The sequence below is a fragment of the Megascapheus bottae genome, chromosome 11 (genome assembly GCF_031878675.1).
Source record: "Megascapheus bottae isolate mThoBot1 chromosome 11, mThoBot2.hap1, whole genome shotgun sequence".
Classification (NCBI taxonomy): Eukaryota; Metazoa; Chordata; class Mammalia; order Rodentia; family Geomyidae; genus Megascapheus; species Megascapheus bottae.
The window spans coordinates 21,304,302-21,432,168 of NC_143519.1; the positions used below are offsets into that span (position 1 = coordinate 21,304,302).

Genomic DNA, 127,867 nt, shown 5'->3' on the forward strand with positions numbered 1-127,867 from the left:
CACCTATAAATACCATGGCGATTGGTTATTTCTTGCCATAAGATTTCTCCCAACACCCCTCTCAATCTTTGGTACATATAAGATTTCCTTTTCCTTTTCTTTTCTTTTTAACAACTGTATTGATGATAACTGCCCTACCTTCAGGTTTCCATATTGGTACTATATGCCTAGAGAGGTTCATTAATCAACATTGGTAAAATTGATGAGTATATGAATAAATAATAATTAATGATCAATTTGGCCTGCCCAAGTGTTTATCTGTTTAGCTGCATTATCGAGATGACATGGGTACTTTCATTGTACTAATATTTGCTGACATATGTGAATCAAGTGGTCACTTCATTTTCATTGTCCTCTTAAGGGTCAGTAGAGCTCACAGGTTTTGTGGGTTTCTCCTGCAAATAATTACAGAGGTGGCATTTGAAGAGTAGACTGAGAGGCAAAATATATGCAGGAAAAGTGGAAATCACCAAGGAAAACGACTGAAAGGGAAATCGATAAGAGGTGAAAGGTCAACAAGCCTCCTGCTGTTAGTCTGTCAAAATGTATTTAATGGGTTCTTTGGATAGTTTTCACATTTAAGAAATTGACATGAGACAGGGTTAGTCTGCAATAACTTTTATCTCTCCCTTACAAAATAGCTTTATTTTTCTTTTCTTTGGAGAATTTCATCTCTGATCTCAGTATTGCATACATAGCCAGGAATTTAAGGTGTCAGCAGAATTGTAATGACAAGCTTTCAAATCAAATTAAGTGAGTTAATTACTAAGTAGTTAATTCCATAATCAAAGCCACATTAATTTTTTCAAGTATAATTCAAAATATTTGTGTTCAAATTAAGCATGGCTCTGTTACAGGAATAGTTATGCATAAAGGACTAGTTCCTGGACCCAAACTTATCCAATTTATGGAAAGGATGTTTTATTTAATACCTTTTTTTTTTACCATCTTCACAACCAGATTGATCTTCAGTTATCTCTACTCCAAGCAAGTATATGTCTGAGCAAAAGAGTAACATCTCAAACCTCCAATTAATTTCCAACAATAGATTTTCCCAAAGACTTACTTTAAAAATGGAAAGTTTTTCACCTAAACTCTTTTGTACTATCATTTTAAAATTTCCACATTCTCTTTTGATGAATATTCTTACTTATTTAATGCTTCTCGTTTTTTAGATACTTCTGAGATCATCTCATTACAGGCTCTGATTTTGTATTGTTCGAACATCTTTAATCTAAGTAACTTGAGGTACATTAGAAACATTAATTCACTCAATGGTTCCTGAGCTATACAGAGAAATTAAACATTAAACTTTAATATCTGGAAAATCCAGTATAGCAGACTTATATATGATAGCCATTATCTTCCTTTATAAAAAGAGACCAAGGAATTCATGTTCAAGATCTAAATTTCCTTTAGTTTTCCATCCTGAGGGCCTGACACCTACTTGGCCAGTTCCCACCAGAATCTTGGATGTCAGTGGAGACATGTCTCATTAATTTTTCCAAGCAATACTTACAGGGAAAGTATGGCTAGGGATGTTTGTTGAAGTGCTCAAATCCAGCACCTTTGTTTGCTGTGTTATAGTAGCAGAGCTCAAGAAAGGTTATATACATGAAGAAAAAAAATCAACAACTAAATGTGTTTTTATAAAATTTTCTAAGACAAGCCATTAGCGCTGTCGGTCAGGCCATCCCAGTGCTTGAGCACAGGAACCCATGGTGAATGTGTTAACTGTGAAAGAAAAGCCTTGAAAATGATACTATTATATAGGAAAATCAATTCTCCCAAGGCAAAATGTATTCTCTCTAGAAACTGGGATTGTTCTTTTTAATTCAGAAGCATCATTTCACTTTTTGAATTAGAATATATTCATAATGTGATTTTATACATGTATACAGGGTAATTTAAACAAGTTCTCCATTCTTCCCTTACTTTTTAACTCCTTCTTTGAATCCGTTTTCTTTTTTAGGAACTAATTATTAATTCTGTGTCTTTCTTTAATATCTGAGAATCTCTCCTTTCACTGCAAGTGTGGGTGTGTTCCGAGTTCGTATAAAGTCATAAGTTGTAATGTGGCTAGAAAGAAGTAAGAGTGGGAAAAAGCAATATTCTACCAACTTTAAATAAAGTTTAATGAACTAAGTAGCCACTAGAAATTCACAAATGAGCAGATTAACTCGACAAACTAATCTTCAGAAAACAATAAGCAAAAATACATTGTCAAAAACTAAAGAAGGGTAAGAGGGAAGGCTAAAGAATGGTGAAAGAACAAAGCCTAAGTTTGGGGACACAATAGTTGAGAATTGTGACTCATAGAAGCATTCTGTAATATAAGTCATTGTATGGACATCAGTAAGAGGAAGGTTAGGTGTTTACTCATCACATGCCAATTTTGCTCTAGGTAGATTCTCAACTCTGAGGCCAGTAAACAATTCTACCCATGCTGCAGAACAAAGACCATGTATATGAATTGGTGCAATCAAAGACACTAAAATCGTCTTCCTTATTTGGAAATGAACATAAAGAAGTACACGTTCGCTCATAGGTAGGTTTGTATGAATCAAACAAATCATTTTATAACTACACTATGGTTTAGAGAACTCATGAGTTGTGTATGAAGGAAGAATGAGTGTGATTTTTGGTGATTTAGTGGTCAATAAATATAAATGTACAGGTATACAGAAACAAAGAAAATTGTAAAGAAATGATAGATTTCTTTTCAAGACTCATTGGATATCCAATTAAATACAGTAAAAGAAAAAAACACTCTGATGTCAAATATAGATTAGAGTGTAGATTTAGATTTGATGTGGTTATTTGCCTTTCTCATAGTTGGTGATAGCTAGAAATGTCAAAGAACTAAAGACACAGAAGTAGTTTATTTTAGATTCAACCAGAAAGAAGTGTGGGTTCATTTCTAGATGAATGTTGGGAATGTCAAATTTTGTAGCATTAATGATATGTAAGTCTCTTTGCAATCTCACTTACCATTCATTGACTTGGTAATTGCTTCTTTAAAGTCAGATATCTCAGTGGCCCATTAAGTAACTCAGTTTACATCTTATTTTTTTTTTTTGCCAGTCCTGGCTTGAGCTCAGGGCCTGAGCACTGTCCTTGGACTTTCTCAAGGCTAGAGCTCTACCACTTGAGCCTCAGCACCACTTCTGGCTTTTTTCTAGGTATGTGGTACCGAGGAATCGAACCCGGGTCTTCATGCATGCTAGGCAAGCACTTTAACCACTAGGCCAAACTCCCGGCAGTTTACATCTTATTAATTCCTGGAAGTATTCAGAGTTTGGCAAAGTAGCACCTGATTAGGTTTTCCCTCATCCTATTTCTTTGGAGAGAGAGGATAGGTTTATTTATGATGAAGGGTTAAACATCATCATACTGTTATAACTCTTTCATAGCAAAATATTAACTAAAATTCTTGCTCATTCATTCATAAAATGGGTTGCTTTGATCTTATTACAGTGTCACTGTATTTTAAATGCTCTTTAGAAGCAAAATAGAATTTTTTGTTACCATATATACCCCCCAAAATCTGAAAGAAATGATGTTTATGGCACAATGGCTTTAACTGTTAAATATTTGTCCTGTGATTAACCAAATATGGATGAATATTCTTTAACCTCTGAAAAATTTGGATATACTAATTGCATGTGTTCTAGTTTGAAAAATACAGTAAAGAATCTAATAATACAGCTCAGCCTTCTGCTAGTTAATTGGTGATAGAGTCTCCAGAACTTTTCTGTCATGCATGACCTTGGACCTTTATCCCTCATATTTCAGTCTCTTGAATAGCTAGGTAGGAATACAGGCATGAAATAATGCTGCCTGGTACTATTAGCTTTAGTTTGCCCAGAGCAAAAAGACCAAGAAGGCAGAGCCCCCTTCAAGGGCAGACTCTGAGCACCAATCCCATTCCTGTTGAATGTATAGCTGTACAATCATGTTTCATTTATGGATTTGCATTCTGTTTTGAGCTATAGTCTTTCTGGATTATCATATGACATTTATATAAACAAACTTCCCTAAACTATTAGATCAATATAGGTAGACGTCTCCTTGCTTTCTTGGCCAAGAATGGATAATCAATATGTCAGACCATATTTATCTTAAGTGAAGAAAATCAGAGAGACATGAAAGAAATGAAGTATTAGGGTTTGTATGCCTCAGGTTATTCAGATGATGCTTCAAATATTTATGGAAACAGGGAATCTTTTATTTTGAAGTAGCTCAGCTTTAGCTGGATGTTTCTGGTTATATCATGAGAAAGACCATCAGGAACCACTTGATTCTTGGCAAAGTCTACAAGGTTTATAAAAAGGTCCAAAGAAACACAGGTGAGGAATATATTGTTAGTAAAAGAAAATCGATAAGTTCATAAGATACATGAAACACCCTACTTATGACTAACAACTCTTGTCATCCTCTATATCCAAATCATTCTCTTCCTTACAGACACTCAGAAGTAAATGATTATTGCTAATATAAAAAGCGCCCCAAGTTAAAATACTGTACTCTGTTTCTCAAAGGTCTGTCTGCCATAAAGAACTAGCATGTGAGTTCTAGGCAAAGAAAGTGGGACACATTCCTCTTTCTATCTTTAGCATCTGGCTAAAGATTTAGACAGAATAAAATGGGCAATATATTTGATAAGCAACAACGAGAATAAGAGTTACAATTACTGAACACTTTAATTTCATCAATTGATCAATTAGTTAACAGCATTCATTTCTTTTTTTTTTGTGCCAGTCATGGGGCTTGAACTCAGGGACTGAGCACTGTACTTGGGCTTTCTCAAGGCTAGTGCTCTACCACTGGAGCCACGGCACCACTTCTGGCCTTTCTATGCATGCACGTGATACCGAGGAATCAAACCCAGGTCTTTGTGTATGCTAGGCATGCACTCTACCACTAGGCTAAGCTCCCAGCCCAATTTCTCTATTCAGTATTTAACCAAAATTTACCAGGTACTTCCTACATAGTAAACATAGTTTTAGGGGTTGAAGTACGGTAGCATAAAAGACAGCCCTAGAGGGCATAGGTAAATAAGCAAAGAAATAAATTACTCTGTGATAAGGGAGGATCAGCTCCTAACCCAATTTAAGAAGCTCCAGTTAGACAAATAAAGGAGCCAGGAGGAACGGAGAACACCTAAGGTCACACTGCAAGGTGATGTGGAGGCTGGGAAAGATTGCAGGCTTTAGAGAATGATAGGCCTTTGCTGACAGCCATCCTAGCTACTTATTCCCACTGTGACCTGTCAAGTGTTTTAATTCTGTTTGGCATTCTGGTTGTGAATGTTACCTATCTTCCTATGTTGTTGGCAAGATGAGGACTAATGTGGGTGGCATAAACCTTGAACATATTTAATTTTCAAAAATGGTGGCTTCTGTTCATTTTGTCTGAAAGTATATACTGTACATACTGATGGGATGTTTTTAAAATGTCATCTTAACATGGTTTTGCTAAATTTTGTATGAGCACATACTAGTTGTGTATATCAGGGTCCACTGTGACGTATTTCCACATAGGAGTACACTGCATTCTTTTCTTCATTCTCCCTCCCTCCTCTAAAATAATTTCTGCAAGCTTCACAGCTCTAGTGTCATATACGCATAGAGAATATTTTAAGTTTTTCAGCCTCTTTTACCCACTGTATTGAGCCTTCCGAATGTAATAGAAGAGGTCATTCAGATTAAATTATAATAATATATGTACATGTGAAATACCAGGGTGAATCCCTTTGTACCACTCATTAACTTAAAACTGAGAGGAAAATAGTTTTAAAGTTTTAATTTGAATAATTCTTTTAATTTTATTTTATCCTATTTTATTAGCATCAATTAGTTGTGCAAGCAGGTTCCTTTTTGACATGTCTACATTTATACATAAGATATTTTGACCAGGTTCACTTCCTCTGTCATTCTCTCTCATTCCCCCACTGCACTTCCAAATCACTCTCAAGCTTTATTGTAGTATTTTAACCATATCCACCCTCCTCTCTTTTCTATCTTAACCCAGACAGGACAGGACTGTTTTATATTCCTGTCGTTCATTTTTGTGAATGTATAATAAGTGTCCACAGGAATTTCATCATGGTATTTGACACATGCATATTTTAATTAGATTGATCCCACCGACACTAGAAAATTATCAACAACTTTCTCACTTTTATATCTGAGGAATTTCTGTTATTTCCAATGTTTGAGCATTTTTCCTAATATTTCCCTAATATTTCTAGCTCTCTACTTCTAAAAATATCACCCCCCCAAACACCACACCACATACACACACACACGCACACACACACACACACACACACCCCTCTACTGGTTTGTAAAATGCTTGTGTTACTAACTTAATTATCTTTGAACAAACATGAGCTATATTTAATCTACCTTTACTTTTATTGATCTTCGTAGCTGCTTAGCACAATGCTTAAACTGAATTGATAAGCTTGAAATAATGTTTTTATTTTGTATTTCTGCTCCTTGTTCTATCATGCAGTTTTCTGAGCACTGTTCTAATTCATTTAAAAAATTAGAAATCAGGGCCGGGAGTTTGGCCTAGTGGTAGAGTGCTTGCCTAGCCTGCATGAAGACCTGGGTTCGATCCCCTGGTGCCACATACATAGAAAAAAGCCAGAAGTGGTGTTGAGGCTCAAGTGGTAGAGCTCTAGCCTTGAGAAAGTCCAAGGACAGTGCTCAGGCCCTGAGCCCAAGCCCAGGACTGGCAATAAATAAATAAATAAAATAAAAATCTTATTTTATTGTAAAGGTGATGCACAGAGGGATTACATTTACATTAGTAGGGTAATGAGTATATTTCTTTTCATTTCATTTCCTTTGTTTTCTCCCACTTTCTCTCCTTCTCCCACTCCTCTCATCCCCAAGTTGTAAATTGTTGATCAAGGATTCCATAGAGGAAACTGACTCTACAATAGCAAAATCAAAAAGAAGTTCATACTTCATCAGTCTGGTCATGACTGCCAGGTTGTGTGGCCCAGACGACATTGACAATATCTCCAGATTCACTTTCTGAAATCATATCTACTTTTTTGGGTGGTTTAATCACAGTAATATTTAAATCTCTTTAAGTACTGCTTTCATCCAAATGCTTCTACCCAGCTGTGCTGCATTATTAATGGAATGGAATTAAATATAAGGGGTTTAAAATGAACTTGCTTTCAAATATATTAGACTTCATCTTCCCATTTTGACATTCTTTATTTCTTGATACTACTATTTTTCACAAGCCCATTTGCTCCATTTCTTTATCTTCATTGCAATCTTAGTATCTTTTAAAATCTCACTGCTGCTCTGCTTATGGCACTTCTCATCTCTATAGTGTAGTCAGTGTCTTAAGTCCATTCAAAATGCTATAAGAGAATAGCAAAGGCCACAGCTTATAAACAACAGAAATTCATTTCTCAGGGGAAGTCACAGTCAAGCTCACAGCAGATTCTGCTATCGGGAAGACCCTGTATCCCAGTTAGGCATCGTTTTACTGTAGCCTCATACAATAAAATGGATAAGGAGTTGTCTGGAGCATCTTTTTTTCTTTTTTTAAAATTTGTCCGTCATGGGGCTTGAACTCAGGGCTTCAGCACTATCTCTGACTGCTCTTGCTCTAAGCGCTACAACTTTGAGCTACAGTGCCACTTCCAGTTTGTTTGTCTTTGAGTGGTTAATTGAGGATAAGAGTCTCACGGGGACTTTTGTGCCCAGGCTGGCTTTGAACTGTAATCCTCAGATCTCAACCTCCGGAGTAGCTAGTATTGCAGGCGTGAGCCACCAGTGACTGGTTTACCTTCTCTCCCTGGGGCTCCATGCTAATGACAGTACCTTGAGGATAGTTAGGATTTTGACATACAAACTGACACAAACATCCAGACCACAGAAAACTCTCACATGTGACTCACGACTGATGGTCCAGGCTTGTTTCTAGATCCGTTTTTCTAAAGGGGTAAGCTGCTATTTGTCGTGACCACAAATTCTCCCCTGTAGTTCTCCTCACTGAACAGGGCTCCAGTTATATCACCAGCCACTGTCATCATTCACTTTTATCTACTATACATTAATTTCCACTCCAACACAATCCAGCAAATTATTTACAGGAATTAGGCATTTCCTTTTCTTCTGTTTATAAGCTTGAAGAGACATGGAACAGCTTTGGAGACTCCTGCTGTTTGTGTGAGGAAATAGGCCGGTGGATGGAGTGGAAGAAGACATATCTCATGGTATCAAAAGAACAAGGCCTCCAGGGCTCACTCTTACTGAAATAACTTATCCTAGGAATAAACTTAATGAGATTAGTCCAACGAAAGTTTCCGGAATAATTTTTGAAGTAAGTGAAATTTTAGAGTGTATTGTTCAATCACAGTGTTGGAATATTCTTCATCATCTCATGCAAAGGAAATATACAATCCCTACAAGCCCTTTGTTTTATCATCAGGATTTATACTCTAGCATAGATACTCAATAAAAACCCATTTTAGTATGAAAGGACCTCCAGAATATAGAAACAAAAGCCATATAATGAGTTATTGTTGTCCTTACTGTACTATGTTATCTCTCATCTCTTTTGCTGTCCCTTGGTTATCTCATATGGTTACAGTATTTTACCTTGTTATCTGATATTTTATATATATGTTTATTTGGTTAGTTGAAATAGGATAGGGAAGGGGGAAAAAAGATGAGAGGCAGAGGTGGGGGAAGGGAAATGGGGACCAAGACATGAGAAAGGGTATCAATGTTTGTGAAGTAATGCACCTTCTATCTGGTGAATATAATGTAACCCTTCTATTAATTACAAAAAATATATGAAAAAACCCATTTTAGAGAGGGGACAAGAAAGAGCAATAGAGGAGATGAATTTGATCAGAGTACATTATGTGTGTATATGGAAATAACAAAGAGAAACCCAATAAATCTCTGAAAAAATTTTTGAAAGAATGAATTTTGATTAATCATCATACCTCTTCTTTCTGCAATCAGACTCTGTTCCTTCTTTCCCTTTCATTCTTGCAGTGGAATAAACTTTATTATCACATCAACCTGCCTTACCTATGCTATCTGTCCTAAATTGTTTCCTTTCCAGAAAAATAAAACGTATCAAGTGGAAAAGCCATATAATGGCAGAAGAATCACACTTCAGTTTTACAACATCTCAAAGGGAGTCAGATTTGGGAAGATGGTGGGAATTTCTGAACTCATTTTCTGTAATGTAATTTATACAGATGAGCTCAGGGTCTGAGCACTGTCCTTGAACTTTCTCAAGGCTACAGCCCTACCACTTGAGCCTCAGCACCACTTCTGGCTTTTATTCTATGTAGTGGTACTAAGGAATCGAACCTGGGTCTTTGTGCAGGCTAGGCAAGCACTCTACCTCTAGGCCAAACTACTGGCTCTCATGTAGAATCTTTAAGCCTCGTCACCATTCTGAGGTAAAAGCTACTATTCTCCCATTTGAAGGAGGAAAAAAACTGAAGATTGAAGGTAACTTCACCCAGTTTGTCAGCAGTAAGTAGTACTACAATAAAGACTTAGTCTCAACTGTCAACGGCTTGGGCTTGAAAGACCCTGAGTTAGCATCTAAATTTAGTGCCCTAGGAAGCATAGAGAATTGTGGTAACAGCAGTTTCACTGAGGAAGTTTCAGTCAGTGAACCAAAAGGGAGAATAAGTATTCAATAATTCAGTAAATATTACCTGTTTTGTTAGGGCACCTCCAGTCGAGTGCTGTATAATCAGATTGTTTTTGTTGCATCTCAATCTGTGTCACCACTTCAAAATATTCACTGTCCTTCAATCTAACCCTTCCCTTATATTTCTCAATATATATGTGGTATAAACAATGCACTATTGCCTGCATTCTCCCCTCTCCCCTCTTGATTCTCTTACTCTTGCTCCTTGGCCCAACCCTACCATCTTGCAAGAACCCATTACCTGATACTTATTTTGTGGGGCTTTTACTTAGGCTTTTTGTTTGTTTGTGTTTTTAAAGAATTATACCATTTGTGCTCTCCACAGAGTGTATTCTACTTTGGTCAATTCATTTGTAACCCCTTTCTTACCACCCAGTGTGAGATTTATAGGCACATTCTAGCTACTGCAAATGAAGGAAACCATGCAACTTGTACTTCTCTTGGTCTGACTTACTTCCTTTAATACGGTTTTTTTCCCCAAGTTTTTCCATTTCCTTAAGAATGGTACAGCATCATTCATTCTGATGGGTCAGCTTCTCATGTCTGTGGGTACCTCACTGATTCTTGACTTCTGCCAAGCAGTTGCTTGCAAACTGCTTGCAAACTAATGCATTTTTTTTCACTAAGTCCTCTGACAGGCTTGGTTGTTTTCTGGTGTACTTAGTTGAATGTATGATTAGCTGGTAGTTTGTGTCTTCCTACATAATGTGTGCCATTTGTTAGTATGACAGGGTAGTCAGTAACTGCAATGTTCCTTGAAGGCATATAATATCTTTCCCAACGTAATGTCTAGACTTAAAACCCCACTCACATCTGGTCAGTGCCATCCTGCTTGATAATAAAATCACCAAAAACCCTCTATAAAACAAAGAACACTGGGAAATATTTCTGTGCCAAGTTAAGTGAGTCAGTCACGGGCAGGATGACTAATCTTCAGTCTTTCCTATTGTGCTACACCCAACAGAACTCAAACATACACCACCACAATTGCTCATTTGAAAAAGTAAATTCTTTCCGAATGGTTTTGCAAAGGTGATGGAGATGATGAACTTCAGCTAAGACGGGCATGGCCTGCTCAGCCTCCTGGAATGGAAACTGCCTGAGAGTAAGAATTGAAGTTTGTGAAGGTCACGAGCGGTGAACTATGAGGAAGCAGAGGGATTGTTTAATATTAACAGTGTCTCCATCAAAAAATGATTGGATTATTTTTATAACAGTTTGGGGCATTTAGATGAAAGAAATACATTGACAACTTGGAGGTAGTTCAGCGTCCAACAGTAAAAATGAGTGAGTGGTTAGAGGAAAGAGGGAATCGGGTATGTGCTGGCTAAACAAGAACAAAAGAAGGAATGACCTATGATAAATGGAAGGTGTGTATATCAAACAATAAATTGCTTAGAGCTTGATAGGCTGTCAGACAGGCACTACCATTGGAGCCACATATTTTGAAACTGGGATTTTTTTTTGCTATCTCTTCAACTGAATTCCCCTGCCCCGATGCTAATTTAATTATTCTTCAAGGAGTTGTTTATCACAGTTGTTAGGAGTGAAAGCATTACCTAAGGTTTTTGTGAGAATGTTTCATTTCTATTCTTTGAAGACTTAGGAATATCTTAGAGCTCATGAAAACACTTTGCAATGTGAAGTTCTATTGTTGCTAATAATAATTGTATAAAATATTGAAGTAGAATCCTGTGGGACTGAAGTAGAAATTCTGTGATAGAAATATGGAGAAAGTAGTTTTTAAAAAGTTAAACTTATGGAGGAAAAATAGGTCAGGCTTTGATATAGATTTTTAATGGCCAGATTTATATTGGGGTGGCTGATCTGACCACATCTAAAAGAGAAATGACATCATAAAAGATCATGTAAATTAAAAGTTTGAAAATTGAAGTGAAAAGAATTGATTGGTCAAAGATTGTAATGTTTTTAAAAGTACTGGAGCTTGAATTTAGGGCTTTGTGCTTTTAGATGGGTGCTCTACCACTAAAGCCATATTTATAGCCTCTTCTTTTGCTGTTGTTTTGGATTTGGGGTCTAGTGAACTTTTTTACCCAGTTTGGCCTTGAACTATGACCCTCCAGATTTCAGCCTCCTGAATAGATATGATTACAGGAGTAAGCCACTTATACCTATCTGCCAAAGAAAATTTAATAGGGAAATTATAACCATCTTGAAGCATCTAAAATACAGCCAGGTAAAGTTTGTTTTGGGTGTGACAGAGTAAAAACAACCACTGATGGGTATAAAACAAAGTTTCAGTAAGCACATTTCTCTTTAACATAAAAGAGAAATTAACTTGGTCTGTACAGTAATAGATGAATAAATAAAGTGATAACTTGAGCTGTGGATGAAGTGAGTTGATAGTCATTTGAAGGATAAAACAGACCTGAATGATTCACAGGTAAGATTCCTTCATAAGACAAAGAGTTGAGGCTGAGATACTGATGATGTATTAGCCAATAATAAGTTCCTTTGTCTTGTTTTTTTTTTTTTGTGAGTCGTGGGACTTGAACTCTGTGCCTGGGCATTGTCCCTAAGCTCTCCAGCTCAAAGCTACTGCCCTAGCCCTTGGGCCACAGCACCACTTCCAGTTTTCTGGTGATTAATTGGAAGTAATAGTCCCACAGACTTTAGTGCCTGGGCTGGCTTTGAACCACCATCCTTAGATCTCAGCCTCCTGAGAAGCTAGGATTACAGCTTGAGCCACCACTGCTGGCATTTGTTTTCTTTTGAAGCCAGATTACACACACTGAACTGATTCCCTTTTACTGATATACATTAAAATACCTTGTATATGATTATTAAAAGGAACATAAATAATCTGTGTGTGTGTGTGTGTGTGTGTGTGTGTGTGTGTGTGTGTGTGTGTGTGTGTGTGTGTGTGTTGATCCTGGAGCTTGAACTCAGGGTTGGTCACTGTTTTAGCTTTTATCTCAAGGTAAGTGCTCTACCACTTGAGCCACATATCCACTTCCAGCTTTTTGTTGGTTAATTGAAAATAATAGTCTCAGAGTTTTCTGCCTAGTTTGGGTTCAAAACTACAATCCTCAGATCTCTGCTTCCTGAGTAGCTAGGATTACAGGCATGAGCTACCTACCAGTGCCCAGCTCTTTCTTAAATGTGTGTTAAATCTTTCTCCCCACATCATATTCTCTGTGTATCTCCACTGTCTTTCTTAATTCATCATCTGGATTTCTAAAATATGATCTATGTTCATGTTCTCTTATCCACATCCAATTTCAACCCAGCTTCCAGAGTAATAGTGCAAAAAAGTTGCCTGCTGAATCCTCTGCAGTTATACCATGCTGATAGCAGCTGTCTGCCTATGTCAACTGTCTATATTCAGCACCAGAAGTCCTTAGCCTGTGGGTTCTGCCTCTTGCACCTACCTTATCCCCTGAAAAATCTCTCCTCTACAAACAATGGATCTATTACAGTTTTTTAAGATTTTTGGAAATAAGGTTTCAACTGATTTTGACTGTCAGCCTTACTTTGTCCAACTTTATTTTTTTTAATTTAATTTTATTTTTTTGCTAGTCCTGGGCTTGAGCTCAGGGCCTGCGCACTGTCCTTGGACTTTCTCAAGGCTAGAGCTCTACCACTTGAGCCTCAGCATCACTTCTGGCTATTTTCTATGTATGTGGTACCAAGGAATTGAACCTGGGTCTTCGTGCATGCCAGGCACTCTACCACTAGGCCAAACTCCTGGCCCCCAACTTTATATTTTTTAAAAATCCAATTCAAGTCTTTATTAAGAAGTCCATTAAGTAATCAATCTATTTTACGTCTTCCACACTTTGCTCTCTGACCTAGCTGGAAATAAAATGGAAAGAGAAAAGAAATAACAATTATTAATTTAAGGTTATTTCCCACACAACCTATTATTCAATGTGTTCCTTTTGAATTTCTTCATCTGTTGATATTGTCCAGTGCTTATTTTTATTACTGTGGTGTAAGCGTTTTGTTAAAGTCTTAGGATTTTTTCAACTTTAAGAAGTGTGGTAATTGAGGGAAGAGAGTTTGGCCTAGTGGTAGAGTGCTTAGCATCCATGAAAGACCCGGGTTGGATTCCTTGGTACCATATACATAATAAAGCCAGAAGTGATACTGTGACTCAAGTGGTAGAGCACTGGCCTTTAGGAAAGCCCAAGGGCAGTGCTCAATCCCTGAGTTCAGTCCCCAGGACTGACAAAAAAAGAAAGGCGGTAATATATTACTCTTTATGACAATGATTACCAGCTCATAAATATTAATCTTACTTTCCTTTAGCCATGTGCTGAACTTCATCCAGGATCCCTGATCAAGTACAGAGTATGCTGCCTTGTTTCAGACTAGAGAAATGCTCTGTTTCAAAAGTTCTAAAAGCAAAGAATTTCACATGTAAAATAGTCACCACCTGATTCTATTTACAATGTGTTCATTATATAACATCCATCATTCTCAATATACAATATACACAGTTTAAGTATACTTAAATGTAAATCTTGGCATACACATACATTTTACAGAATAATTTTGTTGTCTTTTATATCAAACTAGATAAAAGTGTATTGCCTTTGATGAAGTGCAATAAAAGAAATTCCATAAAGATGAATTTAGTTTGATAACTGGAACCCCCAATAGTATATCATAATAATCAAAGCTTTAAATGCAATAATGTTTAGGAATTGAGCTGGCACCAGGGAGACTAAGTTCTCAAGTCAATATTTGAAAATTAGAGCCATTGTGTGAAATGAAGTGCTAAATTGGAGAGCTGCCAACTGCTGAAAGCCCACATGTAGGAGCTGTGACTGGGAAGATATAGAGTTTCCGAAGGAGGCCAAGGAAGAGATTCTGAGGACAGGTTATCACAGGATTCCATCTTGTACTAGCCCATCTCTGGGCTCTGTCCTTTTCTGGCTCTTTCCCTTCCTATCCATAGTCCATAGCTTAGAGTTCCTGTTTCCCTAAGTGAACTTACTATATTCTGTTTTTCAGGTCATACAAGCAAGGGAAAAAAAACTTAGAAATTTATTGTTATTTTTTGTAGTAGTAGTTCTGGCTTTTTGGTCACTTCTATTAAAACAGACATGAGATTATTGTACAAGATGTATACATCCAAAGCCAAAATGAGGAAATCACAGAAAATCGATGTTAGAGTTGAGACAGACTTGATGTGACAACAAACAAACAAAACACTATCACCACCATCATAAAATCATTCCGGTAGCAATACTGGACAGACATATGCTGAAAAGAGTAGATGAATATTTAGTAAGTACGTGGAAGTTTTCTCTTTTACCCAGTACAAATTCTTAATCTCCTTTTTCTTTTAAGTACCTTTGTGTATCTCCTGCAAACACACTGAAGAGACACAGTATCTTCTTGGGGAAAAAAAAAGATGAGGCCCTGATATTGTTTCAGTCACAGTGCAGTGTGGTGAACAGTCCCTGTGTTAGGTAACTCAACAGAAGAAATTTAACATGTAGATTTAACACAGAGGTATTATGACAGGCAAAAAAATATCAACAGAAGCTGGGAGACAACCCAGATGTGTCAACAACAAAAAGTTGCTGTAACTCAAAGGGTGAAAAGACGTAGTCTAAAAACTGGGCCATTACTGTGAGACTATCTAACAAGAAGGAGGTACTCTGCTTTACTTGGAAGCTTGGAAGTAGAAATTTCTTTAATGAGAAATGGAACCATGTAAGAGACAAGGCTTCTGTCAGAAATGCTATTACATGAACAAAAAATTGCACAGGAGTAGTGAGATTGTTTCCATTCCTCTCACTCTATAATCTCCAACCCAATGGCTTACCGAAACCCTCAACTGACAGAGTCCAAGAGCAAAGAATGCTGGGAAGTGTAGTTTTCAACATCAGTTTCCTAAAATGTAGAGTGGAGCAGCAAAGTTATAAAAATAGATCTGATGAGAACAGACACATCCCTGACATAATTACACACTTAGCCTAAGTTATGTGAAAATAATAACTTTACTTACAGTTTTCTTTTCCTACAACTGCCTCACTCTAGAAAATCTAATCTCATGGCAAGAGACTGTCACATAAAATGAAGATATACAGGGTTCTATAGTTTATAGACTTGTGTGAAGGTACATCATTCCATCAGACAAGTTTAGACTAAAGTCTTACAGTTTTCTGAGGAAGCAAAGGGAGAGTGCTTAAATACAAATAAGATATCAAACTCAGTATAACTTTACAAAATAAAGTGCTGATAGGATTTTTCAGACAGACAATACACACACACACACACACACACACACACACACACACACACACACACATACATATTCTCACTGACATAGTAATGCACCTAAGAAAATTCCAAGAAAAAAGGAGAACACAAAGAAATTTTTAAAAGACTTGAAAAAGAAGAGGTTTCTGAATATGATTATAAAAAGTGGCCAAGTTAATATGAGAAGAGAAGAAAATACTATTTTCTGGGTAAAGGCACAAATGAAGCTTTTTTCTTTGATCAATGAGGTAGCCATTCTAATTAGAAAGGAAGATGTGAGTTAGGGTTGCTAGAAGAACACAGTAATCAAACATTTCATGCAACTAGAAAATTAGCACAGTCCAGCATCCTTTTTTCATGGTTTTGCTGCCCACAATACACAAACAAGCATCAGTAAGAATGACCACGACTCAGGGGTAGGGAGGCAAAGGAGGTCCTTTTACATTCTTCCCTCTTTTCTCATCAACCACTGCACCTCCAGTGTAATGAGCCCCGAAATGTAGCTGTCACATTCTTTTTTTTTATTGAAAAGGTGATGAGCAGGGGGTTTGAGTTTTATGAACAAGGAAAAAGCTCCCCTATACTCAGCAGTCTCACTCTTGGACATTTATCAAATGCACAACAAGGCTATATTAAAGATATCAACACAACCATGTTCCTTGCAGCCTTGTTTACCATAGCTAAGATAGGGAATCAACCTAGGCCGGCCCTCAGTAAATGAATGGATCATGAAGATGTGGTACTTAGACACAATCCATTCTATGCTTCCATCAGAAAGAATGGCATTACTCCTTTCATAAGGAAATAGAAAGACTTAGAAAAAATTATATTAAATGAAATAAGCCAGACCCAAAGAAAAGTAGGTTGCATAGTTTCCCTCATTTGTAAGAACTAGAATATGTCTATGATGTTCTTAACAGGTGATCTCAATAACCCAATTGCTTGGTGCATAGGACCGTATATAATGAAGCATATCATCACATACTTCTTAAGCAGTTCTGGTGAAGTAAATGGGTGAGTGGAATAGTAAAGCAAGTATAGTGAAAATACTAAAGCTTTCAACTTCATTTTTGTAAATTTTCATAATAAATTTGGGTGTGGAAAAAGGCATGAAAATGAAATATTTAATTCCTTGAGAGAAAATTCTTATGGTTTCCTTTTATATATTTTATATATTTATATTAGCATATATTAATTGTACATGCTGTCTTATTGTGGCATGTTCATATAGGCATACAATGTATTTTGATTGAATTTACCCCTCTATCACATTTTCTTTTGCCTTTCTCCTTTTATACAACAGTTTTAATTGACTTCATTATTCTGTTTTCATCTATACATGTAAAGCACTGTGATCATAACTGTTCTTCATCCTTCTCCCTCTCCTTTGGTTTTATTTCCCCACCACCTTTCACACTCATAAAGTACCATTTCACACTCCAATCATTTTAATATGGTCTAGACCTATGATCTATGGTATATTACTAGGTTTTTTTTGTAGTATTAAGGTTTGAACTCAGGACTTTCCAGTTGCTAGGCAAATGCTCTACCACTGAGCCACTTTTCCATCCTTTCATTGTACCTTTTGGAGATAAGATCTCTCTTCCTGCCAGTATGAGAGCCTAGACTTGAGCATAGTACATCTTTTTTCTTTTCACATCACAACTAAGATATGAGGAGTGGCTTCCACCACCATATTCTTCCACTAAAATGGAGACTCAGACTTTTCTGCCTGTTCTGGGCTGTGATCTTTTAATATGGCTAACATGACAGTTATGTACCACCATGGCTGAGAAGGTATTTTGTTGGCTTTAATTCCCAGGCTGTCCTTGAACTATAACTTCTTGATTCCAGCCTAAAGAAGTAGGATTACACGTGTTAGCTTCTGGTACCTGACTATATAGTATACTTATTAATGTAATCTAAATGTGTTTCTCTTTTAGCCCTTGCAGTTATTGGATATATCAATATGTATTTATGAGGTTCTCCCTAGGCTCCATAATTAGTTTATAATTTAATATGAAAAAGATACATCTATTTATATTTACTGTAAGAACGGTCAACTTATTCTCTGGTTTCTTATAAATCTTCCAAGTTATATAATTGCTGCAGGGGCAAAGGATCTGCCGTGGATCATTAGTGATTTTAAGTTTTTGAGTGTTTTCTTTCTTATCAACATGCTTGATAATGAGATGAGACTTCATCTTCTATACAATGTACTTGGACTATTTTCAATCCATGTATATTATTCATTACATGGCAGCCCACTGTGTTTTCATGTTTCTATTAAATATTTCAGTTTATCGTATGAACATGCATTTCATTTTTAGAGTAGAATGTATTTATTTTACTACAGTAGATGAATAGGCCTACTAAGTCTAATATAAAAATGTCATATTTTATAAATAGGTAATAATACCCAAAGACAGTTTTACTGCCTAACAACCTCCAGATTTAAAGTTATATAAATAAAATATATATTTCTTCTCAATGCCCTACCATCTGTAGCCATGCATACTGAATTTTTCAACTGCCTACCCATGTGTTGATTTAAAAACAGCCTCTGACTGCCTAAGCAAAATATCACAAGTCAGATATTCATTCAGACAGAAAGAAAATTCATTTGAGAAGTCTCATCTCACAATCACCCATCAATCAGGCATTAACATACGCTTACATTCTCGATCTTTGGAGTATTTGTAAAAGGCAAAGCGACAGATATCATTAGAGCATTCAACACTTCATAGGAACCTCATTAGTTATGAATCAATTATGAGTAGAGAGTTAATCATTCACTCAGGGATCTGCACAATAAATGGATAAAAATGGGCAAGTTTACACAGTCTGTAAAATACTTTTCCTGAATTCTGACCTCTCCTGTTATTCTTTTTCCTGCTCTTAAGATAGCAGCAGCCTGCTAATCAGAATTGTACATGTTGCCATTGCCTCACATTGAAAGATTTTTACAATGTTATTAAGCCAAAGAATTTGAGATAGATTATCCTGGCTCATCTAGGTAGGCTCCATTTATCACAGTTTATTACAAAAGTCTCAAATGAGAGAAGGAGATGTGATTTATGAAGCACAGGCCAGAGAAAAATACAATAATGGAGATACAAATCTTTTATGCTCAAAGATGGGGGATGCGGCTACAAGCCAAGGACTGCAGTAGCCATTAGAAATTAAAAAGGCAAGGAAACAGACTGTCAACTAGAGCCTCTGGAAGTAGTACAACCTTAACAACATCTTCTGACCACCCAAGCTGTAAGATAATATATATTTGTTCTTAGCCATTAAGTTTATAATATATAACAATGATTTCTCATAGCAGAAGAGAATTTAATGTACAAATCTTCTTGAACATAAATGATACTATCTTACTTCTTCCTGCCACATCCTATCTCCAGTCACAATCTGTCTCAACATAGTCTTGCTTCCCTCCTCTTCTCCTCTCAGAATCAGTTACTTTTACTGGCTTTTGCACATCACCAATAATGTCAGTGTTGCCAAATTCAATGATTGCAATTTAGTTCTTTTGATGTTTGGCCTTTCTGCAGTGATTAGCAGGAGACTTCTTACCTTTGTTAGCTATTATTCAGGTTCTGCTTTGCAAGAAACTTACTCTCTGAAATTCCTCTGACAGTGAAGCTGTAGCAAGAAACTTCTGACTATTACCTCTTCCTAGTATTCATCCTATGTAATATATCTTTAAGGATGAGCTTGGACTAGTGACTATCTCTAGCCATGCAAATTTGTCAGAAATGATAGACTTCCCTTCTAAAATTAGGTTTCAAAGAGACTTTGACCTCTATCTTCTCACACACGTTTGCCTTCTTGCTTGCTTGTACTGATGAAGATTGTTATACATGAACTACTTTATTATTTTATTTTTTATTGTCAGGTTAATATATAGAGGGGTTACAGTTGCGTTCGCCAGGTAATAGGTGCATTACTTCTCACACGTTGATGCCTCTTCTCATGTTTTTGTCCCCATTTCTCTCTCCCTTACCCCCTCACCTTGCAAGGAGTTCATTTATTCATCTGTCCAACCCTGTGCAAATCCTAGGAATGATATCGATCAAGATGCATTGTGCTCATATATTATTATGTTGAGTTATGTTTTGTATAATGATGTAAAGATAATTTTAAAAGAACTGAATCCTGCCACTAACAAAATGAGAGATTATGAAACTAGAGCCCTCCCCACTATCTCTAGTGAGCATTAAGGCAAATCTACAGCCCCAAACAGTGCCTGGTTTGTAGCCTGGTTTTGAATTTGAGATTACAAACCTATATCACCCAGTTGAACTGCACCTAGATTACTAACACATGGAAACTATGGGATAGCAAATTTTGTGATTAAAGCTATTAAATTTGGGTTATATACTCTACTTAATAATGATGAGGAAGATCTGGATATAATAAGATCTCACACAAAGTAAAACATGAAGTGACAGCAAGAACAGGGAAAGTACTATATGAAGAAATCTCTAAAGTTAAAACACCATTTAAGGATCAGAATGCGATATAGAATTGTCTTGCTTGTCTCATTTTCTTTCCTGTCTTCGTGCTCTTCTGTGACACTCATCTCAACTTAGTGTCTTTGGTTACCTCGAGACCCCTTCATCCTGCTTGCTTTCCATGTATACGTGGGCATCTGCATCTACAGTGGTTTAATAGGGCTGTCTTACCACAGGGTCACAAACTGAATAAAACAGGGAAAATGTATTGTGTCAGAGTCCTGGCCAGTAGAAGTGCAAGATCAAGGTGTTTGAGGATTGGTGCCTTTGAGGGCTGTTAACAGAGAATCTCTTATGTTTTTCTCTTAGTATTCCCTATCGATCTTAACTGACTTCATCCTAACAAGAGGTTTATGTGTGTGTGTGTGTGTGTGTGTGTGTGTGTGTGTGTGTGTGTGTGTGTTCAAATTTCTCTTGTCGAGGCCACCTCCCATATTGAATTAGAGGCTCTATACCAAGATTAATTCTTCCTAAATTAAAAAAATTACATTTCTAGTTGACCCTTTATCCAAAGAAAGCACATTCTAATGTACTGAAGGTTACAACATCAGCACATAAATTTTGGGAAGACATGATCAATACATAGTAAAACATCTTTTTTTCTTTTTTCTTTTCTTTTCCAGTCCTGAGGCTTGAGCTTGGCCTGAGCATTCTCCTTGGACTTTTCTCAAGGCTAAAGCTCTACCACTTGAGCCACAACACCACTTTTTTCCTATGTATGTGGTATTGAGGAATCGAACCTGGGTCTTCATGCATGCTAGGCAAACACTCTTACCACTAGGCCAAACTCCCATACCCTCCATTGTCTTTCTTTGTATCCTTTATTTCTGGTTAAAGGAAGAAAAATAAAAACCAGGGTGACTATCTCTATTCTCATGCTAGTACTTCCTCTGAGAATCTAGGCCATCATATAGATGAACTGTGCTGCTTCTAGGTAAAATGCCACCTAACCCCAAACATCATCCTCTATGCCTCTATCATGAGCCCTTATGGAAACAGGAATCTCTACAGCTGTTCTTCCATTGAATCTTCTATGTCGGTATTGCTTCCAGTTTTGTCCCTATTTTTCTGGAACTCAGTTCTTTCTCTACTTGCTGCTAAAGTCTTAGTTCCCTCGGATTTTGTTCTTAGCCTTATGTTCTTATTCTCTGAGCATTTTGTTCTTGGTGACTTTTCCCAAACCCACAGTGTCGATGGCAAATGATCCCTGGGCTTCCAAAGCTATTCTACTGCCTAAGTCACTGCAGCAAGTGTGGATGCTCTGGAGCTTGCTTGGCTACACAGGTATCCTAGACTTAAAGAGTTACTAGCTCATCTGCCAAACTTTCATGCCTTTTCTTCAGCTCCCCAGCCTGTTTTCCTCCCAGTCTTTGTGATGAGGACACAAGTAAATACTTTCCTCTGGCCAGTTTTGCTGACATTCACTCGATTGACAAGGCCTCTGAAGAGTCTTACATTGTTTTGAAATTGCTCTCATGTCTGTTCCTCCTGGCTGTCATAGAAATCTAAGTCCTCCTCTCTTCTTCTTCCCTGGGTGATATCAACTCTGCAGCTCTCACCATTTTACTAAAGACAAAAGTTAGTTCATCTCTTCCCTGCACAGGAGCCCTTCACAATACCTCTTAGGGATAAATTTAAGCATACAAAACACTTCATTTCTAGGACTATGCCTACTTTTCTAGCGCTCCATCCCTTTACTGAATGCTGAGAAAATACTCACTGAAAGATATTAATAGACCACATTGGAAGGACTCTGTGATTAAAGATGATCTAGCCTTAGATAGCTTCAAAATCCTTCTCTGAAGCTAGGCACTGCCTTATGCCTGTAATACTTGCTACCCAGGAGGCTGAAATCTAAAGATTGTGGTTTGAAGTCAGCCTGGGGCAGGAAAGTCCATGAGAGTCTTATTTCCATTTAATCTCCAGAAAACTAGAAGTGGAGCTGTAGCTCCTAGGCCCTGAGTTCAAGACTCACATTCAACCAAAATAAAAACAATATACACACGAAAAAAACCCTTCCCCTATAACTGGATTTGTATTTATATTCACATTGACTGAGCCCTGTATATTGCATTATTAGTCTTTACCACCTAGTATTACAATAACAACTTACCAAATTGCTTTCCCCATTAGACAATAAATTCCTTGAAGGTAAATTCTATTTTGCTTTATGTCCTTAGAGCCTTGTGGTATGCTCAATAATTGGTTTTCAGATAAATATATGAATATATTAGATGCTGCAGTGAACTCACAATAATGCTTGCCTTGGAGGAGTCATATGGAAGAAAACATGTTTTTCATAAGTAAGTGTAACCTCAAATTAGGAATCTTATTCAGTGATACTAACAAAGGGAAAGAGCAGGAATGGGAAGAGAAATGTGCTGAGGGGACATGAAGAATTGAATCAAATGCACTATATTCTTCTTCTTAAAGAGACTGGGATGAGACAAAGTCAAGGCACCGTTCAGTATCTAAGTCCTGTAAAAATACTGTCCACAAGTATTTCCAATAAGAAGAGTCATCCCTTCATGACCTTCCATTGGCTTAAATATGGATTGCCCCCAGTTAACCTCAAGTTGAAATCTGGTCCTCACAGGAATATCCCTGAAAAAGAGTGAAGCTGTTAGGAGGACTTTCAAGTCTCAGTGTCACCACTGGAAAAGGGGATTTAGCCATTTGGTCTCCCAGGACTGTTGGGATGTAGATTTTAAGGCAATATCACCCACATGCCTGGCTTTTTTTGCCCGTGCCCTCTTCTTTCACTGTGAGCGATGCAGTCAGGGGCTCACCAGCCAGGGGCATTATGCTGTCTGCACTTCCAGTTACCAGAACTGAGTCAAACATACCTATTTTGCTTATAAGCAATCCAGTCTCAACTGTCCTTTAATAGCATCACAGAATAGACTATATAGCACATGGGCCTGACTCTGTGACCCTTTACTCTTATTCTAAATAAGCTGTGTTTACATTTCACAAAAAGATCTATCCAAGATTCTGCAATCTAAGGAAATTATCACAGAGCTTGATAGCAATGTGAATGGCTACTCTGGAAGATAGAAAATTTTCCATCACTGGAGATATCCTACCAGGAGCTGGATAATGTGGCTTTGGATAAAATTTCTTAAATGATATCCCCATATGAGATTAGAACATAGCTAATTTTTATAGGATGTGAATTTCAAGTATAAAATTATTTTTTTCAGATCTCAATAATAGTGTACTTGATGTAATCATTTTACAGTTTAGTTTTGAAGTTTATAATACAGTGTACACATACATGCTTTCCTTTTGTGTGGTCATTAAATTCCTCAATTTATAATAATTTTTTTTCTTTTTACCTCTAACTACATTATTGGTTGCAATTAATTTTACTTCTGTGTAGAGTTGAAATGTATACATGCATATGTGTGCATGCTTGTATGTAAATATGAGAGAGAGAAAAGGAAAGAAAGAGAGAAAATGTTATTCCTATGGGAAGAACATCAAGACGATTTATTTTTATTCATTCCAAATGCTTGGTCAAAAGTCTTATAATTGCAGTAGATTACAAGGGCTAACAGGGGACTTGAATCTCAAAAGTGCCATCCATCTTGAAGTAGCAAGTGCCCAGTGTCCTATAAATGGAATAGCATCTTATTTTTAGATGAAGCTTTCACCAAAAGGATCCAGGACATGGTAAACAATGTACAGTCTGATTAGCAACCTTATTTAAACATGTGACTGACTGCAATTCTGAAAAATTACCTCACCATATGTCTGTGGTAAACCTATTCCCTTAGTAAGGGTGTATTATTTAGATCATAAATTTAAAAGAGAGAGAAAGAAAAAAAGGGTTTTCAAGAAATTCAGGATTGTTTGCTAATATTAGAACATGGAAGTCTGAGTTCTGCTGAAGAACAGTTCTTGTTAAGTACATTTCTAATAAAAGATTTTGTAAAAGATTCTCTATTTTTTCAGCATTTCCTTGATCCAGATATGCTCCTTAGAAAGTCAGAATCCAAAGACTAGTCATTTTAACTGATTATTTTTGACAAGTCTAAGAGACAAGAAGAGATCCAGAATATTAAATAGGAACAAAACAAGTAACTGCTAATTTATTAGAGCATGGCATAAAGGAAAATCATGTTATAAGACAACCCTTCCAATAGGTGGTGAGGGTACTTTTGAGTATGTAGGAGAGATCTATAAAACAATGAGCCTTATGTGGATATAATTTGATGGAAGTTTCATTTTCTGTATTATAATGTGTGTACATGGAACCAAATGAATATTCCACTGGACTTCCATATTTGGACTCTCCCTTTCTTTAAAGTTTCTTGCAAAGGTACCCTATAATAAAAACTATCATTTTGAGGGAAATGGGGACCACGACATGAGAAAGGGTATCAATGTATGTGAATTAATGCACCTTCGAGCTGGCGAATATAATGTAACCATTCTATTAATTACAATAAAAATATATGAAAAAAACTATCATTTTAACAATATGCTTTAAAAACAAGATACTAGCTGGGAACTTATAATCCTAGTTACTCTGGAGGCTGAGATCTGAGGATCTTGCCTCAAAACCAACCCTGGGTATGAAAATCCATGAGACTTATCTTCAATTAACTAACCAAAGGACAGAAATGGTGCTGCAGCTCAAAGCAGTGTAGTATTGCTTGGAAAAGTAAAACTGTGCATTTTAATTCTCAAGTAACTAAAGTACTTATTGCTAAGCCTTCATGATAGCTAATAAATTTAGAGGACTATTCATAGAAATTACTGGTATGTACAGTAGATTTTTCTTCTGTACTTCTCTCCAGTATAAAGGTTTCAAATGTTCCTCAGATAAAAGGAAATGAATTTTAGCATAGATAGTGAGTTCTTAAATGTAAATGAGCTTCTGATCTATCACATGGAGAATCATCACAACATTTGTAGACCTACTAAATTTAGCCTAGAAAACAGGAGTTTGAACAATGTTAAATCTTCCAAACGCTCCTCTGTTAAATATGTTCTATAGATAGTAAATATGTTCTTTGGAAAGTTCTATCATGATGTCTGATCTTCCGCCAGGTTGTTTGGGAGAATAAAATATAAATGATGGTTAAATAGGAAATTCTCTGAACTTTCAATAGTACTCTGGTATTCTATGTATTAGTCCAATCCATCTTCTATTTCATGTTCTGCTTAGCAATGGATGTTGCATGCGGCTTATGAACATAATAGTGATTCAAGAGATTGAAGGTTTAAGCCTTTGTTCAATAAATACATGATCTGCAACTGAGGAAATAAGGAAATAGCTAATTCTTTGCCAGATGGGTTATTCCTAAAATGATGATTTTCTTTCTTATTCATTTACACATAGGTACTCAAATTGGCTGTTTCTTGGGAATTAAAAGAGAAAGCACAAATTGGAAAATTCTTATAACTAATTAACATGAATGGTACTTCCTAAGCTAGCCATGACAAGAAAAGGTGAATAAAACTCATTTAACTAATTCATCAAATGGGTCTCTTCAGAAAATGAAACCAAGGCCTACCAGAGAAATCTCAGAAATAATAATGATGACTACCTTTACATCCCTGATGACTGTACATTTTTTGCTTTGCAATTTTAGTATGTTGCCTTGTGTTTATTTAAGAGATCCAAACACAAAGAAATGAAGCTTCAGCCTGTTAACTCCAGGAGAACACTGGCCTGGGATGAGATACCACTTGGCCAACAAGGCCTTTGGATGAGAAGAGTAACCAGGTAGGAAGCATGACCCAATGACTCATCTTAAGGGGTGGTTTCCCCAGTACATCTCCTCTGGGTCATCCTGGAGGCCTTTGTGACATGAAGAGCAACTGCTGTGGGGTAATTATACATGGTTATATAAAACAAACTAATGCCAGCCAAGCAAACTGCGTAAAAAAAGGGACTGGTTGTGTTCCTTGTTAAATGTTTTGTCAAGCTGACCATGCCCTTTATTTATCTCTAACACAACATGCTTATTCTGCCCCTTCTACTGTTTTCACTCTGCAAATTTATGAGGCTCTATTAATCTTCTGCCCTGCTGACTATCTGTGTTGCCAAGTGTCAGCAGACTTTTGTACCTTGCTAATGTACAAAGGGCTTCCTATGAGTAATATCAGCATTTTGCCTTTTAATTGCACATATAATTTTTAGGTCTTACAGCTAATAAGGGAATTGAGACCACAGTTCATCACTGTCTCGAATGGTACTCCAGGGGTGTGGGGACTGAAGAAGCTGAGAGAAGAATATAGCTGTTCTGGTTCCAAGCAGTAGTTTCTCTCATTATAATGGAACCATCTCTACTACAATGATAAGGGACTGTCACTTTTCCCATTATACACCTCACTTTTCTAGGGCTTATATAACTCCATATTAAAAAATGCACTCATTTTCCCCTAACCTTTTTTTTATCATGTATCCTAGTTCACGAATATTGTTTTGTCGCCCTTCATGTCAATTCCAAAAGAGATTAGCTAATGAATACTGTCTCTTGGTCCAGCTCCTGAACTTTCAAATCAGTGGCGTTTGCTAATCTTTCCACAGATTTTCTCTATTGTATTTCAAAAAAAATACAGACTTAGCCTTAAGTACTTTCAAGACTTAAAAAAAAAGTTAAAATAAATATGGGATTAGTGTTTGCAGTGTGGGCATTTTGCTTCTGTGATAATAGCCTTTCACAAACATTTTTACTATGCCTGAAAAATGTGCATTATTGATGAGTATACTTCTTACTGTGCAAAAGCCATTAGGAAAGAAATGAAAGGTCTGTGGCAAGAATTTGATGCACAGAGAAGGCGTGGGCAGATAGCGTTTTCAGTGAGCAATTAGGGAGTGCCCACAATTGTCCTCCTAGATAGGACTACTTCATTTGGGGTTCCTCACACATTAACACTGTAAGTGACTTTACGTCCATTTTGGGCAACTCAAAAAAGAAATCGTTGTGAAACTATCATTATATAATATCGCAAGGAAATTGCAGGATTGTCATATAATTATGACAGGGAATTAGATACATAAATGTGAAACAAAATGGCAATTTTGAAGAGAGAAGATGACTGGATTCTTGTCTTCATTATGATCCTAAACATTTTCCTGGATATCTATTATAATCATGTTTCCCCTATAGAGACACGCATATATATATTTATCTTTTAGAACTAAACTCCACCCAAGAGAAAAATATGTGGCATTTATCCTCCTGAACCTGACCAACTGTGCTTACCATCTTCAGTTTCATCTATCTCCCTGCATATAGAATGAATAGGTATGAATAATACACCTTTCATGCAATTATAACATATTTTCAAAATAAACTGAGCAGATAATTCTCAAAAGATAAAACAAGAATGGATGTTAAATATATATATTTTTTAATGTTTAACATCTCTGGCTATAAAGGATATGCCCATCAAAATGACACCATGATTTCATCTCACATACGACAGAATAGCCATCATCAAAAATACAAATGACAAATGCTGTTGAGAACAAGCAGTAAAAGGAGTCCTATTACACTGCTGGTGGCAATATATAATAGTGTGCTTCACATACTTACATTATAGATATTACATTTGAATATAGATCTCAGATTACAAATAAGAAAATCTGCAAGCATATGCCTTAAATCCTTTCCTAGTAATTAGTCTAAAATTGAGCCCTCTTGAATCTTAAATCTTATTTTTCCTTCTCTCATAGAGTCAAAAGGCCCAACAGAAGAGACTAGCAAATAGCCAGGCATTTACAAATGTAATCATGATTTAAAACATATTATTCCACAAATTACTCCCCATTGATACTTTTAATGCATTATTTAGTGGCTCTGTCATTCATTTACAAATGATAATAAAATATCAACTGAATGCCAGATTCCAGCGTGCATCCATCCTGCCCTTTCTGATAACTTGGTGCCTTTTACATACAAAGATGCTGTTCCTGGAGTTGGCCTAGTGGCAGCCTAGCATGCACAAAGACCCAGGTTCAATTCCTAGGTACTACATATGTAGTAAAAGCCAGAAGTGGTGCTGTGGTTCAAGTGGTAGAGCGCTAACCTTGAGAAAGCCCAAGGACAGTACTCAGGCTCTGAGTTCAAGCCCTGGGATTATCCAAAACAAACAAACAAACAAACAAGATGCTGTTCCTTGTGGAATTTCCTCTCAAGTGCACAAATGCCTCAGGGAGGGTGGTGAGCCAGGGAACATTCTTCATGAAAGAGCTAGATTAGCATTTCGAGAAGGTTCAGTAGGTCTCTTGGGTTCTCTTGATCATATTGCTAAATGATTTTTGTCTTATGTTTGTTTTGTTTTGCTTCAGTCATGGTTTCTGTTTATTTTACCTAAACTTCTGTTAAAAAAAGAAAAACTCAACAAACATTGCTAATCCTATAACAGTAAGAGTGTTGTCACTCAGGCAAACATATTTATATGCATTATTTTCTTAAATGAAAATTGCCTTAATCAGGTAATAAAAATTTTATAGGCAAATGGCCCTTGAAAATTACAGTGAAAATAAAGAATGTATCTTCTGAGTCATTTTTAGTAGCTTAACATCTGTATTTATGCTGGAATAGCTTTTATGTGTCACTTCTATCCTCAGTAATACCATCAAGTGATATTGATTAAGACTTCATACAACATCATTTCATACACTACTCATCAACACTGAAAAGAAGGTTGTTCATTTCCAGACACCTTAGCCTACTACAATCTTTGCTTCATACAAACAGAATTCTCTTGGGACATTAACAGTCCTATAAGAGTCTAATCTATATAAGGATTAGAGATTCAGAATCAGAAATAGTGGGCATCTGTCTAGGAAAGTACCCTTTGCACGAGTTGAAATACATTTTCATTGACTTGTTTTCTCCATGATATTTAGTAGAAAATCAATAATAGTAAAGGACTGACTGTTTTGATTTATTTCCACTGTCATTGAGGTCAGTGTCTATCTTAAAATACGTTTCAGAAAAGGTCCTGATATGACATTCTAACTCGAGGCTATTTGGACTTATTTCTAAAGGCTATTACCAGTCATTAATTTACACTTAGATTGTACAAATCAATTCTCAACTCAGCGTAAGAACTTTGCGTTATAAATATCCAGTTTCTGAATCTTGGTTCAGTCATCAGATACCTGTAAAATTTACACCTTAATACTTGACTTTGTCTGCCTCAAGCCTTCCATCTGTGCAATGGGGACAACAAAGAACCACTTCAAATGACTGGTGCGAAGACGGAGTCATATTTTATACCGAAAATGCACATACATGTCTGCACACACACACGGGAGACACATAGTGATAAACATTGATTTAAGAGCTATTTCTTTAAAGTTCATTAAACTGACAAATACTTTCTTTTTTGAAGTTAGAAAGTCTTTTTACACAATAAGTAAAGTTGTAGCAATAAAAAGTGCCATGCATTTCAAATTTATCATCATAGGATTCATGGTGCCACTTAACTATACAGTAAGTCTACGTTAGAAACAAGAGAGTATTTTAAAATCATCACTAGACCAGGTGCATAACTGTAATTCTAGCTACTGTTATTTCCAATTAACCACCAGAAAACCAGAAGTGAAACTATGGCTCAAAGTGGTAGAGTACTATACTTGAGCAAAAGAGTGCAGGGACAATGCCGGGGTCCAGAGTTCAATACCCATGTCCAAAAAAAAAAAATCATCACTAAGCAATACATACATGATGTTAAAATGGATGACGAGAAACTTGGCAAATGGGGTCAGCAGAATTTAAGGTGACCTCTAGTGACTGCTGTCTTCTGGTATATAAACCCTCAAGAAATCTCTTTCCTTTGAATATGTGTTGAACGTTGAATGCAATGACCAATGTTTATCACATAAGTGATAAGAACTTGTGTCTGTGATTAGGTGATTAAAAGTCTGTGGCTTCTGTCTTGTTTTATTTCTGTCACATCCTCAGACCACTCACCTTGACAGAAGTTATTTGTAGTATCATGTGGCAATTTTATCTAACAGAAGAGCAAGGATTGCCAACAATGATGTTGGGAGTAATCTTGAAAGTAGGTCCTCCCTGCCAATTAAAACTCAGATGATGGGCCCCGAAGCATGGAGCAGTGGTAGAATGCTTGTCTAACATGCATGAAGCCCCGAGTTCGATTCCACAGTACCACATACACAAAAAAGCCAGAAGTCATGCTGTGGTAGAGTGCCGGCATTGAGAAAGCCCAGGGATAGTGCTCCGGCCCTCACTTCAAACCCTAGGACTGGCAAACAAAAACAAAAAAGAAAGAAAAAAATACTTCAGATGAGACAGCAGCCCTTCTCTCTTGAGCATACACAGAGGCACCTAGGTAAGTTGCATCTGTATCTCTGGCTCATAGAACTGTGAAATAATAAACCTTGCTTCAAGATGCTACATTTGAGAACTTTTTGTATGCAGCAATAGATAACTAATATCAATACTATTGACCATGAAGAGAGCCATGTTTCCAGTTTTACCAAAGGATAAATTAAGATTTGATAAGCTAAGTTTTTTAGTGAAATTCACTGCACATCTATTTTGTATAGCTTCCAAGCTGAGAATTGCTTCCTATTTTTAGAGGATGGTTAAAATAGAAAGGGAAGGGAAGGGAAGGGAAAGGAAGGGAAGAGAAGAAAAGGGAAGGGAAATATGTAACCGATCATATACCCACAGACCAAACCTAAGCTATTTACTATTATATCTTTTACAGAATCATCCTCTGACACCTGAAACCATAGCACTTCCCGGAGGATAGTCAACCCTCCCAAAGCCACGACAGTAAACTGCAGACTAGAACACAGTTGCTCAGTGCTCCAGATGGTTGACTCTTAAATGAGCTACTTCTTTAGTCTGTGCCAAATGTTGTGTGTATTCATCTGCACAGGGGTAAAATAATTATTATCAACCACCTCCAACTATATAAACATATCCAGATAGATATTAGTTACAATAAAGATCCAAATAGCATTATATGACTATGTATCTACGTTGAACTTTTTTTCAAGTGTGTATTTCAAATAATGTTTGTAAATTCAGGATATGCACAGACCATATTGGTTCACAACTACAGTAACTGGTACACAGTCATTCTGTCTCCTGGATCCCAAGAAATTTCCACATGTAGCAGAAAACAGTAAATAACTTTGAACATGATTGTAGAATTAACAAGCTCTTTATAAGAGTTGTGTTGGTCATTAGATTACAAAATGTCTAATCCTTTACAATTCCAATATTCCAAGACTATATGACTATTTTAAAGGGACGATGTAGAGTCTACCAATTAAATTGAATTTCTTACAAATCGAAAAGCCAATTTGATCCCTTGAGCAGTTTATAAGTAGAGAAAATTTAAGGTACAGGAACTGTGACGTATAAATCACTCTTTTTATACATGAGTAAAGTCACTCAAAACTTTACCATGACTTTAATTACTACTTTAGAATACCTTGCAGAAATTAGAATAGCATCAGAAATTACTGTTTTCTTATCACAGATATATCATAATTTATACTCATACTGTTAAAACAATAATATGCACTATAGGATCCAAGTTGTTTTATTTGAGAATACTATACATATAGTAGTATTATTAGATATTTCATAGATTTTAGTTCATTAATCATTAGTCCCACAAGAAGAGCACATCTTAATATCATTACAAAGATGAAGTTAGCTGATCACATACCCACACAGACTTCAAATCTGTAATCTGGCCACCCATAGGTGGTTCGCTGATAATCCTCGCTACCTGAGAAGCTGAAATCTGAGGACTGCAATTTAAAGCCAGTCCAGGCAGAAAAGTTTTTGATTTTATCTCTAATTAACCACCAAAATCCTGGAGGTGGAGCTGTGGCTTAATCAGTAGATCATTAGCCTTGAGCACAAAAACACAGTGTGCAGGCCCTAAATTCAAGCCCCAAATCTGTAATCTGTTAGTATTATTATTATTATTATTATTTACAAAGATCTTTATGTTTTTCTCAAATTTTTCATAAAGTGAAATCACGTCCATACCTCTTCCCAGACAATGAAAATGTAGGGGCCAGAAAATGATCTGACATGGGATTGGTGAATGCTAATGCTAAAAAATGACACGTGCTCTAACAGAAATGCTTCTGTGGAAATATGGTGGCATTGGGAAGAAGTGGGACTGATGTTGAACTGAGGTCAAAGTACAGAGAAAAGGAATTAAAACTGGACTTGAGGGGGAAACTTGAGCTCAGCAGATGCTAGAAGGAGCAGAGCAGAGACCCGTGTCCTAAACAGAGGCTCAGTGTTGAAATGGAGTCACTGCTGTGATGCTGCTGGTAGGTGAGAGGCAAGAGAAAGCAGATAAAAACAGAACTGAAGGCCAAGAACTAATCTTGAATTTTTTAAGATATTCCAAGGATTGTGATCCTTTTCTTACAGGCAAATTGGATTTGTTGCTTGTATTCTTTTAGAATGAAAGCCCAGTGTAAGATATAGTTTTAATACCATCTCATTAGCAATGTCCTTTGCAACATTGAGGGAATAGAAAAATGTTTTCTTAATTTCAATGTATTTCATTCACCACTTGCAAGTTTTCTAAGCTCTGAGAAATGAGAAAGCCTATTTGGAAGTACAAAATTTTTAAACTGAAAAATAAACTAGAAACAAGAACATAGAAAGAAAATCTTCACCAGCTAGTCAATGGACAAAAAATTAAAAATTACTATTCAGAGTATGCGAAGAAAGAAAAAACCAAAAATATACATAGCTAAATAAATTAAACAGCAAAAGAATCAATAATCCACTAATAAATTCGGCAAACAAATTTAAAAAAAGTTCAATGGGCATTTTGCTTAAAGCACAGCCAATAGATACATGAAAAAAATTACAAATCGACCCCTTTCCTTTTTTCTTTTATATTTAACATGCAGGATTATTCATTTTAAATTTCTCTTTATATCTTGATATCTCAGCTTTCTTATGGGTTTCCTTTGGATTATTTTACTATTTGATACCTCTTCTTGATTTCTAACTAGTTTAAAAAGTACACCTTCTTCTATAGCAGTGTACCCAGATTATATTCACAGCAGATTCAAACAATACCTACCTCAAGAACACAAATGAAGTTCTACATCCATGTGTTTTTTAAATGCCCTTTATCCTGCTACTTGTCTTAGATCTGGCAGCAGGTTGTTTTCAAACCCGGGCAAGACACTGTGTTTATCATGTAATGTCTATTTTCAAGCTAGAAGGCCAGCCAGCTCTGCAACCTCAATAGGTCCAGAGTCATCACATTTCCCAGAAAGCCTTTCTGCTTCTGATCTTGATCTCTGGTGGGCAAACAGATCTTTCCACCATTCCTGACCTCTACTCTGACATTTGAGACCTCTAAACAATTCATATTTTTTTTCGTTAGTCATGGGACTTGAACTCTGGGCCTGAGTGCTGTCACTGAGCTCTTCAACACTTGAGCCATAGTGCCATTTCCTGTTTTCCAGTAGTTAATTGTACCAGGGCTGGCTTTGAACTGTCATTCTCAGATCTCAGCCTCCTGAGTAGCTAAGATTACAGGCATTAACCACCAGCCCCTGGCCATAACACTTTTTATACTTGGTAAAAATATTTCCCTAAGTCTAGCAGTACTCCTCAAATTTGAGCACATGTCTGGATTATCTGGTGCCTGGAAAGCTTCCTGAACTATAATGTGCTGAATCTCACATTCAATTTCTTCTCAGTAGGTCTGGGATGAAGACAGAAAGTTAGTAGTGCTTTCCAATCCCCAGACAATGCTGGTCTGAGAGCCATGGTTTGAGCACCACATACCATAGTCTTCATTTGCTTTTTCAAAAGTCGAAATGTCTTTTGAAATCAGATCTTGAGATTTTTCCAGAAGTTATGTCATCTACTCATAAATCTAAAGTTTCTCAATTACAAGGCCAAAGAAAAATGCCTTGACTCTAAACGTTTCAAAGCCAATCGTTAATGTCAATTTTGCCATGATAGAAGCTTTTAAGAATGGAGCACAAAGCATCTCTATGTTCTCATCAATAAGAGCATACTATGTTCAGTCAACAAAGTTATATAAGAAGATAAAAATTACACTTTTATCTGAAAAAGTCACTTTTATTAAATGAACAAAAGTGATAAGGATAGAAAAGTGAAGTCTTTCCCTATTGTGGAACAGACAAGCACTTTGATCTAAAAATATGCAGCAAGAAAAGGCAGAGTCAGATAACAGAAATCAAGGCCTATTCATTCCTCTTACAGATTTCCCCTAGGTACTCTAATCCACAACAATAACAATACTAGATAAATACTCAAATGGGCTTTCAGAAGCCTAATATAGAATGTGACAAGAAATAAAGTGATCCATCCACTCCTCTAGGTATCTATTTCAATGGTTCCATTAGTAATAGAATTTCTCTTCTGGATGCATAATTGATAACAAAATAAAAATAAAAATAGATCTTTAATCTAAGTATCTAGGTACAATACATGTTACAGGGTAGCGATCATTTCTGTAAAACTCAAGGGTGTGATTTCATTATGCTAAGTTTCCAATTCCCTCAAAGCTCCAAGACAGGGCTTTCAGTCAAATTTGGTCTGAGAGATGTTTTATGTTTTTGTGTGGGAGGTTAGGCCCTTATTCTGGAAGTGAGATACTCCTTCATTTCCCCCAAATAAATCTATCAAGGTGAATGCTTGCCTCCTCTCTAATTAAATAATTTAAAACTCAAACTCCAAGAGCAAAGATCTGTGCTGATGCAGAAAATGAGGCATAACGGCAAAATGTCATCTAGCAGGCTGGGAGCACGAAATGGACAAAAAAAGGGCTTTCTAGTGAGTTGGTTTCTTTCTTCCTTCTGGAAATGGCACATCATGTAGAGATGCAGATTGTTTGCACGAGGTAAAAATCCTGCACAAGATACTAATGATTTTTTCATAGATCAGAAAAAGAAATGTGACTCTGTTTAATTCAGCTCAACGAGCATTAAGTAAATTTTAGTAACTAAGATAACTGTTAGCCTCTGGCCTCACAAATCAAAGAACAAAATCATATTGCAGTGACTCAAAATGAAATTATTTGCATCCTCTGCTTAGATTGCCAAATTTTGAGAGAGATCACATTAAACCAATTCAGATATGATAAAAATTGCCTCAATTCAATTCAACAAACACATGTTAGGCATTTTGTAAAGGGATTATACAAGCAGTACTCAAAAAATAATCTGCCTCCAGTTTCTTATTATACTTACAGAAGCAAAAGAAATTATATCATCTCTGATGAACATTCTGCCAATGGAAGATCCCTTGGAACTCCTAAAGAAATGCTTCATCAGCACACAGCCTCTAAGTATCTCCAATGTCTGGGTTTGGGATCTGAGTTCAATTAGCTCTCATGCTTGAGTCTAACACGGCTAGGCAAATGAGAGCCACTATCACCTCCCCTTCAGTCACACCCAGGAACACACTGCGCCTGTTTTTATGGAGACTGTCCTCTGCAGTGCGTTCCCACTTTGACAGTAGTGTTGGCTCAAATGGCAGGGAAAGGTTAATAAAGCTGAGGTGAAGCTGATCCCAGGCAGCAAAGGTGAGGTGGGATCGGAATTACCATGTACGTCTTTTCCTGCTCTGTTCCCCAATCCTCAGCAAGACTGCCCACAGTCACACCTACTGTTCTAACAACGCTTCTGCATTCTTGAAGGCAGGAATGTTGTTTTATAAAAATCACCCATGGGTGAGCTTATTCTGCAGTTACTTTTAATGGACTTTTATCAGACACACGAGCCTAGAGATTACAAGTATGATGTCATGAAAAGAAACAGTAATGAAACTTGCTGCATGCTCTCCCTTGGCTGTGTTCCAGGTGTCTCTGCCTTTCTCTAATCCATACAGCAGGCCAATCACCCACAAAGAGCAAGGAAGGAGGGGCAACAGAAAAGAAGACAAAAATTCCCCACTACTTTATTAACTGTAGAGCAACAGAAATATTTTAGCCCTATTGGCTGTGCCATGGAATTATGATGATGTTTTGTCATATTGAACTATTTTGTATAATTCCCAATTTTCTCAATGCAGCATAGTTTAAAATCTACAATAAGTTTGTGAATTACAGAATTAGATCTAGCTGTCTCTTTTTTTCTTTGACTGCTAAAGAAATTGAAACCAAATATTAGGAAATGCTGGCGATTATTTGTATTATCATTTGGCTGAGTTGTTATGAGCCAATTTTCTGAATGAAATAAAAATATGTTGAATATATACTAAGTCTTTCTGTTAGAAATGCTGACAGTTCATTGTTTATGTTTATAGTTATTATCCTATCAGTGAAACAATTAGTAAACAATAATGCTATATTTGCCTCAAAAATAGATTAAGTTTGTTCTTTTTGCAAAAGATTTTTATCAACTAACATTCTGTTTTAAAATATGAAATGCCTAATGCTTGCAAATAAATCAATTTCCTAAGGGTTTTTTTGTGTGTGTGAGTCATAGGCCTTGAACTTAGCCTGGGTGCTGTCCCTGAGCTTTTGAACTCAAGGCTACAGCCCTACCCCTTGACCTGGGTATTGTCCCTGAGCTTCAGGTCAAGGCTACTACCCTACCATTGAGCCAAGGGCTTGCATTTTTTTTATGTTAGAAACATTGGTTGCATTTCTTGTTTTATATATATGAAATATATATTTGCCTCAGGAGTCTGCTTTTTTTCAGATATTCTCCAAATGCACATCAGATAGTCTCATCACCAAATTTACTGTTAATTCTTACAATATCTTGATAATAATTCATGTTTTGTGTACAATTATTGGCTACACGGAAATTCATTTTGAAATACATTCTCTTAAACCTTCACTTAACTAAATTTGTAATCTAAAACCTGATAAAAAAAATCACAACAGTTTTCAAAACTATTTAGTATTTTATTAAAGGAGTTCCAGTCTTCGTGCACGGCTCCATCAGTGTAGCGACTGGATGTGTCAGCACATTCGCAAGTGCTCCACAAAAAGTCATGTTAGTAGTGCAGAATACAACCCTTGCTATGGAATGGATATTGCTCTCAAGAAGCTTTGAGTATTGTTGAGAAAAACAAGACATGAAAACACATGCATTTAAAAAGAGCAAAGTGATAAAGACTACATGAAAAGCATAGATCAAGTGTTCTGGAAATAAGAGAAGGTGGTAAGAGATTAAATAACATGTGCGCTAGAAGTCGGTAAGATACAGCTATGTGGAAATGAATATGACAAGTATTACAGCTCTGAGCTCTTATCTGTCATATTAAATTGTAACTATTGGCTTACATGTCTGTGCTATGTCAGTAGACAAGAACTCTGAAAGCCAGAATCAGGTCTTATCACCTTCAGACGTTCTGGGTGCCTCCAACAGTGACCAACACCTATCCCAACATGCTATTTGTTGAGTGACTAAAATGAAAACAACGACAACATTAGGAAATTGTGGGGAGCTTTTGGAAGTGGTGAAAGAAGTGTAACAAGCAGTAAAAGAGCCAAGCTTTTAAATTTTGTAGGATCAAATGTAAGGTCGTATCGCTAGGTAGGTGCTCTGCCACTGAGCTGGGCAATAGAAATAAAAGGAGGAATTGTGGGATAAAGTGAGGAACAAGCTAGGCCTGTAATTTCATGGGTGATTTTATCTTGTATTTTCATGGTGAAGTGAGGGAAAATTTTGAATAGGAGAGGGCATCACCAGAAATGGGGGACTGGCTTTGTGGCTTTGTGAGGAAATCGCTATTGCCTAGTCTTCTATAATGCATTGGAGGTAGCAGGGATGAAAAGCAAAAGTGGGAGATGCACAGATCTGTGCAATAGGCTGGACAACAGGACAATGAAACTGAAGGATATGAAGGTTCACAGTATTCACAGGTTCACTGGTATTTCATCCACCTGAATGACAGCATGCCCCTGGAGTAGAAGCTTACATGTGTAGGAGGCCATGGAACTCTGTTCTGATTATACTAGCATAGACTGTTCAGGCTTACATGGCCAGAAAATAGGCCAACCTACGCACAAACTCAGACCTTCTACCTCCAACCCAGTGCTCATTTTAGTAGAGAATAGCCTCCTTGTGAAGCATGTGATGGATTGGCTCCAGTTTGGAACCTCCCATTGAAATAAATTTTAGTTGACATAAGCAACACCTCACTATGGTTTCAGCTTTGCTCCTCCCACCAACTCCATTCCTAAGTCAAATCCTAACTTCCAGTATTGCTGTACATACAGAGAGCTTTTTTATTCGTACATAGTAGTTGTTCAAAGACATGCCATGGTAATATTTCCAGACATGTGTACATTGCATTTGCATCAAATTAGAGGCCTCTGGTGCCTTAGTCCCTAATTCCGTCTTCTTAGTGGGTTTACTGCCATCCACACACATAAATGTAAAGTACTTCAATATTACTCACCTTTATTGGCCTCTTTCCTTCTCCTACCCACTTATCTTCCCCCAAACACTCACGTTGTGACGCACACACACACACACACACACACACACTCACACACACACGATTCTGCATTTGAGAGTAAATGTGATCTTTGTAGAGATAGGGATTTTACTTCAATTGAAGTAAAATCATAAGGGCAATCCTAATCTGACAGTATAGATGGCTTTACTAAGAAGAAGAAGAAGAAAGATGACTTTATCTTCTTCTGTACAATGACAGCATTTCCTGTGAGGAAACAATAGGAAAGGGATTGTCTAAAGTCCAGAGTGGGAACCCTCACCAGAATTCCTTGTGCTGATATATTTTCCTACTTTCAGAGCAGGGAGAAAATGAATTTTGTTGCCTAAGTTGCCCCATCTATAGCATTTTGTTAGGCTAGTTCAAATTAAAATATACATGTTTCTAGGGATAGGACTGAGGAGCTTGCCAAGCCTAAGGCTAAATGATTGTGCCCTCCCAAAGTACACTTTCTCCTCTCAAATAACAAGTGATTTTTTTCATGTGAATTTTTTGTTTTATTTGTAATGTGCCTTAAGTAAATGTTCCCAACTCCTGACTGGCCAAAAGCCTGTATGATGTTTGAGACAGATGCTATACTCTGTCCACCATGGTAATGGCATGCAGAAGGTACTCGAGGCTTTTACTTTTTTAAAGTAAACACCATCCATTTGTTTGTTTCTCTGCAAGGGTTGTAGAAGAGCTAAGGTCTGAACTTTAGCAAAGATATTTTTAGATACCTTGCACAGATCCAACCTATGGAGTTTGTGATGTGCTTTTCCTCAAGCCTGGCCTACATTCATCCTGAAGTTCTTCGGTCATTTGAAACACTTCTTATAGTCAATCAACAGCAGTATAAAAGGAATGCAGAACTGATTTTAGGTAATACATTATAAAATATGGAATAATAGCTCCTTAGTTTTTGCCAGTCCTAGGGCTTGAACTCAGGGTATAGGTCCTGTCCTTGAGCCTCTAGATAGGTTAGCACTCTACCACTTGAGCCACAATACCAGCATTTTCTGAGTAGTTGGTTGGAGGTGAAAGTTCCACAAACTTTCCATCCTGGGCTGGATTCAAACCGTGATCCTTAGATCTCAGCGTTTGAGTAGCTAGGACTACAAGTATGAGCCACCAGTAACTGGCTACTAGTTCAATTTTATAGGATTATATTTTAGCCCTTTCAGACCAAAAAAACAAATCCAAACAAACATGGGGCATTTGTAAAGCTCTGAAGAAAGATAGGCATGATATAGGTCTTAATTTCTGTTTCAGTGCCTTGACTTCTGCTCAGTTCATCTTCTTCATCAAGACCTGTCCTAATGGCCAACATATTACAATTCCAGCTTTCTTTGTATTTGAGGGGAGAAAGGGTGACATTAATCAAGATGTGTTGTATTCCTAAGCTGACATGGTGAATTGAAACTCACTTGAATAATAAAAAAAAGAGAGAAACTTATTGAAATGGAAGAGTATGGGAAGTGTGGATGTATACATAGATGTTAAGATGAGGACAGTGTTTAGGAAAAGATGCAGGAGGGTGCACAATTCACAGTGTATCCTGTGAGTGTCTACCCTCATGTCCTGTAACCTTCCATGTTGCCATGTGTGTGTGTGTTTATGTGGGGCTGGTCCTTACCAGTGGTGTTCAGGAGGCAGACCAGTGGTGCAACCCTATGCTGAGAACTAACAGGCCATTACTGACTCGTTGTCTATTCATTTTAGATTCTTTCTACAGAGGATTTATGGAAACAATACCAAGGTGGCACCTAGGTGGCTATCAATGCTGTTTACAGACAATTTAAAGGAATAAACCTGCAGTTAACGCCCGGGCTAGCTTCCCTTGTGGTCCTGGGGCGTAGTGTTCTAATCCTATTGTGACACAATTGTTTCACCATAAAGTGTTCCACAGAGGCCTGTAATTGGCGTACAGGTTCAAATTAGATTGCTGTGTATTTAGAAAGCTAGGGTCATTTCACATCAGCACCTCTCATTAAGAGGCAGGCGGCAAAGTTCTCCATTATGGGAAATCTAATGTATACATTATCTTTTTTTATGAAGACAATACCAAGACTATGTGCCCACTGGCACATGCACACATATATTACCCGTCTTGTCTCCCATCACCACGAGGAGGAAGGTAATGTGAAAATGCAAAACACATTTCTGAGGATGGAAATTAAATATTTACCAGCAATGAATCACAGAACACTGGCTTTGATTAGCTATAAAGGGCAGAAAGGAGAGGAAATACTAGACGAAAAAAAAGCCCAACAATTAGTTCCGTTTTTTTATAGCAATTTCATGATACTATGGTTGCCCACCTCTAGCAGCTAAGGAGACTTCTGTGTTGTTTATCTGTGCAGTAAGCTAAGTACTGGTGCTGGAAGTTGAGCTAAGTAACCTCTCAGAATGAAACGGGTACATCCTAATATTATTAATTACTGTCCAAATTCCTGATAAAGACTTCCAAGGACAATCCACACTCACTCTCGGGGACTATCTGGGCAGTTAAAACCTAGGACAACCAACACTCCAGAAGCACTATTAATAAGATTTCCACAGCCCCATGCCATAAAACCCAAGCCCTTTTTTGAATCTTTCCTTCAGTCTGTCTGACAACCATAAAGGAAAATGAACACTTAACAGAGGTAGAAATGAAAAGAAAATTACATGAACCAAAAGGACTCTTACCTGAGAAGGTAAAGAACTAAAGAAGTTAAATTGTGATTATAAAGGAAGAAAAGGGAGTCTGAGAAAGTCAATAAGGAAAAAATAAGGAAAAAGTATAATGCAGATACACTTCATAAAGAAAAAACATAAGTGAGGAAGATAGGATTTGAAAGGTCAAGTGTCTCCCAAAATATATATGTTGAAATCATAATCTCCACGGTGATGATGTCAGAAATTGAGCCCATTGGAAGACTAGATTATAGTGGGGTTAATGTTTGTAAAGAGATCCCAGGTAAAGATTCAAGGAACCATCACTACTAATCAGGAAACAGGCTCTAGTCAGACATTGAATTGATTAGGGTCCTGACCATTTTAGACTTCTCCATTGCCAGAACTGTGAAAAACTCAATTTCTGCTACTCAGCTTACATTATTTTGTAAAGAAGCCCAGATTTCCTAGACAGGTTGTGGCGGGGTGGGGGAGGGAGCGGGGAGGAAGAAGAGTAAAGACACTTTCTACTTCCAAACCAAAATGATTTGCCTTCAGACAGATGAAATCCTTGCAAGAATATAAACTCGACCATAATCCCTGTTCTATGGGAAGAAAGTCATTGCATCGCCTGTGAGCCCACACAATGACCAGCATGAAGTTCCTATTAGGAGCTGAACTGTGTCACCTTCCTAAATATTCTAGATCCTAACCCCTTGTTCTTTAGAATTCCACCATAAATTTGAACATAGGATCTTGAGAGAGGTGATCAAAATAAAATAAGGTCATTTATACTGAGATCTGCCCTCAGTGGGTAAATTGGAGACAGATATACACATGAGAGAAGATGGTACCATGGACTGTTCCATGAGCATCTGGAGGATATTCAGTTTAAGGAAGTAAATAAGGCACAGAAAGACAAACATCATATGATTTCATTTTTTTTGCCAGTCCTGGGCTAGAGCTCAGAGCCTGAGCACTGTCCTTGGACTTTCTCAAGGCTAGAGATCTACCACTTGAGCCTCAGCACCACTTCCAGCTTTTTTTTTTCTATGTATGTGGTGCCGAGGAATCGAACCCGGGTCTTCGTGCAATCTAGGTAAGCACTCTACCACTAGGACAAACTCCCAGCCCATATGATTTCATTTATATATGGGCTTGAACTCAGAGCTTGAGCACTGTCCTTGGGCTTTCTCAAGGCTAGGGCTCTACCACTGGAGCCACAGCACCACTTCCAATTTTTCTATATATGTGGTCCAAGGAATCAAACCCAGGTCTTTGTGCATGCTAGGCAAGCACTCTACCACTAGATGAAACTCCCAGCCCCTATATACAGAATTTTAAAGAGTCAAATTTATAGGAATAGAGAGGGTAGCAGTGGTTAACAGAGGTGGAGCAAACAGAGAGAAGAATGGAAAGATGTTGTTCAAGGAATACAGTTTCCACTAGATGGGAAGAATAAGTTTTGGAGATGTATTGCACTATAAAGATAAGTACATAGCATAATGTATATGAAAATCACCTTGATTTAATCATTATACAGTGAAACCTATCCAAAACATCACATCATACTTTAGTAATTATGTCAGTTAAAAATAGAATAGATAAGTTCATTCTGAGGCATAAGCTCCTAGTTTGTGATGAAAGCCCTAGCAAGTTAGCACAGTTCCACAGCTAAGATGACTCTTGGCCCATCAAACCTTCATCCCCTCTCCCTAAGCCTTTCAAATTCCTCAGGAGTGCCTCCAGGAGACTCCTTTTGTCCACCTCTGGGAAGCAGAGACTTTCTGAGCAGCAACCTGTGAGTTCTTTTCTTCTCTCTTACTGTGTACATCAAACAGACATAATTACCCATCGGCAAATGCTTCTGGCCTACTGTCTTTAGGGACTTAGGAGGTTCAAAGCCTTCCAGGATGAAAGAACATCCCAAGGTTCAGAAGCATAACTTAACTGAATACCAGTGTCCAAAGTCACAATGTGAAGCTTTTGTCCACATGGCTACAGCCACCAACCAAAGAACTGTCTTCATGTATGGATATCGGTCCCAATCAGTCCCATAGCTCTCCAATGGGGACACTGCATTCTTCTCAATCAGGAACACCACGGAAGAGTCATCTTGCCCAGCTGGTGGACTCTTGGTGAGGCTGATCCAGGATCCCCATAAGCTATCACTACATGCTCAGGATCACTAGAAAGCAGTGTCATACCCAGTCCCAAAGTTGATTCCTTACTAATGTGTACTTTCTATTACAAATATGTACTTTCTATGACAATGAGGAGTTCCAATAAATATGCTCCTTTGCTTGAGAGTGAGCTTTGTGGTGATTTTATCCTAGACATATAATGATCAAAGGCTATGTACTTCCAATCCTTTGTCACTGTTGTTCGTGAAACAATGACAACAACAAAAATGTGTGGCTCAACCTCATCCAGAAAATGAAGGAAAAGTGTACTAGCAACAGTGTCAATTTCTTGTATGAGCCTTACATTCCTGGTATTCCTAAATCCATGATGTTTCCTAAATCCACCTTATTGGAAATGGCTCTGAGATAATCCCAAAGTGCTCATTTGTCAACCTTTTCTGTTATCCTCAACAGCTTTCTCTAAGGAGAATTCTCAAATAGCTCATCTCTTTAACAAGTGAAGAGAACAAATACTCTACACCTCATAAGAAACATGAGCTTATCAGTGGTTTGAGAAGATTTCTTTCACTATCCAGAAAGTTCTGCTGCATAATGTTCTTAGGCTATGCAGAACTTCTTCTGATGATAAATGATAGGTAACAGAAAGTTCATGGCCAATAGCAAAGGTTACCATGAAAACACACACACACACACACACACACACACACACACACACACACACACACATACTTGTACACAAGCACACACCACACATACACTCTGAGCAGGGGACTATCAATAATCATGTTTGGTGCTGATGATTATTAGTGTAGTAATAGTTATTATGATCTCTCTTTGTGCTGATTTAGTCAAAAGCTACTAATAATAATCCAGGGTCAAATGTACAAACCAAATGATACTTCTCACCCAGACATGTAATGCAGATTCTAATGAGCTAATAAGTGCTTTGTGTCTGTGGGTGTGTGTTTGTGGGTGTGTGTTTAACTGAGGAAAATTAAACTTGCTAGGTGGCAAGGGAGTCACTAAACCACTACATTTTCCTTTCTTTATTCTGAATCATAGGCCTAGCATCAGCTCTCTTTGACACTGCAATGTAGCAGGGACTCACAAACGAATTCCCCTTCTGGCTGCACTTTGAATCTTCTTGAAACCTAATTCAAAGTATTGTCATTCTTTTGTAGACCCAAGTCTATAAACTCATTCTCCAGATAGAAGTTTTGAGCAAAACATGGGGACTTCTGAGACATAAAGGGCTCCTTAGTAATTAAGATAAAATAAGGAATCCCATACTGGCTCTCTATTACAGATCTGTGAAACAGCTCGATACTGTACTTCACTGGGCTGAGGCCCATTCGGGCCAGCGAGTCGAAAACTGCTGTATTATTATTCTTTGATGTCTACAGCTTAGTAGCACAAAGCTGGTCTCTGAGCACTTACTCTCTATAAAGAAACTCCAAATGTTTGGCCTTTGGGCTGTAAATATTGTGTCACCATTGATTTTTAACATATAAAGTGTATTTTCCTGAATGTCAAGTATTTTCAAAGTGCAAGCTGTCCCAAGAGCATGAAGTAGAAGGAATTAAAGATGCCTTAAAAGCTAGAGCTACAAGCAAGCAGGAAAGAAAGGCGACGACAGGAGGAAATAAAAGGAAGGAATGACTCTAAACAATATTTCAAGTAGGTATTTTTCTTTCATGGCTTAGTTGAAAATGTTACATGAAAATATCCCATTGTAACCAAAGATATTTTAGCATCAACGCAGCTAGTCGCACTCATTTATAACAACTGTGTTCTAAAGTGTTGTATTCAACACTTCTCTGAAATCCATTTACAAATTAGCTCATTCATTTTTGTGTCACTTTAATTATTCTTCATAATAAATAGATGCAAAATTCATTTAACTCATTTGTGAAATGAGTAAATGCTACCAAATTCTCTCTCATTATATGTCAAAGCAATTGCTATTTGATCTTTGAACTTTCATTCAAATTAGAAAATAAAACTACTAGGAAATAATTCTGTGCATTTTCTATGTAAGAAGCTGGCTCTTAGCATAGTACTCAATCAGATTTAAAGCAATAAAGCAAACAAAGTGATCATCCCTACCCCCCCAGTTTTATAAGTAAGAAAGGTCCTGTTCTGTGTCCTAGACTCTCACTTGTTTTTCCTCATCAGTCTTCTGTGTCAAGTCACAATGGGTCATCAATGAATCCTGACCTCCTGAATGAAGTTGAGATGGCCTTGGGGACTAAAGGGAGCTGAGGAGTTATTTCCTTCCTTCAGCCATCAAGTCTTCATCAGACAGATGACACAGAAGCTAGGAAAAAAACCTCTTCATATAAAGCACTTCTAATAGACCTGTTCTTGCCCAAGTATGAACATCAAAGAAACAAACCTTTTTTCACCTGACCAATCTCCAAATACTTCTTTGCTTAATAAAACTTAAAATAATTTATTTCACCATATGATGGAAACAAAGATACAATTGGTAGGGTTTCAAGCATACCTTAAAAATCCAAAGAAACATAATTGCATAAATAAAACATTGCTAGAACAGAAGAAAATTGACGAGAGTAGATTTTTTTTTGCCAGTCCTGGGCTTGAGCTCAGGGCCTGAGCACTGTCCTTAGACTTTCTCAAGGCTAGAGCTCTATAACTTGAGCCTCAGTACCACTTCCAGCTTTTTTCTATATATGTGGTACTGAGGAATCGAACCCAGGTCTTTGTGCATGCTGGCAAGCACTCTATCACTAGGCCAAACTCCTGACCCCAAGAGTAGATGTTTTGAGCAAATGTAACTTCACTTTTACAATTGGTTGGGAGCAACTGCTAAGGCTATCTCTGTCAACTTCATTTCAGTTACTAAAGTCTTTTATAAAGCCCTTCTGCCTTGCTTGAGAGTTCTCTGGTAGCTTTGTGCTTTTTGTAGTCCATTCACTCATGAATCTCATTCTGACTCTGAATTCCTCCTACCATCACTAACCTAGGGAAATACATTGATAGCCATCCTATAATAGTTTATCTAGCTATATATATATATATATTCATGTTGCAATCATATACTGTCTATACCTAAAACTATATCCATATGTTCTCTAATGTTTTTCATACCGCTATTAAAACCAGGTTGACTATTTTCAATTTTCTATAACATAGAAAGGAATTTAAAAATTAGATCCAATGTAAACCAACCATTATTAATTGAACTGCCTTCATATCCTTAGCTAAATGCCAATGTGGGCCATCAAGGAAGGCAAAGGAAATTAGCCTTCACTGAGGAATGGAGAAACTACAGCCCCATCATTACCACGAAGTAAAATCGTGTAACCTTTGGCCCATCACTTCTTTGGCCTCTGATTTTTTTAAATGGAAATAAGCAAGTTGGATGGAATTTTAGATTACTCCATTATTTTAAATCATGTCTTCTATGTCCATAAGACTGTGTGTATTTTTAATCATACTCTAAGTGTGTAGGTTGATGAGGGAAAGATGGGAAATAAGGGCTAGAACTAAGTGGTAAAATGGTCTCCATATACAATTGTGTGTGTGTGTGTGTGTGTGTGTGTGTGTGTGTGTGTATGTGTAGTTTTCCTGTTGTTGACCACAAAGAGGAATCTAAAGTCAAACAATGAACAAATCGATCTTGTTAGATATATAGTATCATATTTGCAAGAAATAAGAGATATATACTTTTATATCTATTTTATTCAGAAAATTGATGCTGCCTACACTACTACTAACAAGTAATGTGAAACACTGACAGAAATCACTGTTTTTTTTGGCCAGTCTTGTGGCTTGAACTCAGGGCCTGGGCACTTTTTGCTCAAGACGAGAGCCCTGCCCCTGAGCCACAGTGCCATTTCTGGCTTTTTCTGTGTTATGTGGAACCAAGGAATTGAACCCAGGGCTTTGTGCATGATAGGCAAGCACTCTACCATTAGGCTATGCTCCTAACCCCTGACAGAAATAACTTTAATGCAAAAGTATGTTAAGAGAATACTAGCTTTTCTTCCATAAATGTCTGGACATTTGAGGTTCATATTATTAGTGTCAATAATAAAAGTTCCCTTTTATTTAAATAGGAATAAAACAATATTATAAGCCAAAATTCTACCGCAGTATATATATAATCAGTAAACGTGTACTTTTATAATCAATATACATGTACATAAATGTACACATATGATCAATCTGACTGGAATATGGCAATACATCTGTGTGAAATATGTATATTTTATCTTGACAAAACCTCTTTTGCTGGGTGTGGTGGCTCATGCCTGTAATCATAGCTACTCAGGAGGCCGAGATCTGAGGACGCAGTTTGTAGCCAGCTCAGACGGGAAAGTCTGTGATTCTTACCTCCAATTAATCGCCAAAAAGCCAAAACTGGAACTGTGGCTCAAGTGGTAGAGTGCTAGCCATGAACAAAAAAGCGTAGGGACAGTGCATGCCCTGAGTTCACACCCAGAACTGGAACACACACAGAAATATTAACATTAGTAACATACTATAGAAATGATCCCTAGGTACATAAGGTCATATAGGATGAGACTAAATGAAAGAATCTCTAGGATATGGAAACAAGAGCTTTATCTTGTGTGATTATTGTTCTTAATGTTCTATGTTACTTCTCTCTGTTTTGTTGCCCTTTGGTTAATCTCATATTGCTACTGTATCTGACTTTGTTACCTGGTATATTGTATATACGCTTATTTATTTATTTGAAATAGGGAAGGGAAGGAGGGAAAACAAAATGATTGGGAAGGGGGGAGGGAAATGGGAATAAAAAACATGAGAATGGGTATCAATGTGAGAGAAGTAATGCACCTACTACCTGATGAATAGAATTGTAACCTCTCTATACATTATCCTGACAATAAAAATTTAAAAAAATTTAAAAGAAATATTAACATTAAAATGTCTTTCTTTCTGAAAAAAAGAGAAAGCAAATATGCAATAAAACTAAATTCTTATCAGATAGATATCATTTCCATGGACAAAGTGATAGTGGGTTATGTTTCTTTCTCCACTTCTTCATCACATTTGATTATCTGATAATATGTTTAGTGGGCAGTTTAGGAAGAGTACTGGATTATATTGGATAAACAAGCTTAAATACATATTATTCACCTGTAATTAATCTATTTCTTGGTTGATATCGAAAGCTAATATTCATGTATTATTTGGCCTTAAGTTTGTGTCAGGTATTGTATAAGCATTATAGCCAATTCTTTAACCAAAACAGGAAAACATGATACATGCATGCTGTGCTTGTAAACTTTAGTTGAATGGTAACTTCTTTGTACCACTACTTAACAATAATAAAAATATTCTTAAAATTCCATCATTTGTAATAATTAGTACAAATCTTGGACTCTCTTAGCTAAGGATTACAATAGGGAAAAACCTAGATACGTAAGGCTATATAGGATGAGGCTAAATGAAAGGACTTCCAGGATATGGAAGCAAGAGCCATATTTTTTTTTGCCAGTCCTGGGCTTGAGCTCAGGGCCTGAGCACTGTCCTTGGACTTTCTCAAGTCAAGAGCTCTACCACTTGAGCTTCAGTACCATTTCCAGCTTTTTCCTATGTATGCAGTACTGAGGAATCGAACCCGGGTCTTCATGCATGCTAGGCAAGCACTCTACCACTAGGCCAAACTCCCAGCCCAGCAAGAGCCGTATTATGTGGAATTATTGTTCTTAATATACTATGTTATTTCTTATCTCTTTTGCTGTCCCTTGGTTATTCTCATATTGTTACAGTATCTTACCTTGTTATCTGGTATATTGTATATATGATTATTTGTTTATTTGTAATAGGAAAGGGAAGGGAAAACAAGATGAGGGGAGAGGGGGGGAGGGAAATGGGGACAAAAACATGAGAAAAATTATCAATGTGTGTGAAGTAATGCATCTTCAATCTCGTGAATATAACTGTAACCCTTCTATTAATTACAATAAAAAATGTAAAAAAAAATTCTTTACCTTCTGGAAACTGGCATTCCAGTATTGGAAAAGCAGGTAATAACACAAAATTGGCAAGTGTTATTTAAGAAGTGGAAGTATCTATCTATATTGGAATGTTTTCCTTATAGAGGGCTTCAGCCTTGGTTATGAATAATGCATCTTGCTTCTAAAAAGCATTCAGATACTGACATAATTAGACTCATTTCTGAGGTCTTTCTTTGGTTCATGTATCAAATGCAGGCCCTTCAGGCAATGGTGCCTGGGTCTGTAGGCATGGAATGGTAAAGAAATGAACACATCCTGCTAACATTGCTGCTCTACTCCCTTCCCAATGTAGGATGATGGTAATTGCCCAAGGCATTCTAATTACTAAGTACTTAGTAGTCAGGATCTAGCACACACCTGCCAGAAACTTGAGTGGAGAGTCTGCACCAGGATTTTTATCTTACACAGGAACCCAGCTGGAAGCCAAGTTCTAAAGATGCTGAGGGCAGTGTAAGAACTACGTGCTTTCAGAGTTGGTTTGGAAGTCTCTAGAATTCTTTCCTCAGAGAGGCAGCCCTGGTTACATCAGTCACAGCCTCTCACTCCACAAAGTTCAGCCTCAGGCTTTGAAGGTGAGCCTGTGCTTCAGCTACAACCTGGAATAAGTGCCATGATTTACAAAGCCAGATGCCTGCACACCTCACCTGGATTTATAGCTGAATGGTTTTCAAAACAAAGCATGTGAATTATTTCCAAAAAACAATCACGGTGAAGTGCCATGTACCCCTATCAAGGTATATTGTATATTGGTGGTTTTAAAGTTAAATAATAAGTATACATTTCCCAATGTATACTCACTTAAATTTGGAACTGATTAAATCATAAGCACTAGAATAAAATTTCAAATTTCTGAGCTAGAGATATGGAGCACTCATGTACAAGGTCCTGGGTTCAATTGCCTGCATTATGAAAATGGAAGACATGATATTGACTACATATAAAAAAATCGAGTTTCTCAATGGCTTAGAGAGATTATTATAAAACTATTGTAAGGGGCCGGGAGTTTGGCCTAGTGGTAGAGTGCTTTCCTAGCATGCACCAAGACCCGGGTTCACTTCCTCGATACCACATACATAGAAAAAAGCTGGAAGTGGTGCTGTGGCTCAAGGGTAGAGCTCTAGCCTTGAGAAAAGTCCAAGGACAGTGCTCAGGCCCTGAGTTCAAGCCCACAACTTGCCAAAAATAGTTTTTAAAAATAAAAATTTTGTAAATCTTTTCTAAAGAGAATTAATACATTCATTGATGCTGCTTCTAGTTTTGCTGACAAATTCTGTATTTGCTAACATTTATTAACATGACACTATTTAAGTATTATTCTGTATACTAATGCAAGACAACAGAAGCAGCAATAAAGTGAATCAGCTTCTAGACAGTCAGAAGCAAAGAGAAAAATGTTCAAGGTATTTGCTTATTGCATATGCCTGCATTGTTAATCTGATAATGATAGAAGATATAAATAATTAATTGATATTTTATATGCTACTGTGCAGGTAGGAATCAGGAATCTCAAGTTGCCCATGATCAAGTTAATGAAGAAGTCATTAGAAAACCAAATGTTTTTAATCTCTTACAATTTAGGAAATAAAAATTCTCATATGAATCCTACTGAAATTTTATTTTATTCATTGACTTTCCATACAGTTTTCTGCATTTAACTATGAAACTAGGAGCTAGAGAAGATCTGAACTGTTACCTATGCCCCCATCTTGTAATATAGCTCTGATGAAACAAAAAAGGTTTGTATATATTCCATTTTAAAGATGTTTACTGTAAAAGATGGTAAATTTTCTCTCTCTCTCTCTCTCTCTCTCTCTCTCTCTCTCTCTCTCTCTCTCTCTCTCTCTCTCTCTCTCTCTCTCTCTCTCTCTCTCTCTCTCTCTCTCTCTCTCTCTCTCTCTCTCTCTCTCTCTCTCTCCTCTCCTCTCCTCTCCTCTCCTCTCCTCTCCTCCCCTCCCCCCAGGGAAAACATAACTCAACATCTTATAATATGTTTTGGAAAGTTCACTTTTATTTATTTTGATAGTGATGGGGTTTGAACTTAGGACCTTGCAATTGTTTGCCTTGCTTGCTTGACTGGTGCTCTAGTACTTGAGCCATGCCTCAGTTCTGATTTTTGCTATTATTTTAGTGATGGCATCTGAAGGACTTTCCTGCCTAGACTGTTTGAAAAGTGACTCTTCAAACTTCAGCCTCCTGAGTAGCTAGGATCACAAGTTTAAACCATTTTTTTGACTAGGGTCTTTCTTTTATCTCTGCTGGACTGCCATGGGAAACAATATTCCAATTTGTACTTCCTGCATAGCTAGGATTATATGCCATACAGTTCCCAACATTTTCATTGGTTGAGATGGGGGTCTCACACACTTTTTTCCCAAACTGGCATGGAACCACAGTCCTTTCCATCTCAGCCTCCTGAATGGTTATAATTACATGCATGAGCCATCATGCTGGTGTGATCTCACTTTTTTCTTTTTTTTTTTTTTTGCCAGTCCTGGGCTTGAGCTCAGGGCCTGAGCACTGTCCTTGGACTTTCTCAAGGCTAGAGCTCTACCACTTGAGCCTCAGCACCACTTCTGGCTTTTTTCTCTATATGTGGTACCGAGGAATCGAACCCTGGTCTTCATGCATGCTAGGCAAGCACTTTAACCACTAGGCCAAACTCCCGGCCCTCACTTTTTTCTTGAATCAATATGATCTGTTAAAATTTGATTGAAAAGCAAAACCTTGATACAAAAGGCCATATAGTATGACGCTAAATGAAAGGATCTCTAGGATATAGAAACATAAGCCATATAATGAATGATTATTGTTCTTAAGGTACTACGTTATCTCTCATCTCTTTTGCTGTCCCTTGGTTATCTCATATTGTTACAGTATCTCACTTTGTTACCTGATATATCGGATATATTTGTATTTGGTTATTTGAAATTGGATAGGGAAGGGGGGAAAACAAGATGAGGGGTAAGGGTGGTGGTAGGGGGGAGGGAAATTGGGACCAAGACATGTGAAAGGGTATCAATGTATGGGAATTAATGCACCATCTATTTGGCAAATATATGTAACCTTTCTATTAATTACAATAATAAATATATGAAAAAAAGAAAAGAGAGAAGTTGAAGAATTTTCTTTTTAGATTTCTAGGATCTTACACTGAATGTTGCTTTCTAACAAGTAAATAAAATATATAATTATATATGATCATGTTTATTTTTCCAAATTTCTGTATAAGTTGATTATTTTTATATGTGCATCTTTGTGAGAGAAATGTGAATAACATTATAGCTGAGAAAATGGAAAAGTAAGCTAATTTAAATACGTTTTAAATTTATCTGCATGGTGCAGTAAATTCAATTACCTGATCATTTTTAGATGCTTAGTGTTCTTCACCAGATACCAGGCTCATTGAGGCATCCTTCAAGATCATGGTATTGTGTCAGCATCATATATGCAATGTTAAAATGCTATGTAAAATGCAATTGCTTTCAGTAACAATTCACTTATAAGTTGATTTAGAAATTAGCATTCTTCACAAATTTTAACTCCAACAGGTTATGAAAGACTAGAGGTCTGTTAAACTCACCTAATAGGAAGCCTCAGGTGAGATAAGTGCAAGACGTCAGGACTGCAGCTCCGGTCTGGAATTTCACAAGTCCCTGAACTTGTCAGCTTTGCCCATAGGCCAAGGCTGTCTCTCCTCTTGGTTATAAGAGAACTGCCACCAGCAGCTGAGACACAGAGACCTTCTTTCAGTCGCTTTCATCTGAAAGACTTTTTTTTCCAGTTGGAGTAGTCTTCCCCCTAATTTGATTGGTCCAACTTGGTCACATGCCTGCAGGCTGACCCATGACAGTAAATAACAAGTGCTCATTGGCTTATAAGGATGCCACTCAATTTGAACTTGAGTTTCACCTTTCCCCCCCTCCCCCCCCCCGGAAGGAAGGAACCTGCTCAGAACTGGAATTAGGCTTGGAGGAGGAGAGACCAGTCAAAAGTATCCAGTAAACATGGCACAAATACTTGCTCTTTTAGCCCTAAAGCTAAAGAGAGGGGGCGGGGGGTGGAGAGGGAGAGAGAAATTTTAATTCATAAATGTATAATACCAATCAGATAGTTTGGGATGATCACTTTTTAGATCTTTTATTATTTTTGTTGTTGTGCCATTATGTACTTCCATTTTCTGTGACCTTTTCTCCAGATTGGTTGTGGAAGCCCCTATTCTGCCTTCTGCTGTCTCAGAGACTTGCAGTGGCACCCAGGCTACCACTGCTTATCCAGCACTGAAAACCATTTGACTGACTGCCAAGCTCCAGTCCATTGGCTGGTTTTCTGTTTGGCCTTTTGGCTAAGAGCAAGCCCACCTTCCACTTAGTTGGTGTGGCATTTTCCATCTAGGGAGTCTTCCCTGTCCCGACAAGAGGATGGACTCCATGGTCCAATTTCTAAGCATGTTTTTTTTTTTAATTAATGATGCCTCTGATAAATACGGAATGGTTTTTATCTACTACTGGATATTATAAAGACTAAAAAATATCGAAAATACACATTATTCTAGGGGATAGAATATTGAATATTAAATGGGAGGTGGAAGGGAGAAAGAGAATAACAATTAAAATTTCCCTAGATCAATGAGTACATTTTGGAAGATGTCACTATGATCTAGGTCTATTTTTTTTTAGTGTGAAAGGCAATGAAACTATTAGTAGATAAAGTAAAAATGTAAACATTACCCGTAGCCACATCTGACAATGTCCCTTTATAATCAGTACAATTTTAGAACACTAAATAAGTGTTATAGAAGTGTGTAATTACAACTTTTTCTTTCTGATGGATGTAGTTACTGGAGTGACAGTTGCTCAATTGTCTGCTATTGACCCAATATGCTTAGATGGGCTCAAAGAACAAAGCTCATGTTTGGTATTGATGACTCAAATGATGACATTTCCATTAAAATTAAAAAATGTGTAGATGTTTCAGTGAATGAAGTTATTTACATTCTCCAGTAGGTTAGTTTATTTTGTTCATAACATTTATGAAGATGATCAAGCAGCCTTGTCCAATCTTACAATTCTTTAAAAACAAAAATGAATGAGGTAAAGATTATAATGTCATCTGTCTTATACTATAGATTTGCAACATAACATCACAAATAATATTTCTATAAGACACTAAACTGAAAATAGAATTCCTAAGCATAGAATTCCTAACCATAGTAATTCCTAAGCATTCATTATGACTTTTTTTAATTTCTAAGTTTTTTCCTAATAATCTTTCACTTTTTTGTTCCAACAATTTTTAGATGTTAATATTTAGGAGCTGGGCCCAGAAAAGTGCACTAAATGAACTTGATTTTTTTATTATGCCATTCTTTATTGAGGTATTTGGAAGGCACACATATTTGCTTGGATCAGGTGAAGTGTATCACATTGTCTGTCCAAGGTTATCTACCAATAGAAGTAGAATCCCCAATGGAATGGAGTGTGAAACTTCCCCAAAGTCAAATCTTGTATTAAATACAATAATATGACCAATGGTAATCTAACAGCACAGATTTTATAGAAGTCATTTCATTTATTCTTCATACCAACCCTAGGAATAAGAACACTAACCTCCACTTTACAGATGAACAAATTGATGTAGAGAAACTACTGACCTCCTGTTGCCTGTCCTTTTCTTTTCTATTAAACATACACTAGTACACCTAGCTCTGCCACACAGAGCAGTCACATGATGGAAAGGAACTTCTGAAAGACTGGAAGCAATTGCCATACAACACAGTTCAATAATAGAGAGATCAAGACAGTTTGAAAGCATAAATGTTGTAGCTCACGTTACATAATGTATGCTGCTGAACCAGAGATTTCAGATGAGATATAGCAAACAGCCCTGGCAATGAGCCTTCTCTTTAGCCTGGCATATCATAGTTACTGCTTTACTGAAGGAAGGCAGTGATTCTTCCTGGTACACTGAGTGAGAAAAAAGACTTTGGCCAAAATTAATTACTTGAATTTAGCATGCAAATATAAAATAATAGTAATTGTGAGGAAGATGAGAATAATGATGACAAAAAAGGCCCTAAAAATGAAAATACCAGGAAAGTTCTTACATAATTGTGAGTAGTGGAATGACCATTTAAATATGCTTTTGAAAAGAGAAATCACAAAGAAAGGTATTTTTAACTACATAAGAATTAAAATGAGGGCTGGGAGTTTTGGCCTAGTGGTAGGGTGCTTGCCTAGCACGCACAAAGACCTGGTTCAATTCCTACCACATACTTAGAAAAAAGCCGGAAGTGGTGCTGAGACTCAAGTGGTAGAGCTCTAGCCTTGAGAAAGTCCAAGGACAATGCTCAGGCACTGAGCTCAAGCCTAGGACTGGCGAAAAAAAAAAAAAGAATTAAAATGAAATAGGAAAGCTACAATTAAAAGTGATAATTTAGTTGTACTACTTACAAAGTAAAAAGAAAATGGATTATCAGGGTAAATAATAAGCAAGAGGTTTGGAAGACAAATAGTTAATATCCTTAATATAGAAAGAAGTTCATGAAAATGGTGAGGAGGATAAAATACCCAATTCCCTCTAAAATACACATACCATCCAAGCTACTAAGGACCCAAGTAAGCAAAAATAAAGTATTATAAATGATAAAAGTATAATTTTGGTTTTTTACAGTGCTGAGGACAGAACCCAAGGCCTGGCATTTGCTAGGCAAATGTTTTACCACTGGACTATATCTCAGTCTAAGAAATATAATTTTAAATACTCATTTTCACTAATAATAATTCTTAAAATTAGAGTCTAAAATTATTATTGTATTTGCCAATTGTTAGCTGGACCTAGTGGCTCATGTCTATTTAAGGGCCTGAGATCTGGAGGATGGAAGTTTGAGGCCATACTAAGATGATGTATTCACTCCATTCCATTTCCAAAATAGCTGCCAAAAAGCAGGGCTGGTGGCATGGCTCAAGTGGTAGAGCGCCAGCATACTAAATGAAAAGGCCTTGAGTACAAACCCTATAAACCAAAAAGAAAGAAAAGAAGAAGAAAGAAATAGTAAACTATTTTTAATTTGTTTTTGTGAAATTTAAGGGATTGAATCCTAAGTTTTGCATACACTAGACAAGTGCTCTAACACTTAGGTATATTTGTGGCCCAAGAAATAGTAATCTAATTTTTAAAACTCATTCTCACTCATACACAAAAAGCATGACATCAAATTAGTAATTTCATAATCAAGCAATTTAAGGACACAGCACATATATTAATATCAATTTCTATAACTTGGATATTAAGCATCATTCAAAGGTTCAGATGGCAGACTTGGTCCTCAGAATACTGATAACACTAAATTATATTCATATAACCACTAGCAATTCTAAGTAGCACTTATTATGAGACAGTGAAACCATTAAGTGGAACCCAGCCAGAAAGCTGAGATTTGAAGCTCAGGTTAGAAGCCAGCTTAGGCAGGCAACTCCACGGCAACTCTGTGAGACTCTGATCTCCAATTAATCAGTGAAAAAGCCAAAATGGTGCTGTGGCTCAAAGGGTACAGTGAGAGCCTTGATCAAAGGAGCACACCCAGGTCCATAGTTTATGTTCCAGGGGTGTCAAAAAAAGGAGTGGACTTTGTGGGATGTCTTTCAGTCATCAGAGATGTACCATTGAAGAGAATCTGGAGACCCTGGAGTTTTGACCATGAGATAAGCAGTTTTTCTTTTTTTAAAAAGTTTTATTGTCAAGGTGGTGTATAGAGTGGTTACAATTGCATAAATAATGAGTAAATTTCTTTTTCTTTTTTCTTTGCCAGTCCTAAGACTTGAACCCAAGGCCTGGGCACTGTCCTTGGGCTTTCCTCAAGGCTAGTGTTCTACCACTTAAGCCACAGCACCACGTCTGCCTTTTTCTGTGTATGTGGTACCAAGGAATTGAACTAGGTCTAGTTGATCACTCTACCATTACGTTCTGCTCACCCTTTGTCCTTTGTCTCACCATTTTGTTGTTCCCCTTCCCTTTCCCAAATCAGATAAATATATATATAATATGTATAATACATAATATATATGATATATAATATATATTCATATATATATACACACAAAAAAAACCCACAGGGTACCCAAATCAAATCTAGTGACAACAGGGCATAAACCAAAGGGGGGAAAATAAAAGAAAAAGGAAGTAATTTCATTCAGTTCATTATCAACAACAACATAGAAAATCTTCTTGTTTCCATATCTTGGAGTTCATTTTTTTTTTTTTTAGTGAGTCATGAGACTTAAACTCTGGACCTGGGCACTGTCCCTGAGCTCTTCAGCCCAAGGCTACTGCCCTACCCCTGGAGCCACAGCCCCAATTCCCATTTTCTAGTAATTAATTGGAGATAAGAGTGTCATGGTCTTTTGTGCTTGGGCTGGCTTTGAACCTTGATCCTCAGATCTCAGCCTCCTGAGTAGCTAGGATTATAGGCATGAGCCAAAGCCCCTGGCTTGGAATACATTTTGATAAGCATCATGTTACACAGTCACTTGCATGTAGTTATTGAGCAATTGAAATGCTCTGCTAGGACTATCCTAGACATACACTAATTATTACAAATGAGGGAAACCATGGAGCCTATGCTTTTTGGGTCGGGCTTACTTCACTTAATATAATTTTTTCTGAGTCTTTCCATTTCTTTTTGAATGGGGTGATGTCATTCTTTCTGATGAAAGCATAGAATTCCATTGTGTATGCATACCACATTTTCTCGATCCATTCATCTCCTAAGGGGCATCTGAGTTGGTTCCAAATCTTAGCTATGGTACACAATGTTACAATGAACATGGTTGTGCTGGAAGCTTTAGTATGGCCTTGTTTGTGGTTATTTGGGTAAATGCCTAGAGTGGGATGAGATTAGCAGTTTTTCCTTGCTATATTTTCCCTATTACTGTCAGAGACCTGTGAAGAAGGCCATGTGAAGGCAGAGATTTAAAGGATGTACCTATAAGCTAAAGAAGGTCAAGGATTTCTGTAAGCCATTAAAAGCTAAAGTACAGCCAAGAATTTTTCCCTGGAACCTAGAGAGATTTTTGACTTCTAGGCAGAATATGAAGAGGGAACTCAGAGAGAATAAATTTCTGTTGTCACTTCACTGTAGCAGTAATTCAAGAACATTTCAAAGATTTGAGTGCTGAATTATACATCCATCTAACTTTAATCTACACTTTTGTAAATACCCATGTACAAATCATTTTCTAGCATTTCTAATGCGAACCTTCTTTCTAGAAAATGACACTATCTTTAAAATTAAGAATCTCATAGAACCGGGAGTCTGGTAGAGTGCTTGCCTAGCATACTCGAAGACCCGGGCTTGATTCCGCAGTACCACATACACAGAAAAAGCTGGAAGTTGTGCTGTGGCTCAAGTGGTAGAGCTCTAGACTTGAGAAAGTCTAAGGACAGTGCTCAGGCCCAAAGTTCAAGCCCCAGGACTGGCAAACAAATTAAAAATACAAACAAAAATCAAATGAAGATTCATGATATAAGAATTATACGAAAAGTCAACCCCATGAATGATAAAGAAAAAGTTTTTGGCCGCCTGATACTAGCATGAGGAAGGGAAAAAGGAAACCTGCAATACAGATTCTACCTTAGTTGACTTCGGAAGTGTTTTTAAGAGAGCAAAGACAGAATATTACATTCCTTCATTTAAATAATTCATCTATTCAGCTCCATCTAATTCTGGCCAGTTTTCTCCCCTCTATGGAAAGCCAAAATAAAGGAAATTCAAATATTTTAGAATGATTTTGGCAATTAGTTTCTTCTCCTTCTTTTTTTAAAGTCCTTTAAGGGTAAATCTTTCAAAGGAGATAATCTTTGAGTCCCAGACCAATTAAGTGTTCTGCTGAGTTTAAGCAGCAACAGTTTTGGACCTTTGGAAAATGTTAATACTGGCACTAAAATTTATTCTGTTAATTGCTCTAATAATCAATAAGTAATTTTCATTCTAAACTAGGTTCTTCATGTGACTTAAATAAACCAACTGAAGATCATTTACATCTCAATAACAATTCCTAATAATGTCACATCATTAAATTCTACCCTGGTTCTTAATAACATTGGTTAGTGACCAATAAAGGGACTTATTACCTTGTCGGGTCCTCAGGGACATGGAGAGAAGCAATAGATGATGGGTTTTCTTGTTGCATCAGGGTTCTGAGTAAGCTCTCCTTTCTCTTGGGACTTTTGTTACAATTTAGCTGCAGACTGGCTTTCCCCTCCCTTGGCTTCTCTTCATCTTGGCCCTCTTTGCTTCTCTTCCTTCATTTTTTTCCCCTCCCCGTATTTTCTTTTAAGTGGAGTAGTTTTGATGGAAGCAAATGATTCACAAAATAGTCATCTTAATACTACTTCTTATTGCAAATGATTAATAGAAGAAAAGCAAAATGTAGCTGGAGGTGTAGCTCTTATATAATGTGGGGGGGAGGGAGAGGAGAGAGACAGAGAGAGAGAGAGAGAGAGAGAGAGAGAGAGAGAGAGAGAGAGAGAGAGAGAGAGAGAGAGAGAGAGAGACAGAGACAGAGACAGACAGAGACAGACAGACAGAGACAGAGACATAGAGGCACAGTGACAGAGACAGAGATGTAAAATACTTCCTCAAAACTTCTGTGCCAGATGGATGCCACTAAGATCACAAACCTACTCTGGAGGCTGATATCTGAAGGTTGCCATTCAAAGCTAGCCCAGACAGGAAACTCTATGAGACCTCAGACTCTTATCTCCAATTAGCCACCAAAAGGCAAAAGTGGAGGTGTGGTTAAAGAGGTAGAGTAATAGAGTGCAAGCCTTGAGGAAAAATGCTCATAGACAGTGCCCAGGCCATGAGTTCAAGTCCCACTAGTAACAAATAAACAAATAATAAATGAATACAACTTCTGTACCATGGACACATTTCTTTATAAAGAGAAGCTCAACTGAAGGAATAGATACATGGGAGTTTTTGTTGTATGATGGTAGAGATTTCCTCTTTGTATATTATTTCTACAACATATACTGGAGGGCTATATCTCTATGCGAATTCTAGGCAGATTACTTATATTGACCAAATTAAATAATTTGCTTTTGTTTGTTCTGTGTTACAGAGCTGCAATAATCTATTATATAGTGTGTATCTGTGAAAAGTGTTTCTACAGCTAGAATGTGTATAACTTAAACAGAGAAAATCATTACTATTTAAAATATATTTTAACAATGCTTTTGTGATACCATCACACTTACTGATGATATTGAAATTTTTATGTTAATTAAACAACCCCTAACCACTCAGTACATTTAAGATATGTACACTTTGTAATTACCTCCATTATTGAAATAGCTGGCTTGATTTATCCATGCCTCAGTAACAATGTAGCTTCTGTTATTTTTGTCTTTAGAAAAACATAGGTCCCAGCGAGGGAATATAAAACTATTACTGTAAATTAAATATTAAAGCTAACTTATTCTTGCATAAGAATGCTGTCAAATAATGGTGATAACTGTTGCTAAGATAGAAAACTATTTTTTTGGTTGCTTTTCTTTTGGAAGCACAAATTAAAATCCAATTTTGAGTCCTTTTGGTAAATTGCATGTAGTTAGTGGGTATGGTTTTACTGATGTCAGTAGCTTAAGGGGGAGCTATTATAGTCTTATTTTGGCGATTAAGAAATACAACATTTGTTGAAGGGCTAGGCCTTTTAGTCTAGGATGGATTATCACTTGATCCTTCCTTAAGCATTTTTATACAGGAGTGCATTATCCTTGGAGCCACCCTGGGCTCCATGCCTCATTAGCCTGGGTGTTAGATAAATCAAAGGCAGCCTCGGAGACAAAGATAAGCAAACTGCAGGGCAGCGAGATGATGATGTATGGATCCAGGAGGCTAATAGGAAAGTATTGACAGGAAAATGGTGTGCTTATCCTGCAATCACTGCATATTGCAATGAGAGCTCCCCAAAGCAGATGGGATACACTTCAGGGAATGCTGCAGCTACAAGACTGCTAGGCAGAAATGGATCCTTGGGTTTTAAATTCAAACAAGAACTTTGTTTCTTTTTAGCGGCCTTTAAATGTATTACAATGTGTAATAGCATTGGGCCCCAACAAACTGTTGAAAGAGAATGTCATCTCAAAAGAACCAATACTGGAAATGTTTTCATCCCAGGAGATTGTTTTTTTGCCAATATAACATTTACCTAGCAAGAAAACTGATCATCACTCTTGCTTTTCATGCTTAGAACTGTTCACTCAGTCTTAATATGTGATGAAATTTCCTCCCATTATTGAATTTTGAATACATTATAAACTTTGCTTCTTTCTATTTCTATGGATTCAAAGGGAACATCACTGGAGCAGATTTTAAAATGGAAACACACACATTAGTTGACATGTTCTGGAATTGTTTTTAAAGAATTCTGATTCTCATCCACAATTAATATCTTTGGACTTAATTTATCTTTAAAGATTATGTTCATAACTGCATTATTATTTTTAGTATTGCTTTCTTAGTTTGCCTCATTTTTCTCCAAGAAATTATTCGTGTTGTACATTTCTTAAGCCAACTGAATTTCTGTAAAATCTAAACATTTAGTGTAACAAAAATTAGATTATGATTACCCTGCTCATTAGAATCTTACATCAGAAAGAGAAAATTCATTATTACTCATCTGCTCTGAGCTCTACTGGGGTAGAGCTTGGGATGAAAAGTTAACTCACAGAATTGATTTCCCAAATCAGGACGTATGTACCCCTCAATCACCTCTTTGCTGCCTCAAAGCAAAACTTCTTGGTGCACTAAATGACGGAGCAGCCAACTCTTTGAAAAAGAGAACTGCTATGAACTCTTCGCTTCACTTTCTCTAGTTCCAGGACTAGGAAAACCAAAGTATTTCTCACAGTGAAAGACAGGAGTTTAGAGGACTCTGCAACCCCACAAAGGCTGGCTAGTTCTTTGTATGATGCCTACACTGATGTATGTGCCCCAGGAGTGAAGAAGCAGCTCAGCTTTGGTCCCAGCTCACTAAATTATAAGGATGAGTGATGATCTGGCCACCATTGACAGGAATCATTCGAATAAGCTTTGAGAAAAATAAGCATAGAAAAACAGTCCTGCAAATTAGAGACCATAATTTATGGTTCTTAATATGTTCATTTTGCAGTTGCCAGAGTCTTCAATGTCATTATCTGAAAGCCAAAAATTTTATATATTTAAGGCAGTAAAGGACCTTATCTCCTAGACTGTATACATTAATTCAATGTAAGTATTATTATTGAATTAGGTGTTATATTTTATTTCATGATAGATTTTTTTCCCTTTAGATTCCTCTACCCCTTGTTCACAATCCAATAAAGAGATGAAATATAATTGTATTGGAAGGGAATGAACAAAGAATTAGTAAAATTCAATTGCCAAGTCTATTATTTACAGATGAGAAAAAGGTCTCCTCTACCTCCAAATAAAAGCACTGGCCAAAGTTCAAACAACTCCTAACTGGTAAAGTAAAGTTAGATGCTTAGGTCTGCTGACAACGAGTTTGACATCCAACTTGCCTGATTCAGCACAATACTTGTGGAAAAAACAAGTTTTGTTTAAAAAAGGAATCAGTCATAGATGAAAACATAGCTGTCTAGGGCCATTAGATTTATCTGATAAATTTAATTATAGCAAAAAAAATGCAGGTTAGAGTCCCTGCTCTGGTCCAAGTGATGGGCCAGAACCTAAGCTCATCACCCTGAGGTACTCAGGCCTGGTACCCTAAAGAACTGCCCTTCCTTCAGCAGAGAAGAAACTGTCCTTGCTGTGTTGACCAGGGAGAACTAGTTTCTTTCTTCCCTGCTTACTTTCACTCTTCTTTCCCCTTTCTCTCCCAGAATTTCTGATTATAAATTTTTAAATAAATATTAAAGATATTATTATGTAAGGTATTAGAAATTTTACAAATGAAACATCGCTTCTTTGAAGCAATAAAATTACTATTAAATATTTCCATGCCAACTGATTTACTTCCTGCTTTATCATTATTTGTAAAAAACACATAGCATATTGAACTAAGAAAGAGGTCATAGAGTTTCAAGTCTTGCTCTTAATCTTTTGCTAAAACTTGGCTTGGCCGAACACATTTTCCCCATTTCCCTTTCACCTTCTCCCTCCTTTCCTTCTCTCCTCTCCTCTCCTCTCTTCTCTGTCTCTCTTGTCTCTGTCTCTCCCTCCCTATTTCTCTGTCCTTGTCTGTCTCAGGCGCGCTCTCTCTCTCTCTCTCTCTCTCTCTCTCTCTCTCTCTCTCTCTCTCTCTCTCTCTCTCTCTCTCTCTCTCCCTCCCTCCCTCCCTCCCTCCCTCCCTCCCTCTCTCTCCCTCTCTCTCTCTCCCTCCCTCCCTCCCTCCCTCTCTCTCTCTCCCTCTCTCTCTCTCTCTCTCCTTCTTTCTCCTTCTTTGACTCCCCCACTTCCCAGGCAAAAATAATCAAGTGAAGCATCAGAATTCACTGTAGATACACTGGTCAGATTACTGTCTTCCTTTCTTTTTAAATTACATTCTGTTCAGTAAATTTAATTGTCATTTAAATAAATTACGGACAAGACTTTTAAAACCATAGTTTATTATTTGCTATGTGCAAATCTTGGGATTACCTAAAACATTGTTTTAAATATTGTAGCCAGAAACATACGAGAACTCCTATCAAGTCTGTAGCGTTTGACCTTGGAAATAATGTCCTGCATCTTGAGCTGTGTACTCGAGAGACCATGAGGAAATCAGAAAACCTACTAAAGCAAACCCAGGCACTTTTTACTAAGGGAAGGAAGAGACAGACTACCCTAAAACGCGTCAGTTCATCATTCCTCCTGCCTGCCAGTTATCATTCTCAGTAAATGTCGGTGGTTTTATTTCCCTCTTTGAAAACCAACCCTGTAAGCCCAACCGGTGCCCTCTTCATCACGCTCTGCCTTTGTTCTGCTGGGCAGCATGCTTCCCTTGCACTGCCCATTAGCCCAGGGAACATTGTGATTAATGCACACTCTCTGTGTCCCAGCCAGCCAGCCTGGCCCCTGGCTGCTCCCTGCGGCTGGGCTGCATGCAGCAGTCACCAGTGTCCCTGTGCCTTTAACCGGCTTTCTTTTATCTCCCTGCCTGGAGCCAACAGCTGGGTCTTCTCCTGGCCTGACCCACCACCGCCTCCTGCACCCTGGGACTCAGGCAGGGTGCGTTCATTACTCATTTGTGACAATAACCCATCGAGTAAGATGTAGAACTCAATTCCAGCAGAAAGACCTATAATGTTGGAGTCAGAAGGTTATCGCTGAGGGACTTGCACCTTGCTCCCTGCCTCTCTTATCGAGAGCTTTACAGGCTCTGCTAGGACCAGCATCTTGTAAAGCTGAGGGTGGCAGATTTGGCCTCAGATTAGCATACATCTTCCTAAGTAGGACTACATTTAATTAAAAAGTAAGCCTAAGTTAATTTTTTGTTGTTGTTGTTACCGTAGGATAGGGAAATGAGATGTACATTGAGCCATCTGGGTAGGTGGTAGAAAAAGAAAATGGATTCCTGGATGTTTCTGTCCCTCTTGGTGTCTAACTCTCTTTACTTCCAGTGCAGGCAAATTAATCAGAAGATCCCAGGCTGACACTAAGGCTCAATAGCATGTTGAGTCTCATTTCACCTCACTCTGGCCTTTTCTGCCTTCTTTGAGGGGTAGCGGGTTTGAGTTTCTGTATGAGCATCATCAAAGAGAGTATCTAGGCCCTCTTGGGAATTCTAATGTGATAATAATTAGAAAATAGATTAAAATTCCACCTAGACAAAAGGAGAGATGATGGGTGGGGAGGATCTTCCTTGAAATGTTTCTTTTTACTACGTAATGGTCTTCTATAACCATTTACAACACAGAATTAGTTAAACATGTAAGTATCAGAATCACTTAAGTTTCATTCCATTTGAAAGATATTCATCAGACCATAATAAGGAGCCAGGCAATTAGGAACATTCATTAGATCAGTTAAGAAAATTCAAGGCATGAACACAATATCCCCAGAAAACATCATGTAGTTAAATATTGGAAACGGGCTTAAAATATTTTGCAGTGATATCAGAAAGCTTACTCATCTAGAAGTATTTCTGTAACACCAAATTTTAAAATATTGGGAAAAGAAGGGTAAAAATGACTAAAAGAAATTTCAATTAAGAATTTACTGCTGAGGGGCGCGAGATTGGCCTAATGGTAGAGTGCTTGCCTAGCATGCACGAAGACCCAGGTTCGATTCCTCGGTAGCACATACATAGATAAAAGCTGGAAATGGTGCTATTGCTCAAGCGGTAGAGCTCTAGCCTTAAAAAAGCCCAAGGACAGCTCTCAGGTCCTGAGTTCAAGCCCCAGGACCGGCAAAAAAAAAAGAATTTACTGCTAAATATGTTATTTTTCCTGTTGTGATGTCTCTGTGTATTTTATCTACAAACTACAATAGTGCTGTCATCCTGAAGTTTTACAAAGGTTTAAACTAAATTTTCAGGTCGCCATCTTTTCTAAATGGCATAGTCTTCCACAGACTTTCTGTCCCATGCTTCTGCACTTTAAACCACTTCAAAAAACTTCTCTACTACTGTTTCTATCAAATGGTAGCCAACTTCCTTCTAAGTATCTCTGAATAAATGACAGACATAACCCACTATGTCTCTCTCTCTTTCTTAAAGAGAGCACTATGAAAAAGTGTACAAATATTTGTTTAGAAGATAAATTCACTGCTGGTGGAAATGAAAATCAGTGTAGACATGATAGAAATTGGTATGGGATGGCATTGACTCAAAAACCAAACTGAAACGCTGTGTGATCTAACCATACCCCTTCTAGATGAAAACTAAACAAAGGAAAGCCAGTTTGTTATAGAGACATACAGATAGTCGCAAACCATCTTTACCACAGTACCATTCACAGTCAAGAGATGGAATCAACCTAGTTACTCTGTGGACTGATGGACAAAGAAAATGTGGTGACTGTTGTTCTGTGTGAAGTTATTTATTTTTCTTAGGGTTTATCTCATGTTATGCATCTGACTTAGGTACCTGATATATTGTATATGTGTTTGTTAATTTATTTGAAATAGGGAAAGGAAGGGGAAAATCAAGATAATTGGGAACAGAGTAGGGGGAGGAAAATAGGAGAGAAACATGGGAAGAGGCATCAATGTTCAAGAAGTAATGTGCTCTCTCCCTGATGAATGTAACTGTAAATCCTCTATACATCATGCCAACAATAACAATTTTAAAATAAGAAAATTTGGTTTCTATGCATAGTGTAATTTCACTAAGTAACTATGGAGAATAAAATTTATGTTGCTTGTTTAAAACTGGATGGAATTAAAGATCATCACATTACATTCAATAAACCAATCCCACAAAGATATGTAGTGCATGGTTTTTCTCACTTTGGGGGAGTTAGAAGGATAATGAAAACAGAGGGGAGATTACTTGGGAGATGGAAGGAAAAGCAAAAATGGTGGGAAACAGAAGGACAAGAGAAATAATGGAGTGCTGAATATGATAAAAATCCACTGCATGTAATGGAAATGTTCTGAGGTCCCCCGTGCACACACACACACACACACACACACACACACACACACACACTATATCTATATATAATATAGCTAATATACTACACATAGCTAACGTATATCAATGTATAAAAAAGATGAGAGACTTTAAATCACCATACATTGCCACAGACAAAGCATACTTATATCTCAAATAAATACACTTAGAAGCAGAATTGTCTCCATGGGACATCTACCAGTGGCAGCATCCTGTAACACAAAGAGGAAAACTATCTTCATCTTTGCTGAAAGACATATTAGAGGGCTTTGCTTGCATCGCAACTTCCCACAGACAGCCTTAAAGTAGGGAGCAAGATAAAACAATGAAGAGAAAATTCGTTAAAACAAGCAAAACTTCAGTTTACTTACCTAGCAGTCATCTGATGCCATTACACAAACATTTGTGACCTTACCTTGTAGTGGCTACTCGACACGAATGTTTGACTCTCCACTTATGCTTCGGAAGATAACCAATACTTCCTTTTTTTTCTTTAGAAGAGGTATAATGACTTAATTATCTATCTCATTCATTCTTCTCTCCATCTGTCCTAGTACCCTACTGACTATATGTGTGGATTCATAAATATGTGTTGAGAGAATTAATCAACTAGTGACATATATTTGCTTTTACACACTAAAATACAGAATGTTTATCTTTTTTTGTTGTTGTTGGTGGGTCATGGGGCTTGATCTCAGCCTAGGTGCTCTTCCTGAGCTCTCCAGCTCAAGATTACTGCCCTATCCTTGAGCCACAGTCCCACTTTCCGTTTTCTACAGGTTAATCAAAGATAAGTCTCAGGTTCTTTTGTGCCCAGGCTGGCTTTGAACCTTGATCCTCAGATCTCAGCCGCCTGAGTAGCTAGGATTACAGGTGTGAGCCACCATGCCCAGCTTAAAATACAGAATATTTCTATGAATTAAATAGCATCAATATTTATCCTTTGCCACCTTCAAGAAACTAGATTGTACTAGGACAAAAAAAATCTCATCAATTAGGTGAACTGTTATCAAGGCAATTTTGTGCCAGGCATTGTGCATCTTCACATAGTATCCTTCATAAAATTTCTCTGAGAAAATTGTTATGGTCTATCTAATCAATACCTCGGTAGTACTACTATATAGCTCTCAAGATAAATAAGAATGTGAAGTGAAATGGGGACAAAAACATGAAAAGGGGTACCAATGTGTGAGAAGTAATGCACCTACTATCTGGTGAATGTAACTATAACCCCTCTATACATTACAATTAAAAACAAATAAATAAGTGAAAAAAAGATGAAGTAGAGGAGGTAAAGAATGTCCTCATATGAGGAAAGAAGGGAGAGAACAATGGAAGAGGTGACATCGACCAGAATGCATTGTACTCAAAACCTGACTTGGGCAATTAAAAACACTTTGTGCAATGAATTAATTATGTATATATGCTATGTATAATACGCAATATTATATTATATATAATGTATTGTAAATTGGTATAGTTAAAGCATTAATTATAGTACTAATACTAAATATTACATCTAGAGAGAGGATGTATCTCCATAGTCACACAGAGACCATGTGAATGAGCACTGTGATTATGAGTCTAGGTTGTATGAGTCCATGCTCAGACATGAGCTACATTAATAGTGCTGCTTTTGTGAAATGGGTAAGAGAGCTAGAATTGAGTGATTCTTTCCTTCTTATTTCAATGGATATTCAGTGAAGACGAAAGCAAGAAAGAAAAGAAGAAAGGGAAGGACGGTGGAAGGCAGGGAGGGCGAGAAGAAGGCCATAGTTTCATTAATATTCATTTTCTTACTAAACTAGATTTTAAATGCCTACTTTGATATTAATATAATTATAATGTATTTTCTTCTTCCTTTAGACCTGTGCTGTCTGATAAGGACAGTTTGAACCTGATGCTTTCTAATCTCAACTTCCCACTCACAATCAAATCCTTTTGAGACCAGCTGCCAATTCTCTCTAACTCATTCTATCCATCTCATTCTATCATGGGCCTACCTGTCAGATCACTTTCTCTAAGTCTCATTTTTATGACTTCTATAATCTTCACAATTGTTTGTAATGTTTATTAGGGATATTTCTTTTTACAAAGTAATTCCTATTGGCTGTATAAAATTAAAAGTTACAAGAAAAACATTAAGAAAACAATTGAGATTTCAAGCTCTCAGTGGTTCATGCCTATCGGCTTAGCTATGGAGTATATATACTGATGTTAGGAAGACCTCAGTTCCAGGTCAGCCTTGGTCAAAAAGTTAATGTACATAAAAGTCTGGCTATGGCGGCCTGCACCAATCATCTTAGCCACGGTGGAAAGCATAAAAAGGAGGGTTGTGATCCTGTGCAGGGAAAAATGGAGACCCTATAACCAGAGAAGCTAGGACTAGAGGCATGGTTTAAGTGACAAAGATTCTACCTAGCAAATGAAACACCCTGAGTTCAAATCACAGTACTTCTGAAAAAAGTAAATTATTATACCCATCATTAACAAATAAAACTGTTGACATTCTTAGCTTGTTTCCCTTCACTGCCCTTAAATATAAATATATACATACACAAATTTCAGATGACTTCATAAAGTCCCAACAGGTAAAATAGAGAACTTGTTTAAAAATAGTTGAAAATATTTGTCTTTTTGATTAGTAGAAATCAGAAAAGCACAGTACTCAGGAGAAAGTTCCAATTTCATATGACCTGAGTTTAAATCTTGGTTCCTCTAGTGGCTAGCTGGTGACCTTGCAACACATTATGTAACTTCTCTGTGCCTCGTGTTCCACCTGTATAAAACGGGATAATAATAGAACTGACTCATAGGGTTGTTATAACAATTTAATGAATTGATGCCTTAAGACATTAGAATTGCACCTGGCATACGGAAGCACTCCATAAATCTTACCATTATTATGTGCTCGCTGGTTAGAGTATAATCAGATTGTTCCACATCGTTCTTGCCATTTTTGGTCAGTGTTTTGGTTTTTAGTCATCCTATTGGGCATGTAGAAGTGTCTCATTTTTATTTTAATTTGTAATTCCATCATGACATAAGATGTTGAAAAACTTTTCTTATGCTTATTTATTATCTGCATATCTCCTTCAGCGATGTATCGAGGGTTAAAAACTGGAGTTTGGGGGGCCGGGAGTTTGGCCTAGTGGTTAAACTGCTTGCCTAGCATGCATGAAGACCCGGGTTCGATTCCTTGGTACCACATACATAGAAAAAAGCTGGAAGTGGTGCTGAGGCTCAAGTGGTTGAGCTCTATCCTTGAGAAAGTCCAAGGACAGTGCTCAGGCCCTGAGCTCAAGCCCAGGACTGGCAAAAAAAAACAACAACACCAACAAAAAACCTGGGGTTTTGATACTTTAGATACTTCTCTCTCCTCAGGCATATATTTATATATTATTCCTTCCGATCTATGGCTCATCTTTTCTGCTGGGAGAGGAAGAAGTTGAGAATGTCCTAGTTCTTGAACTCCAATCCTCACACATGCTGGTATGGCACTCTACTACTTGAGCCATGTTTCCAGCCCTGTTTTTTTGCTAGTTATTTTTGAAATAGAGTCTCATTTTTCTACCTGGGTATGCACCTGGGCTGTTACCCACCTACATAGCTTTCCATAGTTTCAAGGATGTGGAGACTCAAGAATTTTATCCAATACTGATTGGAATACACAATGAAACAACCTACTGAAAAATAATTGGGCAATCCCCTACAAAGCTTTATATACTTGATATAGCAAACATATTCTTGGGTATTTATTGAGTTAAAAAATCAAACAAGAATATATGTATAGTAGCTTTAATTAAAATGGCTCAAAATCAGAAACAAGGAAGATATCTTTTAACAGGTGAATGAATAAACAAACTAAGCACCATCAGTGAAATGTTATTCTGTGCTAATAGAATGGGCTCAGGCAACCAAGATATAAGAAGGGACCTCAGTATATATTGCTAAATGAAATGAAGCATGTTTGAAAGATTACACATTGTGTGACTCCAAGTCTATGGCATTATGGAAAATGAATGAATATTGAATCTGTATAAAGAATCATAGTTGCCAGAAAGAGTGGTGTGTGTCTGTGTCTGTGTGTCGGTGTATTGGTGTGTCTGTGTGTGTGTTGGTGGGGGAGAAGATTTTCATGGCTTTCATGGAACTTTTCTGATACCACAGTAATTCACACACAAAAAATAAGTAATTTGGTATTTTGTATAGCAAGTACTGAATTAAATGCTTATATGGTTTATAAAGGCAAGTAAATTCAAAATAAAGTATGAGAAAACCAAAAAAGGAGTGAATGTATGTCTTTGTAAAACCCATAGAACCCCCTCCTTGCAAAAGTAATATACGCTGATAACAATATTGAAAAAAATCATAGAACAGGAAGAATGAACTCCAAGGTAAAAAATGAATAATGAATCAAAGTTAGTATGTAAGTTGTAACAAATATGCATTTGGGAAATATATGGAAAACTCTGTGCTTTTATTTTTATTTAATGGGGTTTAAACTCAGGACCTTGTGTTTGCTAAGTGCTCTACCATGTAAGCCACACCCTTAGCCTATTTTGTTTAAGTTATTTTTTAGCTAGGGTCTCAGGTTTCTGCCTGGAGCAAGGGGGTTGGGGATCTAGATCCTTCTACCTACAGTTCCTATCTAACTGAGATGACAAGTGTGTGCCACTGTGGTCCATTTGGAACTGTGTTGTGGTTGTTGCTGTTGTTTTGCATGGGCTGGCTTCAATCTATATCACTTTCAGTCTCAACTTGCTGCATAGTCAGAGACAGAGGCATGTATCACCTCACAAAATTGTCCTTTCTGTAACCTAGTAAGGTGTAATTTAAATTACAAAGGCATCATATTCTATGTTTGCTGGCTAATTCACACTTACTATGCTATGCAACTGAGTTTATATACTTCACAAGCTTTTTATATTAAGTCATATATAGGAATATAATATAGTTGCAATAAAAAGTCATCTGCTGCTGCCTTTATATTTGGGCTATCCTATCAGTGTCAAACAACTAATGAGAATAAATAGGGTCAGCTCTAAAGAGAGGAAGTCATTCTGGGGCTGTAGGACTGGAAGGGCATTATCGATTGATGTGCTATTGGTCAGAAGTCATCAATGGTTAAATGTCAGCCTTGGGGGCATATTGAGGACTGGTCCTCAAGGGGTCAGGTCCTGCACCTGGTGCTTTGTAATGTTTTCACAAGTAACTCCAGCCATGACTTTACATATGCTTCTTATATCTGAGCAAACATCATAATTCATAGTCTACTTGAGCTGAAGGGAAAATAAGGAAGTGCTAAAACAGTAGAGTATCCAGAGGAAAGTGTAAAGGTATATATTTTAGAAGATTAAATTCCTCACTGATCATGCAATGACTCTGCTACAAAATCTTCACCCAGGCCTTCGCTTAATTTCATTGGCTGACCTGTCCCTTGTGCGGGCATGGTTCATTCTCTTTTTCTCTCAGGAAAACCATATATGATATTCCTTGCTGAATTTGGCCCCACAAATGAGCCTGAAATTTGTTGCAACTGGAAAAAAACTTCAGTAACCCTGACATGTAAATTTGCTAAAAGCTTTAGCTTTCACATAACTCTGAACTGAAAGTAAAGGGGAATGAAACAACCTCGAGGAGACCAATTAAAATGTACATCTATTCCAGGAAGCAGTATGAAAGTTCCCAAAGAAATTGAAAGCAGAGCTTCTAAAAGGACCCGTAAATATTGAAGTATATTATTCACAATAGCCAAGTGACAGAAACAATTGTAATTCTTGATTACAGAAGAATGGAAAAGAAAATGTCACCCATTTATATAATTGAATAGCATTTGGACTTAAAAAAAAAAGAAGGTAGCCTTTCCATTTTCCACTCTATGCATGGACACTGAAGGCATAATACTAAGTGATCAATGCCAGAAGAAGAAATTAAAATATTATATCTCCTTCCTATAAATAATATACAAACATACAAAGATGGACAAGTGTTAACATTATATGGTGATAGCTCAAAGTATATATAAATAGCAGATATGTAGTTAGTACAATTGCATTGTTAAAGAAATTTATTTTTGCTGTTCTTGTCACCCAGAACCTAACAATATGAGATGCTAGTTATGTTCATCTACTTTTCAGTAGTATCTTTTTTACTCTGTGGATGCCAAAAATTTCATACTATACACTTCAAATACACACAAGAAAATTTATCCAATTTTTTTAAAAGTGAGGTGCCAGGAGCATGGCCTAGTGATACTTGCTTGCCTAGTATGCACAAAGACCTGAGTTCAATTCCTTGGTATCACATACACCAAAAAGTCAGTAGTGGTGCTGTGGCTCAAGTGGCAAAACTCTAATCTTGAGAAAACACAAGGGACAAGTGCTCAGGCTCAGAGTCGAAGCCCCAGGACTGGCAAAAAAAAAAAAAATGGTGATCAGTTGAGATAAAGAATATTCATAATGCTTGGAATTAGTTTTGATAACAAAAAGTGAAAATGTTCAGCTGAGTGCCAGTGGCTCAAGCTTGTAATCCAGGTAGTCCCGGGCTGACATCTGCAGATGGCGTCTCAAATCCCCGTTGGGGCATAAAAGTCTAAGAGGCTCCCTTTCTATAATACCCAGGCAGAGCTGGAGGTGTCATTCAAATGGTAGAGAAAGTAGCAGCAGCTTATCATTTAAAACTACAAACTGTTGAGAGATTTTTACTTTTGAAATTTATTTTGATAATGCTGTGGAATGACACAAGGGCCTCACACTTATTAAACAAATGCTCTACCACTTGTGCCGCAGCACCAGTTGTGTTGCTTTAGTTTGTGTTCATGTTGATATCTCACACCTTTCCAAGGTGGCTTTAGACAATGATCTTCCTTTCTCTGCCTCCTGAGAAGCGAAAATTATTGGAATATGCTACATTTGTTGTAATTAGCTTACTAAGCACACAATGAGAAGTGCCATAAGGATTCTGAAAGCAAAAAACAATCATTCTGAATTAGGATGGACAAAGAAATTTCCACTATAGAAGGGAGAAAGTAGGAATTTTCTAAGAAAACATGAATAAAATTTACACTCTAAAGGGAGATTTCTCAGGCTTAGTTCTACTGCCATTTGTTGCTAGATCTGCAGCGGGGAGTGTATACTATGCATTCTTTCATGATTAGCAGCCCAATTATTCTCCACTCACTCCCTTGTGACTGTGACAGTCAGTAAGTCTCTGAACATTTCAGCTCTTTCTGAGTGTGTTAGAGAGGTGGGCAAGGGAGGGCAGAGAGGAATAGGGACCATTACCTCCCATGAGAAAGATTCCACCAAAGGAAATAAAAATATTAGCGAGAGAGAGAAAAGAGAGGAATACAGAGAAAAGAAGAAGGAAAGAAAGAAAGGAAGGGAGGGAGAGGGAAGGAGGGAGGGAGGGAAGAAAAGAAGGGAAGGAGGAAGGAAGGAAGGAAGGAAGGAAGGAAGGAAGGAAGGAAGGAAGGAAGGAAGGAAGGAAGGAAGGAAGGTTATGAATCATGGACCAAGGCCAGCCTAGGGTATATAACAAGAACTTGTCTCAAATAAATGAACAAACAAACCATGAGAAACAGAAACAGAGGGAAAAAAGAAAGTTTAAAAAGTCCATAGAATGAAATATTAGTAAATCATATATGTAATGTAAATACATTTAAATGTTTATAAGTTATCAATAATAAAAATGAAATGAAAGTGGTGCCAGGGACTCATACCTGTGATCCTAGCTATCCAAGAAGCTGAGATCTGAGAATTATGGCTTGACACCAGCCCAGGTTGGCAAGTCCCCATGAGACTGTAATATCCAATTAATCACTCAAAAACTGTAAATGGCACTGTGGCTCAAATTGTTAGAGTGCTAGCCTTGAACAAAAGAGCTCAGAGACAGAGCCCAGGCACCATGAGTTCAAGTACCATGAGTGACAAAAAAAAGTCAATTAGAAATGATCAAGAGTTTTGAAGAAGCATTTATCTATAGAATTTGCAAGTATGATAACAACATTACTAGTTAAATGTAAACCACAAACATGGAGATATCTTCACACACACACACACACACACACACACACACTGTAAGCAAAACAAAACAGTGACAAGTGTTGACAAGAATACAGAGAAACTGGAACCCTCATAATTCTGGAGCAAAGGTAAGAAGGTCTGATTACTCTGAAAAACGATTCTAAACATAAATTTATCCTATCGTTCAACCCACAATCCACTCTTAAGAATCTACACCAAATAAAACTGAAATACAGATGTTCCTGGCATGTCTATTCCTAATAACCAAAATATGGTAATACCCAAGTGTCCATTAACTGAGAAATGAACATGTAATAATCATAAATGGAATAATGTTGGAAGTTGAAAAAATATTATTGTTATAACATAAATAGATCTAAAAACTATCATATTAAAAACAAAAATCCCAAAGGGAAAAAAAACCACATACAAAACAACACATATCTCATGATCGCAAGCATAGAGAGTGTCTGAAACAGGGAAACAATAGAACAAGTAGCTCAGGGCTGTCCTAGGATTGGGAATCGGACAGGGAATAATTAGGATTAGGTATGTGTTTCTTTTCAAAGTAAGGAAAATATTCTAAAAGTATACTGTGATAATTGTATAAATATACTAAAATCTATGAAATTGGATAATTAAGTGGATGAACCTATAGTTTATGAATCAGATATAAGTAAGGATTTTATTTTTTATTATCATCTTTAAGTAGTTGTACAGAAGAGTTGCCATTTAACAAAGCAGTTTATGAGTGCAATATGTCTTGATCATGTTATAAATTTCCCTTAAAACAAATGAAACAGCAAGCCATATATTAGGAGAAAAGAGTCAATGTATACCTCACAGGACTTGACTCAAATGGCACATAGAGAACTAGAAGACTTTAATACATGAGTGTATTTAAAGAACAAGCCATCCTCCACATCAGTTACTTTCGAATTACAGGACCCTCAGAGGACAGCACCAAGAGAAAGGGAGACTGAAGTTCAAATAACGACACATGGTGCCTAAAAATGAAGGAGAAAGGAAGAGTGCCGTTCCCAAGTTAGAGAAGAAGGTCTCCAATCAGAAGTGATACCAATTCAGTATATAAAGGGTAGGAGCCACATGATCGGCTGCTGTGGCTAGATGATAATAGCATGAAAAAAAAGTTCATCAACCTGTGCAACAGCCACCTGTGAGTTCTGACTGCTGGGGAGACATCCAAGGGCTTTCTACATACAGCATTCATTCCAGTTTTTGACATCTTTGAGAGCTGGCATTCTGCCCATTTCGTGATCACACATCATATATTTGCTGTACTTCAAGGCACCTCCCTCATCATGCAATGTGCAATGTTTCCCAGTCTTCACCTGCTGAAATCCTACCCAACTATCAAAGCCCAGTTTACAGGACCTTCTCTTTACCTACTGGAGGTGAATCTCTGCTCTCTTCCCACAGCACTTTGGATGCTGGAATGTAACCATCTTTACATATCAGCTGTCTGCACCACTCTCTTATGTTCCTAAACTCTTCTAAGTGTACACCTTTGTGTTCTCTTCACAGTCCTAACTAGTACATGTGTGGAAACAGCCAAGTTCTCCACATGTTCTGAAAGGTAAGATGCAAAGATTTGACACTGGAACAAATAGTCATATCCACTGTATCTATGTCCCACATCAGATAGCTTCTAATCACTATGCCCAAAGGAATCAAATCAAATTACCAAATTAAAAGTGATAAGAGGTCAATTCTGTCTACCTATTTGGTGCAATTATCCCACAGGCAATAGTGTTTAAATAAAAAGGTGGTCTTTTAATGATAATGATAAGTCTTGATACCAAGACCTATAAGTAACCCTGTAAAAATTATAGAAAACAAAAGACAAAATAACTGAAAGCAATACACAAAAAAGAAAATGCAAAGGGAAACAACCACAACAAACCTTTTTGTATCCATATCATGGATATCATTTCAACTAGCATCATTTTATGTGGTCATATGTACATATGTTCATTTCTTTCTCCTCTGGTTTATTCCTGCTTCTGATTTCAGTACCCTTTGGTTACTGAAGGAGGAATCACAGAAAAGGTGGGACAAAGGGTAAACCAATGCAACAGCCATACTCACTACACACTATGTTAGGAATGACATTTACAACTTGGTGGTGGAGGGGAGTTGAAGGGAGGGAAAGCAGGAGAAAACAGAGACGGGGATAACACTGAGTAGAAATGTACTCATTACCTTATTTATGTAACAGTGTAACCCCTCTGTACATCACCTTTGCAACAAAATAAAATTTAAAATAAAATAAAGACTATCCATATTTTGAGTAAAAAATTAAATAAATAAAAAGGCCAGGTGCTGGGTGCTGTAATTATATCTGTAATCCTAGCTACTCAGGAGGCTAAGTAAAGTCTGTGACTCTTATTTCCAATTAACCACCAGAAAGCCAAAAATGAAACTATGGCTTAAGTGGTAGAGTGCTATCCTTGAGCAAGAAAAGCTCAGGGACACTGTCTGAGTTCAAGTCTTGTTACTGGGGGGATGGGGGGATTTATAAAATTCTAAAACTGTTGAGATTTGTCACTATGAAAAAATGGAAGTAAATGAATCTCTATGCTTTGGGAAGGATAAGAAACAAGAGACAATGAGATCATCATTCTTCTTACCTGCATGTAGTAATCAAATGGGGACAAAAACGTAAGAAGGGATATCAATGAGTGAGAAGTAATGTACTTTCTATATGGCGAATATAACTGTAACCCCTCTATACATTGAAATAAAAAAATTCTAAGAAATGAACCACACTCTGCTAATAGAAAAAAAAGACAGACAAAAGATAATAATAAAAAGAAAAATAAAGCAGAAATAACCTGGAAAAACATATATTAAGTGAAGTAAGTCAGGCCCAGACAAAGGCTGCATGTTTTCCCTTATATGTGAAAGCTAGAATTAGTGTATAAACATATAAGCAAATATATTCATACTACATGGAGACAAATGCATTAACTGAAACACAGTAGATTCAGGGGAGAATCAAATATAATTCCTTACAAAGGTGAAGTCAAAACTCAATAATGGGATCAAGGAGAGAGGGATAAACAAATGAAGAGGAGAAGATGGAAAGAATGCAGTTTAAAATTCAATATATATCCAACAAAATTAAAAGCAGCAATGGAAGGGGTGGGTGAGAATATTGCAAGGGTGACAGTGAATGTATCCATAAACTGTGCTGTTAAATAACAATTCCTTTGTAAACTACTTAACAATATTTTGTAAAGAAAAAACTGAAGAAATAATAATAATAATAATGAAATGGAATCTCATTATGTTGGCCAGGCTGATGTCAGCCTCCTGAACTCAAGTGATCCTTCTGCCTCAGTTTCCAGACTACTGAAAATATGGGTACCACCATACCCAGCCCTACAAAATGTTCTTCAGGGATGAATATTTATTTATTCAGTCAATCACTCAATTAAACACATGACCAGAACACATAGAGTGTACTATATGCTCCGATAACTGGTATTAGAGATTGAAGGAATTTCATGAAGAGTTATAGATGTATCTAAATGTGTCTGAAATTTTTAAAAAGAGGTTAAATTTTATATTTTAGTGGACACAGAAGTCTGCGGTCCATTCTTCCCTTGCAGTGTAGTAGCGAGAGTGGCCCAGAAGGGGACTTGCAGAGAAGGTACGCCTAGATCTGGACTAGGAGACTCTCAACAGATATCTGTCAGTGAGTCATAGGATTGGAGGATACAGCAGAGAGTAGGAAAAAGGATGGAAGACTGGGAGAAATATCACAAAACTGTGTGTCCTGCAGATGACCAATGGATCAGAATGTTTGAGATCCAGGGTATAAGAAGAGTCTTTGAGAGAAGAAAAGGCAAAAACTTTGAAATTTAGGCAATGTGGATCCTAACGAGTTTTAGGATTGATGTTTGTATTCCAGAATAACCCTTTCTCAAGGGAGAAAGAGGAAGATGAATTAGAAGGAAGCAAGACAAGAGAAAGACTAGAGAAAGAGATGTAATTAGGAGACTTTTGTCAGTCTAGACTTGACAGAGGCATGATGGGCGGTAGTGAGACAGAACAGAGATATATTTAGGAAGCTGATTCAACAAGGCATGGTGATTAATGGTGAGTGGCAAGAAACAGACAAGGAGTCAGGTTTAGGGCTAAGACAACTGGGGCATGTCATCTCGTGTGATAGGAAAAATGGAAGGAGGAGTGGTAAATGGGAAGATGATGAATTCTATTTCAGACCTCTTAGGTTTTAAGAAAATGTGAGACATCAAAAGTGGCAATTTCCAATAGGAAGTTGGATTAATGTGTCTGGAGATGAGAGAGAGGTAAGGCTGGAATTAGATATTAAAGAGTCAGCATTACATATTGGCTCATTTGGGCCATTAGAGTAGGTGACATTTCCAAGTTCCATGTATAGAGTTTGAAGAGAACTGAAACTTGGAAGAAGCCTTAGGAAACTCCAGACTTTTAAATAACATCCAACAAAACTAGAGAGATAACTACTTCAAGTGAGATGTTTTCCCAATGCTGGCTCAGGTTGGCTCCTATCAGTCTTTGTGCTCACCTAAGTCCAGTAGAACCTTTCATTGCCTGTGGTGGTACTTACAGAAATTTTCTTAGGTCATGTTTTATAAAACACTGTTACCACTGGAGAAAGTATCAAGAATGTCACAAATAAACAAACCAGCAGTCTGGCAGAAATTTAGATTAATGTGTAAGACTTGAATATGACTAAAGTAAGAAGAATCCAAAACTGACATAAACATAAGATTTGTTTTATTGCTCTATCTACCTTCATTGGCTGGAAGTTTTCTAAATACACAACTGAAAAGGCAAAATCTAAGATCAGAAACACAAGAGATGAAAGCCATTTGTTCCAGTAAATGTGAAACTAGAGAGACAGACAGGATGCTTGAGTTAAAATATGAACTTACTAAAATGTCAGCTCTATAGAGAAACTCTTGAATGTAAAACATGGCTCTATCATTTGATTATCTTGTAGTGTTTCCTTAACTTCTCTCTATGACTTAAATTACACTTTAAATCACATTATTTTAAACCCATACTACATCCTCATGTGGTAGAAATAATCATTCCTATTTCATAGAAAAAATTCTTCAAGTTCATGTAATTGGTAAAGTCAAGATATGATTTATTCTTATACAAACAAAGTCAAGTTGCATTCTACTTCATTTCACTGACAATTAGAAACAGAAGAAAAAGTCCTCTAATAACAACCCCTACAAATATATTTAAGTAAAAAAGCAACAGAAGGATTTTTTCTTCATTTTGCCAGGTAGTAGTAGAGTGCTCATACAAAACAAATATTCAGAAGATTTCTCTCACAAAATGTGTTAGTTTATATAGAGCATGCATTCTGATAGAGGAAATGTGCAAATGAAATAAAATATAGAATATGAAAAAAAGAAAGATTTCTCTCTCATTGCGACAGCACTGCCTAAAAACACAACCCCATTCTACCTTCTGTTTCCCCAACAGCGTCAGGTCTGTGGGTTCTGTGTTTCTTTCTCTCTGAGTGCTACATCTCTTCTCATTTTCTAGAGTCCATTTCTGTCTTCTCACTGTGTCAAAGCCAAGAGTATCACCTCTCAGAGAAACAGAGAGCTGTTAACAGTGAATGTGCAGGCGTGAGACAGCCAGAGCCAGGCTTACCATACTACAAACAGAATATATCCAAAGCTCTCCAGAACGCACAGGGGCCAGGGACCTACCTAGAACTAAACATTTGTCTGAATGGATCTGAAATTGAGGTGTTAAAACACTTGACTTGATGGTCAGTTGTATGGTATCTGTAGACAAGCAAACTCTACCTTGGTGCCCAATGTTAGGTTATATTTTTGCTTTAAAAAGTTTATCATTTAATTAATAATCTGTGAACCATAATAACTAAGACATATTTATTATACTACATCCTCAGCTCTTAATTATTCACAGCATAAAAGATGTACATCTAATGACGCTTTAGAGCCAAAACAATAATGAAAGTTTTTCAAACTATAACTAAATGAGCTACAAGCCCAAGGGCAGGTCATTTCTAGCTCTCTGGTAGGGGACTATTTGTTACAAAGGACATAGATTTGGCCCTTAAAAAAATGCAGATTAAAAACCAGATGGATTTTTATCTTTTCATTCAAAGTGGGGGGAGGGGCCAAGTAATTTGTGTTTTTGTGAGTCTCTATTGGAAGACAATAAACTGACTGAGAGGGTATTTTTTTTTTAAGAAAAGAAAGCAGGCTAATTCAGCGACCATCCTTTTGCATGCCAGCCCACCTCAGATGGAAATTCAGTGCTAGATTTAAAGGGCTTTGTTTACAGACAATTTAAAACCACATAAATTTAAATTGTCAAAGAAAAAATGGTTTCCAGTGCTTCTGACAGCCACATACCCTCTCCTCAGCCCTACACAGGAAAGGCCCAGAGGCAAATACAAAGCCACCAACCCAAATGCCTGTGGAGTTTGCCAGGAAGCCAGCTCCTGCTGCTTCTGCTGTGTGTGACTGCTGCTGCAAAACAAAATCTTATATGGCTTCAAATGTAGATTCTTTGAGTGCTGATCAAACAGCACTTCCAGACAGACTTCCAGGATGGGAGTGGCTACACAACATTAAATTCCAAAGTATGGAATTATTGCAGTTAAGGTTTTAGGCAATCACTGTGCTTGAACCTTTTGTGTGCTTTCCAATATTTTTATGTGAAGATGGAACTAGCAAAATTGAAGGTGGGGATGGGAGAGAGGGGGAGAATGATGAAAGGGATGACATTGATTAATATAGATAGGACTCGTGTTGATTTGTTTTACAATTACTGGAAAATAATTTTAAAAAGAAAGAAATACATATGCATCCATTAAAGGAACTATAGCTATATTTATGTTTAAGAAACACAAATGATCATGTCAATGTGTGTGTGTGTGTGTGTGTGTTTCCTTATCTGTGTGTTTCACTTTGTCCCATCAGCCATCAGACAAATGGACATGGCATCAGGAAAAGCTCCACAGGCAAAAACAAAACAAAAAACCCACAAAACCACCCTTGCATGTTTGCCATAATATTTGGTGCTGATGTTGATGAATAAGTAATGACATGTAGGTGTTGATAACATTTACACATGTCCCTGATTGGTTCTGACCCAGGTGCTCCATGGAGGAGGAGGTTTACAAGCTGAAATTGGTCAGGAGAAAGCCATGGTTTCAGGCTGTCCCTCCCAGATGCGGGATTTTGCACCTGTGTTTGAAGTTGCTTTCATTTAGTTTCTCTGCACAAAAGCCAGGCGTGATGTTCACACTGGGAGCACCTGTGTTTGGGGCCAACTTGGACAATTTTGTGGCCTGGATGTGATCTCTTGCGTTCATTACTTACTCTTAACAAGAAAAACTTTTCTTTTCCCCCATGGAGTATTGAAAACTGGGGTTAAAACACTGAGTTATAAAGACACATATTAATCTTACTATAAAACTAAACACAGACAAAATGTTATATGGATTGTGTATACTATTCGAGCACTTAGGTGAGAAAAGACAAATGATGATGAAAATTGGATGGAAGCTAACACTCTGCTTATAGATGGAAATCTTTGTTGAAAGTTTCCTCTTAGTGTTGTAACATTCAGGCACCAGAATCAACTCAAATTTGATGCAGTCTTAGTGTAGTCTAAGTTAAAGGTAAACATTGAGCATTATCTGCAACTAAATTAAAATCCAGAAAAATCACTTTTCTGTAATAAACTGATAACAATATTGATAGATTTGTTCCTCTTGACTTAATTGGGTTAAGAACATTAAGAATTCTCCAGTTTAAAATAATAAGTCTTTTGCCACCTCAACTAATCTTTTATTCCCTAAGGTTTGGCCAATGACAACTGAAGACAAATCAAGAAGAATTTATCACTTGGAATCATGATCACAAGTCTCATTAAAAAATTTCAGGGAGAACAATTAAACAGTGTGCTTAAATTCTCTGGATGTAGAATTGTTAAATCTAAGGGCTAAGAATCTGCAATATGTAAATATATCAGTAGCTTTAATTTTTTAGTCAAATTTGTAATCTAGGATATATTTCAAAATGGATTGTTCTAATTTTTATTGAAGTGTAAATGCAGGGAGAATTGATACACTTAGCTATTTTCAAAGAAATAAAGCATAACTGTCTTACCCAAATCCTACTGGTAAATTACATTGATCAGTCACAGCATTTTGAGACAGATTCATTATTCAGACCTTAAAAGCAGCCAGTGTTCATCAACTGTAATGTGATAAATATTGTGTGGTTGATATCATCAAAAGGCATGTACAGACAAAAATATACTATTTGCAGTTTTCAACAAAAGAAAAAAATGCTACAAACCATTATCAGATTAGTGTTTGTTGTATTTTCTTATCAATTAGGTAAGCCTTTGATTTTTTAATTCACCACCCTCTGGCACCAAGGAGATGCCTTTTCTTTTCTTTAAACAAAGGATTATTCTTCCTCAAAAGGGGTTTGTCTAGTTCTTTTATTGTTTTATGTCACACAAGGGAAAAAATGCTTTGAGACATCACTACTGAATTTAACAGGGATGAGAGTTTACTGCTATATAATCATTAGTCAATGCAGTAGCTGAAACCTTAAACAAAAGAAAACAAACTACAAACAGGCAAGCATCCCCTAAAGGCACATCAGAACACCAGAGAGGGGCGGCATGGATTTCAAACAAGGTTGCCCAAGCATGTGCTAAATATTGCTGTTCTTGACTTGAAACTGCACACCAAGGAATACAGCTTCACCTTCTATTCTGAAACAATACAGCGAAGCACGGAGGAGGCATGATAAAAGATTTGGCAGATACCCTGTGCTCCAAACTCTGTGGCAACTTTGTGAAAATTCAATTTCAAATCTAGTTTTAAAAAATGGTCCACTGAAAGAGTCCTATCACAGAGATATTTAGAAAGGATGCTTAAATTGCAAGTGTCGCTTTTTATTTTAATCTTGAGCTTTCAAACCACTAACGCCATATACAGTTACAGATGAATATATACTATAACTGAATCCTGTTAGAAACCTTGTGAAAGCATTTCAGGAGATTCTTGTCCTTCAAACAAGCATCACTTTCTGACCAGTTTCTTAATGATGGGATATTAAAACTTGTTTCTTGTAAGTTCCTATTGCAGACTAGTGAGGAAACACTTCATGAAAACACATAAAATATGAACAAGAGAGAGTGAAAAAGAAGTAATGTCATTTACCAAAGCAGGGGCGATTCATAGAAAAGATGTGTTACAGATAGGAATCCATACATAGAAGGGGTGTAGTATACTTTCTACAATAAAGTTATCTTTGTTACAAATTTTTAATATAAGATACGCCATGAAATTACTTTTGGGGGGTTGTGTACATGTAATTTCTTTTGACATTACTGACTCATTCTGGTAGAGTTTTTGAGACTCAAGTTTGTGGAAATAAGAAAAGTAATATTAATCTTGTAACACAGAAACCAAGCTAAATTGGTTGTTAGTCATTTTTTTTTTCCAGTCCTGGGGCTTGAACTCAGGGCCTGGGCACTATTCTTAGGCTTTCTCAAGGCTGGGTGGGGCTCTATCTCTTGAGCCACAGCACCACTTCTGGCTTTATATGGCTTTATCTTTATATGATATCAAGGAATCAAACTCAGGGCTTCATGCATGCTAGGCAAGCACTCTACCACTAGGCCACACTCCCAACCCCCCCTCCCTTCATTCTCATTTTTTAAGAACCTATGTCAAGATGAAAGTAAGCTCAGCAGCAGCAAAATGTGTCCTTACTATACATTTCTGAGTCGTACGTATACTTGCTCCTTCTGTTCCTCTCTCTGAAATGATTCTTACTTAAAAAAATATTTTTCAAGTCACTGCAGGTCATTTAGATATCATGTAGTTATTGTACAAAATATAAAATTCTAAGTTGCATTGATTTTCTAGGATTTTGATGCTATATGACAAGAACTCAATAGGGCAGAGAATAAAACAAACTTTCTGTCCTTAAGTACATTGCCCAAATAAGCAATCTAAAATTCTTGATAAGATGAAATAATATCACTGGTGATGACATTGATTACTATTTAAATTCAGACTTTCTTTCTTTCTTTCTTTCTTTCTTTCTTTCTTTCTTTCTTTCTTTCTTTCTATTTTGCTAGTGCTGGGGCTTGAACTTGGGACCTGAGCACTGTCCTTGGGCTTTTTCCTCAAGGCTACCGCTCTACCACTTGAGTCATAGCACTACTTTTGGCTTTTCTACATATTGAACCTAGATCTTAATGCATGCTAGGCAAGCACTCTATGAGTAGGCCAAACTCCAGGCCCTCAGATTTGGTTTCTATGGTAGCATGTCTTGTCTGGGCTTGAGATTTCCTCCTACTGGTCTTATATAAAAATACATTATATGCATGCATGGAAACAGAATTCCAAGTTAAGTCCTTTGTATAATTAATACAAGCTAGTGAAAATTTAAGAATATATAACAAATTTCTTGGAACACCTTATTATATTTGGTGGAATAAAATTGTCTATAGTTATAGGACAATGAACTGGTAAAACAAACAGATATAATGCATACTGTTAACTACTGGGGATTCTGATATCTGAGAACTGAGGTTCTAAAACAGCCTGGGCAGGAAGGTCAGTGAGATTCTTCTCCAGTTAAACACCAAATGCTAGAAATAGAGATGTGGCTCAAAGTAATAGAGTACACAGAGCTGGGTGTTTGGCCTAGTGGTAGAGTGCTTGCCTAGCATGCACAAAGACCAGCGTTCGATTCCACGGTACCACATACATAGAAAAAAGCCAGAAGTGGTGCTGAGTCTCAAGTGGCAGAGCTCTAGCCTTGAGAAAACCCAAGGACCGTGAGCTCAAGCCTAGGACTGGCAAAAAAAAAAGTGCTAGGGTGCTGGTCTTGAGCACAAAAGCTCACAGACATGGCCTAGGTTGGACTTCAAGGCCCAGGATTGGCCCTAAAAAAGCAGCAGCAGCAGCAGCAGCAGCAGCAGCAGGAGGAGGAGGAAGAGGAGGGGAAAGGAAGGAAGGAAGGAAGGAAGGAAGGAAGGAAGGAAGGAAGGAAGGAAGGAAGGAGAAGGGGAGGGAGTGGAGGAAGGGACAGGGAAGGCAAGGCAAGGCAAGGCTTGAACTCAGGGTAGGGCACCACTGTTCCTTAGCTTTTCATTCAAGTTAGCACTCTACCAGTTGAGCCACATCTCTACTCCTGGCTCTTTTTATCCATAAGTGGAGATAAGAGAATCTCTTATCTTCCCTGGGCTAACTTTAAACTTCAGCCCTCACATCTCAGCCTCCTGAGTAAGATTACAGGCATGAGACACCAGTGCACAGTGTCAGGAAAGTTTTATAGTATAGACACCAGCTGAAAATTATAATTCCACTATAAGAAATTTGTAAAAAGAAAATGATTATCAGAAACATAGACACTCCAATATGTCTTGTTTCCCTTCCATACATGGATCGTGACATTGTGGTGGACATGAACAAAAGGTTGACAACACATCCATGTACACTTACCTGTACCATATAAATATGTCAAGTGTTCTCATGTACCACATTAGTCTTCAACCTAAAGCAAGAACTTTTGCCTTCATTACTTGGATCGCAAAAACTCTATCATACCTTGATACCCATATTACCATTCTACTGATAAAAATATTTACATAGAAGAGTTCAAACATTGATTGTTTCTATCTAAGCAAAATTCTTTATCACAAAATGAGTACTTTTATAAATAAAATCAGAAATCAACTTTATGGTCAAAAGCATTTTTCTATTATATGCCAAATATTTTAATCTTCAAAGTGTCCTTAAGACCATAAGAGCATTATTACAATGCCTGCAAAACTGGATATATACATATATATATGTTAATGATGTGGGATGAGAGATATTTCATCTTTTATACAGTTATTTGACAGTGATGAATTTAATTCATTCTATCACATTGAATGATACATTTATATTCAGTATGTAGTTTAAAATTTCATAAATGATTAAAGTCCCTGTCGTTTTAATTATAATATGCAGAGAGCAGCCAGAACTTATTTGCAAAGAATAATGTACAAGTCAATAAATTTGGTGAGTTCTCCTGACAACATATAAATAATGACTTTAGAAGTATAACTACCTGTAGTTGAAAACTAAATAACAAAGGTCTGTGTCTGGGTTTTTATGAACTAGCTAGCTGTCCAACTTTCCTATAGAAGCTCTTCAGAGTTAAAATTTGCTTTATTAAATTGAAAGCAAAATAATACAATGGCATTATATTACTAGAAACCAGATTCAGCCTAGAATCCTACTTTAAGTAAGTCAGTCCTGTTGTGTTCCTACCCACTGTACTGTGATGATGGAAAAGCACTTTGAACACTCTGTCCCTCTTAAGGTCTTTCGAACTAGAAATGATCAATGAAAAAGGCAATTCTCCTCGTCTACATAGATGGCCCAATGCTTTGTCCACGTGGCTCACTCCCCTACAACCCGTCCATTTCCATTTAAATCTGGAGTCATTTCCTCAGGAGGTGGGGAGAAAGAGCCCATTTCCATCTACTTAAACATATAGTAGAAATTTATTGAATGACAACCCCAATACCACGTCCCATTTATAATGAGCAATGAGTCTTGAAACTTAGTGCCTTGGTTCCACTTAGTGCCTTCCTCTTTACCTCAGAATCCCATTTCAACACAAGATACTAAGATATCCAAACAAAAAAGACCGAACTTTCTCAGGTTCTTCTTTAGTTAAAGAATAATTGAAAATCCTGTTAACGTGATCATTTTCTGCTATTAGCGATTACAACAGTACAGATTGACAGCCCTCTTCCTAGTATATCTACCAAGATTGCTGTTACTAAGTTTATGGGGAGTTTTATCTGTATTGCAACTGCAGGATTACATGGGTAGTTCTATCACAATTGACCTTTTGGATATTTATATTTATCAGGGAAAAAAGAGGGAAGGAAGAAAATAGAGAGATGAACACGTGGAAGGTGGAAGGAAAAAAGGAAGGAGGGAGGGAGGAGAAAAGAGGGAGAGAAAGAAAGAAATGGATAGAAGAGTTAGGAAGAAAAGAAGGAAAATAAGAAGGAAGGAAAAAAGGAAAAGAGGTAGCAAGGGAGAAATGTATACTAGAAATCTTCAGTACATGAATTTTACCCACAGAGAGGGGTGCTAACATCACAGAGACCACAGGGAACATACAAGGTAGAATTTATCTCTAAAGAATTTCCTAAAGAAAACCTGCACCCATGTTGGTCCCTCTCACATCTCACTTTTCCTTTTTTCCTAACCCTGTTGCTCTTTACGCCCATCCCCACCCCCAACACCACGATTAAAGAACGAAATCCTTGTGCCCAAGAACCATAATACAAAATGACTGTTAACCTCCTACCAAAAATAGGTAAGTTAACCATCATTCTTAAGCCCAGTGTCTGAGAGAAACAATGAAAGACTTTTCACAGATCGCTACGGCTGCGCAGTCGCCTAATGAACTGCCACCTAGACTCTCTCAGGGTTAATAATCCACCTGTCTTGAAAGTAGCAGTCATATTTGTCTTTGAAGTCTATCCCAATACTTACACTCTTGATGAAGTTCTTACTGTGCCAGAGGAACTTACTAACAAAGCCACTGAGTCAATTTAACCTAGGGAAACTGGACCCAGTAGACTAGGCTATCAGAGTTTTGTGTTGAGATAATTACTGCACTAAAGAGAGCATATGGGCTGTCACAGCTGGCACATGGCCTGCACCAGCTGTTACCTGGGCGCTTTGGAAAACCTACTGAACAGCATTTTGGACACAGCACAGCTCTGTGTAAGTTTTCCAAGGCTTCTACTGGGAGTTCTTCATAATAAATTTATTTCCTATGTAAGGGAGGATTGCACCCAGTAACGTAACTGGAACAAGCATGTTACATTTTTCTGGCAGATGTAGTATCAGTGGATACATAGGAGAAAAACAATCTGGAGTATAAATAGGCACACAGCCTGCAAAGTCAGGAATAGTAAAAGCATTAACTTGAATAGGTCTTCCTGTCTTAATTTTTTTTCAAGTTTTATTTAACACAGTGAAAGTTTTCTTTTTTTTTTCATTTTTTTGTATGTGAAACTCCTTTTGAAAGTCTTCTTTATTAAAAAAAATCTGATATACAAGATCTGGTATATATCTATCATTGTTTCCAGCACATAATAAATGGTAGTTATTATTATTATTATTAATTGCTATTTTGATCTAGTGGATATATTCAGAGTTCCTGATTTGTCACAAAGCAGACCATTCTCCCCACACTATATGGGGGATTGAACTCAGGACCTTGCACTTGCTAAGCAGGAAACTCTTCATTACATTCTCAGCCTGGCTCATTTTTAAATCATTGTTATTAGGATAGTCTTAACTCAAGAAAACATTTCTCCAAGAATGGATAACAGTGTCAATCCACAAATGCCAGAAGGACAACAAGTTGCATTCATATATAAAATATTTTCTCCTAATTGACTCAAACCTAAAACTTGACCACTACAGTATTTGTGACTTGCATTATTGGAATTTCACCACCTCTGAAATTACAATTCAGCCACATACCACATGTCCTGAAAAATCTGAAGGTAAACCCAAGATAAGGTAGGGGAATAGGATTTTCCACTTAGAGTTCATATATGACTTTTAATTATTGAACTTTAAAATCCATTATCACATTGTAGCAAACTTGTTTAAAAAAATGATTCTTGGGGCCGGGAGTTTGGCCTAGTGGTAGAGTGCTTGCCTAGCATGCATGAAGACCCAGGTTCGATTCCTCAGTACCACATATATAGAAAAAAGCTGGAAGTGGTGCTGAGGCTCAAGTGGTAGAGCTCTAGCTTTGAGAAAGTCCAAGGACAATGCTCAGGCCCTGAGCTCAAGCCCAGGACTGGAAAAAAAAGATGATATTAAAAAAAATGATTCTTCTTTTTCCCTGTAAGAATATTAGGAACAGTATCTGGACAGTGGCAGGGGGAGTGGATGCCACTACTACTTTAATGTCATTAAAATAATGTCAATAAAATATTGAGCCTCCACAGATAGGAAAGCTGGATTTTATTTTCAAAATCAAAACTCAGTCTCTTCTTTGGAAATGAAATAGAATGAAGACAACAGACAGCTTCCCTCTACCTGGTGAGGAAGAAAAGTCACTTTCACTCTAAGGAAGTAATGCAAAGCCAAACCTACTTACAAAACAGGTCTTGCTCAAGGTTTTCTTTAGAATGAGACCCCCACATTTAGTCCTGATGAAGTGCTTTTACTGTGAGAAAACACACAGCAGGAATTCCAAACCATGCAATCACCAAGTCCAGCTTCTTTGGTCCTATTTCCAAGAGGAGAGCTGAATTGGAAGCTCAGACAAAGAAAGTCATGTTTCAGTGAAATGCATACATGTCAAACTCAGAGCAATGCAGTCATTAGATTTAAATTTTTAAAAATGTATGCCTTAACACCCATTCAGGACATTTAGAAAACCTACCACATTACATCACAATAAATGCAGCACCACCGCATTCTATTTTGCAAGCTTTAGCAAATAAAAAAATCCCCCAGAAGAATCTTAATTCTTATCTATGGAAAACATTAAACTGCTAAGTGCTAACAACTGGAATTAGTCCTTAAATCTCTAATGAGAATAATAAAACATGAGTGCAGTTTGTGCTGTAACTTGATAAGGCCTGAATTTACTTGCTGTTAGGAAAAGTCACTGATCTAGCAGTATGCCTTCTTACTCCCTGAGGTACAGGGAAACAATATCTGTCCTCTAGGAACCTTCTCTGTGGTAAGCACTTCTTATCTGAGCGATCAGAGGACAGAGATAGCCGGCTAATATCTACTAACAGCAGCTTTATGAGATGATCCATTACTGATTTCAATCAATCTCCAAGCAGGTAGTTCTTAACCCATTCTGAGCAGACCTGATCCCCACCCCCACCCCAGCAGCTGTCTCATTCTGAAAGTTCTAGGCAAGAACCTGAACTGACATAAAACCCACTTGCTAGGCTCTATTCAAAACATCTTTTAAAAAAGAAATCTCTGTGAAGACTGTAGTGAACAGAGTGAAAATGGAAGTACAGTTTCAGTTCCCATGCTCACTTTCATGTTCACTCTGGAGAGATACAGGCAGAAGCATAATGAAGCTATTAGCAATTTGCAAAGACTCAACAACTTGCTGTGAGGAATGGGAACATGAGACAATTCTCTGTTCCTACACTGGGGGGACTGTGTTTAAGACATACTTTCGGGAATGTAAGTCCTACTGTTTATGGGCACAGATCAGCATATGCAAATAGAGACATGTTTATAAACAAACTAAACCCTGCATTTCTGGAAGTAAGATAATAGGGGCATCAGATGTCAGAGTATGGACTGTTTACAACATTGGGGATTTACAGCATCAAAATATTTTAAATTATCTTACCATTTGGATAAATCAATGCTAAAGGTAGACTTCAGGCTTACATATATTTTATATATCTTCATAAAAGTAGATATGTAAAATAACGTGTTTTTGTGTGTGAAGGGTCCTTAAATATTATCTTCCATTACACTGACCTTACAAAGGGAAAACCAAGACTTTAAAGAGGTTCGATAACTTATACAAGGTCACAGGAAGGGATATTGATGGTCTTGAACACTCTTAAGGTATGCTAATGTTTTTTTCTACGGTTCTCTGCTGCTTTTAAACAAAAGTCTCTGCAAATATGTAAAATTACACATACATATGAGCTTTTCATGCTTTCTGGTTATCAGAACTAATTCAAACTGTACAGACAAAAACCAGTGCTCATCTCTTAAATATTTAAGATTAGTTATGTTGACTTTGAGTGGAAGTTTTATCTCCATATCAATTAGGTCTTTTCATTCCATATCAGGAGTGCAAAGTATCAAAGTCAGATAAATACAGAAAAAAAGAATAATCTGGTCCAGCAACTGAGGAATTTGCCAACCCCTTCTCCCTGCCCCCTCTCTTGTTTCCTCTTATGCTGCTTGCTTTCAAAAAATAGCATAAATATTCAGATGTCTCTACTCTGATGACTGCAAGAATTCACCGAAGTTAGTGAAAAATACACAGAATTATTGTTTCACTTTCTTGCAACAAAAAATGGATAACAATACTTGAACCACAATACTTCTCTTAAGTTTTAAAACAAGGATGTGCCCTGTTTAATTTTTTTGTCTCAACACATAATTACTTTAACACAAATTCTTCTTTAAAGTTGGTGAAAAGGTCTATTAATTAGTTGTACTCAACCCTGTGTGTGATGAAGAATTGCTTTTCCTTAAAAATTGTACTCTCTGGAAATGTATTGATACTAAACACCCATAAGCCTAAAAGAAGAGTGCTCTTCCCCAACTATTCTGTCAGCAATGCACTTTCTCCTCCCTCTCCTTCAGCTTCCAAACTGTTCCCCCTGATCAAGTCCAAACGCAGCATGCAGCGACCACCTAGAGAACCACAAAATCAGCCTCCCTGGAGAGAGGCATGTAGGACTTCAGTTAATTCTTTTCATGTAGAAAAGGCATGGAGGATATTTTATGATTCATTTTTCCTTTTTTGATGAGATATCAAAAGACATTCACAGATATTTCCATTTTCTCAGAATGAAATGAAGTGCAAGGAGCTTCCTCTCAGGAAACGTGATTTTTTTTCCCCCTGACATTCTAGGTTCATAAAGTGAGGAAATTATCTTTCCTGTTTGATACCTAAAAATAAGCTTTTAAGGTCCTCTTGCATTTTTAACACTTTCCAACTAAATTCCCTAGCTCAGTTACTTAGTTACTATAAGACAAAGCGTAACATTATCTAGAAATTACAGTTTTAGTAAGCACCAGTGACCCCTTGGCTAACAAATTAATAGGATTTTATAAGGCAACTGGAAATATACAAGGCTAAAGATCTGTATGGCATCTCCAAATTAAAACACACTGCTTTCTTTTTTTTTCTTTTTTCATAAACAATATAATACTCAAGGAGTATATTTTGCTGTCTTAGATATTTGGTTCATATGAAAAAAAAAACATTTTAATGAGCCATGCATAATTATCTAAGTATGTGTCCATAGACTTCAAGTCTGCAGAAAATGTCAGAGTTCTCTATTTTCCCACATTTTCTAACAAATATGCAAACGTTGAGGTCATTCCTAAGACTTGACATATAGACAGTTTTATGTTTTATATGCTATAATCAAATCACTTTGCTGCAATTGCTCCAGAATGCCTTGGCACTTTCGAGATTTTATTCATTTAAATTCCTAGATGCTTTAGCCAACGTATCAAGCTACCACTTTAAAGAGAGTGAAGAGGAGTGAATGTAGTGCCAGAGATAGAGTATTTATTCAGTGGCTCAAAGCCACCATGCTTTACTCCTGTCTCATTATTTTGCAATCCTTAATTCTCTTGTAGAAGAATATAAACTTTATATAAATATGTTTAAACCAGAGTAGCATCTGACTGTGTGATCTTTATAATCACTCTATGTAATTTTAAAACACATAACTGACTGCATTTTCCTTGTTTTTAAATAACTTAGCATCACATTCCAGAAAGTGATATGTTAAACTATCACTAGTTAATTTTGCAAAAAGCGAAGGAGAAGAAAACATGAGAAAAAAGAAAAAGAAGAAAAACAGAAATAAAACAAAACACTCAGTTTAGTCAGATGCCAACAGGACATTTTAAAACAGAGACTAACTTAACATACTTCTGCACTAAGTATTATTCCAGAAATTCAGAAGGCCTTTCAGAAAAAAAAAAGACAACTTGGAAAAATTTGATAAAGCCTAAGCACAGTATTATACTTTAATTCATTTGTAATATCAAGACTACTAGACAGAGCTCTTTGAATACTTGTATACTAAATATAAATTTTAAAAGATTTCCTATTTGTTTATTCTATATATTCCTCTTGGCAAACTGATTTGAATAAAATATGTATTTTTCTCTTAGCCTCATATTATTTTACCAACCCTAAACAAGTATTAGTCATATATTCACCCCGAATGGAAGATAAGTAATAATACAGTGAGGGCTCCATGTAAAATCTAGCCCAGTACCGGCAGCGTAATAATGATGTCATTAAGACGCCTAGCTGAATGGGATTCAGACAGAACTGTTGTATAGCTGCAGACATAAATCTGAAAGAACTTTTTGGCTACATTCTCAGACTTACCTTGAGAGATATTTAGGAGCTCCAGCAAAATGAGTTGAGAGAAATGCACTCAAAAGAAGGTAGTAGGCAGACTGCAGACAGAGATATAGGCCCTACAGATGCTTCCTTCTTAGATACAGGAGGAAACAGTTTGCTAAATGGATGGAGACAGAGAAACAATCTGAAGAAGAAGAAAATAGAAAACAAATAAACCTTAATTCTAGCACAAATAAATGAGAGAAACGCAATTGTAGGGCTGCTCAAAGCCTTTTTGCCTAGCTGAATGAAAGCAATCCCTAAGACTGAATGGGTAATGAGATCCTGGCTCCTGAGATTTTAGCTTTCTTAATCATGTTCATAATTAATTCAAGAACATTGATAATTTCATTACATTCTTTTTGTCTTATCAATAAATGATGTGCCTGCACTTTTGGTCCTGTGTACAGGGAGAGAAGGGATGCTTTGGGTAAGATAGCACAGGAAGAGTGGATATATATGATCCAAAAAGGTGAAGTGGTAATTATTATCCTTGACCAGCTTTCTATTATCAGAACATGATGACAAGCAGCTACAAATAATTAATAAGCTTTTTATGCAGAAATGCAAAGCCTTTGAAGAAAAAGACACTGCAAGTAGAATCCCTGACTGAATATTATGTACATAGCACAACAGATTCCTACAGAGACACTGTTTGCAGTGGAAGTCGAGAAAATGACTGCATCACAGGTACAAGCCCAAAAATCAATAACTGGGGTTTTTCTAATCTGATTTTTTAAAACTTTTCTTTATCTTAATGTGTTATTAAAAAGAAAATTCGGTGTCCTTTCAATTGTCTTCCTGAAGTGAAGTCCCCTTTCCAATATCAGCTTATAAAGATGTGAAACTGAACTCAGTAAAACCTTTTTTAAACTAAGATGGAATGTGCTGTCGTTATCTGTCAGTCACCATCAAAGGAACCCTTTTCCTTTACAATTTCCTACTTACCCTCATGTAAATTTTCACAAAACTATCACTCATTAGTTTCACCATTCATTTTCAAGTGTTTTGGAAAAACATGTTTAATGTCATAGAAGAGTACAAAAGAGAAATTCTTTCTCCGGTCTCCCAAGTAATTTAGATAATTAAAATAATATTTGAATGCATTAAAAAATATTGGATTGCATTAGAAATTGGTTCATTAGGAAGAGCAGCAACCACAGAACTCTTCTAATTGGTAGCAAGAATCGCATTCAGTGATGTAGTATGCAATCTGTGCTCAGGTACACATCAGTGATACACAAAGTGGCCTTTTTTTTTAAATTTATTTGAGTCAACCAATATGGTGGGAGAAGATTTCAGCAGTGGAAACTATTCCATAAAAGTATCTCTGAACTAATTGTGTTATTAAAGATAAAAGCAACTCATGTGATATTAAGAAGTATTCATGTTGGCACTTTGATCTGATTGCTAAACAAAATAGTCTCTGAGAAGACACTGCGGAATCACTTAGTAAAGCAAGCTGTTGCCCATGACATTGATATATGGGGCAGAGATGATGTATATAGTGGGTGGATTTATCAGTAAATCACTGACTCTATTTACTTCCCCAAGGAAAAAGACCTGCCCCTGAAAGAGAATTCTTTGTTAGAACCACCAGTAAGGGATTGATATTGGCAAAACATTCAATTTGGATGTAGTCCTGTAGAAGACTCATAAAACAATAATTTAATGTTAACAGACTAAAACTTTGCATATTGGCAGCATACAATTGTCAAGAGGACAGTAAAATTTTTATTAATTAATCTCATCAAACTATTTGTGAACTCCATTATGTAGGCTCTAGCAACCGATTTCTGAACTAACAAAAATAGGTGTGAGAAATGTTAAGTTCTTCAAAATAATATCTCCTTAACATGAAATATATCAACCCTACACAGACTGTTAGGTAAAAAATAATTAAAACACAGTTAAATTTAGATCTAAGAGTTCAATTTCTACACATTCCATGTCCATTTTGTCAGTTTTGTTTTTTTTAAAGTTCTAGATAAGAAGTAGCATTGCACATCAAAAATGCCAATCAATATTCCAAGTTAATGCTGATCCAACTGAATCGTGCAGCCAGAGGCTAAAATTGTACACACTTCCTGTATAGTGTCATAAAAGAAGTAACATTAGAAAGACAAGAAATGTGGATGATGGACTGCAACTTCAATTAAAAATTGTATTTCAAATTCTATAGCTGTTGCATATTTAGCACGATTCTAAATCTCTTTGCTAGATTTAGGAATAGAACCAAGACATGCTGTTCATTGTGAACCAGATTAGGCTTCATCTATCTCTTCCCTAAGCCTGTGTTTTGCTATCCCATTCCTATGGGTAGCATTACCATTTAACTGCTTATCCAAGGAAACAGCAAGCTATGCCTTTGATACACCTCTCAAATTCCTCTCCAATAGCCAGTCATCTAGTTGGACTGCTTTGACCTGCCCAATGTCTCTCTGTACCTGCCTACATCTCTCCATTCACAAAGCCAGAATCCTTGCTTGAAACCGTCGCCCTATTAGTTCCTTTTGAAAGGTTCTGCTTCTAAGCACACCTATTTCTTGCTGTCCTACTGTTATTGTCTTTTCCAAATGTAAATCTGATTATGTCATACCCTGACTTACTCTTTTAATTGCAGGCAGAGCTTTTTTCTTTATTCTTCCAGTCATAGGGACTGAACTCGGGGCCTGAGCACTGTCCTTGGGCTTTCTCAAGGCTAGAACTCTACCACTTGAGCCACAGCACCACTTCTGGCTTTTTTCTACATATGTAGTTCCGAGGAATCAAACCCCGGTCTTCGTACATGCTAGGCAAGCATTCTTACCACTAGGCCAAATTTCTGGCCCAACTGCAGGCAGGGCTTTTTGAGGCTTCCTACTTATCCCTGTTTGTGAGCAGTGTGTACTTGTGAGTTTCCTCAGTGTTTTTACTTTTATTCTTGAAAAGGTCTATTTTGCTCCTTTCTTCTCATTAGTGTGAAATTCTAATCTTGGATACAATTAAATCAACTTAGATAAATTTTCACGTCTTTCCACTCAATGTGTGTTTGATTCTGCATAGGAAGGTAGAAGAAAGTGGCTGGAACTGAGAAATCTAAATCAAATCAAATAGACATCATATAAACACATTAAATTTTAGTGGATTTGGCTTCATTGTTTAAAATTTTATGTTTCTTATTCTCTGAAATTTTCTCAAAGGAAAAGAATTCTTCTTTTTTAAATATCAGAAATTTTATGTAATCACAATACCATGCCAATGAGGAAGAATTAAATGTAAAGATACAGAAAAGTGAATATACTTTAATTGATTGGTCCATAAATCTGGTGAAATAACAGTTAAGCTGATCTTTTAAGATTCAGAGTCTAGGATTTCCCATTATATTTCTACCTCAACATGTGGTAAGAAAGATTTAATTCAGATAACAAATTGTTAACCAGGGCACAGGCATTCATAGTATGCTTTGCATGGGTTATTATAAGTCATATAGATTAAGGAAGTCAAAGTAGTCTTCAAATTCCCTATCAGGAAGAATTCACTTACTGGTGATTTCAAATGAACATCTAATTGCACAACACTGTATCTTAACAGAATTAAATGAGGAGAGAGGAAAGAGACAACAGCACAGAGAAGTACAGAACAATTAAGAAAGCTATAATTCAATCAGTACTGGGAAAACAATAGCCAGGGGCCGCTCATGAGCTGAGCTTGGTGCTCTATGTGGGAACAGCTGCTCTACAAAGACACATCAGCGAACTTCACTCTAGTATGTCAGTCTATTATTTGGTATTGGAGTACTTTAAAAACTAAAATTCCATTTTACAAGAGCATTAACACTTAGAGAATGTTTTAGAACAGGATAGTATTTATGTGATGGTGTAGTCATGAGAAAATATTAAAATGCTATCCTTTTCCTTACTGTTCTTTGCTACTTCAGATAGTCCACCTATTTTATAACTGAGTTTTAGAATTTCTTCTTCTTTCTCATTGGAGATTAAGGGAAGATTAAAAAAAAAAAACCTCAGAACAGTAGTTCTAGTTACTAACAAACAACACCAAAGGATTGTTTTTCCTCACTGATTTTTTTACGTGAAAATTAATACTCAAGTGTAGATTTAGTATCATTTATCACATGAATACAAGTAAATATTCTACAGAAGTGAATTTCTTCAGCATATTTGAAATGCTTTACATTGAAATGTTTTGTCTTTTCCCATTCATTACCTGGTATATTATATATATTTTTTATTTGTTCATTTGAAATAGGGAAGAAACAAGATGATTGGGAAGGGAAGGGGGAGGGAAATGGGGACAAAATCATGAGAAGGGGTATCAATGTGTGAGAAGTAATCCACCCACTACCTGACAAATGTAACTGTAACCCCTCTATATATGATCCCAACAATAAAAAAAAAAAACACAAGGCTGTCTTATCAGTTCCATATGCTAGACATATGAGGCAGGGGAAATTGGACTACAAGGCTTATAAATAAAAGTAGAATTTCTCCCTCCTTATGCCACAGCATATGATGTATGTAATTTAGGTGACAAAATTTAAAACAATTAACCAATGCTAAATGCTCAACTTTCTTTTGGATCTTCTCTCTGTGTGGTCATCCATTTCTGCATAGCTGTCATCTTAAAGTATCTCAAGATGGTGGTCCTAGAGAATCTCTCCCCACTTCAAACTTTCCTAGACATTACAAAAACCTAAGGGCCAGGACAAACACAATGCACTTTGGAATGGACAGAAGAGCACTGTTGTCTGAGTCTCCTCTGCAGAGTGAATGAGACCATCTGAAGTCCTGAAGCCTCCCTGAGGGGCTGGGGCTTCATGATTAGGGAAGGCAGTACCAAATGGCTACAGGACAATCCATCAGGCTGCAAACCCAAGTCTCTTACAGAGGTGGTGGTTTGCTGAGAGGGTGAGTAGAGGAAAGAGAGGAGATGGAAGGATTGGCTCCCCAAGAAAACATGCCAATTCTGGAAACATGATCAGACTGTTGTAATGGGAAGAAAGTACAATAGTCACATAATAGATATAGGTCCCAGATGTTGCTAAATATCTTCTAGTGTGCAGGGTTCCACCTTATTCAACCAAGAATTGCCCAGCCTAATGGATCAATGAGATCGATACTGTGGAATGCTGGTTCAAGGTAAGGCCTTGCTGAGAAAGTTAGCACATTTTTTTCTTCATTGTTTTCTCATGTAGGCATCTGGAAGGTACATACAGGTAAACTGAGCTCTACTCCCATTCCTCTTCTGTAAATGTGCATGTAAAGGCCTTCTAAGATAGTCGTGAACTCTGGACTTACATAGTTCTGGTTTCATTTACAAATAATGGAACCAAAAGAAAATATTTTTTTTCTCATTTAAGCTTCATTTCCTCATCTGTAAAATTAACACGTAATAGTATTGCATCTCCCTCTCCCTCCCTTCCCCTTCTCTTTTGAACAGTTAAATCTGATTTGTGTATCTGTATTTCATATCCATGGGGCAGCCACTCCCTATCTCAGTCTAAATCATTCAGTGGTTCTTCCTCCTGAGTCCAGGTGTAGGTTTATGACTAGGCTTGATCAATTAGAATACTCCATCTCTCTGGCCACCGTAATTGGTTTGGAGATGAAGACACAGAGCCCAAGCAAGCCAACAAAATCCATTCCAGAGCTTTTGCTAGAGATGTAGGAAAAGTGGTATTTTCTTTTGCTGGAATGAATTTCTGACAATGATGGAAAATTAACACTGCCAGGAATCTGGCTATGCACAAAGCCAACCCAGAGAGAAGCAAAGCCATGAGATGCAAAGAGCAACATGGAGATAGACAGATTCCTGGCAGTACAGGCACAGGGTAAACACCTGAATTTAGCCAGCCCTGCAGCAAACTCTACTTGAGCTATTTGATTACATACTCCAGTGTTCTGCTTTTTTGACTTACATATATATGAAGTATTTCTTTTTTTTCTTCAGTCATAGGACTTGAACTTTGGGCCTGGGCATTGTCCTTGAGCTCTTCAGCTCAGAGCTACCTTCTTACCCCTTGAGCCACAGACTCACTTCCCATTTTCTAGTGATTAATTGGAGATAAGAATCTCACGGACTTTAGTACCAGGGCTGGCTTTGAACTGACATCCTTAGATCTCAGCCTCCTGAGTAGCTAGGATTACAGGTGTGAGCTATCTCCCAGCTTATTTTTCAAACAACAGCACGAGTTTTAATTTCTTATTGTTGTTGTTTGCTGTTAGTGTCTAAATACAAGCAGTGTCAATTTGACACCAAACCTTGATAGCCAATATATACATATATATATATATATATATATATCATTCATGATACTCTCTTAGGTTAAGATTCCATGTAGCCAGTGAAGCAAACCTTAGTCTCTACACTATGATACCAGATAATATAAATAATATAGTAGTAACAGTAGTAGTAGTAACAACAATAATAATAATAAATGAAATGCCCTCTTCAGCATCTCTAGCCTTATCTCTATCCAACAACAAAATGAAATTTCTTATTTTCACCTCATTACCAATACATTCATTCCATGCCTTTTCAAGTACCATTCTCTTGTTTTGGTATGCATGTTCTTATCTTATTCTACAAGACCTAGTTCAAACCTGATCAGTTTGTGGAAAGTGTTTCCACAATATCGTTAGGATATTAGGCAAATTTAGCCACCATCTCAGATAAGGTATTTTAGCCTAAAGAAAACTAAGTGCCATTCAAAAAGACTTTAGTAATAAGAAAAACTTACTCTCTGGTAATTTAACCCAGTATCTCAATAACATCTTCCATGATCAGAGACACTTGCCTGTCTCCTGTACCATGCTTATCACGTGAGCTTTTAACCCTGTAGATTGACTTCATGTACATGGTATGGCTGGCCCAGATTCTGGGATCACAAGCAGATACCATTAAACAACTTGAAAAGGAAGAAGAAAGAATGTTCCTTGCTAAATAGTAATAAAGATTTTGTTTGAATCAACTTTTGCAGAAAAACAAGCCCAGACTTCTCTCCACATTTCATTGGCTGAAACAAAATTGTATGTTTAAGCCTCAGCTGAACATTCCAAAGGGAACTGAATGACTCAGTTGCCTTGGCTATTCAGGGTTTGTACATAATATCTATTGCTTATTAGCTAGCATTTAGTTCTGTACTAGGGTTAAATGGAAGCTCCTTCTAGGAGCCAATAGTTGCACAGGAGAAGGGAGGAATAACCAAACGATTTTAGAATCTGCCAGCCATAGTTTAAAAAATATACTGGGAAACTGGGAGCTTGGCATAGTGATAGAGTGCTTGCCTAGCATACACGAAGACCTGGATTGGATTCCTAGACACTACATACATAGAAAAAGCCAGAAGTGGTGATGTGGCTCAAGTGGTAGGGCTCTAACCTTGAGAAAGCCCAAGGACAGTGCTCATGCCCTGAGTTGAGTCCCCAGGACTGGCTCTCTCTCTCTCTCTCTCTCTATATATATATATATATATATAGATAGATAGATAGATAGATAGATAGATAGATAGATAGATAGATATAGATATAGACATAGATATATATATGACTCAGGCCTAAAAATGAATGAATGAATGAATATTTAAAAACTAGAGAACATGTCTTCCAACAAGGACAGGTGACTAAAAATCACAGTCTTTCTTGGTTTGTAAGTCTAAACTATGTGTACTTATCTCCTCACTTCTTTTTTTTATTTTTCATTGTAATTAATAAAAGGGTTACATGATATTTGCCAGATAGAAGGTGCATTAATTCACATATATTGATACCCTTTCACATGTCTTGGTCCCCATTACCCTCCCCTCCACCCCCCCGTCTTGGTTTTCCCCCCTTCCCTATTCAATTTCAAATAACCAAATACAAATAAATCCAATATATCATTATCTCCTCACTTCTAACAGTCCTGTTTCCCCAAGAAAGATGCAAGGAACTGACCTGAGTGAGAAGGCATCATTACTTCCCTTGTATGTACAGCAATATGTCTGCCTTTGTGACTTTGTCTCATCTCTGATCCCTTTACACTCTAGCTTTGCCATCAGAACTGTAAGATCAGCTAGGGTGAGAACCATTCCCCTTCCTCTAGTAGCTGGCAAACAATGAATATTGCTTTTCTTTAAATATAGAACCAGTTGTAATATTGATACTTCTTAGACCACTGAGAAGGAAGACATTATGACAGCTAAACCATGCCACCAACTCACCCATAGTGTCTAATAAATACTACTTTGCCATCAGGAAAGGTAAAGGATGAATTGTAGCTGCCAAAGGGTGTAAAATACTTTAAGCTGCCCAAGTTGTAGGACTTCAAAGTTTTTTCTTGTTTTTTTTTTTGTTTTTTTTGATATTTTTTATTGTAATTAATAAAAGGGTTACATGATATTTGCCAGATAGAAGGTGCATTAATTCACATACATTGATACCCTTTCACATGTCTTGGTCCCCATTCCCCTCCCCCCACCCCCCAATTTGTTTTCCCCCTTCCCTATCCAATTTCAAATAACCAAATACAAATATATCCTATACATCAGATAACAAAGTGAGATACTGTAACAATATGAGATAACCAAGGGACAGCAAAAGAGATAAGAGATAACATAGTACCTTAAGGACAACAATCACTCATTATATGGCTTTTGTTTCTATATCCTAGAGGTACTTTCATTTAGCGTCATACTATATGGTCTTATGTATCAAGGTTTTGCTCTATTGCAAATCTCTGCTAGTAGAGCCCAAGGTTTCTACTGATTATGACGAATGAGGGAAACCATTGAGCCTAAGTTCCTTTGAGTCTGGCTTACTTCACTTCATATGATCTTTTCTAAGTCTTTCCATTTCCTAACAAATGGGGCGATGTCATTCTTTTCTGACAGCAGCATAGAATTCCATTGTGTACAAATACCACATCTTGCTGATCCACTCATCAACTGAGGGACATCTAGGTTGGTTCCATATCTTTGCTATGGGAAATAGTGCTGTTATGTGCTAGTAGATTTAGTATGTCCTTGTTTCTGGATGATCACTACTACACTGTTGGTGGGAGTGCAAACTCGTTCAACCACTATGGAAAGCAGTATGGCAGTTCCTCAAAAGGCTAAACATAGAGCTCCCCTATAACTCAGCAATTCCACTACTTGGCATTTACCCACAGTTTTTTTTTCTTATTATAGTATTTTCCTTATTTTCATAAAGGGAAAGATTATTTCTATTAATTTTATAAGCAACTGTGATCACCTTCTTCCACTGAGTGTTTTATTCATCAGTATTTCATCAACACACACACACACACACACACACACACACACACACACACACAAAATAAGCTCTAAGTATCTAAACTTAAATTTGTGGAAAAGTGGACTGTGGGATATAATCTTGTATGGTGATAGAGCTCAAGTGATCAGAACACTGTCTACTTGGCTTTTCAGTTTCAAAAATGCTGAAGCTTTGAAAAGAATTAAAGAAGACTATCTTCACCTTAAATGGCACATATAATAAGAAGAGGAGCTTTATTGCTTAGTTTCCTTATCTCTTGCATAGAATGATAATCTAAAAGGAAGAGCAGGTGCTTCCATCCTTGTATTCTTCATATAGATCATTATATCATGTTTCACATAATATATCTATTCAAATACCCAACTGATTTGACTAATTCTTTTGAGAAATGGATAACATAAAACTAGACATGGCAATGGGGGGAACATAGAGATGAAGTGGAAAGAAATAACACAAAGAAGTCACTGAGAATGGAGAGTTGTGGAGAAAGCTTAGTTGTTAAGCAAAGCTAAAATATGGTTAAACATTATGGCTGATAGAAAAGGAGGTAGGGCTCTTGGAGTGTGGCCTAATGATAGAGTGTTTGCCTAGCATGAACAAAGATCTGGGTTCTATTTCTTTGTACCGAATGCACAGAAAAAGCTGGAAGTGGTGCTGTGGCTCAGGTGGTAGAATGCTAACCTTGAGAAAGCTCAATGACAGTTCTCAGGCCCTGAGTTCAGGTCCCAGGACTGACAAAAAAAGGAAAAGAAAAGAAGGTGGGAAAGAATGGTGTGAAAAGATGGAAAGATCAGTGTAGCAATGGCCAGTACCCATTCATTCTGAGGAGGGCATGGACCAGAGAGGCACAGACATATGGAGCTATGCGTAAACAAATTCTGTGGCAGTCAATAATGGATTCCTTGTCATTTCAAGTGATAATCAAAAGTACCTTCTTATTTATTTTCTATTTCACCTTTGAGAAATTTTCTCATTAAATGTATATTCATGTGATGGATTTCTTAGACCTGAAATCTTTGATTCACCAATGGCTCCTCCACAGGGGAAAACAAATAACACTAAGTTCTCCATGTCTGAATTTAATATTGTAGAAAAATGAAATAATGTGGGTCATAATCTTGTCTTGATGATAAACAGTGAGGACTGTCAATATGGTGCCTAGAAAGAAGACAGCTCAGCTGCGCACACTCTGGGCAATTGTGGCACAGCAACCAGCAGATTTCACAGTCAAGCCTTGCTGTCTCTTACTGAGAGACTGTCCCTTTTAAACTAAATAGCCACATTTCTGCGTTTATTATCTACTGCAAAGTGATTAAGATCCTTATTCCTCCAGATAGTTGTGAGAGCTAAAGGAGGTAGCATTTGTGAACATGTCCAACACATTGCCTGTCATAAAAAAGAAAAAGAGGTTCAAATCCTTTGGGGAAAAAGGCAGAACATGAGGAAATATCCCAGTTCATCAACAGTGTTTTTTAAGTAAGGAACTTCAAGCATCAAATGCCCACCAAGCTGCTGGCAAGGCAAAAAATGAATAGACAGTCCTGTTCTCAAGATGCAGCTTAGTGGAAGCTCAGATAAATAATCATCATCAGAAGAGACAACTTAATAACTGCTACAATAGAAGGAAAAATGAAGTAGAACTCAGTAAAGGTGGGTAGTCATTTTTTCCTTCAGGAACCTGAGACGGTTTAATTAGCTCACACCTGGACACTTTAGAAGGCCTCAAAAGAAATAGGACATGTTGTTGGGGATGATAGAAAAAAATAGACACTAATTAGACTTTTTACAGTTAAAAATAAGTTACTTTAAAGAATATTGGGCCAGGAGTTTGGCTTAGTGGTAGAGTACCACATACATAGAAAAAAGCCAGAACTGGTGCTGTGGTTGAAGTGGTAGAGCATTAGCTTGAGAAAACTCAAGGATAGTGCTCAGGCCCTGAGTTCAAGCCCCAAGACTAGCAATAAATAAATAAATAAAAAGTTTCTATAACCTACCTGAAATTAAAACCACTGCATTCTGACATACCAAAGATAAACAAGCACATAGAAAAAGCTGGAAGTGATGCTGTGGATCAAATGCAGCCTTGAGAAAATTCAAGGACAGTGCCTAGGTGCTGAGTTCAAGCCCTAGCACTGGCAAAAAAAAAAAAGGAGAAAAAAAAGCTAAATGACACTACTGGATGTAACCCTGAGTTCAAACCTCAATACCAGCATACAATTTGAAAAAATTAGTTTTTAAATTAACTGGTGTTTTTTGTTCACTCAACAATTATTAAAATTTCATCTAAGAAACTACTATGAATCTTATTATTTGATTTTTAAGTTTAATTTAGTAATGTTTTCACTATTTTTGTGTCATAAGGATTTCTTCTGCGTATGCATTGATTTGGAGGGAGGTTAACTGTGTCTCTGAAGGTTCATATGCTGACAGGATCATGCAGGGAGGTGGTAGCACCTTTAAGAAGTGGGGGCCGGAGGAGGTAATTGGAGTTGTGAGGCCTGCCTTTACATGGGATTAAGGCTGATATTATTGGGTGCCCTGGCCTCCCAAGGGCAAGATTCTATAAGGCAAGGTTATCTCATGCATTTGGCCCCTTCTGCAGGTAGCCATTAGGGTTTCTTCTCCACTGTGTTGTGTCATAGCTGAGGGCCCCTTCCCAGAAGGCCAGACCTATGGGCTTCTTGATTTTGGACCGACTATGAATGACAGTCCAAAAGACTACTCACCATTGCTGCTAAAACAGACACAAATAGGCTTCTTTTGTTTCCATGTAGCAGCAGAAAAAATGTCCAGAGAAAGTACATAACTGCAATTGCAACTAGTTACTTTCCACAATTTCCTATCCTGTGTATAGTGACTCTGACTGGAGTGAATCCTTCCTTCATTTGGTTGCTACCGTGCACTGTTTTCTACATCTGCTATAGCAGTGGGATACTAGCTTTAACGCCTTTATATGCTTACAGGAATTTAAATGTGTTCACTAATACATATTTCTTTGTTTTCTTTTTTTGCCAGTTGTGGGGCATGAACTCAGGGCCTGAGCAATGTCCTTGGATTTTCTCAAAACTAGCGCTCTACCACTTGAGCCACGGCATCACTTCTGGCTTTTTCTATGTATGTGGTACCAAGGAATTGAGTCTGGATCTTCGTGCATGCTAGGCAAGCACTCTACCACTAGGCCAAACTCAAAGCCCCACTAATACATATTTCTTATACCTAAAGAATACTAAATTTTTCCTTGTCCCTAGTTTTCCTGGAAACCTAGCATGACCGTGGCAACAAGTAAGTTTAAATCAATAAACCATAGGCAATCACCCCCTAACCTATCTCATCAGTTCTCCAATGCCATCCTCCATACTGTATTTTCTTTTTTTTTCATATATTTTTGTTGTAATTAATAGAAGGGCTACATTATATTCACCATATAGAAGGTGCATTACTTCTCAAACATTGATACCCTTTCTCATGTTTTGGCCCCCATTTCCCTCCCTCCAACCCCAACCCTCATCTTGTTTTCCCTCCTTCCATATCATATTTCAAATAACCAAATAAATATATATACAATATATCAGATAACAAGGTAAGATACTGTAACAATATGAGATAACCAAGGGAAAGCAAAGAGATTAGAGATAGCATAGTATATTAAGGGCAACAATCACACATCATATGGCTTTTGTTTCTATATCCTGGAGGTCCTTTCATTCAGCGTCATCCTATATGGTCTTATGTATCTAAGTTTTGCCCTATTGTAAACCTCTGATAGAAGAGCCCAAGGTTTCTACTGATTATGACAAATGAGGGAAATCATTGAGTCTATGTTCCTTTGAGTCTGGCTTACTTCACTTAAATTGATTTTTTTCTGTCTTTCCATTTCCTCACAAATGGGGCGATGTCAATGTCGTTCTTTCTGACAGCAGCATAGAATTCCATTGTGTATAAATACCACATTTTGTTGATCCACTCATCAATTGAGGGGCATCTGGATTGGTTCCATATCTTTGCTATGGTATATAGTGAACATCGTTGTGCTGGTGGATTTAGTATGTCTTTGTTTCTGGACAATTGGGTAAATGTCAAGTAGTGGAATTGCTGGGTCATAGGGGACCTCTATGTTTAGTCCTTGGAGGAACCACCATACTGCTTTCCATAGTGGTTGAACGAGTTGGCACTCCCACCAACAGTGTAGTAGTGATCCCTCCTGGCCACATCCCCGCCAGCATCTGTTGTTATTGGATTTCTTGATCCTGGCCATTCTAACTGGAGTGAGGTGGATAACCAGATACAAAAAATCCAGTAAAGGAGCCCACAGCCCAAGAAAACAGTGGGAACAACTCATATATATAAATGACAAAACAGAGGACCACTCAACTATTGAGAAGTAAGCTCATATAAAGTTAAACCATTGAATTTATTTGCTTTCAATGATGCATCCATATATCTCTATATTAGACTCCAGGCTCCTGGATAATAATTACAGTGGATAATTACTCCTGGATAATAATTACAGTGCTTTGCTCTGCTCAGATTTGGGGCACACCTGTGGCACCATTTCATTTTAGACACCTACTGTCCTCCTTAAATATGGTAGGAAAGCCTACAATCTCATAGTCCAACATCTCTGAAGTGGACTTGAGAAGAGACTTTAGAAGTCAGATGACTATGATCTAGTTTCTTTTCTCCCTATTTTTTTTATTACAAGAAAATTTCATTTTCATGTCTGTATCTGTATTCTACACATCCAGATCAGAGCTACCCCTCCTCTGTGTCTCTCTCTCTTTTTCTCCTTCTCCTTCCCAAACCAATCCTCATGAGATGCCTTTCTTAGTTTACTTAATTTCCTACTCTTAAGCACATTTCTACTTTCTTTTAATTTGTACATTAAAAACACATTTAGTTTACTATAACCCCATGGATCTTGGTATAATTTAAAACTAAATTCAACAAGTTTCATTAAATAAATGTTTCTGTAAAAAAAATTTTATAGTCAAAAGCTTGGCTAGAGTTATATTTAGACACCCTCATTATTTTTTTAGAAAAATACCATCAGACACTTACTACTGTACTATGAAACTGTATAAATAATTAAAATCAAACCTCACACATCAAAATAAATGACCTAAATACTTTTTATGATATATTACCCCTTTACTTTGTGGGTGGAATTGCTTACTGGATAATTTGCAAAATAGAAATTATTCTTTAAAAATGGGTCTCTGGTTCACATGGGTAAATTTTTGCATGTGGAGTTCTGGGAGATTGCATCCATAGAAATTGATGTATCTTATCTAAATGTTCACAAGAATCAAATTTTCAGAACCTAAGAGAAAAATATGCTGACATTTTTAACGTGCACTTTTATAAAAATGCTCCCTTAAAAATCGTTTTTCTACAACTTAATATCCTCATATAGAAACATTTTTAGTGTTGGTTGCTGTTGGTTCATACCTGTAACTATAGCTAGGAGGCTAAGATCTGAGAATTACAGTTCAAAGCGAGTCTGGGCAAAAAAGTCCATGAGACTACTATTTTTAATTACCCCAAAAGCTGGAAGTGGAGCTGTAGCTCAAATGATAGAGCACTATCCTTGAGCAAAATAGCTTAAGAAGTTGCACCAGATCCTGAGTTCAAGCCCCAGGACATACACACACACACACACACACACACACACACACACAATTAGACATGTTTGTATTAACATTTTGATATGGCTAAGTACACTATCACAATATTGGTAATGAAAAAAACATGAGAGCATATGAATTAATATCTCCAATCACTCCGAAAGAAACAATCTCTGACAGATAATATGATCAACATGGCTCACCTTATATCCTAATAAACCTAAGTACCCTGGATGGGAATCTTGGCTTCTGATTGGTCAAGGATATTTTGCATGACTGGAAGTGATTTCAATATTCTTAAGTCTTAGAGGCTAAAATATGAGTTTTGCTAAAAATAAATTATATACATGATTTTTAAATTTGTATATAAGAAATGAGTTGAGCAGCAGTTGACTAGACTATAGTTTCTTAATATTTAATTCAACATTTATTAATTTAAATTATTTGGCCTTTCTTTGAAGTCAACTTAAAGTCCCTCAAAAGCACAGTCTTTTCATCTTTATTATCTTTTTTACTTTTCTGCCTTGAATTCTTGTGTTTAACTTTTCAACTTTCATATTGAAGTTTATTTCATCTCTGGTATAATGTGAGAATCAAAATTTCCACTGGATTATTTTGGGGTTTTTCCACTTAATCTGTACTGTGGCTTGAATTCAGGGCCTCACACTCTCACTTGGCCCTTCTGCTCAAGGCCAGCACTCTACCATTGATGCCAATACCTCTCCATCTGGCTTTTTGCTGCTTATTTTGGATGTAAGAGTCTCACAGACTTCTGTCCTATCTGCCTTCAAAGCGAGGATCCTCAAATTCAGCCTCCTGTGTAACCAGGATTACAGATGTAAACCCCAGGCCTCGATTCCAATTTGATTTACATTTAAATCGGTATAAAGTTACATTTACCCATGGAATACTCATAGAAGTAGTTATTAGAAGTATTTTATTTGTAATTTTATACATCTCTTTTTTATGTAATCATTCATTTGATTTGTTAGGCATTTATCTCTTTTTCTGAACTTCTTACAAAAGTAAACCACTTCTTTCTTGACTTTTTAATTCACTAGTTCCGCAATTTGCTTTTTATCATATTCATCTTTTTTCTTTATGAAGCACTCTTTTAGTTCAGTTCAATAATAATTTGTGCTTCATTTTTTATGTTTCTTAGTATACTTCCAGATACACCGTACATTTGGGTATATAATATTTTCATATTTGGTCTCAAGTAATCTACAGCTGCCTTGTTGATTTCTATGTTAACCAAATTGTAGGAGCACACTGTTTAGTTTTTAATGTCTGAACCTTTCTATTCCATTAAATTAATTTTTTCATGCCAGGATTGAACCCTGAGTTTTCCACATATGAAGCATACTTATCACTGAGGCAGCTTCTGGATGCTGGACGTAATGGCATATACAGAAAGAAACTGCCTCTATTTGGGAGATAACATCCTAGCTGTCCTCCCTATTCTTTCCTCCCAGAGGTGAGTAAAGAAATGGCAGTCTGATCTTCAGCCTTCATACCAACCAGCCATGCTGGTCAGGTTCCAATACACATGTAATCAACAAATGGCTTCTTTAATCTCTTGCTTACAAACTAGCACTGGCAGGTCAATTCACATGGTGAACGTTGCCATACCAACGTTAAGTATTCACTTAATGTTCAAGAATACTCAAACATTCAGTTTTCATATTCTTTTGAATGAAATTGTAGTAGTATTTTAATTTTAAAATATAAGCATTTTAACTCACTTTGCCTCGCATTTTAGAGTCAATCAGTATTTTCTTTTTAAATTCTTTTCTCGAGACTTTTCCAGCCCTGCCCTTGTGAGACATGTTGGAAGTTTCAGTGAGTCTGTGTTTCCTTCAAGATGATAAGCTGATTGTGAGTATTTTTATGGGAAGTTGATAAATGTCATGCCAGGGACCACTTTAAGCTCATCGACATCGGACCACAGATCATAAACAAGTGTTTCAAAATGGAAATATAGAACAAATACAGCGACATGTAGGCTTATTTTTTTTACTTGCACTTCCAAATTCTCACAGCTAAGAGGAGTAATTACACAAACAAAATATAGCCAGGGCTTAGCATATGATAAGAAATGTTGCTTAGCTTCTGAATGCTGTTTCAGAGTATCTTAGTAAAATACAGCACATGGGATGAAATAAATCAGTTCATCTTTCAATAGTAGAGGTGGTGACTGCTGAAATCCATGCGCTTAATTGCTAAGGCTACTAAAGCATATTCAGCAGTAATAATTTTAATTAAATATTACATTAAAACTTTAAAAGCAACTGCTAAAAAACTGACTACTTAAAAAGCCTTTCATTTGAAGGTTAAGGCTGTCATAATCTTCTTGTAAACTATTAATTTTCTCTAAGTTATCAGTCCTGTTAAAAAACCATATTAGACTGACACTACCTGAGATATGTTTACCACACAAATGTCTAACTGACTAAAGAATATGGGAGTCTTAATCAAAATATGTACTGGTAATTTTCAAAATTTAGTAGAGGAATAGGAATCACATATTTTACAACTAAAGATAGAAATTTTCCTAGAAAACCACAGGATAGCTGTAATTCTTTTGGCACTACTCCTAGGTGGGCTGTGACTCTCACATCTAAAAATTTTAAAACATGTCCACAATCTTAACATCTCAAAAATTACACGCTTAGAATTATTCCCTTTTTGATAATATTTTGGTTTTGTTTTATTGTATTGGAGATACTAGAGTTTCAACTCAGCCTCTCATACTTGTTAGGACAGTACTCTACTACCATGGCCCCAGACATTTTTGCATCACTTATTCTTCAGATTGGTCTTTTGCTTTTTTTGACTTGGCTACCCATGGACCTCTCTCCTCCTACTTCTAGAAGTGCACACATGCACCATCACATCCAACTGGTTCTTTGAGGTAGGGTCTTGCTAGCTATTTTTTGTATGGGTTGGCCTTTAGCTTCAAACCTTTTTATTCCTTTGAAGTGATGTTTTAATTTCAATCTCCTAAAGCCTCTTTCAGTACCTGTTATGCAAATCATGATACTGGGGGTATGGATACAACATTGTTTCTGCTTTTAGTGACCTACTCTTTTTTATTCTTTTCTTTTATTTTTAACTGTAATTAATAGAAGGGTTACATTATATTCACCAGATAGAAGGTGCATTACTTCACAGACATTGTTACCCCTTCTCATGTTTTTGTCCCCAGTTCCCTCTCCCAGCCCCTCCCCTCATCTTGTTTCCCCCTTCCCTATCCTATTTCAAATAAACATATATACAATATACCAGATAACAAGGTAAGATACGGTAACAATATGAGAATAACCAAGGGACAATAAAAGAGATGAAAAATAACATAGTACATTAAGAAAAACAATCACTCATTATATGGCTCTTGTTTCCATATCCTGGGGGTCCTTTCATTTAGCCACATCCTACATGGCCTTGTGTTTTGCCCTATTGTAAACCTCTGCTAGGAAAGTCCAAGGTTTCTACTAATTATGACAAATGAGGAAAACCATTGAGCCTATGTTCTTTTGAGTCTGGCTTACTTCACTTAATATGATTTTTTCCAAGTCTTTCCACTTCCTTACAAATGGGGTGATGCCATTCTTTCTGATGGCAGTATAGAATTTCATTGAGTATAAATACCACATCTTGTTGATCCAATCATCTACCGAGGGGCATCTGGGTTGGTGAGGACCCACTCTTTAGCATTAGATATAGCTACCAACACCTAACACCAATAACTCCAAACAAATCGCATCAGAGGAATGTCACAACAGGAATTTCTTACAATTTCTATGAAATTTCACAAAACAAAAAGAGAAATTTCACCTCAAGGGACATGACCAAAAAGTCATGATTCACAGTAGAGTGGAAGAGCCCAGGAGGATATTATTTGCCACAACACTTTGCACAACATCATTGATGACTGAGTGCCTCTACCAGGAGGACTATCAGGCAACCCTGAAAAGAACTTAATGTTCATTGATCTCTCTCTTTCCTGGGAAACACGCAGTTTGTGCTGACTTTGCTTCACCCAGTGAGTCTTAGAAGACCAAAGGCAAAGTTGGCTTCCAACAAATAGGGTCAGCTTTATAGAAAACTTTGCATATAGAGGAAGCTCTGACTCTGCCTAGAGAAAGGTTCCTACAATAGCCAGACCCGCCTCTCCTTCAAAGACAGGCAATCACTTTTCTATGGGATAAAATGCCATACAGATCAAATGCTTTACAGATCAAATGACTTCAAGCATGTGCGAGAGCTTTTCAGACCATAAAATCACACATAAATGTCAAGTGCTGATATTACCATAATAATCCTCCGTGAACAGAAACACAGAAAGCATGGAAGTGAGGGGCTGCCATCCACCTCTACCTCATGCTGTAAGACTGCCACATGCATTGAAAGGACTTGGTGGCCTTTGACACATTGGAAATTTTGAGACTTCTAAACAGAAGCGTTTCTTCAACCTAAGGACTTCATACACTAACTTATTGATTTTTGCTATAACCTAATTTATTAAGCAATGTTCTTTGTTATCGATTCTTTTCATGTGAAAGTGTTGATTAATAAATGAAATTTTCATCACAGGTAAGAACAGTGGTACTCTATTAAGGTAGACACCATTACATACAATAAAAACAACAAAAAAAGCCATCAAAGTCTCACAGAGCTGTGCACCAGTGGCTACAACCCCAGCTATGCTGGAGGCTGAGATCTGAGGATTGCAGTTGGAAGCCAGGCTGGGCAGAAAAGTCCTCATGACACCCTTTAATCAACTGTTCAAAATCTGCTAGCAGCACTTTGGCTCAACTGGTGAAGCACCAGCATTGAGCACCAAGAGTCTCAGGGATAGTGCCCAGGCCCTGAGTTCAAGCCCCACAACAGACAGGGAAAAAAAAAGAAGTCTCACAGAGAAGATTGCTTCATGGAGTATGCAAGTACAACATGACAAAGCTCAGATGACACCAACAATGGTCACAGAGCCAACTCGAGCATGATGGGAATGAACGAGAATCCCTGCTGATTTAAGTTCAAAGTTGTGGAATGAATTATTACCTGAGGCAAATTGAATCTTTCCATGGAAGTCTTTTTCTCAAACCTTCATATGGATGCAGATCACCTGGGAACTTTGAATCCAAGAATCTGGAAAAACATTAAAAAGAACCATGAAGGCAAGTGTTCTACTTAGCTACATCCCACCATTTGGATCTTATTTTGGCTAATACATTTTTGAAAGCAAAATCAGTTTCACCATTTACTTTTTTTAGCAATTGTACTAATTGTATTAATGTATATAATGTATATAATAATTAATTATATATATTGTATTAATGGTAGAAAGTACCATGTATTGGGTGGCTTAAGCACTCAGTTTTCTCACAATAAACTTTCTCCCTGTTCAGTTTTCCATGAGTGTGTGGAGGGAGTCAATGACTGCTGAGATCTATTGCTTGGTTTGCAGATGTGTATCTGAGCTCCAAAGAGCTTTCATACAGACCTCAGTATAACAGATGAAGTCTCACCCCCATTTAGCCTTATTATCTCCTTAAAGTCCTTTCTTCCAGATATGGTGACTTATAGAAATACTGCATTAAGCTGAGCACTGATGGCTCAGCTACAGAAGTCTTAGCTACTTAGGAGGCTCAGTTCTGAGGATCACAGCTCAAAGCATGCTGGGCAGGAAAGTCCATGAGACACATCTCCAGTTAGCCACCAAAAAGCCAGAGTGGAGCTGTGATTCAATGGTAGATTTCTAGCCTTAAGGGGAAAAAAAAGCTAAGGGACTGCATCCAGGCCATGAATTTAAGCCCCATTATAGGCATTTTTTAAAAGCACTAGATTAGAAGTTAGACATACAACTTTGAGAGAGACCAAGATATACCTGTAGCAACTATTATGAAAAGTTGCAAGAGCAAATTAGGATAACTGAGCTGACACTTTACATGAGGCAACTTGTATTTTGTCAGCTAAAGATTGCTTCCAGGCTGGTCACCTTGGGAATATACACATTTCATGAACAGAATGCACTGTTCATATGACACATATTGGGTACATTGATTTGTTTATTTAAAGAATGCTTCATTATTGCCAGATAAGCAAAATCCAACACACACACACACACACACACACACACACACACACACACACACACACGGATTTCAGTCTTTAACGTAAAGAGAGCACAGCTTCTTATTCATGTGGGGAGAGAGAATGATTCTCCAGGCTGATCTCAGAATCTGTCCCTTCTTCTTGGTGGCATTAAAACTGCTCCTCTGTCCCTAAGGTATTCCTCACACAGCATGTAGCCTTCCAGTGAAACACTGCAGGTGCTAGAGCCCTCCTCCTAAATCTAAGCTATAGCCCTGCTGTATCCAGAAAAGGAAACAAAAGGCACCTCTGGCCCCTGCCTTTCTCTCAGCTGATAATAAATAATAATCCACAGTATTGATGTAGCACCTTTCTCAAAGGAGCTCAGAGTGCTTTCCAGACATTACCTCACAGCATCCTTGTGATTCTAAACCTGAGAAGTGGCTCCTGGAAGTACAGCCCCTCCTCAATCACCACAAGAAATCTAGAAACCAGTGGGTAATATATATTCTTTGAAGGATAAACATGGGGCTACTTAAATACCACTAAGGGGCTTTTTCTCCCTCCTACTCAGAGTGCTAAGATAATACAGGCAATAAGCATTGTTGACTGGACAATTACACACTCTTTGGGCATCATATGTGCCAGTGTGGAAACAAAAGATGGATGTGCTCAGTAAGCCTGATTTGCACCACCACGCACTTCAGAAAAGTACCCACCAGCCCATTACATACTTCCTATTTGGCCTTTGAGGTATTTGAAAGAGATCCTACAGTACCAGCACATTCACAAGGGCCCTTGGCAATGCTGTAAATGGAAGACCATATTAGCCACAAAAACCCTCACTACTCATCGGCAACCATGTCTACTCTTTTTCTTATTCCAGTGCCTGGGGAGATACACACTTTCACGTTGAGGTCATAAGACCATCCTTTCATCTCCTGGTTTCTTTTCAAGTCTCTCTAGGGGGTGCAGCCTTACTGGATTGAAGACAGCATAATTATTTCCAAGAGAGCTTACGCTGCCTCCTCCAGGCCAGTCACAGAACAGAGCAGGCATCCTTCAAGACCAGGTTCAAAATTCCTTCATTCCTTATAAGCTGGGAGACTAGACAAGTTGGTGTTTCCGTCTCTAGGTCCTCATGTGTCGTCTCTATACTAGAAATAGCAACGATAACCACATCAGGGGGTTGGCGGCATATAAACTACAGCCATGTGTGAAAAAGTTTCTCATGCTCTCTGCTGAATCTTCATTTTGTCATCATGGAGCATTGACCAAACTCATCACCATGATATTACAAAGGAATAGAAGGCCAACACAGCAGGATATTGGGGGAGAATTTCATTCTCCAGCACTGAGCTCCTCAGGCCCAATTGCAATCAAGAAGTATCCTTGAACCTGGCCGTGTGCTTCATGTTCTGTTTTGTTGTGCAATGATTTGTTTTATTTTGTTTTGTTTTGTGGCACAAGGTAATACTCTCTACTGTGTGGACAAGAGACTTAGAAGCAACATACAGGATTTTAAGGAAATTTTTCAAAGCAAAGCATGCAGAGAAATACCACGTTTGCTTAAAATAAAAGAGGAACTTAAGCTCTCTTTTACTCCGACAGGCTGAGCAAGACATTTTTCTTTAATTCAGGATCATACTTGCTCTAAATAACAGAAAGTCATCTATGTAAATGATACATGCATATCTGAGTTAGAAACTATTACTTCCTTTATCTTGAAAACCCTTGATGGTATTTACATTCTAAATTAAACTGAACACTGTATATTGATTTTAATATGTTAAGATGAAATTCAATTTCATGACTACTGCTAACATCACAGAGCATGTAGGATCAATGTGTTTTCTGATTTGCTGCTAACTACCAATATCTCCCCAAGGGTTTGATACAAGATTTACAAGAATATTGTTTCTGAAGATGTATGCATAAATGTGCTATCAAATGAGCCTCAATGCATTGCACATTAGGCAATGACGGATTCATTTGCTGCATATTAATCAGCCTGGTATAAATGCTGACATGTGCTTTGGTGAGTTCACGGTAGTCAGTCTACCTCCTGAGGCTCAATGCTAGTTCCTGGGAGCAGAGACCTGCAAGAGGCCTTTGTACTGCTGCTCTTCAACCCACTGTCTTTTAAAAATAGGAAGCATGCTTTGGTTAAGATAAAGCTATGGGTGCTCGGCCTGTGACCGCTGCCATGGCAGGAAGCCCACTGGCCATTTAGTACCAGTGCGTGTGTATGTGAGTTGAGCACCACTCCGATTTAGTACAGATTATATTACCTACCAGCAGAAGACACTGAGGATACTACCTAACAATAACTGAATTTCTCCATCTGAAAACTGGGACAAGTAACAATAAGGGATTCACAGACTTGTGAAAAGTTGAAGGACAGTCCACATCATCCACACAGTACCTGGCCTTGAGGAAGCGCTCGTTGAATAGTAGCTGTTCTATTAAGTGACACTCGTATTTCAAGCCTCCAAGCAAACATGGTATTCAATGCTCACAGACCAGACACTAAACAGGGATTTAGAAGAACGCAAAGGAGAATACAACATATTCCCAGTTTTGAAGAATCTTGCATTCTAGTTAGGTAGTGGGATCTACATAGCTATATCAAAGTGCCAGAATAGAAGTAGACTATACAACTGAGTCCAGCAGGTAAATGGATTCTTTCCTGCTGTCAAGGTGAGGGAAGTCCTCTTGAAAAGGATGCTATTGTTTTTTGAGTTTTGAAGACTGAATGGCATTTTAATGTGCAGAGACTTGAACATGCCAAGGAACAAATATAAAAGCAAGAATATGAGGCAGACATAGCTAGTCCTTCTGGTTGTTTGGAGGTATATGTAGCAAAGCTAATGGAAAAGTGTTTGGAAAGCAGGTTAGAGAGAACAGTAGAGGGTTTGGTATACCGTGGAGAGTCACTGTCATTGGCTCCACTGCAGAAAAGCTGAGCTGTGTGGTGTTGCTGAAAAGTAAGCGGCCAGCCAACTCTCCCAAGAAAGTTACCACCCTTGGCAATGTATCACATGCCTTCAGGTTGGGCTCCAGAATACCCTAATATGTGAATACTGTTACTGCTACCAGATCACAGATGGGAAATCTAACACATGGAAACATCATAACTTCTCAGGAGCATGTACCTGTCAGGAGTTGGCAGTGGCAGAATTTAAACCCAAGTAGTGTGCTTTTAGGCTCTTAGGCTTTTGACTATTCTCAAAGGTCAAATTCTATTGCTCCGGAAGATGAGAGCAGAATATGCCAGTCAAGGAGGAGACACAGTGATCCAAGAGCATAAACAGTGTCACCTGACAGACCTGCAGTGAGCTTGTGCAGTATTCTCTATAGACAAAAGCAGAGATCTTCTTGTCAGTGTGGATGGAATGGACTTCTCTTGGATTGCTGTGTGTTGGGCCATGCTGCCTCAATCCAGGAATCCCCTGAATTGTGCTTCTTACCGAGATAAGGTTAGCTACGTGTGAAATCTCTTTTTTTTCCTTCATGAAATGAGACTAATTTCTTAGACCTGTGAACACTATCTTTGTCGTAATCTACAGAGTTGTCTTTTGATTTAGGACAAGAAGGTCAATGAGTTGGGACAGGAGAGAGAGAGGAGCTTCCCTCCTTGCATGGACATTAGCCTGCTTTGAGATCTACCTCAGGGAACTTGAAAGCCAGGAGAAACGAGAGAAAAGGAAACTAGGTTTGGCATTGCTTCCAAGCAATCTCAAATCTCCATCTACATGAGGAGAAGGTAAAGAGGGAATAGAAGAGAATGGAAGTGGGTTAGAGAGAAAATGAAGTATTCTGATATTAGGGCTCCAAATAAAAAGAGGATGCCTGCATGCACACTTCCTTTACAACTAAGCAGGCTATACCTGGGAGGTGTCTTTAGCTTAATGCCATAATGTGACCTTGTAATCATCTAGTACAGAACGGAAAATTTCAGAAAAGACCTGTTGGATTTTAAAGACTTTTAAGAAAAGTCTTTAAAGAGCCTCATCACATAAGGAAATATTTTTTCCTTGCAGGCTTTTCTGCTGAACCATTGGTCATTCTACTTACTGCATTCACAGCGGATTCAGGAGTGAGTCACATAACTTATGATACTACAGCAATTTTACCTTTGGAATGCCAGGGAAGTGAGACAACTCCTTAAAGGGTCTAAACCTAAGCCTATAATCCTAACTATTCAGGAGGCTGAGATCTGACAATAGCAGTTCAAAGCCAGCCCAGGTAGGAAATTCTGTGACCAGTTAACCACCAGAACAAGCTGGAAGTGGAGTGGAGGTTGGAGTGATAGAGTGCTAGTCTTCAGAAAAGAAAAAAAAACAAACCCTCAGGGACCTCAGTGCTGGGAACAAGCACTAGGACTGGTATAAAAAAAAGGGAAATTGTGGAGAAGTGGTTAGCATCCTTTGTCATTATTCCTCCCCCCCCCTCCCTCTCTCTCTCTCTCTCCCTTTTCCCCCCTTGTGTTTACTGATTTATAGGTGATATCTTCCTGATGGGAGTTCTTACGGTTCTGCAATTTGTTCTTGATTATTCAATATTTTTGTAATGCTGGTTTAGTTTGCATATATTCATATAGCTTCTCTTTGGAATGAAATAATCTTGTTTCTCCCTCAAATGTTTTGCTAGTTTCGCTGGATATATTAGTCTGGGTTGGCAGTTGTTGGTCTTCAGGGCATGAATGATATTTTTCCAAGCTTTTCTTGCATTTAGGGTTTTAGTGGAGAGGTCTGCAGTGATTCTAATTTTTTCCATTGTAGTATGGTATCCTTAATATGTGGATATTAGATCTAAGTTGTATAATAGCAATGACTCAATATTTGGGTACCCGAGGTTATGGACATGGTCTTGGAGGTACAAACATAACTACATAGACATAAAAATCTATGATGGGCTATATATTCTATAGACATAATGTTTTATTACATAGATTAATATGTATCTATGACATACAAACCCTCAGCTTAATTTTAATTATGTTCTAAAATCTATGTGCCGTTGATGTATATAGAGATTCCCTTCTTGAATACTTGTTTGTTAAACATGACATTTAAAATATGTTATAAAAATCAATGTTAAATTCTTTAATTAAAATAAAGAAAGGAGGAAAAGAAGAGAGGAGGGAAGAAAGGAAGGAAGGAAAGAAGGAAGGAAGGAAAGAAGGAAGGAAGGAAGGAAGGAAGGAAGGAAGGAAGGAAGGAAGGAAGGAAGGCCCCTTCCTACTAATGATTCCTTAGACTACTAAATTTGCTGATCTATAGAGAATAAGGCAAGCTGGCTCAAAAGAAGTGGAGATTAGGAAGCGTCCTTAAAAAGGAAACAAAAAAAGCTGGATGGTGCTTACAGGTAACTGGGACACCTCAGAGATGTTAAGTAAGGCTGACTTAGAAACCTGGAGGCTTTAGAATGACTATGCAGATGTTTGTATTTGATGATTTAAACAAGGGACTTGAGCTACCTCAGATTATAAAGCAGCATCAATGTAACCTCAGGCTCCTCCACCAAACCTGGTTGGCAGCCCATTCTAGGACCTAACTTCTTTATTCATGAAAGTATTCAGTGAATACTCTGAGCTACATACACATGCTTTGTCTTTTCATGGGAAGTCCTTGTGATTTTGATTGATTATTGCAAAGTTCAGGGCTGTGGGCCATCAACTCAGCTTACCATCATAGGAGATGTTTAGATCATTCTCGAAGAGCTCTTCTCAAAGTATGGCCCCATGAACTCAGGTCCCTGAGTCACATTTCTAGGATCCCCAAGTCTTCCATTTTCCAAATATAGTGTATCAATACATCAGAGTTTCTTTATGTACTTGAATCTAAAAGCCATCTTGCAAACGACATTACATGTCTCTATGCAGCTGACATGGTTAATCCTTACCTTGTGCAAAGTAATATATACCAATAAATGAAAATTACACAACTTTAAAATGAAAAGGACATGTTGTAACACACTGACTTCACTAATAGATGTGAGATTTTTCAACTGTCTTTCCCAAAGCTAAATACCTCAAAAAATGCACAAGATAATGTAAGAAAGTGATAGTTATAGTTTTTTGTTTTGCCAAATAAGGTTATTTTCAAAATAATAGTAACAAAGCTAATGTGATTATATTTAAGTGAATTGGCCTGCATTAAATGTACTTTGAAGCTGGGCTCTGGTGGCTTATGCCTGTAATCCTAGCTACCTAGGAAACTGAGATCTAAAGATGGTAGTTCAAAGCCAGCCTGAACACAAAAGTCCCATGAAAAGAAGTGATGCCATGACTCAACGCTCAAGTGGTAGAGTGTTAGCCTTGAACTGAAGAGCTCAGGGACAGTGCCCATATCCAGAGTTCAAGCCCCATGACTAACCAAAAAAAAAAAGTCCAAACAAAACAAAAACAATCTCCACTATAATTGAAAATAAACCTACTAATTTTAGATCATTTTTCCCACAAAGCAAACAAAACGTAAATTCATGAACAGTTAAGTAAAATATCATCAACAACAAGCTAATCAGGGCTGCTGTCAAATGTCTATTATTACTAAAAAACAAAAAGGGGGGTGGTGGTGGATGAAGTTGCAGCTCTACTAGAGTTAGAAGTGACAATGACTGATAAGAAGAGGCCAGCCACTGAATATTTGCTTCTAAATGCTTCCTAGGGTATCTCTCGTGGCTTTGTGCTGAAATCTTTCACTCTGCTTTTAAAGTAAATATTATCCTTCTGGGAGGAAAAGGGAGATGGGCTCATGTTAGACTAAGGATATAGCATGTTATCTCAAGAATAAACTCCAGCTACCTTGGGGCCTGGGGCTTGCAAATGACATGAGATTGGAAACCATGCAATGTGGGTTCTTTTTTCCTTTTTGTTTTTCTTAGCATACAGATTCTTAGGGGAGAAATAAGAGAGCAAAGGAGAGGAAGCATCCATAAATGTGCCAGGGTAGACGAGTTATCTTCAAAAGCTTGGGTACGATGGTGGTAATAAAGGCCTTTGATTTCTTTTAAATTATTTATGCTTTGCTCATTTTTTAAGTAGGCATCTAATTTATAATAGAAACAAGAGACTTGGGAAGGAGACCATCCATTCCTCTCTCCCTGTCAGCACAGGCTTGTTTCCTGCAGAACATTTTGGAGTGCTTCGTCTTGCAGACACTCTGTCTAAGTCTGTTCCACAAAGAGCCTAATGCACGTGTGGGGCTTGAGCAAGCAACGTGCAGAGCCCTGAGAGCAGCTGCAGTATTTATAGCACAACTTGGCAGGATCCAAGTGACAGGACTCCATCGTTCGCTCTGGAAGACACCCTCCCATTCATATTGACCAGCGCTGGGAAAGTATTTCCTGAGACCCTTTCTAAAACTCCTCTTGCTCCCCATTATGCCATTACTAGTAGTGAGGGCTTTAGGCTTGTCATTGATGGAGAGGTGGGGATGCCATCATTTCTAAGTGTTCCTGCAAAGTGCTGACTTAGCAACCCAGGAGACTGACGGCTTTATGTAGCCCCAGAAGAGGCAGAACCCAGGCAATGACCACAGGAATTTCCAGAGGGCTGGCCAACAGATTTCCAACCTGCTTTGGAAAGCTGAAATCTGGCCTTTTGGTCTCAGGCATAGATTATTTGATTTAGAAGCTATAATGGCACAGCTAGACAAGCCCCAAGTTACTTTCTCATGAGCCAAAAACCAGGCAGAAGTTATTATCTTTTTGTGTATGTGTGCTAGTCCTGGAGTTTTGAACTCAGTCCCTGCTCTTTTTTTTTTTTTTTTTTTTTTTTTTTTGCTCAAGGCTAATGCTCTGCCACTTGAGCCACAGTTTTATTTCCAGGTTTCATTTCTTTTCTCTCCTTTCTTTTATTAAGAAATATTTATTTAAGTGTCCACTATGTTTATTCATGCCTTGATAGGTCATATCTTTACTTTCTTATCTTTTCTTTCTTTTTTTCATAGTTTAGTGTAGATAAGAGTCTCAGACTTTCCTGCCCAAGCTGACTTTGAACTATGATCATTAGACCTCAGCCTTGAATACCAAGAATTATAGGCATAAGCCACTGGAATCAGACAGAAGTTATTACTGTGATTGTTTAGTGTTTCATTGAATTATTCCCCAGCAACTCTGGGCTAACTGCCCTTAAGCACTCATGTGATTTTTTTTAAAACATCATCAATTAAAAATTGATGGTTTTTACTTCTTAAACTAGAAGTAAAATGCATAGATATAAATTTTAGAAATGTTGTTAGCAATAAACCAAAAAACAACTTATAGATTAATTCTCTAAGACCCAACCTTCTCCTTCTTTATTTCCCATTTGCCTGAAGGAGAATGAAGGAGTTACTGAAGCTACTCAAGATTAATTACATAGAAATTCTTTGAGACAAAGAACTGAACATGCTAGAAATTGTATCTAATTGTGTTGAATTTCTTTGCAAACTGTCTTTTGGAAAATTCAGAATCTTCAGCTTTATTCCAGTCTTTCCACCACTTGAAACAAGCTTGCAGCTAATAATAATAGTATTAAATTAAAAGTATAAACAATTATCAGAAATATATAGTCAGAGAAATCATTAAATTTGTTCCTCCAGCAGGTTTATTACTTTTCTGCATATTTGCATAAAAATTTGTCTTCTACCAATTTGACATAAAATGGCCAGGATTGGATTTATTCATTCATCAATCCCATTATTTTCCACTGTCACGTATTGGAAATATTATCTAGGTAGTGAGCATAGTTCCTCAAAAAATAGACTCTACCCCTCCTTCTTCCTCACCAGCCCACCAATGTTGACCTATTATTTTGTTCATTGATAAATAAGCTTAGTTTTATATCAAAGGCTCTGCTCTACCTGTAGTGATTTAGAATTCAAATCTGGCTAATTTATTTAAAAACAACAAGCATATATCACTGTTCACAGCAGGAGTCAAGTATTTCATATAAATTCTGCTCCAGATACTGTTAGTTTCCTTTCTTGGGTCTTTGGCTTCAGAAAAATCTCTAGCTACTAAGGAAATCACTAGCTAGTATCTTTGTCCAATCCCTGTACCCTTAAGCACAGACACTTAGTATTCCCAACATTTTTATTTCATGTTAAAATTCAGTAGAATTGGCTAGAAATTAGCCTTTGAACTTTGGTTGGTTTCATGATTAATTCCAAAAGGTTTTCTATCTAGTAAATCTACATGAAGCACAAACTTGATGGGACGTGGGAGAGAGTGTCACCTGGCATGATGTGGCCTGAGACATTTATCTCATGAGTGAAAGATGAGGTCTGAATTTGGTATCAATGCAAAGGCAAAGCCTGGTACCTGCTTAAAGAAGGAAAGCTGAGTGTTTCCCAAAGCAATTTTATTTCAATAGAAATTCACAACCACGAGAAAGAGTAAAAACATTATTATGGTAATTAAATGTGTGTCTTTTAAGTTCACCCTTCAGTTTCCCGGGTTGTCTTTTCTTGCTTCTTCATCTACAGTTAGTAAATCAGCACTTCTGCTTTCTAGACAAATATCCAGAGAGCTAACAGTTGGACTTGCTCTAAGAGCTACGGGATTGACAAGGGTCAATTACTTGGTGACATCCTCCAATCTGCTGTCTCTGCATCCCAACCCATCCTTCAATGCCTTTTACTCTTTCTCGTATTGTGACTTTACCTCTTTTCCTTGGGACTTCCTTTGCATTCAGGATGTATTTTTCCTATTCATAGTCCTATGTCTGCCTTGAAAATTTTCTGTTGTCTCAGTCACACATCTGATGCCAAACATATGGCCTCCTATATCTGAAATACTTTGGAATGACAGTTGCACATTATTATACTTGAAAGCATGTTTATATTCATTTCTACACACCTTTGGAACCTAGCATTTCTCTGAAGATGAATGGGGAGGGAGTTGGAGTCATGGCTCAGGTAGTAGAACATCAGCCAATCAAATTGTCAGATCCTAAGACCTCGCACACAAAGATGGAAGAAGAGGAGGAGGAAGAAGAGGAGAAAGAGGATGAGGATGAGGAGGAAATAAAGGAGGATGACTAAGATGTGAAGGAAGCATGGAGACCAATGCTTGCAGAACTTTCCCAGAGTGTTATCTGAACAAATGGGTTAGTCAATCATACAGAACGTGCAATATGGTTAGATGTAGTGGCTTATGCCCTGTTATCCAAGATACTCAAGAGTTGAGAAAATGGAGGCTCACAGTCTGAGGCTACCCCAGAGGAGAAAAGTCACAAATTGATAATGCAAGTACGGTGGGTTATATGTGTCATACCAGCTACGTGGAAGGCGCATGTTAGAGGATTGGATCACATTCTAAGGATCTGCCTTGTGCAAAAATATAGGATCTACCTTAAAAAAATAGAGGCATGATTCTTGTGGTAGAGAATTTCTCTAGCAAATGCAAGGGCTAAGATTAACAGACAGACACAGAAAAAGACAGACAGACAGACACAGTGCCTGGGAAGCCTGGCACTAGTAGTTGTAAATACTCAAGAGGCTGAGATCTGACCATCATGGTTCAAAGTCAGTTTAGTCAGGAAAGAGGGTGAGACTCTAACCACCGAAAAGCTAAAAGTAGAGCTGTGGCTCAAGTGGTAGAGTGCCAGTCCTAAGAAAAAAAGCTGAGTTGATGAGTGGATCAACAAGATGTGGTATTTATACACAATGGAATTCTATGCTGCTGTCAGAAAGAACGACATTGCCCCATTTGTAAGGAAATGGAATGACAGAAAAAATCATATTAAGTGAAGTAAGCCAGACTCAAAGGAACATAGGCTCTATGGTTTTCCTCATTTGTCATAATCAGTAGCAACCTTGGGCTCTCCTAGCAGAGATTTACAATAGAACAAAATCTAGATACATAAGGCCAGATAGAATGACACTAAATGAAAAGACCTCCAAGATATAGAAACAAAAGCCATATAATGAGTGATTGTTGTCCTTAATGTACTATGTTATCTCTCATATCTTTTGCTGTCCCTTGATTATCTCTTATTGTTACAGTATTTCACCTGGTTATCTAATATATTGGATATATGCATATTTGGTTATTTGAAATAGGATAAGGAAGGGAGGAAAACAAGATGAAGGGCAGGGTTGGGCGGAGGGAAATGGGGACCAAGACATGAGAAAGGGTATCAATATTTGTGAAGTAATGCATCTTCCATCTGGTGAATATAATGTAACTATTCTATTAATTACAATTAAAAATATATGAAAAAAAGAAAAAAGCTGAAGGGCAGTGCCCAGCCCCTAATTTCAATCCCCATACTTGGCCATGTATCCCAGAGCAATAGCACAGTTGAGAATTCTGTGGGGTTTGCCCTGTGTGTGTCTGCGGGGTTCATCCTGAGTCACCATGGGAATGGCAAAAAGGCAATTATCTCTGTGAAATGAACACTACACCACCTTCAAATTGTGGTGTTAGGAAACTAGGGGCATGTATAAGCCACTCAAATGGGGATTCTTAAATCTGTTCTACATTTTCTGGATCCATATTTCTGGTGATAGCACCTAGAAATCAGTCATTTAATTTACATACCCCAACTACTAGCTTACACAGTGCTGCTATAGATCCCCAGAGAGTTTGCAAATACTTGTTGGGTGAATTTATTCTCTGCTTTGCAAAGCAAACCTGCCAGCTAGGTTGTTAGGACTTGAAGGTGGTCATCTTTATTTGTTGTCTACCTGCAAAGAGCCATACCAAGTGGATAATGCACAAATATCCAATCCTTCCTCCTTTATCTCCAACGTCATCTATACCAGCACTCAAACCGCAGAAGTACTCTTGTAAATTAGCACTGGAAAATGCTTTCAAAAATAGTCAGAGATGAACTTTGCCATCAGGGATTTCCTAAATTACGTCTGCATTAGAAAATAGATCATTTCCCCTCCCCCTGACCCCCTCCCCCCTCCCCCTGGCTCCTGAGCATACATTAGAGACTCTAAGGTGAAAGTAAAGCCATTCCTCCAAAACCTCAGGCAAAGCACTAACAGGGTACCACACAATAAGTCTCTAACACAGCCCACGTGGACGTCATCCCTCCAGGGACCAAGGAACAAATGAAGGTCCAGGCTCGTGAAATGCAGATTGTCCCATTATAAAGGGATGAGGCAGCTGCAATAGCCTTCTCAAAAGCTCTGAGGTTGAAAACTGGTAGAGTTGACTCCAGAATCATTTGTCTCCTCTCAGGATGGTTTTTTTCAAGTTTATAATTCATATTCCCATATCAGGAAAGAATGCTAAGTGTGCTACTAAGTAGCTTTCAAGTACTGTAAATGCTAAGTGCTGCCATTCTTTTGAGCCT

The 127,867-nt window shown here is 37.3% G+C and overlaps 1 long non-coding RNA gene across 2 annotated transcripts; it reads right to left on the minus strand.

Annotated features, from left to right (window-relative positions):
* Positions 1-13,987: 13,987 nt before the first annotated feature.
* On the minus strand, positions 13,988-118,089 carry LOC150056806 (uncharacterized). 2 transcript variants are annotated; one of them, XR_016536991.1, is made up of 3 exons: positions 117,995-118,089; positions 114,538-114,624; positions 13,988-14,078 (listed from the first exon to the last, which is right to left on the minus strand). It is a non-coding gene; the product is annotated as an uncharacterized LOC150056806 (long non-coding RNA). The 2 variants fall into 2 exon arrangements; XR_016536990.1 differs by lacking the exon at positions 117,995-118,089 and adding an exon at positions 116,590-116,792.
* Between the last annotated feature and the right edge of the window lie 9,778 nt (positions 118,090-127,867).